Source organism: Ceratotherium simum, unplaced genomic scaffold (genome assembly GCF_057802395.1).
Source record: "Ceratotherium simum simum isolate JZ-2026a unplaced genomic scaffold, ASM5780239v1 HiC_scaffold_44, whole genome shotgun sequence".
Lineage (NCBI taxonomy): Eukaryota > Metazoa > Chordata > Mammalia > Perissodactyla > Rhinocerotidae > Ceratotherium > Ceratotherium simum.
In genome coordinates this window covers 2,218,923-2,363,101 of record NW_028261260.1, presented here as the reverse complement: position 1 = coordinate 2,363,101, position 144,179 = coordinate 2,218,923, and the positions used below count along the sequence as shown (strand labels likewise).

Genomic DNA, 144,179 nt, shown 5'->3' with positions numbered 1-144,179 from the left:
GTCAACTGGGAAGCACTCATAATGCCTGACAATTTTGTTCTCTTTTTTTGTGTTGAGTCAATAACAAAAAGAAAAATCAATTAAAAAATGGGCAATGCACCAGAATGGACTTTTTCCAGTGTAGACATACAACGGACCAATAGGTGTATGAAAAGGTGTTCAGCATCACTAATCAGGGAATGCAAATCAAAACCACAATGAGCTATCACTTCACACCTGTTAACATGGCGATTATCAAAAAAACTAAAGATGGTAAATGTTGGTGAGGATGTGGAGAAAAGGAACCCTTGTGGGAATGTAAATTAGTACAGCCATTATGGAAAACAGTATGGAGCTTCCTCCAAAAATGAAAACTAACATATGATGCAGCAATCCCACTTCTAGTATATACCCACAGGAATTGAAATCAGGGTCTCAGCGAGATACCTGCACTCTAATGTTCATTGCAGCTAATTCACAATAGCTAAGACACGGAAGTAACCTATGTGTCACTGACGGATGAATGGATAAAGAAATGGAATATTAGTCAACCTTGAAAAAAGAAGGAATTTCTGCCAGTTTTGACAACATGGATGGACCTAGAAGACATTATGCTAAGTGAAATAAGGCAGACAGGGGGGCGGAGTCAAGATGGCAGCGTAGGCAGACTCTGAACTCACCTCCTCCCCTGGACACAGCCAATTTACAACTACTCGTGGAAAAATTACCCCTGAGACAGAACTGAAAACTGGATAAGAGGAACTCCTGCAACAACGGACAATCCTAACTGAGGTAGAAGAGGCAGAGACTCCCTTCCAGAGAGGAAAAACGCCGCCTTCACAAGCCGCCAGCTTCACGGCAGCGGGAGCAGCTCACAGGTACGCAGCCTCCCTGGAGGAGCGGGACCCTGAGCCGGGGAGCACCCCCGCTGGGGGCATTTTGTGGACCCAGCACAATCAAGACCAGTGGCATAATATCTGACTTTGCCTGCTACTAAAGCATTGGGAAGCACCCCCAGAAAACCCGGTTCACAAAGAAACTAAAACTGGCTTTTAAAGGGCCCACACACAAACTCACCCGTTCCAGAAAGCATCCTAAAATCACCAGAAAGAAAGGTGCACACTGCTTTGGTGACAAGAGACTCACCTAATAGGCCCTGAGTGCATCTCAGTGAGGGGTGAGACCTCTCCAGGGACTGGGACATTGGCGGCGGCCATTGTTGTGGCCTGGTGTGAGTGTGCTGACACAGACGCCATTTGAGTTCTCCCTGATGCCTGCTAGCCCAGGGTCTGCTCCACCCGCTAGAGCACCGATTTAATCCAGCTCAGCCAGGGCAGACAGCCCACCCTAGAGACTGGCCCCACCCAACAATAAGCCCTCAGGCAACGTGTGGGCCTGCATAGATTGGTGACTGGATTCTCTACAGCCTGGCAACTGAGCCAACGTGAGTGGGGTAGGGTGTGCACAAGGAGCGGGTGGAGAGTGTGGGGCAGTGGCAGAGTGTGTGGGGCTCCTGCCATGGAGAGACTGGGTCCGCTTGGGGAGGTCGGGGCACTCACATGGGGCAGGACTGTGTTGACTGTGTGTGTGGACCTGTGGGCAACAGGGCTTGTCAGCTGCAGAAGACTTGTGCTTCTCAAAGACCCACATAGGAGGTTTGCCCCACCTTCCAAAGCCTGAAACAATTGGGTGCTCCTGTGCCTGAGGCCAGCCCCACCCAGCTGCAATCCTCAGAGAGCTGACAAGAGACCTAATAGGCTAGAGGCTTACAGCAATTGTAAGGCCCTGAGCCTAACAACCTGCCATGCTGGGGGCCTACTCAGTTAAAAGAAATACTGCAACATAAATGTGGTATTAGAGCTTACAGCCAACTGTGCTGGGGCTCCCCACACCTGATAAAGAGACTGAAAGGCCCACAACAAATACAAGCAGCTGAGCATTACAACAGCTGGCCAGGAGCATAACTCAGCCTCCCTGGGCGCCTATAGGGAGAGCTAACAGGCCACAATAGAAGGACACACATAGCCCACATAGGGGCCACCCCTGGAACATTGAGAACTGAGGGAAGCACACTGGAAGCCTCCTAAGGCATCACTTACATAAGGTCACCTATCCAAGAGCAGGAGACATAGCTGACCTACCTAATACGTAGACACAAGCACAGGGAAAGAGGCAAAATGAGGAGGCAAAAGAATACATTCCAAGTAAGGGAACAGGACAAAACCCCAGAAAAGGAACTAAGTGAAACAGAAATGAGCAACCTACCCAACAGAGAGTTCAAACTAAGAGTGTTAAGAATGCTCACTGATCTGGGGAGAAGAATAGATGAACTCAGTGAGAATGTCAACAAAGAAATGGAAGATATAGAAAAGAACCAATCAGAAATCAAGAATACAATAGTGGAAATGAAAAATTCATTAGAGGGACTCAAAAGCAGAGTAGAGGATACAGAAGAACGGATCTGTGAGCTGGAAGAAAGAATAGAAGAAATTACCCAAGGTGAACAGGTAAAAGAGAAAAGAATTAAAAAGAGTGAGGACAGTCTAAGGGACCTCTGGGACAACATCAAGCGCACTAACATCCGTGTTATAGGTGTCCCGGAAGGAGAAGAGCAAGACAAGGGGGCAGAGAATCTATTTCAAGAAATAATAGATGAAAACTTCCCTAACCTAAGGAAGGAAACAGACATCCAGGTACAGGAAGCACAGAGAGCCCCAAACAAGATAAACCCAAAGAGGCCCACACCAAGACACATCATAATCAAAATGTCCAGAATTAAAGATAAAGAGAGAATCCTAAAAGCCGCAAGAAAATGTCAAGTTACATACAAAGGAAACCCCATAAGGCTATCAGCTGACTTCTCAGCAGAAACCTTACAGGCTAGAAGAGAATGGCACGATATATTTAAAGTGCTAAAAGGAAAAAACTTACAGCCAAGAATACTCTACCCAGCAAGGTTATCATTCAAAATGGAAGGAGAGATCAAAATTTTCCCAGATAAGCAAAAATTAAAGGAGTTTGTCACCAAGAAACCAGTGTTACAAGAAATGTTAAAGGGACTGATTTAAGGGGAAAAGAGAAGACCACAAATAGGAAAAATTATCTATTTCAATGATAAGAGGGAAATGGATACAAATGCACAAAAAAGAGGTTAGATATGATATCAAAAACATAAAAGGAGGGAGGAGGGGAGTTAAAGAGTACAGCTTTCAGACAGAGGTCAAACTAAAGTGACCATCAATTCTGTATAGAATAAGTAAGGAACAGAGAAGGACTACTAAAACACTGAGAAAAAAAAAGAAGAAAAAAAAGAGGAAAAAAAAGTTAAAAGATGGCAGTAAGTACATACTTATCAATAGTTACTTTAAACGTCAATGGACCAAATGCTCCAATTAAAAGGCATAGGGTGGCTGACTGGATAAAAAAACAAGACCCATATATATGCTGCATACGAGAGACACACTTCAGACCTAAAGACACTCACAAACTGAAAGTGAAGAGATCAATAGCCAAGACTTGGAAGCAACCTAAGTGCCCATCAAGGGACGAATGGATAAAGAAGATGTGGTATATATACACAATGGAATACTACTCAGCCATAAGAAACGATGAAATCCAGCCATTTGTGACAACATGGATGGACATTGAGGGTATAATGCAAAGTGAAATAAGTCAGAGGGATAAGGTCAAATACCGTATGATTTCCTTCATTAAGTAGTAGATAATAACAACAATAAACAAACACATAGGGACAGAGAGTGGATTGGTGGTTACCAAAGGGGAAGGGGGGAGGGAGGAGGGTGAAAGGGATAATTCGGCACATGTGTGTGGTGATGGGTTGTAATTAGTATTTTGGTGGTGAACATGATGTAGTCCATGCAGAAATAGAAGTACAATGATGTACACCTGAAATTTTTACAATGTTATAAACCAATGTTACTGCAATAAACAAAAACAAAAAAAAAAAAGACAGAGAATGGTGAATACTCACTTATATGTGGAATCTAAAATAGTCAAACTCATACAAGCAGAGGTTAGAATGGTGGTTACCAGGGGCTGGGGGGATGGAGAAATAAGGAGTTGATGGTCAAAGGATACAAAATTTCAGTTATCAAGATAAATAAGTTCTGGAGATGTAGGACAAACATAGTGCCTACAGCTGACAAGACTGTATTGCATACGTCACATTTGCTAATAGAGTAGATATTAAGAGTTCTTACCACAGAATAATAGTAATAAAGGAGGTGAGAGAAAACTTTGGGAAGTGATGGATATGTTTGTGGCCTTGATGGTGGTGACAGTCTCAAGGGTGTATACTTATGTCCAAATCCATCAAGCTGTATATGGAAAAGTATGACATAATCGTTAATTCTTCTGCACCTTGAAATACACTGTGTCCTCATCACAAGAGAAGAAAATTTGTAACTATGTATGGGGACGGATGTTAACGGGACTTATTGTGGTGATCATTTCAACATATATACAAACAATGAATCATTATGTTGTACCCCTGAAACTAATATAATGTTGTATGTCATCATTACCTCAATAAAAACAGTATAACAGAGAAAACCATTTGAATATTGTAAATGAGTTCAGTGAATCCCTGAAACTGCCCCATTCCCATATGAGAGTTACTGGAAGCAGAGAGGATGAAGTAAGATGGAAGAAAGTTGTACAAAACAGTAGTCAAATTAAAATCATTTAAGTTGCTATGAGCTCCTTGTGGCAAAGTTCTGTGAACACTGATCTTTCACATTTTCCTGGAAAAGCACACTTTCAGATCCAACCCATAATAGTTTCATCATTTGCTCTAATAAGAAAATTTCAACTTAATAAATAAAACCAAAAGCATCCCTTATGTATGAATAAAGTTAGTGAACTTTACAGAGAAAAGAGCATATTTGCACAATCTCAATAAAGGAAACAGAAGAACTGAATGATGATCGATTCTCATTCAAGCTTATCTTTGAAAGCCAGTAAAACCAGGTTATCTTTTCACGGATGTGTGTAGAGCTGTCAGCCTTGGAAGACAGAAATAGTGACCTCCTCTGGAGCAAAGGGCAGGCTTGCTTACTGCCCAGTATAATAGAAATAACACCCCTCCCTGGGGCAAAGGTCAGCAGATATCCTGCCCATTATCAAAGATTTGAGTTCCTTAAGCTCTGAGTTCTTGCAAACCTCTGCATGTCACCTGGCCCACTGTGTATCACCCTGTAGGAAGTGGGATTTAGTGAACCGGTGCAAATGCTGACACTCGGGCCACTGCTATTGCTGTGACATTAAGTCCTTTGTCTGTGACCCACGGGTCTCATGTCTTTTGCCAAGATCTATAAGACCATGGTAGGCTGACTTATTAGCTTGCAGGTAAGGTAAAATATCAGGCCTTTCACGGTTCCTGACAAGCGCTTTAATAACTAGTAGTCCTAGGAACAGAGAGTTACCCAGAACAGTATGCATGGATGGTCTTCATAGAAGACATCATGCAACCAAAACTTTAATAAGTCTCTCTGACTTCTTTTATTTCTACCCCAATTAGAAGGAGAGGCACCAAGCTATTACAGACCTAGGGCTTGTGCAAGCCACCTGGAGACCTAGTGACCAGAAACTTCCCATGGGGAGCAAAGACAGATGGGCATATTTCCAAAATGGACCCATATGCCTCCCTATCATCCAAAAGACAGTACATTATCTTAATTTATGATGATTTCATTCATTAAAATCTTGTGATGGGCCAAAGATACACTTCTAAGAGGAGTGAGGCACATGGCAGTTGTAAGTAGATTAACAGATTTGGTGAATATGAAACTCTAAACTAAACTTTGTTTTCTAATCAATTATAAGGTACAACAAATTTAATTAGGTCAATTAAATGATATTTAATGGTATGCCTGATTATTACTCTGCAATAATGATCAAGAAGCTCATCTAAATAACTATAATTGGTCTTACTTTAAAATATGATAGTCAAGACTGTTTGAGATAAGCTGGAGAGAAGGAAGGGGAGAAATAGATAGCTGCTCTAAAGCCACATCAAGACAGCTGGATCTACATGTAACCCAGGAGATCGAGGCAGATGGCTGTGTGCCTAGATCCTCCCTGAACTGTGGTTCTCAGGGATGTCACGGGGCTGAAGCAGCTTCCTGAATCGTGTTTACACGTCCATGTGTACAATACCCCTGACCGTGAGGATGAAACACCATTCAATCATCACTTACACCCCTCTAATTTACAATTAGATTTCAAAATCATTGTATCATTACATGATCATTTATTCCTCAAACCTGTAGGATGCCGAGCTAAAAGAAAATCAAATTTCAATGGCTTCTTTTCTTTGAAGGACCAAGACGTTCTTTCACAGTTGGAATCCGGATTAGAGGATAAATCCAAGTCAATGGAAACAACTTAAGAAATGGACAGAGGAATATTTCATTCCTATATACACAGTTTTCACTGTGGCAAAAACAGAGTTACATTTTAAAAAATGAGAATTTTTTGAAATTTTATAGATATTAAAGACATTGTTTTGCTTATATTCCCTTTGGTTTACCAAATGAAACTCACTCTTTAATGGGCATTTCTAACATTGAGTGCTAATAACAGCGGCGTTTTAAAATTCTTATTTTTCCCAGGTCAAAGACCAAGGGCAGGGCCGGCCCTGTGGCTTGGTGGTTAAGTGCGCGCGCTGCAATGCTGGTGGCCCGGGTTCGGATCCTGGGTGCGCATCGAGGCACCACTTCTCCGTCCATCCTGGGGCCGAGTCCCACATACAGCAACTAGAAGGATGTGCAGCTATGACATACAACTATCTACTGGGGCTTTGGGGGGAAAAAATAAAATAAATAAAATCTTTAAAAAAAAAAAAAAAAAAAAAAAAGACCAAGGGCAGAGGTCATCAAGAGGTCAAGTCTAATCTACCTACGGATGTGGCAGGCTTAACTATGGATGTTCAAGCCAGACATTGCCAGCAGAACCAAATCTCTTCACCCATAGGTGAGTTTTTACTAGTAATCACAGAGACTTAAGAATATCAAAGAAAATTCTGGTTTTTTTTTTGTTTGTTTTTCTTAGAAGGACCAGTCCTGAGTTAACATCCAATGTCAATCTCCCCCTTTTTTGCTGAGGAAGACCGGCTCTGGGTTAACATCCGTGCCCATCCTCCTCTACTTTATATGGTGAACACTGCCACAGCATGGCTTAACAAGCGGTGCATCGGTGTGCGCCTGGGATCCGAACCGGCAAACCCCAGGCCGCTGCAGCAGAGTGTGCGCGCTTAACCGCTTGCACCACTGGGCAGGTCCTCAAAGGAAATTCTTTATTAAGAACCAAAGTTATAGATTCCTATCTTGTGTTCATTACTTTGAATTTTTGACCCAAATCATATATATTGATTGGACCATGTTCAATTCTATGATCTTTGGAAGATTCAGCCTACAGCTGAAGAGAAACAGATACGACACCAATATCTTATCCTCTGTGAAGTCCAACTGAGAGCCCCTGGAGTCAGAAGTTTTCAAGACAAGAAAGTCATCCTTCTGAACAGAGAGAGCAGAGGCTATTCAAACATTCAACTTTAAATTGTTAACATGACTCGTTAGAATGTGATAGAGCAAGCATAATACCTTCTAAGTGTCAAGATTTTTCTCCAGAATACTGAGATGGATGACCTTGAAGGCCAGTTTCCCAATAAATGTATTTATTCAGTGATAAAATTAATTTCCCTATAAAATAATTTCCATAAAAATGTTAAAAATATATCACAGTCTCTGACTAAAAGGAAACAAAGCAAACTGAGCAGTTGAATAACAGTGTAATAAATTCCTTACAAGGATCTTACTGCAGCGTTATGTATAATAGTGAAAGTGGATGTAATCCCATTTCTATCAAAGAAGAAGTAAACAGATTATGGTATTCCTGTTCTTTGGAATACCTCTAAAACATCTAAAATGGTAAGTTAGAATGATGTGCACTGATAACGGGAGACGTCTATGATATATGGTTTGGGAAACAGCAAATTGCAAAACGATGTAGTTATGTAATTTATGTTAAAAAACTTTATGTGTATTTATAAATACATAGGAAATGTCCAGAAGAATAAACTCCACCCTGTTAACAACAGTTCCCTCTGAGTAGGGGAGTGAGTTTTCAGGGAAGAGGATGAAAGTGGAGGGTTTCACTTTATATAGATCTGTGTAATTTGACATTTTTAACAGTATGTATTTCTTTCATAATTAGAAAAATGAGTGATGTGGCCATTTTGTGCAGGGCAATACTATTATGTTCACCAGTCTCTGTACTGTATGTTACTGCACAGCACGGACTGTAGGAGAAAGCCCAGAGGAGCAATGAAGACAAAGAAGACATGACACCTGCAAAAAGTCAGTGGAGTATTTCTACATAACAAACCTTCCAGGCGAGTGACGGTCAGTATCCACTGCTCCAGCTCTCGCAATAAACCTAGAAACTGGGCCGGCCCCGTGGCTTAGCGGTTAAGTGCGCGCGCTTTGATGCTGGCGGCCCGGGTTCGGATCCCGGGAGCGCCCCGAGGCACCACTTCTCCGTCCAACGCGAGGCCGAGTCCCACGTACAGCAACTAGAAGGATGTGAACCTATGACGTACAACTATCTACTGGGGCTTTGGGGGGAAGAACTGAATAAATAAAATCTTTAAAAAAAATAAAAATAAAAAAAATAAATAAATAAACCTAGAAACTTCCCAGGATAAGCCGGAGGACCACGCCCAACTAGTCCACTCCCTGCCCGGGGCCTGTTTGTGCAAGGTGACTGCCATCAAGCAGATAATGGACTCAGGATGGGGTGATAGGCGGAGTTCCAAGTGGAGATTCAAAACGTACCAAGAAATTTTGTGAAGTGAAGGAAGCTACTCGACCTCTCTGAGCCTCAGTGTCCCCCCCCTGTAAAATGGGGATCACAGGTCTACTTCACAGAGCTGTTGGGGAAGACACATAAAAGTGCCTGTGACAGCCAGTGTCCACATTATTAACAAAGTCGTCTCCGACTTCAGAATAATCGATGAAAAGAATAATGTTAATGAGACCAAAGACGAGATGCCCAGCTTCATAAGCAGCATGAGAATGAGAGGAGCTCTGACTAAGCAGGGTTCTTCACAGCTCCACTGGAGAGGACGAACACGGGCTACACCAGGATAAGTCAATGTTGTACAATGACTCGTGTAGTGAGGATGGGTCCCTAAAGACACTGCGAAATACAGTTACACACTGTGGCTCCTAGGAAACAACTACAAAGCAATCAACACAGCAGATAGGAATAGGAAAGGGGCAAGCAGAGGAGGGTCAGAGCCACAAAATCTGATGGAAGACACTGAACCACAACGAGCGCCCATCTCTGTCAACAGCTGCTGTGGTTGCGCCAGGAGCTCAAACGTCTGAGAAAGCCATTGTGGGGACTGCAGGGAGCACAGTGGTCACTGCAGCCACACCCCAACAGCAGTGCATTGGAGGACACACACCCCGAAACTTTCCTCTCCATTAATTCTTGTTTTAAGATGATGAATATCCTCATGTTACAATGTCTCCTTCCAACCCTTGTGGACGAGTGTAATCAGAACCCCCTGAAGAAGGCACAGGCCAGAATAGGATGGAACACTGGGGGCTTGGGGGAGTGGCGCTGCACCTGACCACACAGACTATCACCCGGGCCTATTGAACACGAGAGAAGAACCCAAGGATGGGGTCTAATGAGAATTCCCTGTCTTGCCACATTCAGAGACACCACAGAGTTTCTCGTCCATTCTTTACAAAAATGTTAGAGAATTCATGTGTCATTTATTCATAAAGAGGCAAATTCTTGACAAAGTGACTGGGTCCAGTTTCCATGACCAGGTTTTTCAGTTGTTTTGATAATATCCCACATTCAGGAATCGGAAATGTAACCTATTGGGATGTGTAATATAAACAAGGACTTTTTTTCATGTAGATCAACGCCCAGATTTTTAGGGATGACATAAGTCGTGAAAGCTGCTAACCATTCCTCCACAGGTTTCAATAGAACTTTTAAGTTAATTTACCAATCTCAGGAAAAGAGACTTTGGCCATTCAAATTTTTTATTTCTGCATTCAAGTGTACAGTACAGCCAAGAGAATGAACAGAAAAAAATTGACAAGAAGATCTTGCTTGCATTTCATCTTTTGCAAATAAGCAAGCTATTTTATGCTCTGTTCTTTTCACTATTCTAATCAATTTTTAAAGAATACGGTACATCTGACTATACCTGGGCGTGTTTATCTGGGAACTTTGCCGGAATCCAAAGCAGAGATGTTAAAGCTGATGGATTTCAAATGCTGCCCAAGTGCTGTCTACCTTACACATCCCTCTCCCAAAGGTGGACCACCGGTCTCTTCCTGAGGGATCAGAGTGGTCACCTGTGTCTCTGAGAGACTGGCCACTCAGGTCTGAGCTGAGATTAGGTGATCAATCTAAAGGGCAAAATGCTTAAGCTATTCTCATCTTAAGGATGCTGTTTCAGAGGCCTCTGCACTGGAATGGGTTGGTGAAAATGGCCTACTAGATACTTTCCTGGGAATTGGCTTTTTCTCCTCTGCTCTTAGCGGATCCTGGGGAAACCAGTGATTAACCTCAAGGATGCCTCAACTTCCACATCTGCAAAAAAGGCAAGCAACAGCCAATGTTACCACCCTGCAAAGCTCTTAAGTTGTGCTTGCAAGAGGGGCCACAAGGGCGAATTTCTCCCAAAAGCTAATGAAATGTTGGCACTTTGGCTGGAGAGGCAGAGGGCAGCAGGCCAAGTGGAAAGTTTCTGGGATGTCAAACCAGTTCCCATAAGAATTTTAGAGAAGCACCTGGCCCTGGACTAGGTAGGAGGCTGTGGAAAGACCCACAGGCATGCAGGTGGGAGGAGGAATCAAGCCACGGAGGGAGGCGGTGTGGAAGAGGGGTGAGTCTGGCTTCAACTTTGGACAAAAGCAGTTGCACGCTGCAGGCCCGAGGCTGCCCATGCAGCCGCCACACCCTCCTAACTCCCTGGTCCTTCTCGTCCCATCACATCCCTATGGGGCTCAGTCCACGTGGAGCAGGTGCAGGACAAGTGTCTGCAGCCAATGACGGTTTTGCCCTCAGCCAAGCGCACACCACCCTTTTCCTCCCCCTAGGGCTATGCACCGCCCTGTGCCCAGAGCATCCTGGGAGTTGTAGTCCTGCATCTCCGCAGGCTGCCTGCTGGGAGCAGTTAAGAGACAAAAGCTCCCAGCATGCACAGCTAGGGGCCCCAATTCCTGCCTCGTCCCTCCGCCCCTGGGCCCCAATCCTCTGCTTCTCCACCCCACTCTCTACACCACCTCTTCTGTATACCACACCCACCCTCCATGCCCCGTGCACCCCCCAGAGTTTGTGCAGTGAGGTTGGACTGCATCCCTTGAGGCCGGTACTCAGGTAGGGGTGGGGCTCACCAGACTGGCTGTTGCTGAGGATGCTTGCAGCCCTAGTGGAAGCACCCTGGTCAGTATTTGAAAAGTAGATTCAATATCTAAAATGGAAATACCGGGTGCCTGGGATCCTGGAATTTGCCTTTTCAAGGCCACCTGTCCTACCATCCCCTGCATCCCTCCAGGCTGCCATGATCCTCCCTCTGGACCCCATGGTCAGGGTCGCTGCAGAGATCCTCCCTTTGGACCCCACCTGCCTGAAGGGCCCATACCTTGGTCAGGCATCTTAGAAGGACTGCCCTGAGACATGTCATAAAAAGGAGAAAACATCACAGTGGGCAGCCCCAATTCCTGCATTGTACAGACAGGAAACTCAGATGCACTGGTAAGTGACCCCTAAGCCACTTCGGGTGACCACACGCATGCCCCTTGTCTGACACTGCACACAGGCTTGTTCACTGGACTTCCTTATCCCAGTGTGGACCTCTTGGCCTCGTTAACACAGGCAACAACACCAAAACTTCTCATTGCTCATTCCCACAATGTTAGGCAAGTTTGTGTAGGAAGGTAATATGCAATTTCTACTCTACTATAGGGCTGGCTCCTTGGCAACCAGTTTTAATATCCCTTTTTAAATATACCCACAGAATCACAAAATAATTAAGCAAAATAATTTGTTGCTGTTGGGGGTTATGGTGATAATTCTCTGAAGTAATTTTTCCATTTAGCTACTCTGACTCCAAATACTACAGCACCACATGCTTCTCAGACTGGTGGATGCACAGCTCCACTTCTTTGCAGAGAGGATGCACAACAGCAGAATATCCGTGGCCCGACTTTCTGGAGCATCAGTATTACTACAAGATTTAGAAGAAGCAAAGTTAGGTCATTTCCAAGGTAAGGAGTTAAAAACTTAAAACTAAGATGAGGTGGGAAAGTCATATGCCATTAATAATTGTCAGTAATCTGTGCCTGAACTGTCAGACTGTCTCTGAGAAAGAACTCTGAGACCCTATTTCCCACTGTTTTCAATACGAAAAATTAGAAAGCATAGAAAATCTATCGAAAAACCCTACCAATATCCTAAGTCATGATATGGCACCTAGACATAAGTTACGAACATCATGTGCTCCTCGTTTTGTTCCTCATTCAACCCAGTCCCAAGGGTCTTGAGTGCATGATGTGAACACTGCACTGTGCTAGGTGTCGAGGCCTTGGTGAGCATCGTTGTGGGAGTGGACCTTGCTGGAGAAAGATGACATCATAAAATCTCAAAACCATGCCAGTTACCAAATTGAGGCAAGAATGGAAAGACCCAGGGGACCACACAGGGTGAGGGCATTAATAGATACTTGGGAGTATTAAAATCCATCTGATGATGTCATGAGTGAATGTGTTCCACTTTAAAACAAAACCCTGCTGTTATTCTGAGATATTGAGTTAGGATTTTTGTGCAAATATGCAGCATTTAAAATGTTTATTGATGTATAACATGCATACAGAAATATATGCAGAAGTCATCCATGTAAACCTCAAAGAATTATTACAAAGTGAACACACTTGTGTGACCAAGAACTAGCAGCAGCTTCACTCAGACCTGGACAATCCCTTTCTTCCTCCTTCCTCCTCATAGGTAACCAATATCTTACCAACGAACACTGTATATCAAGTTTGTCTTCTTATACAAGTGTTTTATTACAGAAAATTTCTGTTTTATTACAGAACAATATCTGAGGGCATTCTGCTCTGTGGATGCCAGCAAAATTTAAACAATATACAAAAAAACAAAATAGCATAGTAGGCCCATCACCCAGCTTCAACAACTACTAATCATCTGCCATTTTTATTTCATCCACACTCCATCCCATTCCCACCTCACTTTATTATTCTTTTAGTCCTTTGTGTGTGTGTGGAGGTAAGATGTACGCACACTGAAAGGCACAAATCTCAATTCTACAGTTTTGGCAAATAAACATGCCCATATAACCTTCACCCCTTTAAGAATAGAATGTTTCCAACACCCCCAGAAAACTCCTTCCTGTTCATTCTCAGGCAATTTTTTCCTTCCCCTGAGGCAACCACTGTTCTGGTTTTTTCACCATAGGTTCATCTTGGCTGAAATCATCCCACGTGTGTTGTTTTCTGTCCAGCTTGCCTCCCTCGGCATGAGGTTGATGAGACTCGCCCAACATGTGTGTGTCAGCGTTTGCTCCTCGGCACGGCTTAGGGCGTTCTGCTTTGTGGATGCCCCGCAGTGCGCTCATCTTCCTCCTGGGGACTTGCAGGTCATCTCTTGCGAACATTCTTGTACAAAAGCTTTTTGTATGCTGTTTGATTCCTTTATTAGCATTTAAGTGACACACCTTTTGCACTTTTTAGTGGTTGTTCCAGATTACAATATGCATCTTTAACATATCACAGCCTACCTAGACTTAATAGTCACCAATTTAATCAATGTAAAATATGGAAGCCTTGCTACAGAACAGTTCCACTTACTGTCTGAACTTTGTGCTACTGTTTTCATAAATTTTACATCTACCCATGTTATAAATCCCACAATACAGTGTTATAATTTTTGCTTTAAATAGTCATAAGTCTTTTAAATAAATTAAGAGAAAAAAGTTAAGTATTTGGAGGTAGATGCTTTGAGGTTCTGCAAATGTACTGTTTCTTCTTTAAGTTTCACCCACAGTTTTTGCATTCATCAGTCAGTCTTGCCCACAGTAATTATTACTGTGGTGTTCTAGTGGCAATTTTCTATTTCATGCTGTCCAGCTGCGGTTGTTATTTGGAATTCTGTGAGGAAGATTCCCCTCCTCCCTTTCCCTTCCTTCTTCCTTTCTTCCTCTCTTTCTTTCATTCTTTTTTCCCCCTTTTTTTCTTTCTTTCTTCCGTTCTTATTTAATCTTTTTTATATCAGTATAGACTCATGGATATTTATTTTGTTCTCTGGGTAATAATCCAATGCTACCATTATTTATTTTGTTGCTCACAGTTTTCCAACTTGAGCCATTGGGAAGTCTTTCAGATTGATTGCTTTTGACACATCTCATCATTTTCTGTGTTTTTTTTTAAAGCACTTTCCGACTTCCTGGCACTAAAAGATGCTCCAGGCTCATCTTGTATTTTCCATCTCCAGCCCTAGAAGTACCCATTTCTCCAAGAAAACCTGCTTATTTTATTGGAGAATGATATTTAGAAACCAAGATCTGGGAGCTAGGTGTGCTCATTGATACTAGGGTGTCACTGCTTCTAGACCCTCTCAGCAGAACTTGGAAATGTGTGTATGAATATAAACTCAGGTATACACATCTATCAATTGATCTATCAGTCTATCTATCAATCTGTCTATTTGGATAGATATATTAAAAGAGACATGGATTCATACTGATAATTCCAACTCCAATCCAGCACCACAGAGTTTATTCTAACATTCTCCTTTTGCTTATTTGTAACTTCTTTCACCAACAGTGAGAAACTTAACTCCAGTTAGCTACAATATATTTACTAATGTGTCAACTACTTTCAGAATTGCTAATCCATACCCTTATGAAAAGCAAATTTACCAGCTAGAGAACAGTGTTTGTGTCGAGTACCTTAGTTTTACAGTATCCCATCAAAACATTGTCTTCCAAAGTTACTCAGGTCAGGACCTTTCATCTCCACACCTTCAGTGTGGTTATGTCACATGCTTATAATACAGTGAGATTCGTTTGTCACTTCATTCCATCTGAGTTCCCCAGCATCCTGATTGATTTTTAAAATTTGCAGAGTAAAATTCACTCTTTGTGTTGTACAGTTCTATGGGTTTTGACAACTTTATGGTCGTATATCCACCCCCACAGTACCATACAGAGCTGTTTTATTCACCCCCAAATTTCTCTCATGCTGTCACTTTGTAGTCAACCCCTTCTCCCACTCCATCCCTTGGCAACCACTGATCATTTTCCATCCCTGTATTTCTGCCTTTGCTAGAATGTCATATAAATGGAATCATATACTATATAGCCTTTTGAATCTGGCTTCCTTCCCTTAGAGAAATGCATCCAAGATTCATCCATGTTGTTGTGTGAATTAAGAGTTTATCCTTTTTATTGCCAAGTAGTATTCTAATGTACCGATGCACCACAGTTTCTTTCTCCATTCACCTGATGAAGGACATTTAGTTTGTTTCCAGCTTTGGCAATTATGAATAAAATGGCTATGAAGATTCACACAAAGGTTTTTCCTTAAACATTAGTTTTCAATTTGTTTCAGTAAATACCTAGGAGTGGGATATCTGAGTCATGTAATAAGTGTATGTTTAACTTTATAAGAACCTGCTAAACTGTTTTCTGAATGCAACTATCATGTTGCATTCCCAGTTCTAGTTGCTCCTATTCCTCACCAACACTCTGTAGTTGCAATTTTATTAGTATTTGCAATTTTATTTTTTATTTTAGCCATCTAATTGGTGTGTGGTATCTTACTGTGGCTTCTGCTTCCTTTATGAAAGTGAGTTCTGCTAAATATAGGATCCTGTGTTGACTTTTGGGTTTTCTTTCTGTACTTGAAAGATGTGATTTTGTTGTTGATTGGTCTGTTTATTTTTTGATAATATATCATCCATCATTCACATTATTTTTCCCTCTATGTAATGTCTTCCCCTGTATATATGTATTTCCCTGAATGCTTTCAAGATTTTCTTTTTATCTTTGGATTTTTACAGCTTGAATATCATGTTCTGAGGTATGGTTTTATTTTGTATTTTATTTTGTGGGTTTGTTGACTTTCTTAGATCTAAAATTTTAGATTTTCCACCAAATTTTGGAAGTTTTATGGTATTACTTATTGATTTTCCTTTCTGCCTCATTTAATTTTTCTGGCATTCCTCTCTCTGCTGGGGAGTCAATCATCTCACAGTTTGGAAGGCTCTCTTCATTTTCCTTCAAAAAATTTTACATTCTTTTCTTCAGACTGGATAATTTCTATTGCTCTGTCTTCATGTTTCTTCTACTGTTTCTAATCCACTGGTAAACTCAAAAGTACTTTTTTTTAATTTCATCTTCCTATTTGGTTCGTTTTTATAATTCCCATTTCTCTGCTGAGTTTCCACATCTGTTCATTCATTATGAGAATATTTTTCTTTACCACCACTATCATCTTTATAAAAGCTAATTTCTTATCTTTGTCTGCTAATTGCAACGACTTGGGGATAGTTTCTACTGCCTGCTTTTGGTCATATATGGATTACATTTTCCTATTTCTTCAAATCTCTTGCTTTTTTAAATTGTGTACTGGAAACCATGTATGATAGTTATAGAGACTTTGAATTCTATTGTATTCCTCTGAAGAGTGGTGTTATTTTTCTAGCAGGGAGTTAACTTGGCTGGACTGAAACTCCAATCCTATCTGCTTTACTGTGGGCATAGCTGAAATCCTCAATCAGATCTTGCATCTTCCAACTGCTGTTTTTACAATAGTCCCTCTGGGGCCTACCCTGCATGTGTGTTGTTCAAAGATCTGCCAATTTGGTGTGTGTGTGGGGGAGACTTTCATACACATTTTGAGATTTTCCTCTTAGTGGCTCCCTCCCTTCCAGAATTTCTCCCCTAACTTTCCAGCTACTCTGGCAGCCCCAAAATACATCCTCTAACATTACAAGTAAGACTGTAGTTTCTCCCCTATCTGGGCCACGTACAGATTTTGGAATGCTTTGAGGCAAAAGCCTCAAGCTTGCAAATATCTCCTGGTGCAATTCCCATCATTCAAGGGAAGACTCCCTCTCAGTTCTGCTTGCTTTGGAAGAGATTTATACATACACACATATACACATTTATTGTATGTGTATTACATATAGATACATGAGTCTATGTAAATATATATATATAAAGTATATATATATACTATATATATACAATATGTATATACTATATATATATACAATAAATATATAAAATATTTTATGCAGATTTTATCATTGTTATCTGTGAGAGTGTTAGTTCAACAAGCTACTCCACCATTACTGGAAGCCAGACCTCAGTTTTGTTTCTTTTTTGGATTTTATATAAATGGAATTATACAATACATAGCCTTTTGAATGTAATTTCTTTTATGTATCATTATGGTTGTGATATTCATCCATGCTATTGCATGTAGCAAGTGTTCGTTCATTTGTTGAAAATAATTAATTATTTAATGGTCATAAAATATGCATAACATAAAATTGACCATTTTAACCATTTTTATGGGTACAGTTCAGTGATATTCAGTACATTCACATTATTGTGTAGCCATAACTTCCAACCATCCACAGAACTATTTTCACCTTGCACTGAAACTCTGTGCCCATTAAGCAACAACTCCCTGTTATCCCTCCCTCTTGCCCCTGGGAACCACCATTGTCCTCTCTATTCCTATGAATTTGACTTCTCTAAGTACCTTATATGAGTGGAATCATACAGTATTTTTCCTATTGTGGCTGGATTTATTTCACATAGAATAAAGTCTTGAAGGTTCATCCATGTCATAACATACGTCAGAATTCCTTCTTTTTTTTTTTTTTTTTTGGTGAGGACTATCGGCCCTGAGTTAACATCTGCCAATCCTCCTCTTTTTGCTGAGGAAGACTGGCCATGGGCTGACATCCATGTCCATCTTCCTCCACTTTATATGGGACACCGCCACAGCATGGTTTGCCAAGCGGTGCGTCAGTGCGTGTCCATTATCCGAACCGGTGAACCCCTGGCCACCGCAGCAGAGCGCACGCACTTAACCGCATGCACAACTGGGCCGGACCCAGAATTCCTTCCTTTTTAAGGGTGATTGGTATTCCATTATGTTATAAACCACATTTTTTTTTTTTTTGTCAATTCATCTGTTTATGGACACCTGGCTTACTTCAAGCTTCTGGTTATTTTGAGTAATGCTGTTAAGAACACGGGTGTACATATATGTCTTTATACCTCTGCATTCACTTCTTTTGGATGTATACCCGTAAATGGTGTTCGAGATTCATTTTTTCACATGTGGGAGGGTTCCCCACACCTCCAACAAGGAATTCTTGGAATGCCAGCTGGTCGTCAGATAATTCAACTCAATTTGATGCTCTCAACCCAGAGATACATCCGATTCCACAGGTTGAGGGCTCAGTCTTATAAGACTGCACACCCACCCAACCTCACTTCAACTTCATATGCTAGTTAGAAGCCCAGGCTGTTTCCTGTACTTCTGACTGACTGGCTGTAAACCAGAGGTTCCCACAACCTCCTCCTTGGGTTTGATTAATTTGCTAGAGTGGCTCACAAAACTCAGAGAAACATTTACTAGATCACCAGTTTATGATACAAGGATATAACTCAAGAACAGCCTGATGGAAGTGGTGCATAGGGAAAGGTATGTGAGAAGGGGCACAGAGCTTTCATGCCATCTCCAGGAGCACCACTCTCCAGTCACTCCTTGTCATTGCCAACCTGGAAGCTCTCTGAACCTCCTTCTATTGGGAATTTTATGGAGGCTCCCGCACGTAGGCATGATCAATTATTAACTCAGTTTCCAGCCCCTCTCCCCTCTCTGGAGGATAAGGGGTAGGGCTAAAAATTCCAAGCTTCTAATGAGGGCTTGGTCTTTCTGGTGACCAGCCCCCATCCAGGAGCCCACCCAGAGTTGCCTCAATAGAACAAAAGATTCTCCTAGTGTTCTTATCACTTAGGAAATTACAAGGGTTTTAGGAGCTCTGTGTCAGGGATGGGGTCAAAGACAAATATTAGAACAAGAGATGTTCCTAGTGTTCTTATCGTTGAGGAAAGTACAAGGGTTTTAGTAGCTCTGTGCCGGGAATTGGAGGCAGACACCAATAAATATATTTTCTATTATTTCAGAACCCATAAGTGGAAATTCTAGATCATATGGTAATTCTATTTTTAATTTTTGAAGGAACTGCCATACTGTTTTCCACAGTTTTATATTCTCACCATCAAAGTATAAGGGTTCCAATTTCTCAACATCCTTGCCAACACATGTTATTTTCTTATTTTGTGATAGTAACTATCCTAATGGGTGTGAAGAGGTATCTCATTGTGGTTTTATTTTGCATTTTCCTGATACTTAGTGATGTTGAGCATCTTTTCATGTGTTTATTGGCCATTTTATATCTTCTTTGGAGAAATGTGTATTCAAGTACTTTGTGCATTTTTAAATTGGGTTTTTTTTATTGTTGAGTTGTAGGAGTTCTTTATATATTCTAGTTATTAATCCCTTATCAGATATGTGATTTGCAAATATTTTCAGCCATTCTGTGTGTTGCCTTTTTACTCTGTTGATTTTATCTTGTGATACAGAAAACCTTTGCATTTTAATGAAGTCCAATGTGTTATTTTGTTGTTGTTGTTGCTTATGTCTTTGGTGTCATATTAAAGAAATCATTGTTGGCAATGGCATTTGGACCCAATGACATGCAGCTTTTTCCCTGTGTTTTCTTCTAAATATTTTATAGCTTCAACTCTAACATTTATATCTTTGATCCATTTTGAGTTAATTTTTAGATATTGTGTGAGATAAGGGTCCAACCTCATTCTTTTGCATGTGGGTATCCGGTTTTCCCAGCACCATTTGTTGAAAAACTTATCCTTTCTCCAATGAATAGTCTTTGCACTCTTGTCAAAAATCATTTGACCGTATATGCAAAGGTTTATTTCAGGGCTCTCTATACTACTTCGTTAGTATATTGTGTTTATTTATGCCAGTACTACACTGTTTTGATTCCTTTGTAGTAAGTTTTGAAATCAGAAAGTGCAAGTTCTCCAACTTTGTTCTTCTTTTTCTAGATTGTTTTGGCTATTCAGGGTCCCTTGAGAGTCCATATGAATTTTAGGATAGATTTTTCTATTTTTGTAAAAAACATCATTGGAATTATTTCCTCCTTGTGTAAGTTGATTCTTAAGTATTTTACTCTTTCTGATGCTATTGTAAATAAAAATATAATGTTTGTAAATTTCTTTTTCAGATTACTTATTATTAATGTATAGAAGAACAACTAATTTTTTCATGTTGATTTTGTGTTCCACTACTCTGCAGAATTTATTAGTTCTAACAATTATTTTTGTGGAATTTTTAGGGGTTTCAACGTATAAGATATTATTTGTAAACAAATATAATATTACTTCTTCCTTTCCAATTTGGATGCTATTTCTTTCTTTGTCTTGCCTAATTGCTTTGGCTAGAACTTCTAGCCAAAGCTGTTGTTCTGTTATGTATTTCACTTTTTTAAGAAGAGTGATAGTTGAGGCCACTTAGATAATCAAAAGTTGAGAAAATAAGGAACTGATATACTCTGTAAGCTTCAAATGTTTTCAAGCATAAGATACAATAAGAACTAAAACTAACAAAATGGCAGAGGAAATAGAGATAAGAGGATGAAATTGCAAAACTGAATCTATGATAATATCACATTGGCTAGCGTTGCGGTGCCAAGAAGGTGGTGAAGTCAAAGAATTCGTAAAGATGATAATAAACAGACTGCAAAGAAAAAGACTAAAATTTTTATAGAGAGAATTTTTACAGCGATATTACAGATAGAGAACAAGGATGAGAAGTTCGATTAAGAAACAATCTGCTTCTTAAATTACTTCCACTGTAGAGAACAAAAAATCAATTTGCTGAAATATTTATTCCCCTCTATGACCTTATCTTTATCTGCAAAATCTCAGCCCTGGATCAATATCACAATCCTCCTTTTCCATACTTAGGGAACAGAGCAATTAAGCTCATCTGAAACCTCAACTGCCCAGCCTGTGAAATAAGGCTGGCCATCCATTCTCACAGAGGAGCCACCTGGGGGTAGGATTTTTGGTTCTGAATTCAGCTAAACATCTTCAAAGAATTGTATCTGGCCTTCCTTATCCAGGGCTATCAGTGAAGGGCTGGCTGGCTTTCAGAGAAGAGCAAGTCACAGTCAGCTGGGACATTTTCTGTTGAGCTCTCTAGAGAAGGCTGTGGGGCTTGTCAGTAAGAGTTGATTTCTATACAGGTTATATTTTTTTATTTATTCAGAGATTAATAAAGAAATTTACATGGTAAGTATTACTTGTTATAAAGAAAAAAGGTTGTCTATTCTCTGGTCAGTTAAGCAAAATCCTCCTCTCAGGGCCCACCCATGGACAAAGCCCAGATTTAATCTCCAACAGTCTGCCAGGCACTCTGTGGTCCGTGGGAAGCCCTCAAGTTGGCAGCCTCTTCCCTTGTGTCCTGTGCTGGTGTTTAATCTTCCATCTCTTCAGGGTGAAACTAGACAGAGGCCTATCAGATCCTCAAGGGACTTGACATTGGAGAAATGTACTTTTCATTATCTTTAGATTTCTACACTTTTCAAAAAGACTCTCAGCATTTCCAGCAATTGTGCAGCAGTTTACCCAACACTAAGGTTCTCACTATTGAAAATTAAAATAAATAAATTTTGAAAAGCAAAAAATTGATCTTTGCAATTTTGTACAGAATCTATGTAATGGGTGCATCCTTATAAATGGAGGAAAGATAACAAATTTAACTATTTTGGTTAGTTACCACAGTAAGTAATATACTTTGTATATTACCAATTTTGAGATTATTTGTATTTAAAAATACTGCTTCAAACCCCTAAATCATTGTAAGTGGTAGAGTCTGCCATCTGCTTTGGCTGAGCAATTATATACAATAAATCAGCCAAAATTCTTCCACTCCTGTATAATCTTATATGTGGGTGGTAATGGTTAGTTCTTATAGATTGTTTGAACACGTGCATATCACAAAACACAAGTGGCCATTAAAAATTAAAATATTCACCAAATACAAGATTATCTGATTCCAAGAAAAAGAAAATATTACTGTAACATTAAGGCTAAAACTGTCAAAAAGGAAGCCAAGATACACTCAAGTCAAGCTTTTGCTGAAAAGTTAATTGGCTCATCTTTGAAACTTTGTCATGTTTATTGTGTAAGCAAGATACTTTCAGAGCCTGGAATATAGAAAGTCATTATTGGTAAGTCAACATTGTGATCATTTATTTTGTAAATGTTAATGTGAGAGATGTAATTCATTTTCTACTATATTAGGATTTTCAAGTTCCGCTAAATCTAAGGCTACGTTACTGGCAAGTTGGGATACCTCTAGACATCTGAAAAATATGAGTCCTACACAGAAGCTTACACATTCTCTATTCATCAGGTTCTAAATTCTAAAACATTCTAATGTTTTGGAACAAACCAATGGCATTCCAAATTGACAGTAAGGCTGTATGTGCCATACATGATCCTATAGGAAGAGAAATCCAGATTTTATTTGCTTTTTTTAAAATTTTATTTATTTATTCATTTTTCCCCCAAAGCCCAAGTAGATAGTTGTATGTCATAGCTGCACATCCTTCCAGTTGCTGCATGTGGGACGCAGCCTCAGCATGGCCGGACAAGCGGTGTGTCGGTGTGCACCTGGGATCAGAACCTGGGCCACCAGCAGCAGAACGCGCGCACTTAACTGCTAAGACACGGGGCCGGCCCAAGAAATCCAGATTTTAAATAGAGGAGCTTGTGCACAAAAATAAAGTACGTATTCAAGTCTGAAAGGGGATTTCAAGAAGGAAGGGACTCTCAGAACATGTGGTAAGTGGTAAATAACTTACCAAGGGCTCTCTAAAGGAGAACATATTGTGAACAAAAGAGCTTCACAGGCAGAGAGCTAAAATGGCATCTCTGGAACCCTTAAAATGAAACAGACGCTAAACTATTTTTTCCTAAAACTTAAAATGCGTCTTATCCTCCAAACAAATACCACCTCCCTGCCTTGCGGCTTACCTGGGCATGGTGACGTGTTGGAATCATTTCTTTAATTCCCTGGCTCTTAAACTTGATGGGCACCAGAAGCACCGGGAGGCCTTGTTGAAACCCAGATTGCCAGGCCCCACCCCAGAGTTTCCAGTTCTGCAGGTCTGCAGCAGCACCTGAGAATTTGCATTTCTACCCAGTTCCCAGGTGATGCTGATGCTGCTGGTCCAGGGACCCCACTTTGAGAACCACAGCCTAACTTACACCCTATATATGGTTACCAAATCCATTATTTCATCCTTTGGCTGCTACTTTTCATTTATCACATCAACACCTTAGCTCTGAATCTCCTCACCTAGCAATGGGAATACTTGGAGAGTTCCACAGATGGTTCTCCTTTCCGGCTCAGTTCTCACTCTTCCTCTCAATACTACATTCTCTTGCCAGGTAATTGTTCCTTAAACATCAGTTCATCATAGTTCTTCCTTGCTCAAAAACTCATGGCTAGGGGCCAGCCCCGTGGCGTAGCAGTTAAGTGCTCATGATCTGCTGCTGGCAGCCCAGGTTTGGATCCCAGGTGCACACCAATGCACCGCTTGTCAGGCCATGCTGTGGCGGTGTCCCATATAAAATGGAGGAAGATAGGCACAGATGTTAACCCAGGGCCAGTCTTCCTCAGCAAAAAGAGGAGGATTGGCCATAGATGTTAGCTCAGGGCTGATCTTCCTAACCAAAAAAAAGAAAAAATTCATGGCTCTTATGGTGAGCACAAGACATTTTAAATTCTCTACTTGGCTCATAAGGTCTTTAATAGCCTTACTTGAATAGTAAAATGTGGACACCCTGTTCCCTACCTATCTACTATAAAGGAGTATGTGAGGATTACATAAGATACAGTCAGTTCTCATTATGCACAGTGTGACATTCTATAAATTCACTGTGAACACTGAATCAGTGAATATGACCCACTGCTCCTACGGGAAATGCAGGGTTAGGTTCCTGCAAGCCTTAGTCACATTTTCTTCAACTGATCAATACATAACCTTGTTTTCTGTGTTTCTCTTTAAAGTCACCTTATTTAATATATATTGTTGATATATTAACATTGAACTCACACCAACAGCACTGTAACTCGTGACTGAAAGAAACTTGTCTAACACACATATTTTCTCTGTAAAGGCACGTCAGAGCCTCTTACCCTGAGGAACACCAGGCAACATTGCAGCACTACACATGGGGGACATATTAAACAGCAAAGTCACCAACACAATGCACAGAAAGATAAGAAATGGGGCACTAAATAGACTGCAAGAAGGACACTTGTTTACAGTATGGACTGAAACAAGAGGGCAGAGCATCACCTTGTTCCCCTCAGCTGGGAATGTGCACGTCCAGTGAATCAAATTTTTCACCACATTGTGCATATCTGCAAATGGACATGAAAGCCCTGAGAGTGTTGATTTGGGGGCTGCCAGTACATTTTAGCTACTGGGCAAGTGTGCAAACACGGACTCCACAAATAATGAGGATCAACTATATTATGAAAGCATCTTTTCAAAACCAGAGTATTGCTCAGAAATAAGAGCAATAATGATAACATAACAGCTAACATTTAAGTGCCTACTATGTGCCAGGAGCTCTTCTAAGCACTTTATATTAGTTAATGCATTTCAATCTCACTAAAACCCTATGAGACAGGAGTTATCAGTAGCCCCATTTTATAGATGAGGAAACTAAGGCTCAGAGAGTAAATATTTTGCACAGATTCCCCAGTTAAAAGTGGTATAACTGGGATTGGTGCCCAGACAAACTAGTCCAAAGCCCACAGCCTCAACTACTATGGTAGGAATGTGAGCGAATTTTCTACCACTCCCCAAAGAGCCCCTTCTGCTCCACCAAGTGTGGTCTCCCACATACTTATTCACTCATCAAACATTTTCTGAGTGTCCCAAATGTGTCAGGTACTGTGTTTAGATACTGGAGGGACAAATAGAATGTCGATGCAAATAATCTATAACCAATATATAAATCAAAATTGGGTTGAGTTTATTATGAGCCAACCTTTGAGAACCATATAGCCCGGGAGAGTCCTTTCATGAATAATTGGAGCACTCCAAAGAAGTGGGGTGTACAGAGTGGTTATATACCATCAAAGAGCATGTACCACATGTGATTGCAATGTCCCTTTTACAATAGCCATGACATTGACCTGTTGGCATGTCGATTGATGGGCACAGTGGGTATCAGGTCTGCTGTCTCCATGGGCGTGGCTGTTGTCTCAAGTTGGGTGGTCACAAGATGAGCACAGCAATCAAATCCTAGCCTAGGGAGAAATGCTTATCCTTAAGGAAATGCCAATGTGGGGGAAGTTCCATTTACATCTTAAGGGCATTGTTCTTGTCTTTGGGACATGTTAATTGCTTAAAGTGGATATATAATGGATGAACAGAGGCTACAGGCCCCTTTTGGGGAAAAAAAAATGGTCAAGTCCAACTAGTTTTACAGCAAGTGGCTTCCTCGTGTGCTCCAATGTATCCTATCGCTCGCCATTTATTTATCATTTTCCCCCTTTTGATGTATAATCTTTCAATAGAAAACATTGATGATCAAAATATTGTCCCTCAGAGCCAGGGTGGTCGCTGCATCCCCTGGGTCTATCATGTCCCTCAGTGCCAGGCTTTTATCTCATCTATTTGCCCAGTTGTCCACATTGGGTGGAATTAGTTGGATATTGTGGACAAGCAAAGAGGTATATATATATATATAAACAGAGGAAGCATTTCATGGGTTTTGGATTAATTTTAGGTTGTTGCACAAACATTGTATATGCACTTTTTCTTTAAATATATAGCCCCTTATGTTACATTGTGCACAATTATAGAACAAGTACGGTAACAATGATAATAATTAAACATTTTTTTAAAAGATTAGTTTAAAATGAGTTTTTAGGCATAGTCCTTATCAGAAAAGGAAATTTGTCCAGGGTTATAAGATTGATCGGCCATCTCAAGTCACTGAGCCACCATTACTCTAGTTTGCATGCCAGTCTTACAACACTAAGTAAAGAAAACAACAATCAGTTTGAATATTATGATTAGTACAAGAATTCCAAGAAGTAATAGAAATAGGAATTGCAATCCAGATCGAAAAAGGGAACCAATACCAGAAGGGAGCCAACCAAACAAATCAAGGCTGGGTGTAGGATCGCTTAAGGCATTCACCTGTTTTTTCATGTGCTTTAGTAGAGATGACACATTGGAAGACTCGTCAGGTATAAACACACAGCATTCAGTCTGAATGATCGCATGTGTACCACCTTGGGTTGCTGTAAGAATATCTAATGCCATTCTATTTTGAAGGACAGCTTTTCTCATTAAAGACATTTCAGTATTTAAGAAAGCTATTCTTGCCTATCGTTAAGGGCTTGTTGAGTAAATTTTGTCAGAGCCTCTATATGTGATATGACGTCTTCCAGCCCCAAGGAAGGAGCAAATATAGCTGCTAGGTGGTCATACCAGTGTAACACTGAATAAGCCCATCTGGCCTTAAGGAAAGGCAGATTGGCCACAGATATTAGCTCTGGTTGAATCTTTCCCAGTATCCAAGAGAAGCCCAGAGTGCAGCGCCCTAGCCATCCTGGTGGCAGCCAAGGCCAGAGATTTGTTCCATATATCCATTGAGTTCCGTTAGGAGCCATCCAATAGATTCCTGGTCTTCGAGACCAGTCTGTTCCAAACCAATCACTTTTTTTATGTATAATAGTATTCTGACATGACTCGGGGGATATCCAGCCCATCTTTAGAGTGTAATTTGGTATATTTTGTTTGGAATGATTTCTCTGTTCCCAACATAAATGTGCTGGTATGTTTAAAGATCCATGGCTAGGAGTAAGCCAAACATACCCATCCCAAATTTGTCTGAAACCTTCCATAGTTTTTACTGTAATGTCTGGTTTCTTTTCTTTATCTGCAATTAGTTGGGATAATTGGATGGTTTGAGTAACAGAAAAAGAATAACCGTGTCCTGTATTATTAATAGTATGGGCTATTGACCATGTTTCAGGATCATAATTAGTAATATCAGACGAACTGTGAACATTAGAACTAGATCTTTCTATCACAATAAATTGCTTGAGAGCTTTCCAATCTGTGCCTCGAAAGGGAAAGACCCACCAAGGCAACCCAGAGGTGTTAGAAAGTGGAAGTTGGCCACATAGCCAACAATTGGACTGATTTCTGTGTGTAGCAAAGAAATGTGCCCATTGCAGAAAAACATTGCCATCAGAGGTCCATTCAGATGTAGATTGGAAAAACAAAGCAGTAGGGAAACCTTAAATGGCATTTTTTTTTTGTAATCAACAACAGGTTTTGTAATTAGGTTCTAATCTATCTTATAAAGTTGAAGGGTAAAGCATTGGTGTAGGAAAATGGTAAGGCAATCTAGAAATTGATGATTTTAGCAATTACATAAAGCTTAAACACTACAAGGGTTTAAAATGAGGAGATATAAGGTTAGGAATACAGGCCTGGTCCAGAGTCTCGGGACAGCTGTCTACAACAGATGTCATCTTCTTCTCATCATGGTTTGGAGATATTCATCTTGGTCAGTCGAAGTTGGGTGTCAGAGACTGGAGTTGAAGTCCATTCAGGTGGAGAAGACTTTTTTAAATGAGAAATGTGAATCCATGAGTCTACGCCTTTTAATTTTGCAGCACATGGATTGGTTAAAAGCACCTGATATGGTCCTTTCCAACGGGGCTGCAAAGAGTCCTTTATCAGGTGTCTTTTCCAATAAACAAAATCTCCAGGTTGTAATCCATGATCCTTAAGGTCTTCGTCACCCAGGAGCTTACTGTGAAAAGAATTAGCTACCAATTTCTCATTTCTTTTAAGATCCTCAATGAGACCTTGACAATAATGTAAAATATCTCCTTTAAGTAAAGTTGGTTCATACATTTCTTCATCTAATTGCATAGGTCGTCCAGTTATTATTTCGAAAGGAGACAGTCGATGTTTACCAAACGATGTAGATCTAAGACTGAGGAGCACTAGCAGAAGAGCTTTTGGCCATGAGAGATTAAATGCTTCTGAAAGCTTTGCCAATTGAAGTTTGATCGTGCTATTAGTTCTTTCCACCAATCCTGAGGATTGGGGATGGTAAACGCAGTGGAAATGCTGCATTATTGGCCAAATATTACAAATAGATTTAATTATTTGTCCGGTGAAATGAGTTCCCCTGTCACTATGTAACTCGGTAGGAATTCCCCAAGCAGGAATTATTCTCTCTAACAGTAATTTACCTACTGTTAGAGCCGTTGCTCTTCTTCAAGGAAGGGCCTCAACCCAACGTGAGAACATACAGATCATTACCAAGATGTATTTATATCCTTGAGATGGTGGCATTTAGACAAAGTCCAATTGCCATACCTCAAAGGGTCCCTTAGGAAGGGGAAAGTGACCTTGTGACCCATGAAGTGGTTTCCCTGGATTCTACTTTGGGCATATAACACAACGAGTATAAGTTTTATGGGCCACTGTGGGAGAAAGTTTCCAAAAGTATTGTTTTCCCCATAAAATCATCTGTTCAGGTGCCCAGTGGGTTAGTTGGTGTATATGTTGGAGCATTGGCAATTGTGCTCCAACAGGTACTATGGGTTTCCTACTGGGCCCAAACCACATCTGTGAGGGGGGGTCTAAAATTCCCCCTTTTGACTGCCATATCTGTTTTTCTTCTTACGTGGCCACTTCTTGGGCCTGTAGAAGGAAGTCTTTTACTGGGTTAGCAGAGTTACTAGGAAGCAGCAGGCATTCTCGAGGCTGGGTAGGGCGAGCCTTCAAGGCTGCTTGTGTAGCAGCTACATCAGCAAGCCGGTTTCCTTTAGCTTCCAAAGTATCAGATTTGGAATGCCCTAGTATTTTAATAATCGCTAGTTTTCTCGGCAGCTGTATAGAATGTCATAATTCTGCAGCCTGTTTCTCCTTCTTTATAGGCTGATCTGAAGAGGTTAAAAACCCTCGTTGTTTCCACAGCATTCCAAAGTCATGTGCTACTCCGAAAGCATAACGGCTGTCAGTGTCGATATTTGCTACCTGGTCTCTGGCCAATTGACAAGCTCGAGTTAAAGCAATGAACTCGGCTTGCTGTGCTAACTTTATCTCTGGTAAATAAGAACTCTTGAGGGCCGGCCCCATGGCTTAGCAGTTAAGTGCCCGCGCTCCACTGCTGGCAGCACAGGTTCGGATCCCCGGCGTGCACCAACGCACCGCTTCTCCGGCCATGCTGAGGCCGCGTCCCACATACAGCCACTAGAAGGATGTGCAGCTATGACATACAACTAGCTACCGGGGCTTTGGGGGAAAAAAAAATAAAAAAATTAAGAAAAAAAAAGAACTCTTGATTACGTCTACTGAGGATGTTACTGCATATCCAGCCCAATAACATCCTTGTTCATCCTTTGAGTAAGATCGATCTTTAAACCAAATTAGATCAGCATTATCAATGGGAGTTTCTTGCAAATCATTCCTAGGAGTAAGTAGGTAATTAGTTAATAAATGTAGTCGTGGGCATCTTCTTCTTGTGATGCTGGAAGTAAAGTTGCAGGGTTAAGATAATTACACCGGGCTAAGGTAATATTAGGAGCAGAGAGCAACAGAACTTCATAGGAGGCTAGTCAGCTGACAGAATAATGCTGAGTGTGATGAGAATTTAGGAGATATTAGAATGAGTGAGGAACATAGATAGTCAAAGGAGACCCCATCACTATTTCTTCAGTGGTCTTACATAAGAGCGCTGCTGCTGAAATGGCTCTCATATAAGGTGGAAGCCCTTTTGCCACTGAGTCTAACTGCTGACTGTAATACCCTATATAGGTCGATGTCGACCTCCGTGTTTTTGAGTTAAGATACCTAAAACATTTCCTTTATCTTCATGTACGAAGAGGAAAAATGGCAAGCTGTAATTAGGATGTCCTACGGCTGGTCCTTGGGCCAAAACAGACTTAAAGGTAGTTACTGCCTTCTCTCCTTCTGGTGTCCATTCAATTACATCAGGCTGGTCAGAGTTTAGTAATGTATATAAGGGCTGGGCAATAAGTGAAAAGTTAGGTACCCAGTTACTGCAATATCCAGTTAGTCCTAGGAATCCTCAACTGTTTCTTTGTCTTAGGGAGAGAAAAAGCCAGGATTCCTTTAATCCTTTCAAAATCAATCAACAGTCCATCCTTAGATATCAAGTGTCCTAGATATTTTACAACAGGCGGGCAAAAATGTAATTTGTCCTTGGACACTTTATGCCCCTTAGATGCTAGCTGTTGCAACAGATAAATTGTGTCCTTCTCAGAATCCAACTTAGTGTTTGAACACAAGAGAAATCATCCACATATTGAATTAAAGTGGAGTCATTAGGGAATTCTATGTTCACTAAATCAGCCTGGCGTATCCAGGAAAAATAAGTGGGCGTCTCAGTATAGCCCTGTGGCATAACTGTCCAGGTATCCTGGCGATCTTCTCACATGAAGGCAAAAAGATATTGACTATTATTGTCTACGGGAATGATGAAGAAGGCACTGCATAAATCAGTGACTGAGAAATAGCGGCTGTTAGTTGGAATGGCCGAGAGCAAAGTGTGTGGGTTAGGAACCACAGGATGTCGGGGAATCACGATGTTATTTATAGCTCTCGGATGTTGAACAAATCTCCAGCCTTTCCCATTTGGCTTTTTTACAGGCAAGATAGGTGTATTACAGGGACTAGTACAAGGAATTATAAGTCTCTTTTCAAGAAATCCTGAATGATAGGGCTTATTCCATTTAATGCCTCTGGTCTAAGTGGATATTGCCGAATATTAGATAGAGGCTTAGGGTTGTCAACAGTCATCTTAATAGGAGTGGCTGATTTAATTTTCCCAATATCTGAAGAGGATGATGACCATAATTCTCTAGGCACTTGTAATAACAGTTCATCAATTTTCTCTTTTATTTGAGTCATTGATTTCACAATCATCAACCTTTCAGCAATTACAGTCTGGTCAGCATCCCGATTTTCTGAATCTAGAAGCATTTCGCCCTTTTGTGAAAAGGGAATATGGACGTTGTATGGTTCTAGATCTCATCCAATCAAATGAATTGGAGCACATTTAACCAGGAGAAACACATTTTTACTGTGATGGTTCTTAATTGAAAAATTATTTGTTCTGATTTAAAAACCTACATTGGAAAATTCGAAACCCCTACCACTTGAACTGTCCGTTTACTCCGAGGGAGAGGGCAGTGAATAAGGGTAGGGTTGAGGACAGATAAGGTAGCCCCGGTATCTACAAGGATCTTTAAAGTTTCCCCTCCAATAGTTATCTCAATTTCCCCTAAGGCATTTGTGAGGAGGAGGGGAAATGCCCTCTCATAATCCTCGGAGCAGCGCTATTCCTGTTTATTGTTGTCACCCCCTAAATCCCATTTGAGTTTATGGCAGTCTCGTTTGAAACGACCAGGTCTTTTGCAATAGTAACAGACACGGTGATTTCGTTTCTGGTTAGATTTGAAAAGGATGGCGTTTGTTGGGCCACGAAGCTGTTGTAGCTGTATACTCATAACCTTAGTGGCCTTTTTTTTCTGGAGGGTTTTAGATAGTTTATCTGTAATAGTGACAAGAGCACTAGAGTGCATTAAAGTCCAATCCAGTTCATGTCTCTTAACTAATTTTGCTAATTCCTCATCTAATCCTTCCAAGGAAATTGAATTGAAAATTGAATCATTTTAATGATCCTCAAAACATTCAGGAGCCATCCCAGAGTGCTGTTTGAAGGTTTTCTCAAGCCTTTCAAAATAATCAAAGATCGATTCCTCGGGTCTATGCTTACACTGATGGACTTTAGCCCAATCTATCTTCCTGGGAAAAACTACTGGAATGGCTTTGTGTAAGTTTCGAGCAATATACCTACACTCCTTAAGGTAGTGAGGCTCATGCTTATGGAAATCCTCCAGGGGGTCTCTCCAATCTGCCTCTTTTATCCATTCATTTGCTTTGTTCTCAGACACCAGCAAATGCACAAGCTGATATAAATCTGACTATCCTGTGCATATGTTCTAACAATAAAATCAAATTCTTGAGCAAACCCTAAAGGATCTTGTAAAGGGTCTGGGAAGTCCTTCGTCAAATTCTTAAATTCACTTCTAGTCCAAGGAGTATACACAAGAGCAGGCTCATCTCACCCAGTAACAGGTTTCTCCTTAAAGGCAGCCACTACAACTTTAGGACTTTCAGTATCTGCTCCCTGAGAGTTACTCCTTCTTTTCTCTAGGGGTGGAGGAGAAGGGGAAGGTTAAGGAGGAGGAGGAGGTGAGGGAGGAGGAGGAGGTGAAGGAGGAGGAGGAGGTGAGGGAGGAGGAGGAGAGGGAGGAGGAGGAGGTGAGGAAGGAGGAGGTGAGGGAGGAGATGGGGAGGAGAAGGAGGTGAGGGAGGAGGAGGAGTTGAGGGAGGAGGAGGAGAGGGAGGAGGAGAAGGTGAAGGAGGAGGAGGAGGGGGGGGAGGAGGAGGGGAATGTTAAGGAGGAGGAGGAGGTGAGGAAGGAGGAGGAGGTGAAGGAGGAGGAGGAGGTGAAGGAAGAGGAGGAGGTGAAGGAGGAGAAGGAGGTGAGGGAGGAGGAGGAGGTGAGGGAGGAGGAGGTGAGGGAGGAGGAGGAGGTGAGGGAGGAGGAGGTGAAGTGGATAGGTCAGGGTACGGAAGCTCAGAAAGGAAAGGATACACGGGTGCTGAGGGAGAAGGAGATGAGCTCTGAGGTGCTGAAAGCGGCGGTGGTGGAGGAGGCAGAGGAGGTGAAGGGAGTGGACAGCTTCTGACTTCTTATCTCTCTTTAATTCAGAAATAGTCTCAGTCAGTTTACGGTTAGTCTCCTGTAAAGAGGTCATTTTATCATTATTACACTTTGAAGCCTCTAAATGCCAATCGTAATAATCTTCCCCTTCTTTTGTTTTGGTTTTATTGCAGGCTGTTTCAACATGGGCGCGCAAGTACAGTAGTTTTCAGAGGTCAAACGTTCACCATTTTGTCCATTTACGACCTAAGTCATCCTTAGTTAACCTTTCCCATTTAGTTAAATACTTGCAAGCATTGTTTCCGTATGCATTATACGTGAAACCAGCGGGAGTTCCCGTCGGGGGTTGTCCATCTGGAAGCCGGCAGGCTTTTGAAGCATGGTTTCCCATTTTTAGTTCTGTTTGTTCGTTTGTTTTTTCTAAAGTCTGAACAACTTCTTGAACTGTGTAGTGGGTCACAAGTGTGCTGCTTTGAGTGTTATTCCCTAAAGGAATGTCGTAATCACTCTCTTACGTGTCTCAGTTTCTCCCGATGGCAGTCTAGGACCACCATGGGGGTTCGGAGTGCAGGTAACTAACCCTCATGTGCGTGTCCCAGGACGAAGCTGTAATTAATTAACCTGAATGATAGGTTATAGGACAGCTATACTTCGTGAGGTTCACCTCTGACACTCCTACTGAGGTTTTTCAGTCACTCGTAAAACACCTTTTCAGCCGGGAGGAGCCATGTCTCTTTTCTTCATAGCTGAACAAGTTCAGACTCTCATTTCTCTATCAAGCAGTTTTGTTGAGACCTTATAAACATAATTCTTTCCAATTTTAAAGCCAAATTAAAAGGACAACCAACTCAGTTTACTCCAAGCTTTCCCTAAGTTCTCTTGGCCTAGGAAATTCCCCCTAGGTTTTTCTCCACCTAGGAAATGTACCGGTACCCTTCAAAGTCTCTAGTCTCAAGACCTTAAAACAGCTCAAATAAACTCTTGGACCATGAACATAAAATAAAGAGGTCTGGGATTCAGGAGAACTCACCAGGGTCACCTGAAGAATGCAGTGATCTGGGTGGGGCTCAAAGTGCCCCTGTGGTACCAAGTGTCGGTTCAGTGTAGATTCCAGGTGGTCTCCAGTGGATTTCTCTGAAATCCTGCCACAACTACGCCAAGAAATGTCGATGCAAATAACCCATAACCAATCTATAAATCAAAATTGGTGTGAGTTTATCCCGAGCCAAACTTTGAAGGCCGTATAGCCCTGGAGAGTCCTTTCATGAAGAAATGGAGCACTCCAAAGAAGTCCGGTGTACACAGTGGTTATATACTATCAAAGAGCATGCATCACGTGATTGCAGTGTCCCTTTTACAATAGCCGCAACATTGACCTGTCAGCACCTCGATTGATGGACACAGTGGGTATCAGGTCTGCTGTCTCCATGGGCGTGGCTGTTGTCTCGAGTTGGGTGGTCACAGGATGAGCACAGCAATCAAATCCTAGCCTAGGGAGAAATGCTTATCCTTAAGGAAATGCCAATGTGGGGGAAGTTGCATTTACATCTTAAGGGCATTGTTCTTTCTTTAGACATGTTAATTGCTTAAAGTGGATGTACAATTGATGAACAGAGGCTACAGGCCCCTTTTGGACAAAAAAAAAAAAAACTAGGTCAGGCCCAATTAGTTTTACACCAAATGTCTTCCTCATATCCTCCAATGTATCCTACTGCTTGCCATTTATTTATCAAGAAGACGTATACTCTCAGCTTTAAGGAGCTCACTGTCTATGAGACATGAATAAAACAACAGTTATGTAAAAGTAGATAAGTACATGGTCCCAACGTGGGGACATAAAAAGGGGTCTCTAGATGGAGACCTCTCAGGAAAAGTGTCCAAGAGGAAGGAACATTTGACATGAGATTAGATTAAAGAATAGGAATTAAGTTGATTAAACAAGGGGGTAGGAGGACAGAAGATACACATATAAAAAGACAGATGTAAAGGATGCTAAAGCTTTCAGAATATGGGGGTATTTTTAAGGCTGGAACAAAGCGAACATGTAGGAAACAGTGTGTGATGAGGCTAAAGATGAGGACAGCAAGGGAAAGCCTGCGTGTCCAGCTCAGGAGTCTGAATGATCTCTCAGATGCTCTGAGCAGTCATTGAAATAGTATAAGCAGATGTCACATTTAAACAAATTTAGATTCTTGAAGGTAACTCTGGAGGCATTGGGGAGGAAAGATTAGAAGAAATTAAGACTGGAAGTAAAGGGACCTGTTGGGAGATTAGGCAGCGATCCAGATAAGATAGGCCTTGGCTCAGGCGGGGGGTCTGCAGGTGGAGGAGGCCAGGAGGTGGGAAGCAGTGCTGGGCTCCTGGAGGAGGAAACTGAGCTGCCTCTCAGTCACGGGAAGACTGTGCCTGTCATGGCCTCCCCACCCCCATGCCCAAACGCCATGTTCCTTTCTACGTCTGTACCTTTCCCCTCTTCCCCCATCTGAAATCCTCACTCTTTCTTCCCTCCACCTGCCCAAAAGTGGTCCCTTTGAGGACTTGATCTAGTTCACCTCTCCTAAGAAGCTGTCCTTAATTACAATTTCTCGATAACATTCCCATTTTTTTTAGGTTCTCTAATACAACATACACTAAATACCTTGGCAAAATCAAGTGACATCTTGCAAGCCATGTCATGTATGTGGAGGAGCTTGGAACCTTATAATTCTTTGTATTTCCTTCAATACCTACCACAAATACCTTGCATATATAGGTTATTCCTTTAGATCAGCTGCTTGAACCATTTGTCTTTCTCCGCAGGTCAACAGTGTTGCCCTGAACAAATGAATTTTACATCTTCTCAAACTCAATAGAGCCAAGATGGAACTTCATTCCCCCTGCAAGCCTTACTGCCCTAGACAAAAGCAAAAACAATGTGTGACATCTAATTCTTTCTCCACATTCTCATCACAAATTGCAACTGTTTTCCAGATGCTAACTGGTTTTCATTCTTAAAACTGACAGAAAATTTTCTCATTATTTCCTTTTCTTTCTTTTTTTGTGAGGAAGATCAGCCCTGAGCTAAGTTCTGATGCCAACCTTCCTCTTTTTGCTGAGGAAGATTGGCCCTGGATTAACATCTGTGCCCATCTTCCTCTAATTTATATGGGATGTTACCACAGGATGGTTTGACAAGCCGTATGTCGGTGCACACCAGGATCCGAACCTGTGAACCGGGGCTGTCGCAGTGGAGCGCACTCACTTAACCGCTGTGCCACAGGGCTGACCCCTCTCTTTATTTATAAAGCTGAAATGGCTCAATCGTTCTCTGGGCTAGTTGGAGTTTCCATAAGGTGAAAATGTACATTCCAGAAAAATCCTTATCTTTCCAGAATAATCCTTAATATATTATGGTAAACACCTTGGCAAAATGTCACTGATTTTCAATGTCAGTGCCTCCACAAGGGTATCCTCACATTGTCTCCCCTCCCAACCACCTCTCACTTTGCCCCTCCCCAGGCTCATGGGCTGAAAGTGTTTACTGAGCACTAAGAATGATCAGAGTCTGAGGGAGACTTCAAGGATGACTAAGCCATGTTTTCTGACCCCAACCATCTCTCTCCATCTCTCCTTTAACCTCTATTTTTCTTATTCTGGTTTCTACTTTAGTTGTTTACTTGTCTTGTGAATTGTTGTTTTGTGGTTTATAATTACGATGTAAATTCATATTACTTTTTGCCTTAGAGATTAGAAAGAACTTACATTAAAAAGGTTTTTTTCCCAGCCCTTTGATGTGTCTAATACCTTCCAATGCAATTCAAGTGGCTTCTTGTTTTTACGTCTCCATAATTATCCCTTCAGAATTGTGTTCACCCCACACTTTTGATCTGATCAATGCTGCTTTACTCTTTAAACTTTTCTATGCTGAGACTCACGTGAGGAATCCCTCAAGCACCATCAACTAGGCTACCCCACATTCCTCACATCTGTTTCCTTGATTTGTTCCTAAATAAATATGTGTCTTTTTTGTTGTTGTTGTGAGGAAGACCAGCTCTGAGCTAACATCTATTGCCAATCCTCCTCCTTTTTTTTCCCCCAAAGCCCCACTAGATAGTTGTATGTCATAGTTGCACATCCTTCTAGGTGCTGTATGTGGGATGCAGCCTCAGCATGGCCAGAGAAGCGGTACGTCAGTGCGCACCCGAGATCCGAACTCAGGCTGCCAGTAGCGCAACGCACACACTTAACCGCTAAGCCACAAGGCCGGCCCAAGATGTTTCTGAAACTAATAATAAATTGTACCAAGTGGTCATTGTATAAAAAGCACTATCACAGATACCTTAAAGAGAACAAATGGAAAAGAATATTCAAATGCTCAGATAGGTTTGCCATCAAATGAGGCATTGAGGGGACCAGGGCGCACTGATCAGAGCAGAATCCTAAGAGAAGAGTTTTAAGTCAATTTCAAATGAGGTTAAAACTGGAATGAGATAGTATTTTACCAGTTAGCTGAAATCATAAGCATTTTCCTGACCTTTGAGAGTTTATTTGCATATAAACTCTACATGTGGGGTAAGAGAGTGCTGATATTGTTTAATTTCTTTTTATTATTCAGCACTTTGTAATAGATATGGCTATTCACAATTAATAAATATCATAATGTGGAGAGACCCAACTTTCAACTGCCTGACATTATCAATTCTTAGACAAAGCTAGAGTTTTAAAGATCAAATTTCATTCTAGTTACCTGTCAACTAGTCCATTTATATCAGAAAGATGCTGAGTTTTAGGAAAATACTTCAAAACACAAATTTTATATGTAATTTCAAAAGCAAAAAATGAGTCAAAACCTGGGTGGTAACCCGTTTTGCTACCATATATTAATCTTTAACATGGGAGCAAACATTTTTTGAGAATATAATTGATATTTGCCTGTTTGTATATTGTAGAATGTTAAAGGATTTACAGTTTTAATAGTATTTCAAATACCAGAGAATAAAAAACAGAATTGTATCAGTTATATGAAATAGTTTTTTAGACATAGCAGATTTTCACAGCATATTACTTGAAAATAAAATAATCAGTTAGTGAGGTTTATGCAATGTGGTTTTATTTTAAACTTGTTCCTTCCATAGGCGCATCAATAAAAGCCCTCCAGTGGTGGCTGACGCTCTTTCCCTCCACATGAGCACCAGCTGCGTTTGCTTTAAGCATCAGACTCTCAGGGAACACCATAGCCCTCAACTCCGTTTAGTTGAGAAAAGTCGTTATGAGTCGTGTGTTTTTTTCTAGGGGTATGGAGCTCCCAGACTTATTAACTACAGGGAGAGAGTAAGAGTCAGAACACATTCATTAAACTCCAGTGTGCTCAGGTGAGAGGGTAAGTACCTGAACTCACATCTGAAGAAGAACTTAGAGGATGCTTTCTGACTCTGCTTCGTGCCCCTGACTAAGCAGTCCTGGACATCCCCCTTATGGCCAGGGAATAACACAGGCAGCCTTGATGGACCAGAAATCCTCCTATGTCCATCATTTGTACAGAGTAATCTGGCTTAAGACCTCTCATTTCCTGCTGCAGTGGTAATTTACAGAGATGCAGAACTGCCATCTAGTGTCTAAGAAGAAAACAGCAAGGTGCTTTACATGGAAAATGAAATTGTAAGTTTTTTAACAGAGAACAGTGAAGCACTAAAGTTGGTAAAGTTGACACAAAGTTGACACAATGTGGCACAACAAAGTTATAATAAAACTGAAAAATGTGTAGGTGAAGTAATCAGTTGTTCTCTATGCCTCTAAAATATGACGACATTTGACTCATAAATAGTATAATTTAAATATAATAGAATAACTTTGGAAATAAACTTCTCATCTCATCTCATCCAATGATGTTTGCAGGAGCTGGTATTAAATAGCCAGATGGTGAGTGCCCATGTTGAAGCACCATTTTTATCACAGTGGAGAGAATAGGAGGCATAAAACCCAACAGACTGATGTTCAGATCTTCCCTCTTACCCTTGATCAATTTTGTAAACATGGTCTTTTTTATTTTTGTTTTTGTGAGGAAGATCAGCCTTGTGCTAACTTCTGCCAATCCTCATCTTTTTTTGCTGAGGAAGACCGACCCTGGGCTAACATCCATGCCCATCTTCCTCCACTTTATACGGGACGCCACCACAGCATGTCTTGCCAAGCAGTGCATTGGCACGTGCCCAGGATCAGAACCGGCAAACCCCAGGCTGGTGCAGCGGAGTGCGTGTGCTTAACCACTCGTGCCACTGGGCAGGCCCCTAAACGTGGTTTCCTTTATCAGTTAATATGAATTATAATAGTTACTTTAAAGGATTACTGTAAGAATTGCATGAGGTAATACAGTAAAGGAACCGGTGTAGAGTGATAGTTAATTCTCCTGCCCTGTCTCTCTTCTATGAAACATACACAAATCATTCAAGGAGAGAACTCGTCTATACAATAAACTTATGACAAAGAGTCAATGGCTCCAGAAGTAAGGGCCACCATTGTTGAGGGCTTAACCTCAACTGCTTCCAAATACTCTTAACTCTCAATTAATTTTATGTGCTTTCGGTCTTCCAGACACTGAACTGGCTACAAGGAAAGGAGAAGGTGTGAAATTTAAATTGATCTATTTCAACCTTGATTGGCCAAGCTGTAACATCAGGTGTTTTAAATCACCTAGTTCATCAGGTTTTCTGCTTATTACTATATATTTTACCATCGTTCATGGCCTGAGAAAAATAGAAAATCATTATAATTTTACACACATGAATATATATCTTAAGTAGTACAGCTGGAATCTTAATATATAGACCAATGTTGTAAATGTTTTGTCCTTGTTGATAGTACGGAATACTTTTGTCCAGGTTTTCTTTGGCATTATCATTTGTAATGAAGAACTCAGTAATATACGCCCTGGAGATAAGGATTTAGAAAAATCTAACATACTATCCTAGTCATGCCTCAAAAAAAATGCTATAAAAATAATGAGGGGATATTTTGAAGGCACTATTTTCTTAATTATTTCCAACTTTATGTCCCTTTAACTCTTTTTAATCATTCTGCATCTTATTCGCTATTGGCTAATCATCTCACAGTAATTAAGTAACCCTCAGCTGAGTCCACAATGCCTCTTCAAGTGCCCCAGGCTGGTGTCGGTCTCATCTCTGACAAAAAGAAGCTGGGAAAACCTGTTTTGTGGCACTATTCTTAAGGATATCTTTACTCTTACAATAATAGCTATATTTTTGAAAGGCACCAGTGGATTATAAAATCAAGTACCCGACCAATGTCGTACCCTCATTTTCCCTCTAGGGGGAGCACAACTTTCATGTGTAATGTAGGGCTGCTGCTTTATTGTTTTTTCCTTTCAAGACATTTTATTACTTGTAAAACATGTCAATGTAAATAATCCATAATCAATCTATAAATCAAAATTGGCGTGAGTTTATTATGAGCCAACTTTTGAGGACCATGGCCCAGGGTCTTCTTTCCCTAAAGAAGGAAGGACACCAAAGAAGTGGAGAGTACAGAGCGGTTATATACCATCAAATAGCATGTATCACATCAGATTGCAATGTCCCTTTCACAATAGCCACAAGATCACCCTGCCAGGTTGCCCTGCCAGAATAGCTATTGATGGACACAGTGGGGAGGGCGTGGCTGGTGTCAGGTCTGTTGTCTCCAGCTGGGTGGTCACACGATCAGTGCAGCAGTCAAATCCCAGCTTAGGGAGAAATGCTTATCCTTAAGGAAATGCCAAGGAGGGGGAAGTTGCATCCTTATCTTAAGGGCATTTATTCTTCTCTTTGGGACATGGCAAAGCAGATACACAATGCAGGCGACAGGCCCTTCTGGAAAAACAAACCCAGGCCAAATTAGTTTTACCACAAATGGCTTCCTCATATGCTCCAATATATCCTATTATTTACCATTTATTTATCATTTTCTCCCTTTTGATCTATAATTTTTTGACAGAAAGCATTGAATGATCAAAATATTGTCCCTTGGCCCCAGAGTGGTTGCTGCCTGCCCTGGGTCCCTCATGTCCCTTGGTGCCAGGCTTTTGTCTCATTTATTTGCCCAGTTGTCCACCTTGGGGGGAATTAATTAGATATAGTGGACAAGCAAAGAGGGATATATATATTAACAGAGGAAGCATTTCATGGGTTTTGGATTAATTTTAGGTTGTTGCACAAACATTTTATCTGTGCTTTTTATGACTCCTTGTATTTACACTATTCACAATTATAGAACAAGTACAGTAACAATGATAATAATTTAACATCTTTGAAAAGATTAGTGTAAAATGAGTTCTTAGGCATAGTCCCTATGAAAAAAGGAAGTTGGTCCAAGGTTATAGGATCAATCGACCACCTCAGCTTTCATTACTCCAGCTCACATGACAGTCTCACAGCACTGAGTATAGAAAACAGCAATTACTTTAAATATTATGGCTAGTACAAGAATTCCAAGAAGTAATAGAAATAGGAATTGCAATCCAGATGGAAAAAGGGAACCAATACCAGAAGGGAGCCAACCAAACAACTCAAAACCGGGTGCAGGATCGCTTAAGGCATTCACCTGCTTTTTCATGGGCTTTAGCAGAGAGGACACATTGGAAGACTCGTCAGGTATGAAAACACAGCATTCAGTTTGAATGATTGTACATGTACCACCTTGGGATGTAGTTTAAATATCTAAGGCCATTCTATTTTGAAGGACAGTCTTTTTATTAAAGACATTTTAGTATTTAATAAGGCAATTCCTGCTTGACTGTCATTAAGGGCTTCTGTATGTGATGTGACATCATTTATCCCTAAAAAAGGAACAAATATAGCTAGCTGCTCGGTGGTCATAGCTGGGGAACACTGAATGAGCCCGTCTGGCCATAAGCAAAGGAATGTTGGCAGCAGTTGTCACTGTGAATCCTTCCCTGCATTTAAGGGAAGATTGGGTGCAATGTTTTAGCCATCAGGCCAGTAGTCAAGGCCAGAGATTTGTTCTGTACAACCATTAAGTTATATTAGGAGCCACCTGGTAAAAGCCTGGACTTTAAGACAAGTCTGTTCCAAATCAAGCACTTTCCTTAAGTATGATAGTATTCTGAAAATCTTAAATGTAACAATTATAAAATAGGTATACAGTTTAAGCATAACAAAGGTTTAAATGAGTGGATTTAAGGTTTGGAATACAGTCCTGGTCTGGAGTCTTGGGACAGCTGTCTACAACTGATGTTGTCTTCTTCTCGTCCTGGTTTGGAGATATTCGTATTGGCCAGTTGAAGTCAGGTTTCAGAAATAGGAACTGTAACGCGCTTAGATGCAAAAGCCTCTTTTTAAAACAAGAAATGTGAATCCATGACTCTATGTCTTTTTCTTTTTTTTAAAGATTTTATTTATTTTATTTTTTCCCCCCAAAGCCCCAGTAGATAGTTGTATGTCGTAGCTGCACATCCTTCTAGTTGCTGTATGCGGGACTCGGCCTCAGGATGGACGGAGAAGCGGTGCCTCGATGCGCACCCGGGATCCGAACCCGGGCCACCAGCATTGCAGTGCACGCACTTAACCACCAAGCCACAGGGCCGGCCCTCTATGTCTTTTGATTCTGCAGCGCACGAACTGGTTAAAAGTACCTGGTATGGTCTTTTCCAATAGGGCTGTAGAGTCTTTTATTTGATGTCTCTTCTGATAAATAAATTTTCTAGGTTATCATCCTTAAGGTCTGGGAGTGCTCTGTAAAAAGAATCGGCTACCGACTTCTCATATATATATATTTTTAAGTGTCTCAATGAGACCTTGGCAGTAATTAAGATATTTTCTTTACGTGAAGTTGATCCATACATTTCTTTATCTAATTGCGTAGGCTGTCCAGTTATTATCTCAAAAGGAGACAGCTGATGTTTAGCAAAGGGCGTGGATCTAAGATTGAGGAGCAGTAGTGGAAGAGCTTTCAGCCATGAGATGAAATGTTCCTGAAAGCTTTGCCAATTGAGTTTTGATTGTGCCGTTAGTTCTTTCCACCAATCCTGAGGATTGGGAATGTTAAGCGCAGTGGAAATGCTGTATCATTGGCCCAATATTAAAATAGACTAATTATTTGTCCAGTGAAATGAGTTCCCTGGTCACTATGTAACTCAGCAGGAATTCCCCAAACAGGAATTATTCTCTCTAATAGTAATTTACCTACTATTAGAGCCATTGCTCTTCTGCAAGGAAAGGCCTCAACCCAATGTGAGAACACGCAGTCATTACAAGATATATTTATCCTAGAGATGGTGACATTTGGACAAAGTCCGATTGCTATACTTAAAAGGGTCCCTTAGTAAAGGGAAAGTGGCCTTGTGATTCATGTAGTAGTGTCCCTAGATGATATTTTGGGCATATAACACAATCAGTATAGCTTTATGAGCTGCTGTGGGAGAAGGTTTTTAAAAGCATTGCTCTTCCCACAAAATTATCTTTTCAGGTGCCCAATGGGTTAATTGGTGTATATGCTGGAGCAGTGGCAATTGTGCTCCAATAGGTACTATGGGTTTTTTTACTGGGTGCAAACCACATCTGTGAGGGGGTGTCAAAAACTCCCCCTTTTGACTGCTATATCTTTTTCTCTTCTTCCGTGGCAATTTCTTTCAAGCCTGTGGAAAGAAGACTTTTATTGGGTTAGCAGAGTTAATAGGAATTAGCAGGTGTGGGAGGTCAAGATCTGGCCAACCTGAAATATATCTCTTTACCTCGATTGTTTTCTCTGATGGACATTTGACCTCCCCCACTAACTGCCTAAAGAATTTGACATAGTAACTCTTTCCTGCAACAGATCCTCTATCTGATGGCTGTAATATAATGTAAAATAGATGTTACAATAGGAAATGCACCAACAAGCCCATCTTATCAGAAGTTCTGTCTCTCTGGCCACATTGTCTGGATGGCCCTGTGAGGAGTTGCCAGACAATCATTTACATTTATAAGGGAAATCTCCATTTGTAAAGATATCTCTCTCTCTGTATTGGGAAGAGGGGGTATGACCTCATTTCTAGAAACTTATCAATGTGGAAGGTGAGGCCTTAAGTCTGCATAATAACCTTAGTCTTGTTTACAGAGCTTTAGTGATGATCTCCTGTAACTGACACCCCCCACCCCCAACATCCTCCTCTGTCTTTATGTAAAGCCGGTATTTAAGATCAGAATTTCTGCTATTTTGTTGAGAAATGCATTGTCCCTGGTTTCTCCCATGTGTACATGTTATTATATTTGGTATTATTTTCTCTTGATAACCTGTCTTGTTAATTATTTGGCCAGCCATAAGAACCTTAAGGGAAAAGGCAGAGGGGGATTCTCCCTCTTCCCCCACACAGGCATTCTCGAGGCTGGACAGCATATCCAGCTTGGTAATATCTTGCTTATCACTTAAGTAAGACCCATCTGTAAACCAAATTAAATAGAATGCAGTCGTGGTCCTTCCTCTTGTAATGTTGGAAGCAAGATGGCAGGGTTAAAATAGTGAGTAATATTTACCTACGCAGTATAACCTAAGAAGTTTTCTCATTTACTTGACAATGCTGCCCGTGCAATTTAGCATACTTAACAAGTGTAATTAGTTTAGTATCTCCCTCTTTATAGGAAAAGATAAAATTTTCTTGAGAATTGCCAGGGCCCTTTGAAAATTCTCAAAGAAAAAAGTTATTAGACAGACTTTATTTAGGATATGAATTTTGGGGAGATTGTCAAAAATATAGAAGGGTTTCAAACACTTGGTCAGACAAGATCAAGGAGTTGCTGCTCTTGTCGCAGTGAAATCATGCTTAGTTAACAAACAGCAGTTAAACAGTCAAAAAGACCTTAATAGAGAGACCTCAGTCGTTTGAACATAAGAAATTACCTTAACAAAACAGATTTCTGTTCTTTAGATAAACTTAACTCAAAGGTGAAGAAAAATCTTTTTATGTAATAACCTCTATCAAGAGTAGATTAAGAGTAGAATAGGGCCGGCCCTGTGGCTTAGCGGTTGAGTGCGCACGCTCCACTGCTGGCGGCCCTGGTTCGGATCCCAGGCGGGCACCGACGCACCACACTGCTTCTCTAGCCATGCTGAGGCCAAGTCCCACATACAGCAACTAGAAGGATGTGCAACTATGATGTACAAGTATCTACTGGGGCTTTGGGGGAAGAAAAAAAAGAGTAGAATAAAATTATCCTTTTAAAAGGAAGAAGACCAAATTTGAATTTTGTACCAGCTTACTTTTGATATTAAAAATCATTTACTTAATCGGATTTAGTTTAATCTTAGCCAACTTGACCGTATGTAAAACTCCTCAGGACTTCTCTTCAACTAACCTTGTATAACTTTTTGTTTACATTCAGAATTTGTGCCATGTGCACTTTTTTTTTCCTTCTAGTACTTTTCAGGGCAAATTTATCTTTTCTAACCAAACAAAAATATTTCCATTTTTCATATCTTCTTAATGAAAACACACATCTTACTCTCCTTGAATACAAACATATTTTTCTTAATTTTTTAGTAACTTCATCACATATTAGAAATTTTTAACCCTTAGAAACATTAATTTTTAAGTAAAAACTAAGTAAGCCATTATAAAATTTCTTTTACCTTAGCATTTCGTGGCTTGACAAATTTATATGGACACTTTTTATAATTTTGGGAAACATGTTACTTTACAGTAAAATCTTCTAAATAAAACACAAGACATGTTTACCAATAGACCCAAAACACCTTTTAGTTTTTCTGTAATAAGCCAAAAGTAGATAAACCTATATTTAACAATCAATGTCCAATATTTTATCTTATTTGGAAATGACCTAGATACTCAATGAATTTTTTTTTTTCTGAGGAAGATCAGCCGTCAGCTAACTTCCATGCTAATCTTCCTGTTTTTGCTGACGAAGACTGGCCCTGGGCTAACATCTGTGCCTATCTTCCCCCACTTTATATGGGACGCTGCCACAGCATGGCCTGACAAGCGGTGCATCGGTGCACACCCGGGGTCTGAACCCGAGCCACCAGCAGCAGAGCGCGTGCACGTAACCGCCAAGCCACGGGGCGGCCCCTCAATAATTATTTAGATTGTCTACAAGACTTTATGAGACATTAGATAATATTAGCCATCATTTACTATTTTTGAGACCAGTTTTGTAATAGAAATAACATCAATTTATTTGACGAATAAAGGCTGCATATCTGCATTATATCCAATGCTGAAAACTAACGAGCTTAAATAAGCTTTTATTTACCAAAGATTATTTCATATCACGTTAACTGGAAAAATATTTGGATTTAGAAACAACTTTTGTAAGTGCTTACTTCAAGTTAATTGAATAGACCTCTTGATTTTGACCATACCCTCCGGAGGTAAGATATCATGCACATATAACATACATGTAGAGACACACACATAAAGAACAGACAAATGCAACAAAGATTTTATAGCCGCTGTTTTAGAAAATTTAGCAGTTTCTATCTGCAGAAATCTTCTTAACCTTTTTTTTTTCTTTCAGTCTTAGTCCCCCTGCTCTCTTAGCACTTGGGCAAGTCTCCTGGGTTCAGAGGCCAGGCCACCCAGCCGGGAACGGTCCAGCAAACTCAATTTCCTGCTTTTCTTTTCTTTTATTTTGCTACAAAGTCTGAACAATTTCTAGGGACTGTGTAGTGGGTCAGGAGTGTACTGCTTGTGAGTGTTTCTCGCTAAAGAAAGGTCGTAATCACTCTCTTACGTGCCTCGGTTTCTCCCGCCCTCAGTCTATGTACTGCCATGAGGGTTTGGAGCCCGGGTGACCAACCCTCCTGTGCGCGTCCCCGGACGAACCTGTGATTAATTAACATGAATGACAGTGGAGCTCCCTATAGGAAGGACCGTTACACGTCGTGGGGTTCGCCTCTGACACCCCCGTTGAGATTCTCAGTTGCCTGAGAATTCATGAAAGGTCGGGAGGAACAATGTCCCTTTTCTTCGGAGCTGAACAGATTCAGTCTCTCATTTCTCTATCAAACAGTTTTGTTCATACTTTATAAACATAATTCTTCCCAATTTTAAGCCATTTTAATGTCACCCTGCCCCATTCACTCCAAAAGTTCCCCCTAGGCTCCCCAGACCTATGAAATTCCCTTTACATTTCTCTTTCCTAGGAATTCCTCCCTAGGTTCCTCTGACCTAGAGAATGTACCACCACCCCCTTAAGACTGTGGGAGATCAAGATTTGGCCATCCTAAAATATATCTCTTTACCTTGATTGTTTTCTCTGAGGGACATTTGACCTCCCCCACTAACTGCCTAAAGAATTTGACATGGTGGCTCCTTCCTGGAACAGATCTATCATGACGGCTGTAAGGATAATGTAGGATAGAGGTTATAATAGGAAAGGCACCAAGCCTCTTTTATCAAAAACTTTGTCTCTCTCTGATCACATTATCTATAGATGACCCTGAAAAGAATTGTCCTCCTCCCCTCTGAAGTCCCAGGCCACTACCCACCCCCAACACACTCCTCGCCTTTAGTTGCAATACTTAAGCAAGCAGCTTAGACAGAGGGACGAGTTGCTCATTTCTGAGTTTCTCCCATGTATACACGTTATTAAACTTGGTATTATTGTCTCCTGCTAACCTGTCTTGTTAATTATTTGGCCAGCCATAAGAACCTTAAGGAAAAGGGCAGAAGGAGACTCTCCCTCTTCCCCCGACAAGACACCTAGCCTTAAGCCTTGAAAACAGCTCGAATAAACTCTGGACCGTCGACTTAAAATAAAGAGGTCTAGGTTTCAGGAGAACTCACTGGGGTCATCTGAAGAATGCAGTGATCTGGAGGACACAATGGGCCCCTATTGGTACCCAATGCCAGTTCAGTGTAGATTTCAGGTGGTCTCTGGTGGGTTTCTCTGAAATTCTGACATGACTACACCAAGAAACGTCTACATCAATAATCTGTAACCAATGTATAAATCAAAATTGGGGTGAATTTATTATGAGCCAACTTTTGAGGACCATGGCCCTGGGCCTTCCTTCCATTAGGAAGGAAGGGCACTGAAGAAGTGGGATGTATAGAGTGGTTATGTATCGTCAAAGAGCATGTATCACATAGGATTGTAATGTACCTTTTACAATAGCCACAAGATCACCATGCCAGGTTGCCCTGCCAGAATAGCTATTGATGGACACAACAGGGAGCAGGTCTGCTGTCTCCATGGGCATGGCTTGTGTCAGGTCTGTTGTCTGGAGCTGGGTGGTCACAGGATGAGTGCAGCAGTATAATCCCAGCTTAGGGAGAAATGCTTATCCTTAAGGCAATGCCAAAGAGGGGGAAGCTGCATCCTTATCTTAAGGGCATTTACTCTTCTCTTTGAGACATGGCAAAGCAGATACACAATGCAGGTGGCAGGCCCTTTTGGAAAAACAAACTCAGGCTGAATTAGATTTACCTCAAATGGCTTCCTCATATGCTCCAATATATCCTATTGCTTGCCATTTATTTATCAAGCTCAGGGCGTGTCTTTCAAACAGAAATCATGGAGAATAGCATGAAGTAGTCACTTACCAACAGATGTCACTGTGGCAACAGAATATTAACAAGTGGCCATCAAATATAACCATTTTCCCAAATATTGTATTTCACTGAGTTAATCAAAAAGGGATTCTTCTTTCTTATACTGACAAATCTCAACTCTGAACTTAACACTAGAGGTAGCCAATTTTGAATAAAGACCTTTAACATCAAAGCCAGCCAATAGATCTTGTTAAAGCAAATCCAAACTTGGGAACACTTTGTTTTCAGTCACATGCAAATCCTCTCAAACTCAAGATAAGGTCCCGGTTTTGTGCAGATGGAGAAAAGCTTCTCTTCCTCTTTTTCTATTCAGATAGTGCAGGGAAGAGCCCAAAATGTGTCCTGGTGGAACACGAACAGTTCTTTACATTAGAAATGCAGGCAGTGTTTCCTAACTTCTTTTCTATAGGCCGAGTGAGACCTGCTGACCTGCCCAGAGGAGCAAACTTCTGGGCTCCAACAGTAAATAAGACTGTGTGCAGTTTACCACACCAATGAACCACAAAGATGTATCAAGAAATATTTTGAACACCCACACCTAAGCTCTCAGTTTCCCTCTGTCTAATTCCATGGCTACCTGAACTGAATTCATTCTCCATCCCCATTCCTTTCGTGATAGTTTTTATCTCCTCGAATCACCATGTTATAACATCTAAGAGAAATTTATCAAAACACTTTCTTCAAAATAGCTAGCTGAAGTATAAAAGTTGTAGAGGGTCAAGATTTTAAGATGAACGTGATGTACAGAGTAACTGTACTACAAAGTAAAAAGAAAATGAATGAGAACAATAAGAGAAGGAAGAAAAAATTGATAAGGAGAAGGAATGTAATAGAGAGTAAAAGTAAGAAAGAGAGAAAAAAGAAGAAAGAAGGTGTAGGAAAGAGAAAGAGTCAGGAGAAGCATGAGAAATGTCAAAAAGGGGCACGAGCAGAGGTAAGGCACCATGTTCAGAGCGAATGACAAGTCAACTGGCTTCTGAGCTGGGCTCAGGTCTAGAGTCACTGGGCTGCATTTGAGCACTCCACTCAGTTCTAACATCCACAGAATGACCACGCCTCATCCAAACTCTGACGACACTGATTACCAGCGCTGTCCTCTCCCGGGACCTGCTGGAGCTTTGGGAACTGCCTCTGTCAGCAGCTCTGGGACTGACAGAGTCCCCATTAAATATTCATCAACTAAGAGGGTGATTTTTGTTCTGAATTACTTTTTCTTTAATTTTATTTATTTATTTTTTCCCCCAAAGCCCCAGTAGATAGTTGTGTGTCATAGCTGCACATCCTTCTAGTTGCTGTATGTGGGATGCAGCCTCAGCATGGCCAGAGAAGCCGTGCGTCGGTGCAGGCCAGGGATCTGAACCATGATATTTTAAAAAGAATAGGGCCGGCCCCATGTCTTGGCAGTTGGGTGCACGCGCTCCGCTGCTGGCAGCCCAGGTTCGGATCCCAGGGGCGCCCCTACGCACTGCTTTTCCGGCCATGCTGGGGCGGTGTCCCACGTGCAGCAACAGGAAGGATGTGCAGCTGTGACATACAACTATCTACTGGGGCTTTGGGGGAAAAATAAATAAATAAAAATTAAAAAATAAATAAAAAATAGGGCCGGCCCCGTGGCTTAGCGGTTAAGTGCGTGCGCTCCGCTGCCGGCTGCCCGGGTTCAGATCCCGGGTGCGCACGGAGGCACCACTCCTCCAGCCATGCTGAGGCCGCATCCCACATACAGCAACTAGAAGGATGTGCAGCTATGACAACAACTATGTACTGGGGCTTTGGGGGAAAAATAAATAAATAAAATCTTTAAAATTAAAAAAAAAAATAAATAAATAAAAAATAAAAAATAAAATGAATAGACACAGAGGTAAATGAAAAAGCATGGGAAGTCCACACATAGACCTCTGCAAATACAGACAACTTGATCTTGGTCAAGACAATAAATGCACTACAACATAAAAAATAATAGTCTTTTAGGTCTTTAGTCTTTTAGTCTCTAGTCATCATCAACCATGGTGATGATAAAAAAGGATTACCCTATGGAAATAAATGAACAAAGACACCAACTTTGCACCTTAGACATAAATTTACTCAAAATCACTCAACTTAAATATAAAATGCAAAACTGTAAAAATCATACTGGGAAACAGGAGAAAACCTTCATGATTTATAGTTTGATGATTAGTTTTCATATACAAGACAAAAAGCACAATCCATGAAAAAACTAATTGATCAGGTGGACTTGGTTAAATTTAAACTGTCCAATCTGGGAACGACAGCATTCACAGAGTGGAAATACAAACTCCTGACTAGGATAATACATTTGTAAAACACATATCTGCAGAAAGACCTGCATGCAAAATATTCAAAGAACCAATCAAATACTGCAACAAGAAAACAAACTCCCCAAATTAAAATAAATAGACCAAAATATGAATAAAGAAGTTACCAAAAATATATATATACATGGGAAATCAGCAAACATAAATTTCTCAACAACAAGAAATTATTGGAAAATAAAATCCATTGTGCATTAAGAAAAAGCAAATTAAAACACCAATGAGATACTCTACTCTTCTAGTAGAATAGCTAAAAACCAAAAACTGACAATACCAATTACTGGTGAGGATGTAGAACAATAGGAAATCTCATTCACTGCTGATGGGAATACACACAGTACAACCTCTTAAGAAGACATCTTGTTATTCTTGTGAAGCTAAATATAGTGTCACTATATGGTGCACCAATTGTGCAGCAGTGTATTTCTCCAACTACTGTGAAAATATACATCCACACACAGACCCCTAAGAACATCTAAAAAGCAGCTTTCTTCACAGTGGCCAAAACCTAGAAGGAACCAAGATGTCCTTTAACAAGTGAATGACACCCAAGCGTGGGACACTGAGTGAAGACACTTGAGGCACACATGGGCTACAGGCACAGGGTAAGGAAACACACGAGTTCAGACAGGGGCTAGAGGAACAGTAAATGAAAACACTGGTTGTCTAGATAGGCTGGAGGCACAGAGAACGTAGACAAACACGAGCTGGCATGGGCTGAAGCACAGCGGACAGGCACACTCAGGGATGGAAAGGGATGCAGACACATGGAGTGAGAGAGACATGTGAGGTCTGGTATAAAATGTGGGCACAGGAGATAGAGACACTCGAGGAAAATATACGCGCTGCAGGTAAGTGAGAGAATGACATTAGTTGTCTGACATGGGTTTTAGAGAGAGGGGATGGAGACTCATATGGGTTGGCAAGAGCTACAGGAACAGGAATGGAGACTTTTGAGAGGTGGTATGGACAGAGGGGAGAAAAAAACCTTGACAACACAAAAGGGCAGACATGAGCTGCAGTCATATGAGATGGTGACACTCGACACAAGATATGAGCTTCAGGTAGAGGGATGGAGACACACAAAGGCTGGCATGGTTGCAGATCATGGGCTGGAGACGCTATGGGGCAGACGTGGCTTGCAGCACAGAATTTAGAAATATACTGGGGAAGACAAGAGATACCAGCTACATCTGTGTGTAGCCTTAAATGAATGTATGATTATGGAAGAAAGACAGGAAATCCACAATCTCAGCTTCTGTCTCAAGAATTAAAAGAGAATAACACTGGAAAAAATACAGATAGGAAACAATAATAAAGATAAGAATCAATGAAATAGAAAAATGCTAAAGAAATAAATCAGGCTAAAAGTTATTTTTAAAATATTAATAATGTTAATAAACCACTAGCAAAACTGATTAAGGAAAAGAAAAAGAAATGAAACACAAATGACCAGTATCAGAAATCAAATAAGAAGTATTCTCTACAGAGTGCTTAGATCTTAACGAGATACACCATTTTGTGAAATACTTAGCACTATGAATTAGACAGCAAAGGTCAAAATTCACTTTATAAAAAACCCATATACTGAAAATGACACACACAAAAAAACATAAAATAGGAAAACTTACATATCTACTAAATAAATTCAATTGTTAGATGGTCAAACCAACTAACCAACAAGAACAAGAAACACTTTCCACAAGCAAAACTCTAGGTCTGGGATTATTAACTATTCCAGACAATCGAGGGAGGAAGGAAGGAAAGGTTCAGATTCCAGATTAGACTGAACACAAAACTAATATAGATTTTATTCACATTGAATACAGTACAAAGATGATTCTTTACCACACAGGACCTCTGAAGTCATCTTTCCACTATACTACCCAATAAATTGAACCTAGAGAAGAACTGGAGAAAAAAAGCAGAACACATTAAATATTTATATATATTCTTTATAATTTTATTTATTTATTTTTTCCCCCAAAGCCCCAGTAGATAGTTATATGTCATAGCTGCATATCCTTCTAGTTGCTGTATGTGGGACGAGGCCTCAGCATGGCCGGAGAAGCTGTGCGTCGGTGCGTGCCCGGGATCCGAACCTGGACCACCAGCAGCGGAGCACACGCACTTAACCGCTAAGCCATGGGGCCGGCCTTATTAAATATTTTTAATACAGTAAAGAAACTGAGGTGATCTAAACAGAAGAGGAAAATGCTAATAGGTGACAATTACCATCTTCAATGTATGAGGAAGTCCAGAGAAGGCTAAATTTAAAAAGTGGATATAAAGTGAAAATTATTTAAATAACACAAAGAAAAATTTTATTATATGACAAAGTAATATAGCAGACAATCAACCAATCAATAAAAAACCAATTAATTAATGTATATCATTGATTAGAGATATTAATATTCAACAGAACTAGTTTCTGGAGGTTGTGGAGTTTTTGTCCCTGGCAACTTCTCAGAAACAAACATTAAGCCATTTGTCCTGGATAGACTTTAGACCTTCTCCTGCTGGGGTTCAAGACCCCTTCAAGTTTCTTCTTTAATTTTAATCTACTGCTAAATTAAATGAGAGAAGGCATGGTGAAGTCAAATATGAGTGTGGTCTGGGGCGTTCATTAGAGGAGTGGTAGAGAAACAGTAAACACACCTGGGATGCCGTAGGGTTCTGAGAAGCAGAGCAATAAGTCTGTAAAGGGCTTGAGACATATTAGGTCCTCAGTAAATAACCATTGTTATCACTAATAATTCGTTTCCAATAGTGTAGATAAAAGAAAGTTGGCTATTCTGTCAAAAAAATCTTCCTCAAAAATGTCTGAATTGACTGAAGATTAAATAATCAAAGCTGGCTTTGTTTTTAATATTCTTTCCTAGCCAAGTAGGGGTCGAGGGAAGCAAGCAAAGGAATTGGGCAACACTTAGGAGAGTCACAAACCTTGAACTCAGAGTGATGTTTGCTTTAGCCCCTGAAAATTCAGGAGCCTCTAGATCCAAATGCCAACACATTCAAGTTGTTTGTGAATCTTGATTAAGATTTTGATAGTTTTGGCTGTCTGCTCAAGCAAAGCATCCTTTGAAACCTAAGGTTTCTAAGCCGGTGGTTCTCAATGTGTAGCTGGTCAGCAGCATCACCTAGGAAATGATCAGAGATGTAAATTCTTGTGTCCGCCATCCTACTGGATCACAAATTGTGGGATGGGCTCAGCATTCTGTGTTGTAGGGGACCTCCACACGGTTCTAATGCACACTGGAGTTCGAGAACCACTGTCTTAGGAGAAGCCAGTCCTAGGTACAACATAGGGTTAGCGTGGATTCCTCTCTCACGAGGGCTTCTCCTGAGGCCCCATGGACAAAATAAGGATTCTTTTTTATGGCCATAGGAAGAAGTATCAGCTCAACTCCAGGCAGCCTTCTTCAGGAATTTTTCCAATATGACCAGGAGCTCTGAAATTTGAATTCAAAAAAGAAAACAATATAAAAGATTGGTTCGACGTTCAAGAAATTTTCCTGCTTCAGATTGAGGGTGGAGAAGTAGCTGAAATAGAGAAATTTTTCCCAGAACACTGATCTATCATTTCTTGATGGAAACCACTGAGTTCCTTCAGTGGAACTAAACAATGACCAGGAAGGTTATGGTTAGTCTGATGTGTTAGAGGAGAAAGAAACACAAAGATAAAGAAAAAAAAAATAGGAGAGAGGAAGAGTAAGGAAGGGAGATAGAAACAGCGACCATCAGTCAGAGGTGGTGAGAGGAGGGGGAAGGAATAGAAGATGCAGAGGGAGAGAAGCAGGTGCCGCTCGGTAGGAAACATACCTGTTGACACTGTGCACGTGTGGCTTTCATAGAAAGGTGTAAGGTTTCTAAAAAGCAAAGAAAATAAAAACAAATCCATCCAATATAGTAACTTGTCCTAAACATTAATTGATCAGCTCTGATCACGCTGATGTCTTCCTTCTCCTTTATTTCATTCCTGTCTCAAATTCTATGTCCTGCCCTTGTCTAAGGCTTCAGAAACACACCACAATTCAAACTGTCACAAGGTGAACTTTTTAAATCATTTCAACTTCTTCTTCCTTGCCCTTCTGCACAAAATAGATGCCCTACAGTGTTAGCTCACCTTTCGGTGCCTTTCAAAAAATCTTTAAACACTTTATTCTTAACAATACTGTTTTAGATTCACAGAGAATTGAACAGATAGCATGTCGGGGGAGGGAGAGAGTCTCCCTCTGCCCTGTTCTTTAAGGTTCTTATGGCTGGCCAAATAATTAACAAGACAGGTTAGCAGGAGAAAATAATACCACGTTTAATAACGTGTATACATGGGAGAAACTCACAAATGAGCAACTCGTCCCTCTGTCTAAGCTGCTTGCTTAAGTATTGCAGCTAAAGGAGAGGAGCGTGTTGGGGGCATGTAGTGGCTTGGGACATCAGAGGGCAGGAAAACAATTCTTTTCAGGGTCATCTATAGGTAATGTGGTCAGGGAGACACAGAGTTTTTGATAAAAGAGGCTTGGTGCCTTTCCTATTGTAACCTCTATCCTACATTATCTTTACAGCCATCATGATAGAAGATCTGTTCCAGGAAGGAGACACCATGTCAAATTCTTTAGGGAGTTAGTGGGGGAGGTCAAATGTCCCTCAGAGAAAACAATCAAGGTAAAGAGATATATTTCAGGGTGGCCAAATCTTGATCTCCTACAGTACATAGAGCTCCATACACCCACCGTACTGCCTCTCCCTTCTCTCCCAAGCGCCATCTCCCCTGTTATTAACACCTTGCATTAGTGTGATACTTTTGTTACAATGAATGAACAATATTGAAACATTGTTATTGTTGGGGAAGTGAGAGAGAATCTCCCTCTGCCCTTTTCCTTAAGGTTCTTATGGCTGCCCAAATAATTAACAAGACAGGTTAGCAGGAGAAAATAATACCAAGTTTAATAACATGTATACATGGGAGAAAGCAGGGACACTGCTTTTCTCAACACAATAGCAGAAATTCTCGTCTTAAATACCATGGTCAGCTAATGACAAAGGAGGATGTTGGGGGTGGGGGGAGTCAGTTACAGGAGATCACCACTAAAGCACAGTAAACAAGAGTAAGTTTTTATGCAGATTTAAGGCCTCATTTTTCACATTGATAAGTTTCTAGGAATGAGGTCATCCCCCCTCTTCCCAAATACAGAGAGGGAGATACCTTTACAAATGGAGATTTCCCTTATAAATGTAAATATCTGTCTGGCAACTCCTTACAGGACCATCCAAAGAATGTGGCCAGAGACAGAATGTCTGAGAAGATGGGCTTGTTGGTGCCTTTTCTATTGTAACATCTATTATACATTATATTACAGCCATCAGACAGAAGATCTGTTCCAGGAAGGAGTTACTATGTCAAATTCTTTAGGCAGTTAGTGGGGGAGGTCAAATGTCCTCAGAGAAAACAACCAAGGTAAAGAGATAGATTTCAGGGTGCCCATATCTTGATCTCTCACATTATGAACTACAGTCCCTAGATTAAGGGTCACTCTTTGTGTTGTACAGTTACATGAGTTTTGACACACATATAGTGACATGTAGCCACCATTATGTACAGAACCATCTCACCACCCTAATAATCCTCTGAGCATCAGGTTATCTCTTAGTGGCTTTTAAAAATATTAACAGTTGTCAGAATGACATAAATTTTTACGACGAAAAATGTTCCACAGTTGCTAAGTTTTGTTAGTCTCACTATTATGATCACTATGAGAAATAATGAAAAAAATGAACCCCTATATAAATAGCAAAAATCACAGAATTTTAAAGATAAAAAAGATCTGGAAGATTAGGAAATCCTACATTCTTCAAGACCCTGCCATCTAGTCTCTCAGCTTTCTGTGTCATTTATCTGCCGACTCCACTGAGGAGAAAGAAAGAAATCGATAAAGAAAAACAAAGCAAAAAACAAATTTTGGTTCTAAGTAGTCCTCTTGAGCCCGAGTTAATCAAGCATGGATTCTTTTTTACTGCCTATTTGCATCAGGAACATAATTACTAGCTAGAGCCTTATTTGAAAATATTCATTAGAAATGAAAGATGTCATATCTAAGAACAGAATGGAATTCACTGAGGCTTTATTCTTGGGATATTTGTAGGATTAAGTCAGGACATGCTGTGAGAGTGATAAATAAGTTCTATATATTTTTCTTCTCCAAGACCATGGATTTCAGCCACACTTTATATCCATGTACTTTGCAACAATGAAAAACAATTAAACACTGACCTTGAATATTTTGCCCTCAGACACATTAGTCTTTAAAATATAAATTGAGCAATTTTAATCTAGATGAGTGAAAGACTATGGAGACTTCTAGAATGTCACGTTAGGTCCTTTAGAAGTGAAGAATTGACTTTATAAAGCATTTCTATTCCTTCTCATACCTTGACAATAGTGCTACTGTGACTCTGTTTTAAAGAGGATAATGGCGGGCTTTACTTTGATTTGCACCTTTTTGTTTTAAGTACATTTACTTAATATTTCTCAGTCTCTTGAAAACTTTTATCATTAAGCTCAACCTTCATTTAAATCACCAGACCTATTTGATGAAGGCGACGTGAATATTTACTTGCAAACTCCTCAGAAAATTACTAATTTAACCTTACTTCAGATGATCCATTGTAGAACTCAAACTGGATTTCCCAGGACCCTCAGAATGGCTCATAACTATGTGATTGTACATTTATGTGGGAAGATATTATCTAAGGGTAATTGTTCTTCCCAAATGCTTTCTTTACCTCAAACAGCAATACTTCCAAAGTTTTAATGAAAATGTGGCCAATTTGGTGAAAACCAAGTGACTTGTTTGTTTTAGCATGCCAATGAGATTAAGAAAATAAGTATTTTAACTATTGTTATTGATTATAAAAATCAGAAATTAAGAAAACAAACTTCTTTGTCCAAAGACATTTCTGCAAGTGAAATCGTCAGAAAAACTGACAGCTAGCCTCCCATTTTAACCACTCAACCATGAGAAATGTAATATGGTGGGCAAACATGTGAGCGTTGTCACCTGCACGAGTCCCCAACGCTGTGGCCCCATCACGGCCACAGATCAGAGGAAGGAGCCGGCAGAGGGGAGACAGCTGTGCCCTCAGCGTCCTTCCTTCCTAGGTCAGAACTCAGTCCCAGCTGCTCACTGTCTAGTCTTCTGGGGAAGCAGAGAATTCTTCTGGGGACACGACACATCAGGTGTTAAGGATGTCATTGTTCTTTTTAAACAAATGTTAGATCATGTAACGTGCTTCTCAGGACAGGAGGAGCCACCTCAAGGGAAGGCAGATTTTCTCCAGGAGCTGCTGGTCATCCAGGGAGAGCAGAGTCAAGGCCTGCAGAGTGCCAGCCAGCTCCCGCTCTCCCTCTCAGGTACACCTTGGTCCCCGCACCCCCATCCCCCTCCAGGTGCCCCCCAGCGTCTCCCATTGTATTCTTGGAGGCCCGCGCATGCGCAGGACTGGCTCTCAGAGTGGCAGAGGGGATGGCGAGCTGGAGAGCCCTGGGGCGTGTGCACTGGAGGTGGGGCCCCAGGTGCGCAGGTGGCTGTCTCGGAGGTTTGTGTAGGGGAATTGGCGGTTTCTGGATCCTTCCTCCAGGATTTTCAGCACAGGGGAGCTCTCCTTTCTGCAGCGTGGGGGAGCGCTGGGCAGGAGGCGGCGCCGAGGTAGGTGGTGGGCGGCGGACTCTGCGTGGAGATCTCTGCGCAGATGGCGGGAGCGCGGTGGGGGGGTCGGCGGATGGGGTCGGGGGACGGGGCTGCTGGCTGGCTGCCCCTGGCGGGGGAGCCCAACTCTGTCCCATTGAGGAGCAGAGGAGCGCCGCCTGGCCGGCGGGTCCCTCTGCCTTCGTGGGGCCCCACCCGGGCAGGGCCTCCTGCCAACCCAGCGGAGGTGCAGGTGGTGGCAAGGAGTCGCCTCCCCTCTGCTCGAGTCCTTGAGTTCGTGCTCCCCGGGGCCCGTCTAGGCCAGGTCTCGACATCCCGGGGTGAACACGTTCCTTCAGAAGATGGACTGTGGTCAGTGCTCCTCTGCCTGACTCCGCTCAGGCTATTGGGCTCCTCATTGCGTTCTTTAAACAAATAAGCGTTCCTACTTCCTTGGGACCACCTTTATAGAAAAGCCTAATCCCATTAATGGTTTCTGATAATTGACTCTATATTTGCAAGGCGAACTTTGAAGCCTGTGAATTGTTGTAAACTGCATTTAATGAAAGGAGCTTTAAACAGTCTTTGGTGCAAATTATGTAGCTTCCTAATAATAACTCACCTTCTGTTAACATAGACTGATGACTGATCAATTGATGATTGACATAATGTGTACGGAATTTTGGTTTCAGTGGAAAGGTTTTTCTTGGCAGTTGGTGCTAAAATTAAAATCGGATAAGGAGGAGGTTTTTAGAAGTAGTATGTAGTGTGTGTTTTGTCTCCATACTCATTTAGAATTGTAAGAATTTAGATTTGGAAAGCTCATAGAGCAAGAATTTTCAAATTTTGATTTGACTGTGTCGGGGGAACAGGTGGGATCTCCCTCTGCCCTTTTCCTTAAGGTTCTTATGGCTGGCCAAATAATTAACAAGACAGGTTAGCAGGAGAAAATAATACCAAGTTTAATAACATGTATACATGGGAGAAAGCAGGGACACTGCGTTTCTCAACACAATAGCAGAAATTCTCGTCTTAAATACCATGTTTAGCCAACGACAAAGGAGGATGTTGGGGGTGGGGGGGAGTCAGTTACAGGAGATCACCACTAAAGCACAGTAAACAAGAGTAAGGTTATTATGCAGATTTAAGACCTCACCTTTCACATTGATAAGCCTCTAGAAATGAGGCCATCCCCCCCTCTTCCCAAAACAGAGGGAGATACCTTTACAAATGGAGATTTCCCTTATAAATGTAAATGATTGTCTGGCAACTTCTGGCAGGGCCATCCAGAGAAGGTGGCCAGAGAGACAGCACTTCTGATAAGATGGGCTTGTTGGTGCCTTTCCTATTGTAACATTTATCCTACATTATCTTTACAGCCATCATGATAGATCTGTTCCAGGAAGGAGTTACTATGTCAAATTCTTTAGGCAGTTAGTGGGGGAGGTCAAATGTCCCTAGAGAAAACAACCAAGGTAAAGAGATAGATTTCAGGGTGGCCAAATCTTGATCTCCCACAACTGAGAGGGTGAAAGGTTAAAAGGCCAAATACGGTAGGATTTCATTTATATGATATTCTAGAAAAGATAAACCATAGGGAAAGACAACAGATCGTTAGTTGCCATTAGTTTTAATATTTAGTTAATCATTTAGTTTAATAGTTTAATCATTAGTTTTAATATTTCTGATAAAAAAATACATTTTATTGATAGCATCCTAATTATACTTTTGGATGATACCAGAATTTAACAACCTATGAAATTCTGCAGGAGGAACAAATGACATGTTGGTTATTGGTGTCTTTGAAGTGTAAGTATTGTTGGTAATGAATCTAAATAAGCATTTTTGGATTGTGAACTACTGATTTTTTTACTAGATCCTGTTGGACATGGCATATTACAAGTTTCAAAATGCTCTTTAAATTACTGTAGCAGGCTGAAGCTATTAAATTGTAATGTAAGATCTTTATAGATGAAACAGGCAAAAATACAAAAAGCCATTTATCTTTTTATCTTTGTTAAAAAATGAAGTAAATCTTACCATATACATGAATGACTTCTGGCTAGACAGACCTGAACTTGACAAGACGGACTCACTAGTATGGTGAATTTGTTTTGGAATGTTAAAGTGGGAGAGGACATATGTTTTTCCTGAGGGTGACCCGAGTCAATATGGTAGGTTTTGCTGTTTATACGCTCTTTCTGAGTTACCATCTTGATTAAACAGCTTGTCATGGACGTACCAAGAAATTTGGGCTATTTTATGTATCAATATTTTTTTTAAATAATTTTATTTATTTATTTTTCCCCCATAGCCCCAGTAGATAGTTGTATGTCATAGCTGCGCATCCTTCTATTTGCTGTATGTGGGACACGGCCTCAGTATGGCCAGAGAAGTGATGCGTCAGTGCGTGCGCCGGGGATCCGAAGCGAGGCCGCCAGCAGCAGAGTGCGCGCACTTAACCGCTAAGCCACGGGGCCGGCCCTATGTATCAATATTTTAATATATCCTATTTCCCTGATAGTTTCTAATTTCAGAGTGTCTGGGAAAAACAGTTTCTGAACATAGGTACTTTGGAATATAATTTTTGATTGTTGACTTATTGAAGCATAGAATTGTGGAGTTGGAAATAATTTTAGTGGTTGTAGAGCCTAACCTCTTCATTTTCCAGTAAATGAAAAGTGAGGTTTCTCAAGTTAAGTCATCCATAGTCTGACTGCTACTTAGTGGCAGAGTTGGAACTATATGCTCAGATGCTTGTCTCCAGATTCCTAGTACAGTGCTGTCTGTGCTATGTACTATTAAGTAGACAAACCAGTGAGTTACCTTCCCAGATCATATATGTAGCCAGCAGGGTTGATTCTTTCCCATATGCATTTTTTCCTTTCTTTTTTAAATAACTACTAACCACAATTAATTCATTCCCATACCATGTTTAATAACTATACTTGTGTGTGTCTCCTCGAGCACACGTGGATTCCCTAGAATGGACACCTGCCTGTGAGTGGATTGCTGGGCCAGAGGCTGATGTGCATCTGCAACTTGATGAGCTGCAGCCAAATCATCCTCTGAAGTTTTAACAATTTCCATTCTCGCCAACAGTGTCTGAGTCATCCTTTCCCTGGGAATTGTCAGATCGGCATTGTCAGATTTTTAAAGTTTTGCCAATCTGATGACTGAGAAATGATGTATTTGTTTTCCTCTTTGTACAACTGTTTTGACAAATGCATAGAGCTGTGCCACTACCACATTCAATATACAGAACAGTTCCAGCACCCAGAACTCCCTTCAGCTGCTCTTTTGTAGTCAACTCTTCCCCCACCCTTAACCCCTGGCAACTAATGATCTGTTGTCTTTCCCTATGGTTTGTCTTTTCTAGAATATCATATAAATGGAATCCTACAGTATTTGGCCTTTTGAGTCTGGATTCTTTCATGTAGCACAATACATTCAGTTTAGTGTTCATCCATGTTGTTGCCTGTATCAGCAGTTCCTTCTGTTTTATTGGTGAATGTAGTATCTATTGTGTGAATGTACCACAGTTTATCCATCCAGCAGTTGAAGGACATTTGAGTTATTTTCAGTTTTGTCTTTTTTGACTATGAATAAAGCTGCTATAAATCTTTGCAAACAAGTTTTTGTGTGAACGTTAGTCTTCTTCTCTTGGGTAAGCACCTAGAAGTGGAATTGCTGGGTCACATGGTATGTGTATGTTTAACTTTATTTTAAAAACTGTTTGTGGTAGCAAAGTCATGGCCCACAAAGATGTCTTAATCCCTGGAACCTGGGAATACATTAGTTTACTTGGCAAAGGTGAATTAAGTTTGCAGATGGAATTAAGGTTGCTAATCAACTGACTTTAAAATAGGGAGATTGTCCTGGATTATCCAGGTGGGCCCAGTGCATCACAAAGGCCCTTAAAAGGGAAAGAACAGCAGGCGAGTAGAAAAAAGATGCAACAAGGGAAGCAGGGCCCGAGAGATGCCGAGTTCTTGCTCTTGAGGGTGGAGGAGGGGGGCCATAGGCTAAGGAATGTGGTTGTCTCTAGAAACTTGAAAAGGCTAGGAAATGGATTAACCTTTAGAGTCCCCCCAGAGAACCTAGCTCTGCCAACACCTTGATTTTAGCCCAAGGAGACCCGTGTCAGACTGTTAACCTACAGAACTGTAAAACAAATCTGAGCTGTTTTAAGCCATGAAATTTGTGCTAATTTGTTACAGCAGCATAACAAACTCCACTTGAAAGCTGTTTTCCAAAGAGGCTGAACCACTTTGTGTTCCTACCAGCAATGTAGTAGTGTTCCAGTGACTTTCCATCCTCATTAACACTTGGTATGGTCAACATCTTTAATTTTAGACATTCTAATATGTACATAGCAGTATCTCAATGTGGTTTTCATGTGCATTTTTCTCATGATTAATGACGTTGAGCATCTTTTCATGTGCTTATTTGCCATCTGTTTATCTTCTTTGGTGAAGTGTCCAATTCTGTGCCCATTTTAAACTTGGATTTTTTTATTGCTGAGTTTTGAGAGTTCTTTATAGTCCTGTCAGATATGTGATTTGCAAAGGTCTTCTCCCAGTCTGTGGCTTGCCTTCTCCATCCTCTCACCAGTGTCTTTGGAAGGTCTGTGTAATGTAACTCGAGAGGCTCCACATGACCTTGTCTTCCTTCATTGGGAAACAGTGAGGTTGGAGCACCTGAGTCCAATCAGATGTTGATCAGACTTGGGGCTGGGTCTCACTTTTAGTAAACCCAGCCCTTCCGCTTTCCCCCTGTTCCTGTTTGCTCTGCTCCCCTCCCCCGCACAGGCGTCTGGTTCTAAGTCTGGTAGATCTCTGTCTCCTCGGGTTTGGGAGCCCACAGAAAATTCAGCTATGCCCTTCAGACATTTCAGCACAGCTCTCCATCCTCCTACCTTACATCGCTTCACAATATGGCAAATTCCCTGAAGGTCAGACTAGCAGTATGTTTGACTTAGGCCACTTCCACCACTTCTGGAGGTTTCACTTTGCTTTATGGAAGCTTTTGGCCTAGTTCCCCAGATTCCTGTGTGGCACCAAAACTTAGCACAGGTGCTGTGAGGAAGAGCAGTTGTGTGTCTGAAAGCCCTCAGGTTTCCTCTGCCACACCAGTCCTGCAGAATCACTACAAGTTTGCCTAGTTTCTCTTTTCCCTAGCCGAGGCTCTGACTGAGCAAGCCAGATCCTCAGCAGGCACCCAGAATCAGAAAATGCTTGTTTGGGAAAGAAAGGTAAAAATCCTTGCTCACATAAAAGAGTTTTTCTTCTTTCTGGAATTTTAGTTGGTTGGTTCTGAAGTTCTCTGATGCTCTAAAAATATATCTATAATTTATCTGTCTATGTCCAGTTTTGCAGCAAGAGTGCTTTCCTGTCCTAGTCTACTCTAAAACAGAAGTTCCCTTGTCATTAGTTTTTAACTCCATCTGTCATACATTGTCAATATTATTATTGTTTCGTAAAGTCATGCTTTCAATGATTTATTCAGATGTTTACCCTTTTTTATCCTCACAATCCATTTTTACATCTTAGCATTTCTTCTATCAATTTTTTGTTAAAGTACATTCATTTTACTTTTTAATTTTTTTCCTTGAGTAATATTAGCTCTGGGCTAACCTCTGTGCCAGTCTTCCTCTATTTTGTATGTGGGTCACCACCATGGCATGGCTGATGTGTGGTGTAGGTCCACGCCTAGGATCTGAACCCATGAACCCAGGCCTTAGAAGCAGAGCGTGCTGAACTTAAACCACTACACCGGGTGGCTGGCCCCCTTAAAGTACATTCTTTAGAAGTTCCTTAATGAGCATTTGTTGGTGGTAATACTCTTAGTAAATGTTTGCATAAAAATATCTGTAATTCACCCCAGTTCTTGAGATATGGTTTGATTGGGTATACACTGAAAGTTATTTTCTCTCTGTACCTTGAAGATTTAATCCAACTCTCTCTTGCCTTCCATTGTTAAGAAATGTATCATAGGTCTAAATGTAAGTCTCTGTAAGTGTTCTGTCCCTCTGTGGGGCTTTGAATATCTTCTTTTGTATTTGGTGTTCTTTGGTTTCCCTGGATGGATCTGACTCTAGATTTTTTTTTTTAATTATGCTTGAGATGTGTTCACCTGCCTGAATCTAGAATAGAAGTCTTTTATTAATTCTGGAAATTTCTTTTTTTTGTGTGTGAGGAAGATTAGCCCTGAGCTAACATCCATGCTAATCCTCCTCTTTTTGCTGAGGAAGACTGGCTCTGAGCTAACACATATTGCCAATCCTCCTCCTTTTTTTTTTCCCCCAAAGCCCCAGTAGATAGTTGTATGTCATAGTTGCACATCCTTCTAGTTGCTGTATGTGGGACGCCACCTCAGCATGGCCGGAGAAGCAGTGCGTTGGTGCGCACCTGAGATCCGAACCCGGGCCATCAGCAGTGGAGCGTGCGCACCTAACTGCTAAGCCACGGAGCTGGCCCTGGAAATTTCTATTATGTCTGAATATTCCTTTAAATCATATATATATTTATATTATTTGTGAATAGCTTCTGTTGGACTATGAATGTCCTTTTTGTTGTGTCTTAGAGGAGGAGAGTTCAATAGGGGAAGCTCACTCCGCCATGATGTTGATGTCACTCTCTTCTATATATTTATATTATTTAATTCAAGTATATGTACATATACTTATTTATACACATTCAATATATATTCATTATATATATTATTTAATTCAATATATTATATTATTCAATATAATGATTTATATTATCCAAAAAATGTACATATCTTATTTCTATATATGATCCTGTACTTGACCAAACTCAAGCCAGGCTCCATTGAGCCCTCTTCTTGACTAGGCCTCAATCTTGTCCTATAATAACTACAGCCTCTCAGCACAAATGGTTTCACACCCTTACACACCACCCCTACACACGTTATAAGATTTAAACACTGACACAGTTTCTAACAGCTCAAATCCACATCCCTAGGATGACCCCTGCCCCCTTAAAGAGTGTCGGCCTGAGAAAGCTCAAGGCAGCCAAAAGAATTGACTGTTTGTTCTGGCCAACACTCAATCATTGGCCTCTGACATCCCTTTCTTAGAGCATTTACCCAAAAGTGCTTACAACTGTGAATATTTCCTCTGTCCTTTTGAGTTTTATGTGTCTCTAATAACCAAGGAATGCATTTCTCAAGGTCCTGAGAGCCATTCCTTGAGATGAGGACAGGGTGTCTGTCTCCCAGACTCTGTGAGAGGAGAAAAGTGAAACTTTGATCATTTCCAACCAGCAGACACAACTGGCCAGATTACACTGCACTGACCAACACTCTGTAACTTTTCCCTCCCTGACTCTACTGAGCCCCTGCTCACCCCTCTGCCTGCTCCCTCATTCTCCCTTTCAAATGCCCAGTCACCTCTGTACAAATCAAACTGAGTTCAGTTCACCCTGTTCCCTCTTCCCTATTGCAGTGGTATATTACTGATTAAAATCTGTCCTGACCACTTTCACTAGAGCCTGGTTTTGTGTATATTCTACATTTAACACACATATAGATAATCTCAGGCATATGCATATATATGCATATACCAACATAACCATGGGCCCTCCAGGACCAGTTCAACTGACCCCATCTTATCAACAGAGTAGTTAAGAGTTTTCTTTCAGGAACTGAGACCCCTAGTCCAGTTCAGGCCAGTTGACACCACCAACCCATCAGCTACACCTGCGCAAATGCTCGATAAATGACATTTTTGACATCAAGGAGCTAAAAGCTCCATCCTCAGATCATCGTAACACTGCCAATTTCTGAACACACATCCGATGAAGAGCCACAAAGCTTGACTTTGCTTGTGCAGATCATCAATTACCTCACTTCTCCTTACTTCCAATCATCTACCTCCACATGTCAGACCGCCCTGCCCTTCATCCCATAAATTGTGCCCCAAGCCCTGGATCGGGGAGACAGATCTGAGACAGACACATGGCCCCTGTCTCCTTGCAGATAAATCTCACAAAAATAAAGCTACAATTCTTTTCCCAAAAGCTGATGCCAGAATAACTGGTTTTTTTAATGTGCATTGGGCAAGAGAACCCCAATATTGTGCAGTAACATCAATACATATATATATACACTTAATGGATGTTTTATCTTCTTTTTTTTTTTCCTTTGCTGAGGAGGATTCACCCTGAGCTAACATCTGTGCCAGTCTTCCTCTATTTTGTATGTGGGTTGCCACCACAGCCTGGCCACTGATGAGTGGTGTAGGTCCACGCCCAGGAATGGAGCCTGGGCTGCTGAAGTAGAGTTCTCTGAGCTTAACCACTAGGCCATGGGACCGGCCCATGTCTAATTGTTTTGAAGATGTTACTAGATATGCAATTGAAGTTTCACTATGATCTCTGGATTTCCTTGCTACTCCTTTAGTCCTTCACTTCAGTGTATGTGTTTCTTGCTCCATTTTTCATGGTAGAGGATTTTCTCAAATATCAAGTGGTCCTTGGCTACCTGTTCATATTTCTGTGATGGGAAGAAAACAGCTGAGTAGGATCTCTGTGGGCCTGATGGGGCCTGTGAATGTCTGGACTCAATGTTTCTTCAGGGGTGTTGAGTGTTGAACTAGTAACAGGCAAACAGTGTTGGTGCCCATGCTGATCTGTAACAACATATTTATTCCACACATTCCCACAATGACAGACATCCTCTGAACACATGGAAATGCTGACAACACACCCACACACACATACACACTATTTGTAAATGACCATCAGCATTCAGTCTGTAAACTACACCTGATAATGCACACTGATACTCAGAACATACACACAAACTCACACACTTACAGACCACTCACTGTCTCAGAGCCCACAGTGACTTGAACTCTCTAAACACACACAGACATCAACAAAACACACCTTCACATAGATGCCATAATAGCCGTGCACCCTGTGACCACACAGAATTGCTGAACACACACACATCCATACAACAAGGAGCATGGCCGTGCATGTGTGGGCTTGATCAGGAAGTTTTTCACACCTCAGCATCAACATGGACACCCCAGGGCGAGAGGGAGAGGCAGAGGGCACAGGGACAAAATGTGAGGAGCAGTCAGGAGGCACTTGCATAAAGCAAATATGATACCTGAAAAGCTGGTTGCTAAATGACATATGACTCAAGGGTAGGAGGACCCAAGAGGATCTGAAATGGTACAAAAGAGGTGACTGATACAAACCCATCACAAGATATTTAAATGTAAGGAACAGTGATATTTTAAAAGGCACTGAGGAGAGTCCATCAAAGCTTAGATATAATTCCAAACAATGAATGACATGGAATTCTGGCCAAAGAACAGCCATTATTGTTGTTAAAATTCCTATTTAAATGTTTCTTGTAAAATTATAGAAATACTCATTGAAAAATGACAAATGCTCATTGGTTTCAAACATTTCAGGGTAAAATTACTGCAGCTTCCACTTTTATTGAGTAGCTTTCCTGAGGCAGCTAGAAAAGCTGTACAATGCACACAGAACAGCTGTATGAAGGGTCTTAGAACATCCTGTGCAGACAGGACTTGGGGGTCTACAATCTCTGAGACAAGGGAAGCAGAAGATTGTGAGTACCAGCTCCATGTGGCTTCTCCCCTAAGGCATTTTGCTATTTCAACAGTGAGAGAAGAGAGTCTGAGCAGAAAGAGGAGGAAAAATGAACTGAAATTTCATTCCAGCCAAGTCCAGTAACTTCTGCTTCCAGTCAGATGTGGTAAAGTCAGAGCAACAATTAAACGTTGATTTAATAAATACTGTAAGTTTGAAAACACCAAAGGGATGTGGAAGCAAACAGGACTAGATGAAATAAAATTTCAAAAAGGAAAGAGCCTTTTTAGGTGAGACTGCCACACATGCCCTCACCCAGGGGAATTTGCTTAATCTGGACTCTGATAATCAGACCTGTCTTACCAGAAAACAATTGTAAATACAATCTGTCATAATTGATCTATGTTAGCTTTTTAATATCACAAGCTTTGTTTGGCTGTTAATTTTTATTGCCTCCACTAGAAGATTCTGTAAAGGGAAAGACATTGTATCATTTGCCACATGATCTCCAGAACATTCTTCAGTTGGGGCTGTATGACTTCTATAATATGTGTTAATTGTTGGTTTCATGAATGCTATGGACTGAATGTCTACGTAATCCAATTTCATACGTTAAAATCTTAATCCCCAAAGTGATTGTATTTGGAAGTGGGGCCTTTGGGAGTTAATTAGCTTAGATGAGGCCATGAGTGTGAAGCCCCCATGATGGGATTAGTGCCCTTATAGGGAGATGGAAGGCCAGAGCTCTCTCTGCTAGATGACGGTAGAGCAAGAAGCTGTCCTTCTGCAAAACAGGAAGAGAGCTCTCACCAAAAACAAATCAGCTTGAACCTAGATCTTGAACATCCCAGTCTTCAGAACTGTGAGGAATGCACTTCTGTTGTTAAAAGTGCCCAGTCTACAGATGGCCCGGCGGTGCAGTGGCTAAGTGTGGGTGCTCCGCTATGGTGGCCCAAGGGTTTGCAGGTTCAGATCCTGGGCACATACTGATGCACAGCTTGTCAAGCCATGCTCTGGCTGCGTCCCATATAAAAAGTAGAGGAAGATGGGCACAGATGTTAGCCCAGGGCCAATCTTCCTCAGCAAAAAAGAGGAGGATTGGCATCAGATGTTAGCTCAGGGCTGATCTTCCTCACACACACAAAAGGAACCCCAAAAGTGCCCGGTCTAGGGGCCTGCCCCACAGCCTACTGGTTAAGTTCAGTGAGCTCCTCTTGGTAGCATGGGTTCAGTTCCTGGACACAGACCTATACCACTCATCAGCAGCCATGCTGTGGGGGTGACCCACACACAAAATAAAGGAAGACAGGCATGGATGTTAGCTCATGGTGAATCTTCCTCAGCAAAAAAAATAAAGTACCCAGTCTATGGTATTTTTGTTACGACATCCCATACAGACTAGGACACTGAGTGTGTGAATAAGTTCGTTTAGATTGACGATCCTTCTTCTACATGACACATTATTGCCAATGATCCCTAAATTGGTGTGAGTCAAATTCCCCTTAAGGATCATAAAGACGTTAGGGCCCTTCTCCCTAGTTGTGCACATATTGCTACACATGAAAACATGTTGCATCATGTGTTTTATCGACACCTTAGTCTTACACCTCATCCCATTGGCCTTCAGCGAACTTCAGTGTTACAGCCAGTGCTTTGGGCAATAAAAGAAAGTCCCTGGACTGAAGAGGGGTCGGTATCCATCGTGCAGCTCCTGTCCTCTGCCCAGCCAGCTCCAGCGCAGGGTCAATTTACAAGATGGGCTTTCCTCCAGGCAGCTCTGTCTTCCTCCCAGCCTGTTCTCATTTAGGATGATCTCACCAGGAGCAATGAGTGTAAATTTGGAGGGAAGAGCTACAGAAGGCATCTGCCAGGGGAAATTCTTTGTGGTTACATGGTCTAGAATATGGACACCTGGCTGCTCTAAGGTGTCCTGAAAATGGAAACCTTCTCACGTCTGTAATATCCTTCCATGTCCTCTTTCCCCTCCATCTCTCTGTTCTTGGTGGAAAAATTCCCTTGGCAACGACAATAAAAAAATGAAAGTAGGGAATGGCCCATTTCCAGTCTCAGAATTCTGTGAAATTTTACTGCCTATCCCCAGTCTCCCAGGACTGACACCCTTTTTACTCTTTTAAGATTAGATTACATTTTAATCTCCTTTAATCAAAGTTTTCTCTCATCCTTGTTATGTATATACATGTTCTAATACATAATATTGAAAACATTATTTTTGGCCCTACAATTTCCAGATTCATTCATAGTTGTTTTCTGATGGATGCATGACTTCGTAATTATGTTTATAACTCCATTAACTATAGAAATTGACTAAATGATGAGTAGTAATGTACTAATACAGGAAAATGGCCCATTTTTATTCAACATAAAGTTTCATGTTTTCATCAAGACAAATACACGAATACTTAATTGTTCAGCAAAAACTCTTCCTGTGTACATGTAAGCAATTATAAATCTATTGAAGTTGGTTTACCTTGTCGATTATTCCTTATTTCTGAGTTGTGCATTCAGCATTTCCATGAACACTTTAGAGTCCTGCATCTTTATCCTACCATTTTAAATACTAGGTCATCGACAAAAGTCCACATTACTTGTTCTGTTGTGTGCTAATGGGTCCTTTGTAGGCTGTTTTCCTGGGTACGTGTTCCAGTGTGAACTCCAGCTGATGGCCTTGTGACACTGATGTAAATACTGTTGTCTCCACAGATCATGGGGCCAATGATGTGTGGTCCTTTACGGAGCCATATATAACCTAATACTTTTCATTCAATTAGTGTAAGGCATGCTATGGAAAGTAGATTGGGGACAATTAATAAAAGATGATTGATTATGAACATGCTGTTAGGGAGAAAAATTGAACCTCTGGCTATACAGGTTTACGTTTCATTCAATTAATCAGCCAGCCTAACAAACCCCGTTCATTGCCAGGGCTATATACATATATATATTAGATTAAGATTATATCATCTATTAGTTTGAATGTGCTTTTGTAAAGTACGCCTTGTTTCTCTTGCCCTTTCTTACTGGGAGAAATACGGAATAGATAGAAACTGCCTGGATTACTCTGGTCTGAACTCAGATCACATAGGACTTGAATCATTCAACAAATGAGCCATTAACAGTGGCTACACCACTGGGATTTCCTGATCCAACATCGCAGTCATACACCCTATTGTGGATATGGACTCTAGAATAGGATTGTGCTGTTATCCCGAGGCTAACTTGTTCTGTTGATCAATATTTTGGATCAATAAGTGATGAAATATTTTGACTAGTTGGTCTAATCACTCAGAGGTTATTTTCTTCTCTGAGGTCACCCTAACCAAAATTGTTAGTCCATTTAAGATTTGTTATCCCTTGATTTGGCTTACCTTTTTTTTTTTTTGAATTAATTGAAGCTCCACAGGGTATTCTCATCTTATTTTGTCATTCCCGCCTCTTCAGGGAAAGGTCAATTTCACTGATTAAAAGTAAAAGAGAGTAGGGCCAGCCCTTTGGCTTAAAGGTTAAGTGCGTGTGCTCTGATACTGGCGGTCCGGGGTTCGAATCCCGGGCGTGCACCGACGCACCGCTTGTCCAGCTATGCTGAGTCTATGTCCCACATACAAAAACTAGAAGGATGTGCAGCTATGACATACAACTATCTACTGGGGCTTTGGGGGAAAAATAAATAAATAAAATTATAAAAAAAAAGTAAAAGAGAGTAAAATCCTCGAGTGGCCGTTCATACAAGTCCTCATTTAGACAACAAATGATGCTGCTGCCTTTGCAGGGTCCAGTCACTGCAGCCTTTACACCGTGTCACTGGGCAAGCAGTGCCTGTAACACCAGAAATGTCAGAGGAGATGCTTTTGGTAAACAGGTGTGGGCTGTGTTTGCCGAGTTTCTTTTACTTTTTTAAATCTTTCCTTGAATGCCTACCTGTGTTGGGTTAACAATTAATGTAATAAATAATTATTGGGTTGAATTTATTTTATTGTTAACTTTTGGTGATTATCTGTTCTGATATAAGATTATGCAAGGAGAAATAATTCTTGTTGCTTATAGTAACAGTACTACTTCTATGAATTAATAGATTAATGGCAGTATTAGATTAGGAGTTAGTTTCTGTGATTGAAATTAAGATAAGTATATTGTTGAACCTGAAGGCTTTCTTAATTGGTGTCTGAATTTAGGCCAACTAGGGTATTGTTTGTACCCCCTCTCTAAGGAAGGTTGTAGCCTGTATCTAAAAGGCTGTACCTCTTTAGGGCTGGGTCTGGAGGAGGGAGGAGTCTGGACAAGTGTGGGGCTGGCTCTGGCCCAGAGGGATGAGCAAGAGACACAGGGCACCTGCTGCCACACACAGCCGCAGCAGACATCACCAATCAGTCATGACATGCTTGGCTGCAGAGCCCAGAGAGCCCCCCAGTCCTCAACAATATGCACATGGAAGCCACTGCTGGGCAGAGCAGGGGACTGTGATGAACCCATTTGCCGAGCCAGCTCCCCTAAGACGTGCTCCAGGCCTCCTGTCCCCACTTACTCCGCCAGCTCCTCACTGTCCTCGGGACTCAGACCTTCAAGGCCCGCCAGCAAGCTGCTCCAGCACTTCTCCTTCCTTACCATCGCCTCCCCTCTCTGCTCCCACTCTAGTTCCAGGGCAAGTTACCTGTGGCTCCTGAGTGCTGCTCCTTGGCCTGGAAGGGCCTTCATTCACCCCATCCACCCTGTGCACTCCTACTTATCCTTCAAGACTCGACTCCAGTGATGCCTCCTCGGGAAGCCCTCCCTGACGCTCCATCTCCCCAGGCCTGCTCTGGGCCACCACTCTGCCTCCTGCCCACATCCATCACTGCTGAGAACCTTTCTGGGCCCCCTTGTCTGGTCTCCACATCCAGCCCAGCCCCTCAGGATGGGAGGAAATGCTTGGGCTCAGGGCAATAGAGCAGATTCCTGGACTGTGGTGACACTGCCCACCCCAGGAGAGGTCATTCTTTGGGGCACTTCCAACTTGGACCCAATGCAGCTCAGGGGGAGCCAGGACACAGGGAGGCTGGCTCTGGGCCCAGCAGGTCACAGGGTCAGCCTAGGGAAAAGGCACAGCTGCCACACAGAGGGGCTCAGGACAAAACTCAAAGTTGACGATACACTTGCTAAGGGCAGCAGGGTCCAAAGGCAGCTGCACAGGCCACAGGAGGTGCTGGCGAGCTTTTCATCTGCTCAGAGAGTCCCAGGGCTGGATAGAAGGAACTCAGGAGGCCCATCTGAGGTGGAGGTCACCTCGGGGGCATGCAAGCAGAAGCTGAGGGTCCCACAGCAAGTGGAATCTGAAGAGCTGACCCTCAAACTCCTTGCAGCTCTAACGTCTCCGAGTTGGAAGTCAGTCCCCTCAGTCACAGCCTCTAGCTGCCCCCTCACTGGGCTGTGCCTCTCAAACACTGCTCCCAAGGAGAGTGGAGGCTGAGGGTGAAGGCAACCTCCTACCCGTGAGAACCGCTGTGATCACGGCCTCCCGCAAGGGACCAAGGATGATGAGCAAGGGACACAGGGACTGACCCACAGGACTTCCCCTCGGATGCTGAACATGCTTGTGATTCACCAGGCCAATCAGTATCTGTCCTCATTCTCCAGTCCTCTCTCCCCAAATGGACCTGTCACTGTTTACTATGACATCCACAGACACAGCAAGGGCATCTGGGAAGAACCATGTGTACATCTGGAGAGAAGGGAACTGTGAAAACCAGTAATATCTGCATCCATGTGTGCATATACCAACATCTACATACAGCTGTCATGTTCCTCCAGCAGCCCTAGAATACTCCGCAATCACACTTGCCGGTTTTTGGCACAAGGTAGACAAACCAACTGGTGGTGTCCTCGAATGCCACCACTGCTGGGGCCTACCTTGAGGTTGGGGGGAGGCAGAATGCCATGCTCCATCTCACAAATGTCTGGCTGGTGTCCAGGTGGGTCTCATAGCCTTTGATGATCATCCACTCCATGGCTATGTTTTCCTGGATGCTCTCTGTCTCGTTTACTTCATTGTGCATTATCCTGTGGGGACAGAAAATAAGTCAGAGACAGGCTGCCCCCACCTCTCAGGGAGAAGGGAATGCCGGGCCTCTGGCCAGACCTGGGAAGAAGGCCTGGAACCCAGGATGCTCAAGTGGAGACTGTGGTCACGGATGGGGAAAGAGCATGCATATTGAATACCTGCTGTGCTGGCACTCTATGGGCATGTGCTCACATCATCCTTCTGACAGCCCAAGGAGACAGGTGTTCTTATTTCAGAGAGAAGGAAATAGAGATTAATAGCTAGAAAGCAGGTCTGATCTAAAAGTCTGGACCACGTGGAACAGAGATGGCAAAACTGAGAGGAGGACGGGAGTACAGGAAACAACCTTTCTTCATTACTCTGTCCCCCACAACACTACTGGTCTTATCTCCATCCATCGAACTCCACCCACCCATCCTGCCTCAGGGCCTTTGCAGTTACTCTTTCCACCCCTCCCCCAATGCACTTTATACAGTTGCTTCCTTAATGTTCGGGCCCTGGAACGGCTTAGTTTTTGAGCACCTGGCAATCGCGCTGGCTCATGGAAAGACTGACTCCCGTAGGCTCCAGCACGTCTGGGGGGGAGCAGAACACACCTTGCCCCTTAATCTGAGAATAAGGACAACTCTCCTATTTGTCCTGTTCTGGCTGCTGCAACACTCCTCCTCCAGGAGGTGGCGCCATTTAACTGCTTTTTAAAAATAGCATTGGTGGGAAAAGAGGCCTGTGAGTTGCCAACTTTGCTAAGAGCCTTGGTGGGTTTTCAGGAGTCTTAGGATGTTAGTAATTTTGTGGGGAGGAGCATCTGGAAAAAGTACCCCACGTACTCCAAGAAAAGCACAAAACCTCTTATTTGTCTGCTGATGCTTCAAATTCTACAACCACGACCAGATCACCAAGAGGGCTGGTTTATGTGTGTGGTAGTATACACTGTCCAATTTAACCCTCCCAGCAATAAGAGATGACACTGGTCGAGCTGGATCCATGATTAATGAACTCAGCATGACGAGCAATTACTGGGCCCCTCTGGCCCTCAGTTTGCTTACCTGTAGAAGGTCATAGTGAGGATGGAAGGGAACGCTGATGGTGCTCAGGGCAAGCTACCCCAGGAAGCACCACTCTGGTGTGCGGATTATTTCGAGCTGAAGACAATAAGGACTCAGAGAACTCAGGAAGAATATTTGAGTTTCCCCTCCCAAACTGCCTAAAGAATTTAAAACAAAAGATCTGTTTCAGGAAGGAGTTATTATCATGACTGCTATAAAGATAATGTGGGATAGAGGTTACAATAGAAAAGGCACCAACAAGCCCATCTTATCGTAAGTTCTGTCTCTCTGGCCACATTCTCTGGATGGCCCTGCGAGGAGTTGCCAGACAATCATTTACAAGGGAAGTCTCCATTTGTAAAGGTATCTCCCTCTCTGTATTGGGAAGAGGGGGGATGACGTCATTTCTAGAAACTTATCAATGTGGAAGGTGAGGCCTTAAAACTGCATAATAAACCTTACTATTGTTTACAGTGCTTTAGTGATAATCTCCTGTAACTGACACCCCCACCCCCAACATCCTCCTTGTCTTTGGTTGAACATGGTATTTAAGACAAGAATTTCTGCTATTGTGTTGAGAAACGCAGTGTCCCTGCTTTCTCCCATGTATACATGTTATTAACCTTGGTATTATTTTCTCCTGCTAACCTGTCTTGTTAATTATTTGGCCAGCCTTAAGAACCTTAAGGAAAAGGGCAGAGGGAGATTCTCCCTCTTCCCCCGACAACGCATTTCACGTGCTGACCTCAGGCCCAGCACACACGGCAGGTGCTTGAGTAAAGGGCAGTGATCACTGTTGCTATTATCACTGGTTTCAAAGTTGTTATTATAAAACTATTATCATCCGTTGTTTTCTGGTTATCAGATTGGGGCATGGAGATGGGGTCTCTTCCTTAGGAGCCTCAGTCTGTCCCTCCCAGCAATGCACTCAGCAGCCCAGGCCCTAGCCCTCTTCTAGGGAGGCACCTTTCAAAGATATGCTAGTTCCCTGGATATGGACTCATATTTGGAGGTGAGCAAAAGTAAGCAGAACCATTTCTTTTGAAGAGGGTGGGGATTTTGCTGAGGAGGGCTGTATTTGCTACAAACAAGGGGGCAATTCCAGAGTGGCAACACTATTTTCACTCTTAGACAAGTGCCAGCTGCAGCTGCTCAGGACTGCTGCCAGCCCCAGCTGGGGTTTGTGCTGAGAGCCACACCATCCACGCAGCTGGGGAGGAGTTCCCTGGGCCACAGGCTCCCGGGGGAACTGGAAGTGGCGGCCTGGGTTACAGTGAGCCCAAGAGATGAGGTTCAGGAGAAAAAGCAGGACAATAGCCAGAGGTAGGAGAGAGCCAGCCCCTGGGGAGGAGTGTTTCTGAGCACAGCCAGGGAGGGTTGGTTATCTGATGGCTTCCTGCCAGGCTGGGAGCCTTCCTCAGTCCCTGGAGGGAGAGAGGAGGATGAAAGGGCTGCTGTCAGGCCGATAGGAAAACCCTCTTCTGTGCCAGTAGGGCTGTGTTCAGGCCAGGTACAGGTGATAAGGTGGGACAAAGGACGAGTAGGTTGCGGGAAAAGGGATCAGGATCTTAGAATAAATGCCTTGGCACCCATGTGCCTTCCTCACCCCTGCCCGCACCGGGACAGGGCATCCTGCAGGGATGAGGATCCTTGTTGGAGCCCCAAGTCTTCTCCTTGGGAAAGTGTGCAGGATTTGGCTACTTGCGGCACGAGAGGACTGGGGTCCCCACTCCACAATGGTTTTTGTTAGTCTGCAATCACGCTCTGATTACATCTGCTCCCTGAATGAACCTCCAGTCCGGGGCCTGTGCCCTGCCCTGGTCCAGCCTGGTCCTCCCTCTGCCCAGCTGTGAGCCGTGGCCCTACTGGCTGCCTCTTGCTGGACTTGGGAAGCCATTTAGGGCACTGAGTGGTTGGCAGAGCTGGGAACAGCACCTCTCATGCTTCAGACCAACCCACCTTTGCAGCTTCTGGCAGCCCATCACTGCGTACAAGGCTGCTCATCATCTCTTGGCCTCCATAAGGTGCAGAGCCCAGGGCCTAGCTCCTGGTGCGCATCTCGTTCCTGCCTAAACTCACTCCCCTGGTGATCTCACCAGTCTTGTGACTATAATACCATCTCCATGCTGATGGCTCCCGAATGGCTCACTCCCTTACACTCCAGACTCAAACGCCCTCCTCCCTTCTTGTCCTCTCCACCACTGTTCTCCATCTCAAGTTCAACATGCCCCCAGTCAAGCTCCAGTGAAGCAAGAAAGACTTCCCCTCCACACCTGCCCCTCCTGCACCTTTCTCCATCTCGGTTAGCAGCAACTCTAACCTTCTGCTTGCTCAGCCAAAAACTCTGGAATCGCCCTTGACTCCCATCTTCTCTCTCCTCACATCTAATGCATCAGAAACTCCTGTTGGTTCCATCTTCAAAACACACACAGAATCTGAACCTCCTCCTCGCCTCCACTGCCACCACCTGGTGCCGGCCACTGTCAACTGCTGCCTGGGCTGTTGTAGGCGCCTCCTCCCTGATCCCTCTGCTTCTGCCCCGGCAGAGGAAGGTTCCCCCTGGGCTTTGGAGACTGAATGAGGGGCAGCGGAGGTGTCTTGACCAGAGGGCTGGGGCCTCTGACACTGGACAAGTCTGGGGCTTGTCCACTCGTGACACTGCCTGCTGTTGACTGCAGCCTTGGGCACATGAAGGCCCATCACCCAGGCTCCCCTCTGGGGCTCCTATACCACAGGCTGTGAGACACTGACACCGGAGAACAGGAAATTTGCAGAGTGTCTGCGAGTCCCTGGGCGGATCCCCATCCTGGCAGGTGAGCTCACGTGAGTGCCCAGGGCCCTTTCTCGAACCACAACTGTGCCAGGGACAGCACACCACCCACACCATCCCACCAAGTTCCCCCTGGGCTTCAGCTGTGAACTCCTCAGATGGCTCCGGGGACCCTGCTTCCAGGTGGGGCAGGCTGGGGGTCCCCCAAACACCACTTCTTGGGATCCTAACCTGAACATGAGATTTACCATCTGGGGCTCAGCAAACTCCTGCTGGGGAGCATCCTCAGCCCTGGCCTGTGCACTGGCAGGGGCACCCGGGAGCCTGGCTCACCCAGACAGCCCCCCCAGTTTAGCCATGACGTCGTCCAGGCTGTTAGCTCGAAGTGCTTGTGAAAAGTGGGCCAGGAGCTCATGCAGTGTCAGAATGTGCCTGGGAGTCTGCAACAGGGAGAGGCAGGGGGAGAGGGACAGAGGCAAGGATGGGGAAGGAGAGAGACTGTGATGAAGCAAGTCAGAGAGAGCAGCAATGTAGAGAGGGAGAGAGAGGCAAAGCAGATGGAGAATGGTTCTCTGAACTCCCAGCACTCCCAGGAGCAGGGCTGAGGACGGACACCCACAACACTTCTGATCTCAGACTCTAATGTGGAGGCTTTTCCAGGGTCTTGTCTGGGGCAAGAGCCCAGAGCTTAAGGCTCTAAGCCAACAAGAGGAAGGGCCTGGAGGTGGGCTCAGGACCAGGAGCTCCCCCTCGCCTTCCCACACTGCCTGCTCTGTGGAGCTGGACAGGCCTGTGGTCCGCTGGGTCAGGAGCTGGCTCTAACCCCATTCTCCAGGCAGCCCAGAGCCGGGGCCTGTTAGGGCTTGGGCTCTCCCGGTCATGGCCCCCTGGTGCCCCCAGGTGTGGCTTCCTCCCATCTGTGGCCCTCACTGTCATGGCCCCCAGTGGGCTTCCCATGCATTCTCCCTCAAGGACAGGGCTAGATGCCAGCTGGAACATGGGGTCAGTGAGGAAGATCTCCAAAACTCTCTCCTTGCAGTCAGTTTGGTCTCATAGTGCTTCAGCAGCTTGTCAGTCACTGTTCTGCTTGCAGTGGGCCAGGATCTGCAGGCTGTGCTGCTGGCTGGATACTAGCTCATGATAGAAATTGACCATGGGCAGCAGGATGGCCGACAGTTCTGCTCGGTGAGATGCCCCACAAACCCTCGGTCACCCAGCCCCACCCACGGAGGTCAAGGCCAGGCTCAGACCTCCCACCCAGAGACACCCTTGCCTTTGGGGATGACTCTGGCACCCCTGCCCTATCCAGGGCCAGATAGGTGGCCCCAGGCATTGGGACCACATCAGAGTCACAGATCTTTATAGAGATGGGGCTCCGTCTACTCTGACACCTGTGTATTGGAAGGTCGGAGAGGGCTGTTGTGGGTGCTGTGGTGTGCCCCACTGCCTGAAGGGTCTGATGGGCCATGCAGCTCCGGAGTTTTGGGGGTTCAGCTGAGGCCTCTGTGGTAACTGAATTGCAGCTCCACGTCCCCCTCAGCCCTGGCTCCCCCAAGAGGCCTCCCAGAGTGCCCCACCAGTGACAGAAGTGACCCATCCGTGGTCATAAGGTGAATCAGTAGCTGGCCTGGAACCAGCTCTCTTGAGTCCCCCATTCCAGGGCTTCTCCCCACATGACATGCCTTCCCGAGTCATGTCCCCTCAGCTGTCTGTCACTTTATCTTTGTGTCCCTGTCCTTCCATGCCTCCCCAGGTTCAGCAAGGTGGGTCTGCTGCTGGCCCGCTCTGTCCCAACCTCCTGGATACACAATACTCTGCCTTCCAGCCCCTGAAAGGCCAGCTAATCTCCCCAAACATGCCCTTCAATACTTGATTGGCAGGGATGAACTCACTGAAACCTCTGCTTATAAACTCCATTAAAAAAGAAAAACGTGCTTCCTTTGTGATAAACTCTTAAGTGGGAGCTCTTACACTACCCAAGGGACAGCACCTTCAATGACGCAACTACAGGAAGTGCAGACCTTTTCCTTCTAGGGCGTCTTCTTATTGTGACCTTGGGGAAAATCGGGGCTCTCTGACTTAGGAAAGTGAACAACAAAAGGGTCACACTCAGTGTGGGAGAGGCGCGATGCAGGGGTCCTGCTGTGCAGCCCTCGGGGCCGTCAGGATGGTGCAGCCAGCTCGGAGAACAGTGACACAGGGTGGACGGAGTGAGAGCCTTGACCGTGCTTCTACCTTTTCTTTGTCATTCTACTTTTGGAAACCTGTCCCAAGGAGACGCTCTCTCATATTAACATTGCAGATGCAGACATGAGTGTTTTTAGTGACAAAAAGATGCGACAACTGTAAGAGCCAATGATGGGAGATGGCTGCATGGATGATGGCATGCTCACAGGTACTGGAGCATCATACAGCCATAAAAAAGCATGTGCTAATCTTAAGTAAAAAAAAAACACATCAATAGTCAAATTCAATATTCATATGTATGACATTATGTAAATCAAATGGGGGGGCGGAAATCCCAAGATATATGTATAGACAAAAGTTTGAGGAAAACACATCAATGTGTTTACAGTGGTTATCTTTGGGAAAGAGAACTGTGGTTGATATAGCTTTTAACATTTTCTGCTTTTCTAGATTGTCAAATTTCCTCAAATGTGTTCATATATATTATTTTTAAAAGAGAAAATAGATAAGAAACTAAAAATATATCTCTTCCTCCTAGAAAAACAGCTTTTGCCAACTTGTCTTTCCTCTTCTGCTCCCTCTGAGGGATTCTGCGTGTTTTTAAGGGGCCACTGTTACACCCTGGGAGGATGGAAGTGCCGTCAGCCTGGAGGAGTGGGCCCTGGAGAGGGACTTCTCAGGTGGAGGCAGGGGCAGGAGGGGCTGGGGACCTCTGCCAGGGCTCCCTGCTCACCCAGGCCCCAGTGGGCCAGCTGGAGATGCAGGTCTTCGGGACTTGGTAAAGATGTGGTGCAAACACACGATGGCCTCACTGACAGAGGAGGCACAAGGTAAGCTCTGGCCATGGAGTTCCTGCCCCTCAAAGGGCCTCTGCTCCCAAGTCCAGCAGAGCTGAGGGTCCCAGGGAGAGGGCAGGGGCTGTCACCACCCGTGGGACTCTAGCAGCAAACACCGTTCTCAAGTGACACGTTATGTGAAAACCTCATCAGTGGGATGGACTATGTAACTTGTGGGGCCCAGTGCAGAGCAAATATGCAGGACCCCTTGTTAAAAAATGACAAAATTACAAGATGGTGACAACAGAGCTCTACACCAAACACAGGCTTTTCTAAACATGGGTCACACGCCCCGGAAACCGGCAGATGATGGGAGCTGCTCTCGCTGTCAGCCTTCCTGACACCCTCAGTCCCCACCTGCTGGGGTGACCCTAAAGGATCTTAGAGGAACTCAGGGCTCTAGAGAATTCAGAGGAAATGCCACTGATGATGTGAAAAGAGCTAGGGCTTGAGACCCACGCAGAGCAGGCTCAAATCTGCCTTATGCTGCTTCTCAGCTGTGTGACCTCCAGCAAGATGCCTAACATCTCTTCTTTTTTTTTTTAATTTTTTGTTTATTGCAGTAACATTGGTTTATAACATTGTAAAAATTTCAGATGTACATCATTGTACTTCTATTTCTGCATAGATTACATCATGTTCAGCACCAAAATACTAATTACAACCCATCACCACACACATGTACTGAATTATCCCTTTCACCCTCCTCCCTCCCCCCTTCCCCTCTGGTAACCACCAATCCAATCTTTGTCCCTATGTGTTTGTTTATTGTTGTTATTATCTACTACTTAATGAAGGAAATCATACGGTATTTGACCTTCTCCCTCTGACTTATTTCACTTTGCATTATACCCTCAATGTCCATCCACGTTGTCACAAATGGCTGGATTTCATCGTTTCTTATGGCTGAGTAGTATTCCATTGTGTATATATACCACATCTTCTTTATCCATTCATCCCTTGATGGGCACTTAGGTTGCTTCCAAGTCTTGGCTATTGTGAACAATGCTGCAATGAACACAGGGGTGCATGTACCTTTGCAAATTGGTGTTTTCAAGTTCTTTGGATAAATACCCAACAGTGGAATAGCTGGATCATATGGTAGTTCTATCCTTGATTTTTTGAGGAATCTCCATACTGTTTTCCATAGTGGCTGCACCAGTTTGCACTCCCACCAGCAGTGTATGAGAGTTCCCTTCTCTCCACATCCTCTCCAACACATGTTGTTTCCTGTCTTGTTAATTATAGCCATTCTGACGGGCGTGAGGTGATATCTCATTGTAGTTTTGATTTGCATTTCCCTGATAGTTAGTGATTTTGAACATCTTTTCATGTGTCTGTTGGCCATCTGTATATCTTCTTTGGAGAAATGTCTGTTCAGGTCTTTTGCCCATTTTTTAATTGGGTTGGTAGTTTTTTTGTTGTTGAGATGCATGAGTTCTTTATATATTTTGGAGATTAAGCCCTTATCAGAAGTATGGTTTGCAAATATCTTCTCCCAATTGTTAGGTTGTCTTTTCGTTTTGTTGATGGTTTCCTTTGCTGTGCAGAAGCTTTTTAGTTTGATGTAGTCCCATTTGTTTATTTTTTCTATTGTTTCTCTTGCCCGGTCAGATGTGGTGTTTGAAAAGATGTTGCTAAGACCGATGTTGAAGAGCGTACTGCCTATGTTTTCTTCTAGAAGTTTTATAGTTTCAGGTCTTACGTTCAAGTCTTTAATCCATTTGGAGTTAATTTTTGTGTATGGTGTAATGTAAGGGTCTACTTTCATTTTTTTGCATGTGGTATCCAGTTTTCCCAACACCATTTGTTGAAGAGACTTTCTTTTTCCCATTGTATGTTCTTGGCTCTTTTGTCAAAGATTAGCTGTCCATAGACGTGTGGGTTTATTTCTGGGCTTTCGATTCTATTCCATTGATCTGTGTGTCTGTTTTTGTGCCAGTACCATGCTGTTTTGGTTACTATAGCTTTGTAGTATATTTTGAAATCAGGGAGTGTGATACCTCCAGCTTTGTTCTTTTTTCTCAGGATTCCTTTAGCTATTCGGGGTCTTTTGTTGTTCCATATAAATTTTAGGATTCTTTGTTCTATTTCTGTGAAAAATGTTGTTGGAACTTTGATAGGGATTGCATTGAATCTATAGATTGCTTTAGGAAGTATGGACATCTTAACTATGTTAATTCTTCCAATCCAAGAGCACGGAATATCTTTCCATTTCTTTGTGTCTTCTTCAATTTCTTTCAGAAATGTTTTATAGTTTTCAGTGTACAGATCTTTCACCTCTTTGGTGAAGTTTATTCCTAGGTATTTTATTCTTTTTGTTGCAATTGTAAATGGCATGGTATTCTTAATTTCTTTTTCTGCTACTTTGTTGTTAGTGTACAGAAATGCAACTGATTTTTGTATGTTGATTTTGTATCCTGCAACTTTACCATATTCGTTTATTACTTCTAAAAGTTTTCTGGTGGATTCTTTAGGGTTTTCTATATATAAAATCATGTCATCTGCAAATAGTGACAGTTTCACTTCTTCCTTTCCAATTTGGATCCCTTTTATTTCTTTCTCTTGCCTGATTGCTCTGGCTAGGACTTCCAATACTATGTTAAATAGGAGTGGTGACAGTGGGCAACCTTGTCTGGTTCCTTTTCTTAGAGGGATAGCTTTCAGTTTTTCACCATTGAGGATGATATTAGCTGTGGGTTTCTCATATATGGTCTTTATTATGTTGAGGTACTTTCCTTCTATACCCATTTTATTCAGAGTTTTTATCATAAATGGATGCTGTATCTTGTCAAATGCTTTCTCTGCATCTATTGAGATGATCATGTGATTTTTGTTCTTCATTTTATTAATGTGGTGTATTACGTTGATTGATTTGCGAATGTTAAACCATCCCTGCATCCCTGGAATAAATCCCACTTGATCATGGTGTATAATCTTTTTAACGTATTGTTGTATGCGATTTGCTAGTATTTTGTTGAGGAGTTTTGCATCAATGTTCATCAGTGATATTGGCCTGTAATTTTCTTTTTTTGTGTTGTCCTTGTCTGGTTTTGGTATCAGGGTAATGTCAGCTTCATAGAATGAGTTAGGGAGCTTCCCCCCTCCTCAATTTTTTGGAAGAGTTTGAGAAGGATAGGTATTAAGTCTTCTTTGAATGTTTGGTAGAATTCCCCAGGGAAGCCATCTGGTCCTGGACTTTTATTTTTGGGGAGGTTTTTGATTACTGTTTCGATCTCCTTACTGGTGATTGGTCTATTCAAATTCTCTACTTCTTCTTGATCCAGTTTTGGAAGGTTGTATGATTCTAAGAATTTATCCATTTCTTCCAGATTGTCGAATTGGTTGGCATATAGCTTTTCATAGTATTGTCTTATAATCTTTTGTATTTCTGAGGTGTCTGTTGTAACCTCTCCTCTTTCATTTCTGATTTTACTTATTTGTGCCTTCTCTCTTTTTTCTTGGTGAGTCTAGCTAAAGGTTTGTCAATTTTGTTGATCTTTTCAAAGAACCAGCTCTTGGTTTTATTAATTTTTCTATTTTTTGGTCTCTATTTCATTTATTTCTGCTCTGATTTTTATTATTTCCCTTCTTCTACTGATTTTGGGCTTTGTTTGTTCTTCTTTTTCCAGTTCCTTCAGGTGCATTGTTAGATTGTTTATTTGAGATTTTTCTTGTTTGTTGAGATAGGCCTGTATTGCTATAAACTTCCCTCTTAGAACTGCTTTTGCTGTATCCCATAAATTCTGGCATGTCGTATTTTCATTTTCATTTGTCTCCAGGTATTTTTTGATTTCTTCTTTGATTTCTTCGTTAACCCAGTCGTTGTTCAGTAGCATTTTGTTTAATCTCCATGCATTTGTGGCTTTTCTGATTTTCTTCGTATAGTTGATTTCTAGTTTCATACCGTTGTGGTCAGAAAAGATGCTTGGTATTATTTCAATCCTCTTAAATTTATGGAGACTTGTTTTGTGGCCTAATATGTGATCAATCCTGGAGAATGTTCCATGTGCATTTGAAAAGAACGTGTATTCTTCGGTTTTTGGATGGAATGCTCTGTATATATCTACTAGGTCCATCTGTTCTAGTGTGTCATGTAAGGCCAATGTTTCCTTATTGATCTTCTGTTTGGATGATCTATCCGTTGGTGTAAGCGGAGTGTTCAAGTCCCCTACTATTATTGTGTTACTGTCTATTTCTGTTTTTATGTCTGTTAATAATTGCTTTATATATTTAGGTGCACCTACATTGGGTGCGTAGATATTTACAAGTGTTATATCCTCTTGTTGGATTGTTCCCTTGATCATTATGTAATGCCCTTCTTTGTCTCTTTTTACAGTTTTTGTTTTAAAGTCTATTTTGTCTGATATGAGTACTGCTACCCCAGCTTTCTTTTCATTGCCATTTGCGTGGAGTATCTTTTTCCATCCCTTCACTTTCAGTTTGTGAGTGTCTTTAGGTCTGAAGTGTGTCTCTTGTATGCAGCATATATATGGGTCTTGTTTTTTTATCCAGTCAGCCACCCTATGCCTTTTAATTGGAGCATTTAGTCCATTGACGTTTAAAGTAGCTATTGATAGGTATGTACTTACTGCCATTTTTTAAATTTTTTTTTTTCTTCCTCAGTGTTGTAGTAGTCCTTCTCTGTTCCTTACTTCTTCTATATAGAATTGATGGTCACTTTAGTTTGACCTCTGTCTGAAAGCTGTACTCTTTAACTCCCTTCCTCCCTCCTTTTATGTTTTTGATATCATATCTAACCTCTTTTTTGTGCATTTGTATCCATTACCCTTCTAATCATGGAAATAGATAATTTTTCCTATTTGTGGTCTTCTCTTTTCCCCTTAAATCAGTCCCTTTAACATTTCTTGTAGCACTGGTTTCTTGGTGACAAACTCCTTTAATTTTTGCTTATCTGGGAAAATTTTGATCTCTCCTTCCATTTTGAATGATAACCTTGCTGGGTAGAGTATTCTTGGCTGTAAGTTTTTTTCTTTTAGCACTTTAAATATATCGTGCCATTCTCTTCTCGCCTGTAAGGTTTCTGCTGAGAAGTCAGCTGATAGCCTTACGGGGTTTCCTTTGTATGTAACTTGACATTCTCTTGCAGCTTTTAGGATTCTCTCTTTATCTTTAATTCTGGACATTTTAATTATGATGTGTCTTGGTGTGGGCCTCTTTGGGTTTATCTTGTTTGGGGCTCTCTGTGCTTCCTGTACCTGGATGTCTGTTTCCTTCCTTAGGTTAGGGAAGTTTTCATCTATTATTTCTTGAAATAGATTCTCTGACCCCTTGTCTTGCTCTTCTCCTTCCGGGACACCTATAACACGGATGTTAGTGCACTTGATGTTGTCCCAGACGTCCCTTAGACTGTCCTCAGTCTTTTTAATTCTTTTCTCTTTTACCTGTTCACCTCGGGTAATTTCTTCTAGTCTTTCGTCCAGCTCACAGATCCGTTCTTCTGTATCCTCTGCTCTGCTTTTGAGTCCCTCTAATGAATTTTTCATTTCCAGTATTGTATTCTTCATTTCTGATTGGTTCTTTTTTATATCTTCCATTTCTTTGTTGACATTCTCACTGAGTTCATCTATTCTTCTCCCCAGATCAGTGAGCATCCTTAACACTCTTAGTTTGAACTCTCTGTCGGGTAGGTTGCTCATTTCTGTTTCACTTAGTTCCTTTTCTGGGGTTTTGTCCTGTTCCCTTACTTGGAATGTATTCTTTTGCCTCCTCATTTTGCCTCTTTCCCTGTGCTTGTGTCTACGTATTAGGTAGGTCAGCTACGTCTCCTGCTCTTGGATAGGTGACCTTATGTAAGTGATGCCTTAGGAGGTTTCCAGTGTGCTTCCCTCAGTTCTCAATGTTCCAGGCATGACCCCTATGTGGGCTACGTGTGTCCTTCTATTGTGGCCTGTTAGCTCTCCCTATAGGTGCCCAGGGAGGCTGAGTTATGCTCCTGGCCAGCTGTTGTAATGCTCAGCTGCTTGTAGTTGTTGTGGGCCCTTCAGTCTCTTTATCAGGTGTAGGGAGCCCCAGCACAGTTGGCTGTAAGTTCTAATACCACATTTGTGTTGCAGTATTTCTTTTAACTGAGTAGACCCCAGCGTGGCAGGTTGTTAGGCTCTGGGCCTTACAATTGCTGTAAGCCTCTAGCCTATTAGGTCTCTTGTCAGCTCTCTGAGGATTGCAGCTGGATGGGGCTGGCCTCAGGCACAGGAGCACCCAATTGTTTCAGGCTTTGGAAGGTGGGGCAAACCTCCTATGTGGGTCTTTGAGAAGCACAAGTCTTCTGCAGCTGACAAGCCCTGTTGCCCACAGGTCCACACACACAGTCAACACAGTCCTGCCCCGTGTGAGCGCCCCGACCCCCAAGCGGACCCAGTCTCTCCACGGTGGGAGCCCCACACACTCCGCCACCACCCCACACTCTCCACCCGCTCCTTGTGCACACCCTGCCGCACTCAAGTCGGCTCAGTTGCCAGGCTGCAGAGAATCCAGTCACCAATCTATGCAGGCCCACACGTTGCCTGAGGGCTTGTTATTAGGTGGGGCCAGTCTCTAGGGTGGGCTGCCTGCCCTGGCTGAGCTGGATTAAATCGGTGCTCTAGCGGGTGGAGCAGACCCTGGGCTAGCAGGCCTCAGGGAGAACTCCAATGGCATCTGTGTCAGCACGCTCACACCAGGCCACAAAAATGGCCACCACCAATGTCCCAGTCCCTGGAGAGGTCTCACCCCTCACTGAGATGCACTCAGGGCCTATTAGGTGAGTCTCTTTTCACCACAGCACTGTGCACCTTTCTTTCTGGTGATTTTAGGATGCATTCTGGAACGGGTGAGTTTGTGCACGGGCCCTTTAAGAGCCAGTTTTAGTTTCTTTGTGAACCGGGTTTTCTGGGTGTACTCCCCAATGTTTTAGTAGCAGGCACAGTCAGATATTATGCCACTGGTACCGATTGTGCTGGGTCCACAATATGCCCACAGCGGGGGCGCTCCCCGGCTCAGGACCCCGCGCCTCCAGGGAGGCTGCGTACCTGTGAGCTGCTCCCGGCGGCCGTGAAGCTGGCGGCTTGTGAAGGCGGCGTTTTTCCTCTCCGGAAGGAAGTCTCTGCCTCTTCTACCCCAGTTAGGATTGTCCGTTGTTGCAGGAGTTCCTCTTATCCAGTTTTCAGTTCTGTCTCAGGGGTAATTTTTCCACGAGTAGTTGTAAATTGGCTGTGTCCATGGGAGAAGGTGAGTTCAGAGTCTGCCTACGCCGCCATCTTGACTCCTCATCCTGCCTAACATCTCTTAACCTCAGGTCTTTCCTGTAGAATCTGAAGTGAAATGAGGTCACCCCTGCAAGTAACGGGACAATTTGAGGGCCTGGTGCAGAGAAGGTGCTCAGTAAATGCTAGCTCTCCACCACCTCATTTTGAGGGAAAACAGAAAAGCAAAAACACCCAGATTCTCCCATGCACTTGCCCTGTCACAACCTAAAGAGCACCGGGGAACATGCCTTCTCATTGACAGCTTAGCACCAGGCTTGGTAATGGGCCTCTGAGCACCCCTGGCAGCCACATTTGCAGTGGCTCCCCTCCCAGCATCCTCCTCCCCGCCCATGCTCCCCAGCCAGCCAGCTCCAGAACACAGCACAAGTCTCCTCTCCAGGGTGAGCTGTAAGGATGCCAGAGAGACTTCTGCTACTTCCTGCAACCCCCTCCCCTCCCAACTGTTGCTCCTCTGCCCCTGCTCATCACCCCCATCTCCTACCACCCTGGAGAACTGGGAACTTCCCCAGTGTGTCTGGGGTTTGAGCTGAACGACATAGGGGATGCCATAGGGACTCTGTCGTACACCCCATTTGTGGACAGGAAAACAGGCCCAGAGAGAAAGTGTGAACCCCCCCGGGAGTCAGGGCAGCCCCAACCAAGGAGCCTGGCCCCCTCTCCCTGCCGTGGTCTCTGTCTTTCTCTGCCACATCAGATGCCCCTCCCTGGTCCCATTCTCCACGTGTGTTCTCTGCTCCCTCCCCCTGTGATGACCCAGCACTTTGGCTGTTGGAGGCCCCTGGTGTTGTCCTCCTCGGGGAGCTGTCACAGGGGGCTGTTCCCTCTCCCAGCTGTGTGTTGCCTGAGGGAAAACCCCCTCCCTGGGGTCTCACTCCCTCAGTACAAGAGCAGGAGTGGAAGGTGCTGAATGGGTGCAGAGACAACCCTGAGCTGTGTGGCAGACGTCCAAAGATAGTAGCTCAGGAAATCACAAACATGCCACAGAGCCAGCTCTGCTCCCTTTTCAGGGCACGTGGCTTTGTCCCCTCAAGGCCACTTGCTGAACCGCAGGATGAATGGGCTCTGACAATTGAGGGAATGGAGCACTTTTAAAGCAAAATGGGACAGTTACCCGCTCTCCACTTTTGGGTTGCTAAAACTACCCCGACCTGTGCTTGAAGAGTGGCTGAAAATATCTAATGGAGTAATATTCATTGCCGATGCAGGCTTTTCTATTTTTTCGTTTCTCAGAAAATTGGCACATGAAAAAATGGCTGTTCTTGGATCTGAACTCTAAAGAGCTAAGGGATTCACACAAACGGGCTTGTGGAGAGCTCAGAGACACGTGGATGCCCAGTCAGCTCCCTCACTGCCCTGATGTCGTCACCCCCATGCCAGTCTGCTCTCTTTGCCAGTTCTGGGATTTGCACGTTGTATCCTTTTCTCTTTAGGATGGCGGTGTGTGTGTGTGTAAGAGTAGTCTGTATGTAAAACTGATGGTACTCTTCTCAGAGACATCTACAAGACATCTACTCCCCAGGGTCAATAGCAAAAACCAGATGCAGTCAGGTCAGGCACTCTGCTCCCTGCACAGGCAACACTGGCAGTCTGGGAGTCTGATTTAAGGATTCGGCTGGGTGGGCAAAGCTCTGGAGAGTTGTGAGCCTGGAGACCCTGCAGAAACCTTGGGCCAAGGCCCAACCCTGCTATGAGCCAGTGTCAGGATGTTGGCAGGAGCCCCAGCCCCACTGAGATCGCAGAGGCTGCCTTTCCCTTACCTTGCAGGTGCCTTCTGGGGATGCATTTGCTTTTGATCTGGGTTTGCTCGGCTGACATCAGGGCCTGCTCAGCTGACCCTTGTCAAAGATGTCCATGGAGAGTTTGGACTTTGGTTTACACCCCAACTCACCAGCTAGAGTCCAGCTCTGTCTGCTCAACCTGGGTCAATGCCTGGTGTCTCAGCTGAGCCCTGCCCACTTTCCACCCCACAGTCTGACCTTGGCCCATCAGAGGCAAACCCTCATTTGTCACACTCCTTAGCAGCACTGCTCATCGGCTCCTGCCACACCCCAGTCCCCTCTCTCGAGACAGTGTCTTTGATCCAGAATGCATTTAGTCAGTGCAGTCATTGGTGGAGGAATTAGTCCTGGTTTTCTCTCTTTTGTTAACAAAGTTTCGCTAAAAATCTCTGTACTTCTTGCTTTTCAAACAGCTGCCACACAACTCAGTTCTCTCTCCTTCCTCCATTCCCTCTGGCCTCTTCCAAGCCTAAGAGATGCCCATCTCTGTATCCCTTTGTGCCAATCCTGTCAGCATGTCCTGATGGAGTCTCTGTGGTGGCCACCATGCTGGGCAAGGGTGAGACAGAGCCAGAGGTGGATAAGTCAGATCCCTTCCCTGGAGGAGCTTCCAGCCTAAGAAGAGGGTCAGATACCCACAGAGGTAACTTATACTCCAACAAGGTGCACACCTACTGCAGTGGGAGGGTTTCACCATGGAAGCCACAAACGCTACCCAGAGGTTTTGCAGGACAAAACAGGAGCCCAACTGCGCTGGCCCCGTGTTGTAGCAGTTAAGTGCATGAGCTCTGCTGCTGGCGGCCCGGGTTCGGATCCCGGGCCTGTACCCATGCACTTCATGTCAGGCCATGCTGTGGTGTCATCCCATATAAAAGTGGAGGAACATGGGCACAGATGTTAACAGAGGGCCAGGTATTCCTCAGCAAAAAGAGGAGGATTGGCATGGATTTTAGCTCAGGGCTGATCTTCCTCACAAAGAATAAAAGGAGCCCAACAGGTGTGTTATAGAATGGAAGGAATTGGAGCAGAGGGGATGGTGTGAACAAAGATGCAGAGTACGACAGGGTGTTGAGTGCAGGGCAGCAGGGGTGGGGATGGCAGGAGGAACATGGGAAACAGGACTCAAGGCACAGAGTGGGCCCTGCAGAGGGGCTGCCTGGGGAGGGGTCAAGGCGGCCCTCTCCATGTCAAAGTTGGTTTGCAAACCTGATTCCATGGCTACAGTTTTACCTTAAACACTGAACTAAAGATCTCTGCAGTTTCTTGCAGAGTCAGGCTTGCAGAATTGAGTGCTCCCAAGCCAGGAAAATACCACGACCATCTCTAAACTCCTACCCTGCCCTTTAGAGCTGCCTGAGCCGTCCCAACTTACTTCCAAACATAAATGGGAGAAAAATAGCTATTAAAACAATGAAATGGTGCCAAACTGAGGATTCTAGAGGAGGGGAGGATTCTTCTCAGAGGAGGATGCTCCCTTTGTTTTAGATGGTCCTTGGAGCTTTTTGGTTACAAAAGATAAGGCCCAAGAGGGCTGTTTAGATGGAAAAGAAGAGACTAAGCAGAGCTGGATAGTTTTGCTTAATAAATTTTGTGCAGACTTTTGTTTGGGTACGCTCTTCCGTTACCTCTAGGGAGAGATGGCTGCAGGTGCGGGCTCCAGGGATGGAGAGTATACATGAAGTAGAGACAGGGCCAATGTCCTTGACGTGTGACCTGTCCACAGCCCGCTTAGAAGGGCCTAATGCCTGGTTTAAGGCTCTGTTGTTGTTGCCTTGAAATTCTTAAGAGCCTTGCATTTTCATTTTGCACTGGACCCAGCAAAGTATTTAGCTGGTCCTAAAGAAAGTGTAGACAAGCGTATATTGGTAAAGGATTAACGACCAGCTCTCTGAAAAAAAAACTCTGGCTGGTAGCACTGGCCCATTTCCATGGTGTAAACATTCCAACCTTGGCCCATTTTAAGCTACCAAAGGGTGAATAACAAACTTGAAAGATTCTTGAAAATTTCACAACAAACTTGCAAATTCGTATAAGCCAGCTCCAACACATCACTGGACGGGGGTGAGGGTATTGGCAGATAAAGGGATTATGAACACCCTCACCACCAACAAAATGGCAGTTGGGAGCGTGTGGAGAGAGGCCAGTGTGAGGAGAGGAGGTCAGCAAGAAATCCGTGTAGCAGGAAAGGCTGAGTGACAGAAGGGCAAGGATGTATTCTATTCCCCTTTAAGCCATTTTCTGTTTCAGTACTGGAAACCCCTTCTACTGTATCTAAGCCTTTCAGAAAGTCTGATCTATACTTGGCTGGTGTCAGGGGCTTGGGGACTGAAAGAGGAGCCAGTTGGGTGTCATTAGGTGTTTCCTGGATACTCTGGTTCTCCTCCTGGAACAGGGCAGGACTGTACTTCCCAAGCCCCTGAAGTTGAGTGTGTTCATGTGACTCGCTTTGTCCAATGAAATGTGAGCAGTGCTGTCAGGCACCATTTGCCACGTTGCTTCCCCTGCCATGGGACTGGTGAATTTCCTGATTGTGGGAGACCCATCAGCCTGTGACCCTGACTCTGAGTGAGAATGTTGTGGAGCAGAACCCACAATGGACACACAGTGTGAGAGAAAAAGCAATCTTTGTTGTTTTAAGCCACTGAGACTTGGGGGCTGTTTGTAATTGCAGCAGAATCTAGCTCCACCTGACGGACACATGGAACGACCACAAGGGGGTAAGGAGAAGTCAAGACTGAGTGAAGACAGCCACTGTGAGAAGTGATACAAGAAGCCAGGAGAGCAGAATTGGAAGCCAGACGTGGCTATGAAAATGGAACACCCTGAAAATCCTCAGGAATAAGTGTGATGGGGCTTGAGGAATTTTTCTGGCTATCAGGTGGACCAAGAGAGCTTGAGACCATCCAGGTGACACAGTGGTTCCCGAACATGCACCTTTTATCTGGCTCGTCTCCCCAGCAAGGAAGGAATAAATTGTGGGGCTGGCACAGGCCAAGTACCCGCAGCCAGGAGACCCAAGGTTAAGCCTGGATTCTAGCACTGGAAGTGACCTTGGAGTGACCTTGGATAAGTCCCTTCCTCTTCTGTGGACCTCAGAGTTCTCAGATCCCTCCCAGCTCTGATGTTCTAAGACACTCTATCTTTGTCTCGGGCGTCACTCCTCACTTACTTGGCTCCTCAGTGCCTCCTGCCTACCTGATGGCTTACTTCCTGGGAAATGGGCTCTGTTTCACCTTCCTGGAGCCCCTCCAGAGCACACAGGTGCCCTTCGCCCTGCAGGATGTGTATGTGTGTGTATGAGTGAGAGTGAGTGAGAGTGAGAGACAGTGAGAGAGAGAGAGAGACTACAGCCAGAAGGCTTTACCAAGCTGCTCTTTCAGTCTTCTTAAAGAAATCGTTTGCTCTGGAGAGTAATGCACTCAGTTGGAAACGTTGCTCCAAATTCCCACCAAACAGGCCTCTGCTGCCACACTGACACACACACACACACACACACACACTTTCACTCAAAACTGACCAGTTTTATGCTCCCCAGCACCAGAGAGGGCCCTGCCTTTTGCACCCACCCCTTCTGTGGCCTACCAACCCCTGAAACCTTTCAAGGCCATATGCGACATGAACCCACACTCTCTTTGGCCATAAAATGACTCATTTTCTAGCTGGGTTCACACCACAAGCTCTATTATGGCACCAATCACACTCTACCCCAATCAGACCTTAAGGGTAGAAACTTCCATCTCTTTACTGCCTACCACAGAGCCTGATGCCCATTCATTCATCAAGCCCTTACAGAGTACCTACTATGTGTGAGTCAGAAGGAACAGAGTGATAAAGGACACCCCTGCTTTCAAGGAGGTCTCACCAGGTGGGGTTGGGGACAGACACCTAAGGACCTGGCTCTGACATGGCATGCTGAGGGTGGGAAAGCCGTGGGAGCAGGGGGCAAGAAGAACATTCTGGGATGAGAGTCCCCAGGAGGAGGCATTCGAGCTTGGTAGGATCCCACCAGGCAGGGAAGTGTGGGGGTGGCAGAGGCACTCCAAACAGAAGCCCCAGCATGTGCAAAGGCCAAGATGTGCACAGCTCATGACCAGGGAGCACTGGCTGGAGCCCCAAGTGATGAGTGAAGAGGAGCCTGGGGAAGAGGATGAGGCAGTGGTCAGCTGATCTTAGGCAGTTAGTGAACGAGTGAGTGAGTGAATGAATGACACCCAACACCCTTGATCATGAAGCCACTAACATGGTGCTGGTCCCTAGACCTATTCCCTGGTCCCTAGCAAGGACTCAGCTTGGTTTGAGGGATATGTGTAGGGCTAGGATAGATCTCAGAATGAACCATATGGTTTAGACTCGGGACAAGCCCCCATCCCAGCGGCGACATGGGAAGAGGCTACGAGTAGAGTGGGAAGACTAGCAAGTAGACATGGAGACGTGGGTTCTAGTTCTGGCTCTGCCATCTGCCAGCTGTGTGAGCTTGGGCAGGTGATTTGAGTTCTCTTAGCCTCCTTCCTCGTTCAATCCTATGATTATAGCTATGGGAACTGACTAAGGAAGAATGTCTGACAGTGCCTGGTGCAGGGTAGAGGAGGTATGTGGAATCTGAAACTTTTGTTCAACCTCAAGTTCTGAACTGATGTGACCATCAGTTCAGAGCTTGGCAGCGGCACCATAAGGTGGAATTGGCAACTTCAGATCTCTGAACATTCCAGGCAGAGCTGGCTTCAAGGGTGTGTGATGGGGTCCTATGCTCAGAAGGCCCCATGTTTGGGGCTTCAAGTTCCGCAGTTGCAACCTTGAAGTTCTTAACCATTTCTCTTTTAATTTGTTTTCACGAGTAACATCTGACGGAACAATGGAGCACACCCCAGGGGCTTGGAGCCTCAGACCACATGTGTTCCTGCCTCCTGCTGCCTCCCTGGGATGTTCTCTCAGCTGCTCGCTCCACACATGGTTGGCACCCCAGAACCCATGACCTCCTCTACCCTCTGTCTGGGAGCAAATGGGTCTAGTCAGCAAGGAAAACTCACATCCCTCCGTGAGTCACCCTCAACCCTCTTCAGGAGCCTCGGTGTAGATGCAGTAAGAGTGGGTGCAGTGCACTCCCGATGGTGTCTCAGGGCAGGGCAAGGAGAAAATGCCTTGGCACTAGGTGGGTGACTCAGCATGGGCATCTTGCCCACCCCTCATCTAGGTACCAAGTGTATCATGGCACAGAGGTTAGAGGAGGTTGGAGGTTGAAATTGGGGGGTCGCCTGTCTGCCATGGGTGGGTTGGTGGGCTGTGAGAAGGGGAGGTCGACTTCCCCGACTCCACCCAAGGCCTTGCATTTTTCCCTTGCCTCAGGCCCTACAAATCATGCAGACCACCCTGGTTAGAATCTATGTTTCCATTTTCCCGTCCTCAGCTCAGAGTCCACGGTCCTCGTGTGACGTGGCCAAATGACTCTGAGCATCTGGTGAGCATGGTGAGATGAGGGGGGAGAGCCAATCAGATCATTCGGTGCTGGGGTAGACAGCTGGTGAGGGGCGTCTAAGGGACAGAGAGCCAGCGCCTCCCAAGCTTTAATGTAAATGGCAATCAACTGGGATGTTGTGAAAGTGCAGATTCTGATTCCGGAGGTCTGGGCAGGGCCTGAGATTCTGCATTTCTAACATGCTCTTGCTTCATGGACCACATTTTGAGTAGTGAAGTTCTAGAAGGCTTAACCTAACAACAGCATGGCCTCCAGACCGATGAGCCTGGAGCAGGTGAGCCCCTGTAGGAGCTCTTATGACAGGCAGAGAGAATGACTGCTTGGAACTGAGCCAGGAGCCCACACTATGATGACCTACCAGGGACTCTGTGTCCCCGGACTCTTCAGCTGATAATGTGGGAATGCTTAGACAATGTGGTCATCAGCAGAGTAACTAAAAACTTGCCCATCAATAACCTCACTCAATCCTCACACCCTTGTCAGGCAAGTATAAAAAGGCTGTTTTATAGATGAAGGAATGGACACATAGAGGATGGGGGTCACTCCAAGTTGCAACTGTCAAGTGGTAGAGGTAGGATCTGAACTCAGATCTGACTAAGGCCCTTCCAACTCTGCCAGCATCACTAAATTTAAGTTTGGAGACTGGCTTAGCTGTGGCTGGAAGTTGGTCCCCCCTGCCGGTCATTTGCCCCCCCGATCCTGCAGAAGCCTGGAGTGTGAGGTGTTGGGCCTGTGCCCTGGGCACCCTGGCCACCCTCCTCTGCACCCCTAGCCAGCAGTCACCTCTGCCTTCAGCCGCTCGATATTGATCTCCCCACCCTCGATTTGCTGCTGTAGCTGCTTGGCCACTCTCTTGTCTCCACGATCTGCAGCAGGTGCAGGTACTCCTGCATCAGCGCTTCACACTCCCTGGCCAGGGTCTGGGAGCTGTGGACAGACAGACGTGGTAAGACACTGCCTTCTTGTCCCCCTGGGATCCAACCAGAAGTGGGGCTCCCCCACTGACTGCAATTAGGAGAAGGTCCGGACTTCCAGACATGGTGCACAGGGCCTTGACCTGGCTGCAGTGCTGTTACCGACTGCTCTGGCCCCTTCTCCAACTCCTGTCTCACACTCTGACCTCTGGTTCCTGTAACTGATCCTGTTCTCTCCCCTCCCCCTCCAATCCACACCCCCCGGACATTTGTACAGGCTCGCTCTCTTGTTAGGGGTAATGCATCCGGTGACTTTAACTTAGAGTCAATGCTCAGATTGAACAACAAAGCCTAGATGACAGCACATCTGTTTAGTACATCGTTCACTGAATATTTTGAACTCACTGTTGAGACCTACCGCCCAGAGAAAGAGATTCCTTTCAAAATATGACTGCTCACTGGCAAGTGTTGTGGTTCCCATGGAGAGACTGATGCTGGTGTGTGCCCCCCTCCACACACACACAGAAGTTAGCAAAAGTCTTATGACTCACATAATAGACGTCTCTGAGGAGAGCAGGGCCAAAATCACAAGCAGCTCTGAAATGGCTTGAGGGAGCAAGGAAAGAAGCCAGGCCTGGGTTTTTATCTTGGTTGGAGGTTTTAAAGAAAAAATATTCAATGACACTTGTCAAAAATGGTAAGGCATATTTTATTCAGAACCACTGCAATATGTAGAGACCACTGTGATGGGATTCACAGCAGGGAAGAAATGAGATTGGGCTCGACTTTGAATGAAGCATGGGTAAGTGAACAATCACGGCCAGGCAGCATGGTGGGGGTCAGGAGATGGAAAATTACTAAGAGAAAAAACAAGTGTTGGGGTTTCTGGCTAACCTGACCTAACAGGATTCTTACCGAAGCCAGGCCAGAGTTATCAGACACCACCTGAGGGATGATGGGGGACGTGGAAGAGCCCAAGCAGATCTCGAGGGTGATCAGATCTACGGGTGTGGGTTCTGCTTAAACTGACTTAGCAAGGTTCTTACTAAAACTGGATTTTACAAGGAAGTGCACAGACAAACCTAGGAGAAGTTTCAGGATCCTGACTAAAGGTTGGTCAAAGCATGAAATCTTTGCCAGGGGTGAGACCAGGGCGAGAGTTCTGCACACAGACAGGGGCTTGTGTGGTTGGATCCGAAGCCAATGCCAGAGAAGGGAGACTCTGGACTTGCTCTTCAGCTTGTCCAGGTGTGGACACGAGGGGAAGAGGGAGAGGAGAGGCGTAAGCTGTCAGCACACATCAAAAAGTGCGGAGTCTGACTGCTCATTACAAGGACAAACATGCAAAGAAAAGCATGCATTCGCAATGGCTTGTTTTTATATAAAGAAACACTAACAGAAGCTCAAGAACGATCAGAACTGTGCACTGGAGGTGGCTGGAGTAACAGCGCTGGAGGGGACCCAGAAATGTTGGCAGTGACTCTTCTGAGGTTAGACTTTTCTATCTTACAGATTTATCTAATATAAACAGAGAAATTTACACATACCATGTTTTCCCATTTAATAGTTTTCTGTAATTTTAACTTTTGTACATAGGAAACCAATCTAAGATTTAATTCCTTTAGCACACTAAATGTTACAAAAGAGCAAACCATAACAAATGAAATTTGCATATCTCTCTCTAACTAAAAGGACAAGCTGCATCCTAGTTTTTCCTTCCACTGTGTCTCACACAGGCAGGATTTTCTGGAAACAGTGGCATATTATAATGCAATAGGGGTTTGGGTTTAGCTCCTTAAACATAGTAGGATTAGTTTGATTAATTTTCTTCACATCACTTAAAATAGAAATTTCATTGCTTTAGCTTTTTAAATCTCTATGTTCTCTAGGGACACACACACGCAAACACTAATGTAAAAATGCAAACTGCACCTGAAAACTTCAACACATTCATTTCACATCTTGAAATTCTCTTGCCTAAAAAGAACAAAAATTCTATTTAGTTCCACAATTTTCTTCGCTTACTGACATTGTATCTCTCCACCAATTCACATTTTTAAGCCCAAGAAACTCAAAATGTTATTTCTCATACAGGAAATAAAATTACAAAGCGCCAAGGGAAGCCAGAAGCACAGGGCTGCAGTGTTCAAGCGATACAGGAATCCAAAGGAAAGAAACACAAATACTGGGATCAGCACAGATAAGCAGCCTGCTTGCAACAGGACAGAAGGAAAGCCACATGCAGAAAGTTAAACACATTCTAAAGTCTCCTGGTGGAGACAGAAACCCCAGAGTGGGTCAGTCCCTGGTGCAGAAGGGTGGGGACACCTGAGCAGCCACGGGAATGGACTCTGGGATCTCACACACCCTCCTCTGCCTGGGGAGGAAGAGAAGGGCTCCTTGTCTCAGCTTCCACTCTCACAAGTGAGGAGACTCTCTACAGGATGCAGTTTAAGGTTGTGACTCAAATGAACCCTAAATTCATAAACCCTAATCCAGACACAGATCTCCTGACATTCACAGACTTTTTTAATGTGCACACATTACACTGTGCGGGCACCTACACTGTGGGTGCAAAACTCCACCCTACGTGTGGACACAGGCCCAAGGGGAGCACAGGGACAACCTCAGGAATGCCAGCAACCCCCACCCCCTGTGCAGGTGCCTTCCCAGCTTTCCAGGGCTCTGTAGCTTCTCTCAGCAGAAAGGCTCCTTCTGCAGTGGGTATGAGCAGGGAGGACACCCAGGAAGAACATGTGGGCCCTCAAGTACTTCCTTGTGCAGGCTCAAGGGGGGCTTAGCTTAGAGACCCTGGCCCCAGGCCTCTGCTCCCAGTCACATTGCTTTGGACCACAGTGATCTTGTAAATGGCACAACCCAGTGTTTGAAGAATCCAGCAAATTCACACGAACCTACAGTTTACGTGCAAAGGAGGGGAAACTTTGTAATGCATTTTTCTAGTTCAACGAGAAAAGCCACATGTATTTATTACTTTCAGAATATAATGTTAATTGTTATTTCCATGGCAAGACCCTGTTTTATAAACAATTAATCATAGTTAACACTTGCTGTTCAAGTGTCAGCCCTGGAATTCATTTGAAAACACTGCATCCCAAAGAAAAGAACAGAACTAACAATATGACTACACACAATCAGGGGAGGCAGAAAGGGAAACAAGAATTTTGAACACATTCAATGTAATAGTAGAATCTTTTATTTTTTCTGAAATTTACCTATTTCTGGCCTCTTTGGAAATATTTTATACTGCTTTTCAAGCCCACTGATTACATAAACTTTAACTTTTGAAAACCTGAGGCTCAACTAAGTGAGTAAATCTTTTCAAGGTGACAAACCCAGGGAGGGACAGAGCTGACAGGCCAGAATACCCAAGAAAGTTTGCACAGAGGAACCTCCACTCCAAGGCCTTCCCGTAGGATGTCTGTGCCAGAAGAGAGCCTGGGAGGGGCACAGGGACTTTATACGACAGATTCCAGGTGGCCATTCTCTGCTCTCTTCTTGTGGAAAAGAGCCACAGACAAAATATAAATCTCACAGTCAACTCAGCCAAAACCAAACCCCCAACATCTCCCCAACAAGCAGGACCTCCGCAAGTCTCCCCAGCTGAGTCTCTTATTTCTTGACTCAGGCCATAAACTCAGCACTGACTTCAAGTCCTCCCTCCCCAGCCCCACCCCTCACCTCTTCCCATCTGTACACAGTCCTACTGTCTCGACATCCAAACACACCCAGAATTCAACCTCCTCTCCCCACCCTGACCTAAGCCTCCAAGTCCTCTTGCCTGGCTTCTTGCAACAGCCTCCTAACTGGTCTCCTGCCCTCTGCCCCGGCCCCTCTGTGGTATATTCTCAGCAGAGCAGCCAGATGGAGTCTGCTAAACATATGCCTGGCCATGTTACTCCTCCTCTCAAAACATCCAAAGGGTCAACATCTCATTCAGAATAAATAAATGCCCGAGTCCTCACTATGAACAACAAGGCCCCATGATTGGGCCCAAGTCACCATTCTGCCTTCAGCTCCTGCTGCCCTCACCAGCTGTGCCCTGGCCACACTGTCCTCCTTGCTGCTCCCAGAGCAGGCCACTTGCCCTTCCTCCCGCACTGCTTTTGGGCCTTGTTCAAAACCTACCTCTGTGGTAAGACCTTTCCTGGCCCTCCTGGCTACAACTCCACCCCCATCCAGCCTGGCACACATCACTCTCCCACATGAGCCACACTATTGGTGTCACATCCAGAATGTCACCGAGGGCATCCTTTTTGTGTTCTCTGGCCCCAGGGTCTAGAACAATGCATGACACACACCTTGCACTTGATAAGAAATGCAGCTTAATGAATGGATGACTATAAAAACAACCAGGAACAGCCTAACCCTTGGGCAAGGAAGGCCGAATCTGTAAGAACCCCAGGGGCCAGGGGAGGCTGGTCCATTAATCAGCCCTAAAAGGACTTACAGCATCATGTTAGAAAGAAAGCTCCTCACCACATCCTGCAAATACCATACATGTTCTTATCAGCATCAATAGAGACCTTCAAGTGCCAACACCTTTTCTACTTTGAAGCAGCCTTCAGTGTCCCATTAACACTCATCACATGCCTACTCCTAACTTGAACATGATGACTTTCACATGTAAGCTAATATGACTGACATTAAACTGTTTTCTACCTTAACCAAGTCTCTCCTGGGAATAGTCGTAGGTATGCAAGCAGTAATAACCTGAGAACAGGTGGACAAGTAAATAATTCTGTTCCTTCCCCCCCATGTGCCCCCAGCAAACAGTACAACACTGTCTGATTCTTTTTCTTTTTTAAACAAACTTCACCAGAAATACATCTGCTGAACATGCTCCTTTGGGAGTCAGGGCTACTGTTTCCTCCAGCCACTTAACATATATAAGTGGCCAGATGACACAAACCATTGAAATATTGCCTACACGTCTACCATACAGTTCCCAATCTGAGATTTCAGTAAACTTATGTTGCAGCTGCCAGGAAAAGAAAAAGGAGGCAAAAACAATGCCATCCTCAAAGACAGGTGGAATTAAACCAAATGAAAGTCTTCCTTAACAGATGCAGGGATACTTGAAAGCAAATCACTCCTTACAAGGAATGAGGGAACTAACATTGCTGTGGCAAGAAAAAGAGAGCCCATGTACAAATGCTTTCAAGGCAACTTACAAAATTCCAAAATATCCTGCCAGCAGAAATTAATGAACTGTCTCCTCTGGAGCAAAAGCATGGTAGTGATGGTGCTCAGGGCAGGCGACCCCAAGATGCACCTCTGTGGTATGTGGATTATTTTGAGCTGAAGACAGTAAAGACTCAGAACACTCAGGAAGAACATTTGAGTTTCCCCTCCCAAACTGCCTAAAGAATTTAACATAGAAGACCTGTTTCGGGAAAGAGCCACTATCATATGATGGCTGTAATATAATACAAAATAGATGTTACACTAGGAAAGGCACCAACAAGCCCATTTTATCAAAATGTCTGTCTCTCCCTGGCCACAGTCTCTATAGCTTGCCTTGAAAAGAGTTGTCAGACAAACATTTGCATTTATATCTCCATGTGAATTATCTTCTTCCCCTCTGAAATCCCAAACCACTACCACTCTAACAACTTCCACGCCTTTAGCTACAATACAATACTTAAGCAAGCAGCTTAGACAGAATGACGAGCTGCTCATTTCCAAGTTTCTCCCATGTATACATGTTATGAAACTTGGTATTATTTTATGCTGCTAACCTGTCTTTTAATTATTTGGGCAGCCGTAAGAACCTTAAGGGAAAGGGTGGAGGAGGATTCTCCCTCTTCCCCAACACTAGCATTGACCAAAGCACCAATACCCCACCCCTGTCCCCAACACATTGTATTAGGACCCCAAGAAGTTAAGGCCCGACGAGATGGATTCAGTTTCTCTTTTTCATCCCAGAAAAAGAAGCTTGAATGATCTATTAGTCACTGAAATAATAGAAATACATGCGTGTGTTGTGAGCATTGGAGTAGGTTCCTCCCCTCCAGCCTACAACCTAACTTCACAGGAGTTACAGAACTTCCAATTCTTAACTTCTGGAGGGGAAGGAAAAACCTCCCAAGAACCGACAATGAGGCCCCGCCAGCACCCCTCCCTCCCCTCCCTTATGCCCCGCTGCCCCTCCCACCCCAGCTGCTGTGGGCCTGCCAGGCCAGTGCCCCAGCCCCACTGGCGCCCTGCCTTCACTCTCTGACTCCCCGCTGACCCTCCTGCTCCAGCAGCCAGACAGGAAAAGCGTCCAGACCTGTAGGGACTGGGCTGTCAGATGTGCCGGTCTCACCATGTGTGCTGCCCCAACCACTCCACCTGAGGGCCCCGCTCCGCCCCACGGTCTCACCCCAAACCGCAGCTGCGAGTCCCCGCGGCCAAGGACTCAGGTTAGCGCAGCCTCCCACGCCACCTTGGGTGGGCATGCCCTCACCCGTGTCCCTCTTCTGGCTGCCCGGGTGACTGAGCACGATGGCACGGGCAGCCGCCAAGTCCAATCTGGCTGAGCAAAGCAGGCGGGGCCGGAAGTGCTGGCCAAAGTGCATCGGTCGCCATCTTTGCGTATGGAGGGTCCCCTCACGGAGGGCTGGGCCACACTTTCGGCTCCCCCACGGTCTGGGTCGTTCACTCCGAGCACTGCAGCAGTGACCCATTGGGCAGCAGAACAGAAGTGTTTAGGCAGCGTGACCCCAGGATGTGTGCGGCAGCAGGCATTTTGCCAGGCCCACAGGCGCGGCCATCTAGCTTTACGGAGGACGGGTGGGCACGTGCTGCCATCTTCCTGTCCTGTAGGCCACGGGGACCAGTTCCACATCCCATAGAGTGTTACCCAGAGCTCTACCTTCGTGGTGGTCCCGCTCAGGGGTGGTGAGGAGGGGGACGGAGCCTGGCAGTGCAACAGCCTGAGGCCTTGGATGGTGATCGTTGGGCGGCCACGAACTGCTCCCATTGGCCAGGCAACGAGAAACCACCTTCTCCTTCCACAGGTAACTGGTCGCCACTGCCTGGTCAGCTCCCCATGAGGTCCAGCCCGAGGTGGGCAGCACTTTGTGGTCGGGGCCTGTCCAGAAGGTGAGTCAGCACTGGGTGCTGTGTAGCCTTGGTCTGCACCACCGTCTCTGCTTGGGGCACCTTGGGCCACCATGGCCACCCCACAGCCACCAGTGCCCACCTTATGGCCTCCACCACCCTCTCACCCCTACCCTGCAGCCACCCTGCTCTCCACTGATTTGGGCTAGTGCCAACAATGTCAAGTAACAGGGTAGTGTGGAAACGCTCTTCCTTAGGTCACTATCTTCTTGGATTTGCTGTGACTTTTCTGCTCTTTTGATGGCAGGGAGCCTGCCTTGATCTCTGCAATGAGGAATGTGGCTGAGCAAATGCAGCTTGTACCTGCTGGATGGATACACCTCCCAGATGCTCTGTTGCTAGAAGGTTCCTGGCAGTGCAGGGAAAGGAGGCTCTGCAGGTGGAGGTGAGTGCTGGAGAGGTGTCTGACAGCATCCTGGGCAGAGCAGGTCAAGGCCCACTCCTCATGGGGAGGCTGACCCTGTGGACTTGGACTTGGACAGCATCCTGGGAGGAGCAGGGTTCAGCCCACTCCTCAAGGGGAGACTTACACTTGGGACTCTGCATCTGACAGCATCCTGGGTGGAGCAGGGTGAGGTCCACTCCTCATGGGGAGGCTGACCATGTGGACTTGGACTCTGCATCTGACATCATCCTGGGTGGAGGAGGGCACGGCCCACTCATCACTGGGAGGCTTACTTGGGGAATCGGTGAAGGGGCTCCTCTCCACACATCTTCCTTTGGCTCCCACAGCAGGGTGAGGGGTTTGCCTTCCCCCTGGCCTGGCTCCCTTCATGAGGGATTCTGGAATTCAGCTAGTTCGATGAGTCCTTTCCTGCGGACTCCACACTGGAGGTCCTAGAACAGTGCACTGAAGACATTCTACTTTGAAAAACTCCTGGCAGATCATTTTGTTTCATGTTGCAGGTTGTTATTGAATTTTGAAAGACCTGAATGCCACTTGTCTGTAGTCTTATTGAAGGTTTACAGTGGTTTGTTCTAATTCGGAAGTTGTTACAATCTATCCAAAGAACTAGTAACATGAGCTTGTTTCAGAGGTCAGCCACCATGCTTTCTTGACGGTTTCCTTCAGAGCCTGTGTCCCAAAAGTTTTGTTACTGTTTTTGAGAATGAGGCAAAGCCCTGCAGAGAAGGTTGCTCTTGGCATGTGTCATGGTCTAACGTGGTCTGGAGGCAAAGGAGGTGAGGGTCCTTTGGTAACTAGTCACAAAGCATTGAGAAAGGTTAGAAAGTCATGTTGCTTGGAACTCCCTGAGGAGCTAGTATCCACCTGGTCTGGTCCACAGTGGCCTCAGGGGTGTTAGGTGACCTCAAGTGGAACAGAAAGCCCTCGGGACAGACCCCCTAACCCCCCACATGCACAGTTTGGTCTAAATAGAGATTTTACCTTAATGAGGAGAAGAGATTATGAAGTGTCTTGGTCAGTACCTTGCAGGGGTTGGTTGATTTGTACAGGAAGCAGCTTTCCTCCTGGTAGTGGGAGGACAGGAGGAATACAGATCCACAGCTCTTGGGGCTGACCTCCCCTTGGCGGTGGTCTCGCATCCTCAGCTGCTTGAGCAGAGCTGGGGCCAGGCGCCCTGCTGAGTGCCTGGGAGGCTCTGCTGGCCGACACCTGGCCTGGCTTTCAAATAGGGGGACCAACCCTCCCCGTTTTAGCACCCAAAGCCTTGCATCCTAAGGACAGCAAGAGGATTGGGCAGCCATGAGCTTCTAAGAAATATTTCTGAGGCTTCTTGAAGCCTTTCCTGTTGTCTTGATGCCATCCTGTGTTATCTGACAGAACGTCTGTGTCCCTACAGGGCACTTACCACAGCCTGGGAGGAGGTCCTCACCTTTCTTCCTTCTCTGCCCTACAGACGGCCACCTCCTTAAGGTAGACAGTGGGTCTTTCATGTTACTATTCCAGTAACAAGTTGCAATTAGGTGTTCCTTATATGTTTACTAAAGGTTTAAATGGGCAAAGTGGTTACAGGTGTGGGTGTTCCCAAAAACACTTGTTTTGCTTTTATAGTTGATTATTTTAGGGGGAAACATTTAATTCTTTCTTTTTAATTACTTTTTCATTTATCCTGGCAGGCTCCACATAATGGGCTCAAAACATCTGGTCCAGTGGTTAAAAGCTGTTCACAGGGATAACTGGAACCCACTAAGCATTCTTTTGTCTGTAGTGAACATTTCACCATAAAAAGCTCTAGGAAAGGCTGGAGGATCAGTACTATGTGCTCAAGCCACAGACACGCCCTCCACCTTCCACCTGACTGAGAAGGGGGGCCTTAAGGCCACGGCCGCCCCAGGAGAAAGGACACTAGGAAGGCCACCGGGGGGCTGAGGAACATGCGAGTGAAGCAGATGGGAAAGGAGCTGCAGGTTCATTGTGGTCCATGAGGGAAAAGCTGAGGGCCCAGCCTTGGTCCCGCAAGTTGAAGTAACCCACTCTGCAGGGTGAACCCGTACCCAGTGCCGCCCAGGAAGCTGCCAGTCAGGATTGGGCGCAGTCTCTGGAAGGAACTCCAGAAGACAGTGTGGCCTCCACAGCATCAGGCAGCCAAGGAGATGCAAACACATCTGCTGTAGATGCTGGCGATGAGACCCCCTCTTCCCAGCCAGGGCCTGCTGGGTAAGAGGGGCATTTCCGTGGGTGACTTTATCTCTCAGGATCGGGGCGTGCGGATTTATTGGCTGGCTTCCTTGTTACAGTTTCTTCTCAGAGCACACTCAAGAGAGGTCATCTGTCCCTTGAGAGGCTGTTGACCAAAAGAGGCTGAAGAGAGATGTGGAGCCCAGTTGCAGCAGGACCAGCCTGGGGCCTGATGAGAGCTTGGCCCAGAACCCCCAAGTTCATCATTCACAATGCTGCCTCAGAAACCCTCCCAGAGCCCCTCCACCCTCCAACAGATGTCACCCTGAAGCCAGCCGCAGAAGCTGCGCAGGGCGAGCACAGGGACACCAGCGCTACATCCCTCAGCTGCATCATCCTGTCAGCACTGGGGGCCCAAGATCTCCTCGACTGCTGCACTCCTACTGCTTCTGCTCCCAGGGGAACAGGAGCACGGGTGCCGCTTGCGGGAGCAGGTGGGGAAGAATGGCGAGCTGAAGAGGGGCAGCCGCCGACAGCCAGGTGCACACGCTGCAGGAGGAACTGGACGAGCTGAAGGGAGGGGGCTCCCCGCCTTAGCAGCCTGCTGCCCCCCGCCGAGGTCAGTCCCCGTGCTCGGGGCTCTCCCACTGCCTGCTCACCATGAGGGATTTCCTGCTCAGCAGAAGACGGCCCCTGAGCACTTCTGTGTGCAGCATGCCTGATGCTGTCTTGGGAGAAGGCTCTGCTGGTAGCCGCCCCTCGCAGACAGGGAGCCCAGGCTGCAGAGCTCACCCTGCTCGCTCTAGGGCGCTCGAGAGGCAGCGGTAGTTGTCAGGGTTTAGCAGGTGGGGAAGGAGGCATTGCAGGTCAGCTGGGAAAGCCAGACCTACACAATGAATGGTCCCTGGACAGTTGGTTTTCCACTCGAACAGGAGAAAATCAGCTTCTGTTGCATCCCTCACACAAATGTAAATTCCAATGAGATAGGATCTAAATGTGAAATAAAATCGACATAGTAACTATTAGAAAAGTTACAGGAGACTCTTAAAGTCATGGGGGGGTTCTTTCCCTTCATGTTTTAATGAATATCCTTGAACTGAAGTCATTTTGAACATTTTAATAATTTCTTTAAAATTCGAAACATCTTTTTGAGTAGAATACATTCTCTTTTATAAAAATTAAAACACTCCAGAAATATACAAGCTAACAAGTGGTAAAAACTCCTATTTCTCACCTACCTCCCAACTTTTATTCCTTGTTGGTAGTAAAATTTGTTGTGTAATCTCCTAGACTATTTCCTGTGCTTTACATACATATTTCTCCACCTGTACGAATAGTTTGGATGTATTGTTGGTGTGTTTATTGGCTACATTTCTGATTTTCCTGCTCTTTTACAGTTTAGTCCTTGTAAACATTGGTTTCTCGATATTCCTTATGTATTGAGGGTACCATCTTTTGCCTGTTATACATCCATGGAGAACATTTCCCTACCACATTGTTCATTTAATCTGGATCAGTGCTTGTCTTCCCAGATGTCAGTAACACTTCAGGTGGGAAACGGCTCTATGTGACAGGCTGTTCAGGACCTCCTGGACCCCCAGGGCAACAACCATTAGGACAACACAAAGCAAGAAACAAAACCCATCCTGCGTGTTTCCAGATGCATCCTGGGGGAAGGACAGCTCCAGTTGCGGACCACTGATGTCCTGGTCAGTGTTATCCGCTATGTTCTCCTATCACGTTAAAGCTGTTTCTGTAGTTTCTTGTACCTGATGGTACAGTTTGGTGCCTTTGTCTGTTCCTCTTGGTCAGACTGCGCAAGGTTTCTCACTGTTACAGGTCTTTCCAGACAGCCAGCCCTTGACTCCATTGCTCATGTCTACGTTGTTGTTCCTGTCTTGTGAATCCTCACTTCATTCTGCTGTTGTTGGTTTTATTGTGGTGTTGTTCTGGCTCCTGGAGGGAAGTGCTCAGCTTCTTCGTGTACAGTTGATATTCCCTGATACCTGCAGTGGAGGCTGTGTCCCTTCTTCTGTCCCTTTGTCCCCACGCCATAGATTTGTCTCATTGTCCTCTCATTGCTGTTCCTTTCTAAAGAAGTTGTCCTGTCTGTCTGGATTCCCTCTTTAACCTGAGAGATTTAGAAGGGTTTGGATAGATTTTCAAGTGGATAGGTTGGGGGAGGGGAGCCAATATTTTGTGATTATTTTTTACTTTTATTGCTTTAAGGTCTGGTAATATGGTCACTTATAGATTTCTGCTTTTTGGACTCTTTAGAGATTTCACTGTGGCTTAGCACACAGTCCATTGTGGTGACTGTTTCATTGTGGTTTGAGAAGAATGTTTCCTCTCCACTAGTTGCTTATGTTGTTGTCCCTTGGGCTGAGTCTAGATCTAGCTTTTTTGTGTTCATCATCAGATCTGTTTCCTAACTTACTGTATCACTTGACCTGTGGATTTCTAAGAGAGGTAAGGTAGGTTTCCCTGTGATTCTGGAGGTGCCTGTGTCTTCTTGTTTGTCCAGTTTTTATGTTTCAAGACCATATTATTAGGTGTATAAGTGTTCCTGACAGTTATCAACACAGAGAACTCCTTTTTGTCCCATTTAAAGTCTTATTTCTTTATCTCCTTATTTTCAACCATATTATATCCCTTTATTTTATAACTATATTTTAACTCAACTCGAGAGCCTTCATGTTTTTCTAGAGCAATTTGATCCATTTACAATTGTGATTATCGATAAATTGGAATTTGAGTCTACAATTTAATTTAATTTTTAATTTTTTAGGCTTTCTCATGATTTTTCTATTCTTCTAGTGGGTGTCTTTCAGCTTTTAGGAACAACCATTTCTGCCTCTCTTACTGTAAATGCTTAGAGTTGATCAGTTCCTGTGTTCTACACTCCCAACTCATCACCTTTCACTCCCCGGCTCGAGACTGTCTGATCTTACTTAGTTCTATTTTCTTATTTTCCCCATCAAGCAACGATGGTAATATGCAAGTAGACTTTTTATTGGTTACTTTGTTCACTACTATTTATTGTTGCCAAATTTTTCCTCCTTTTTGGAAATATTTGATTCTATTTTGGAACTCATATGACAGTAAAATTTTGAGAGGAATCGGGTCTGAGATACTTCTTAGGTGCTAACACTGGGGAGCCAGCACCTAACCTCTTAAAGTTGCATCAGTGTGTCTGTAGAGTCAGAATGAGGTCAGAGATGTTTAAAACCATGGAATTGAATGAGGTTTCCTGGAGACACTGTAGCTGTAGAAGGGACCAGGGCCCAGCCTAGGAACGGGCAGTGTTTACAGAGGTGCAGCTGAAGAGGGTCCAGGAAAGGAGACTGAAACGGTGGAGCATGGAGTCGCAGGAGACACGAGGGGCAAAGGGTACTGCAGAAAGGAGGGGTGCTCTGCTGGGTCGGATACAGCTCTGATCAGAATGGAGAGAAGATGGCTGGACTTGGCCACAGGGGATCACTGGTGACCTCAGTCTCCTTGAGAGGGTGGGAATGAAGCTGGGTCTAGAGTGGGTGAAGGGGGAACATGGGAGGGCAGTAAGGATGAGACACTTTACTTAAGAGATTTGACCATGAAGGGGAGTCAGGAAAGTGGACAGTAGCCAAAAAGGAGCATACGTCCAAGGGAGAGTTTTGTTTGTAAGGTGGAGATGAGCTAACAGTTGCTGCAGGTAGGACCGGATGGACAGGAGGAGCCTGAGGGTCAGGGAGGAGCATGCTGGGCCCTGAGGAGGTGCAGGGCTGGGCTTCACCGCCTGGGGAGGTGCAGAGAGCAAGAGGACAGATGTGCTGGTGGAAAGGGCGCCCTGTGCCTCTGTTCCTGTGTTCCTGGAGTGTGATGTGGGCAGTGGCTGAGAGTGGAGGGGCGATGCAGGAGGTGTTAGGTGAGCGGCAGGGGGACGAGGAGGAGAGGGAGAGGGCGCCCTGGCTAGGTTTCCACGGCCCACCAGGAGCTCCCCACTGGGGTCCCCGGTCACCAGCTGCTGTCTCTCTTTGATGTCTTCCTCAAAAGGTCGGCTCTCTTGATGGTTCTCAGGGCTATTATGATTTTGTTCATCAATCAAGGAATCTTTGGGTCATTTTTTAGGAACTTTATGTCAAGGGGGCTCTACATGTGTTTATTCAGTCCATCATCTTTACCCAATACATTTGTATTTGGACAGATTCTGTACAACAGAACAGCCTGGCCAGTGGCCTGCAAGTTACAGGGTTCCAGAGGTTTGCCCTCCAGAAAGCCGGTGATGATTGGCATTCTCACAGGACATGGTACACTGTCCCTGAGGCCGCTCTAACTGTGAGTGTCACATAGTTGTAAATCCTCTGGCAGTTCTGTCAGGGGCCATCGTTGGCGTTTCTGTGATTAGTGAGGGCGAACATTTTTCCGTGTTCATTATCTGTCACTTCCCTGACTGTGCTGTCGCCTGCCTTTCTCACTGAACTGAGAACTTTCCTGGTGGAACCTGGAGGTTCACTCTCTATCCAGTGTGATTGCACATTCCCTCAGTGTGCCCCTTGAGTACTTGCTTCAAAAATATCTGTTTTCTTCACATTCTTTGATTCTTTGTACATATAATCTAGATTTAATCTGGAGCTTTAAAAATGTTTTATTGTGGAAAACCTTGAACATACACAAATTAAACAGAAAAGTGTGATAGCCCCCCATGTCCCTGTTACCCAGCTTCAACGTTTATCAATATTGTGATATTCTTGTTTCCTCCATATTTCTACCCACTCCCTACCTTCCATTGATTAATTTTTAATTAATAGATTGTTTTTTAGGAAAGTTTTAGATGGACAGAGAAATTCAGCAGAGAGTCCAGAGCATTTCTCCCTCCTCCCCCACAGTTTCCCCTACTGTTAACATCTTGCATGACCACCTGTGTTAGTGCGGTTCATTCCTTACAAGTGAGGAGCTGATGCTGATACAGTGTTCGTAACCAAGTCTGTGGTTTACATTAAGGTTCACTGTCTCACTGTCACGTACTTGGATTTTGACAAATGCATAATCTCATGTATCCACCATGACAGTATCCTACAGAAGAGTTGGATTGCCCTAAAATCTCTGTGCTCTGCCTCTTCATCCCTTGCCTTCCAACTCCTGGCAACACTGATCTTTATACTGTTTCTATAGTTTTGCCTTGTCTAGAATGTCGTGTAATTGGAATATATGAAAACTATGGAACAGAGTATATAACCTTCTCCAGTTGGGTTCTTTCACTTAGCAATATGTATTTAAAAGTCCACTATGTCTTTTTGTGGCTTGATAGCTAATTTCTTTTTTTTTTTTCCTTTTTGTATATTGAGTTAAAATATACATAACAAAAAGTGTGCCATCTTAACCATTTTTAAGTGTACACTTCAGTGGCATTAAATACATTTACGCTGTTGTACAGTCATCACCACCATTCATCCCCATAACTCTTGTAAATCTGAAACTCTATACCTATTAAACAATAACTCTCCCTTCTCCCCTCCCCCCAGCCCTTGGCACCCACCATTCCACTTCCCATCTCTATGATTTTGACTACTCTCAGTTCTTCGTGTTAGTGGAGTCACACAGTATTTATCTTTTTGTGACTGGCTTATTTCTGTTAGCATAATGTCCCCAAGGTTAATACACATGTATCATATTGCAGAATTTGCTTCCTTTGTAATGCTGACTAATATTCCATTGTATGGATGTACTACATTTTGTGTATCCATTCATGTGTCAGTGGACACTGGGGTTGTTTCCACATTTTAGCTATTGTGAATAATACTGCTATGAACATGGGTGTACAAATATCTCTTCAAGGCTCTGCTTTCAGATCTTTTGGGTGTATATCCAGAAGTGGAATTGCTGGATCATGTGATAATTCTATATTCAATTTTTCGTGGAACATTCATACTGTTTTCCATAGCAGCTGCACCATTTTACATTCCTATGAACAGTGTACATGGATTCCCATTTCATCGCATCCTGTCCAACACATGTTGTTTTCTGTCTTTCCTGTAGCACTCATCTTAGTGGGTGTGAGGTGGTGTCTCATTGTGGTTTTGATTTGCATTTCCCTAATGATTAGTGGTGTTGAGCGTCTTTTCATGTGCTTATATGCCATTCATAAGTCTTTGGAGAACTGTCTCTTCAAGTCCTTTGCCCATATTTGAATTGGCTTGTTTTTTAGTTGTTCAGTTTTAAGACATCTCTGTATATTGCGGATACCAGTCTCTTGTCAGAAATATGATTTGCAAATATTTTCTCCCACTCTGTGGGTTGCCTTTTCACTCTATGCACAGTGCCTCTTGATGTACCAACTTATAAAATTTTCGTGGAGTCCAATTTGTCCGTTGTTTTTCTTTCGTTACCTGTGCCTTTGGTGTCATATCCAAGAAATCATTGGCAAGTCCGGTGTCATAAAGATTTTGTCCTGTTTTCTTCTAAGAGTTTTCTTATTTTAGGTCTTACATTTATATCCTTGAGTTAATTTTTGTATATGGTGTTGGATGAGGGTCCAAGTTCATTCTTTTGCATGCAGATATCCAGTTTTCCCAGTACTATTTGTTGACAAGAAACCTTTCTCCATTGCACTATCTTGGCACCCTTGTCAAAAATCACTTGACCATATATGTGAGGGTTTGTTTCTGGGCTAGCTATTCTATGCCATTGGTCTCTATGTCTGCCTTTATGCCAATACCATACTGTTGATTACTGTGGCTTTGTAGTAAGTTTTGAAATCAGGAAGTGTGAGTCCTCCAGTTTTGTTCTTCTTTTTCAGGATTGTTTAGGTTATTCTGAGTCCCTTGAGATTCCATGTGAATTTTAGGACGGGTTTTTCTATTTCTGCAAAAAACATCATTAGGATTTGGATAGGAATTACATTGAATCTGTAGACTGCTTTGGGTAATATTGACACTTTAACAATACTAAACCTTCCAATCCATGAATATGGGATATCTGTCCATTTATGTATGTCTTCTTTAATTTCTTTCTGAGATGTTTCATAGTTTTTATGGTGCAAGCCTTTCACCTCCTTGGTTAAGTTAATTCCTAAGCATGTTATTCTTTCTGATATAAATGAATTGTTTTTGTAATTTCCTTTTCAGAGAGCTCCTGGTTCATGTATAGAAATGCAACTGATTTTTGTGTATTGACTTTGTATCCTGATACTTTCCTGAATTCTCTGTTAGATCAAACGGCTTTTTGTGGAGTCTTTCCGATTTTCTACATATGAGATGATATCATCGTCAAACAGAGACCGTTTTACTTCTTTCTTTCCAATTTGGATGCCTTTTATTTATTTATTTTTATTGCCTCATGGTTCTGGCTTGAACTTTCAGTACTGTGTTGAATAGAAGTGGTGAAAGTGGGCATCCTTGCCTTGTTCCTGATCTTAGAGCTTTCAGGAAAAGCTTTCAGTCTTCCATCACTGAGTTTTGTGTTTGCTGTGTGTTTTTTCTCCTATTCCTTGTTTCTCGAGTGTTTTATCATGAAAGGGTGTTAAATTTTGTCAACTGGTTTTTGTCCATCAATCGCGATGGTCATGTTTTTTCCCCTTCATTTTCTTGATGTTGCATATTACATTGATCGATTTTTGTGTGTTAATCTACCCTTGTATATCAGGAATAAATTTCACTTGGTGGTAGTGTATAATTCTTTTAATACGCTGTTGAATTCAATTTGTTAGTATTTTGTTGAGGATTTTTGTATCTATGTTCATCAGGGGTAATGGTCTGTAATTTTATTTTCTTTTAGTGTCCTTGTCTAGTGTTGGTATCAGGGTAATTCTGGCGTCGTAAAATGAGTTTGGAAGTATTCTCTCTTTTTCAATATTTGACAGAGTGTAAGAAGGCTTGTTTTTAAAACTTCTTTATATGTATGGTAGAATTCACCACTGCAGTCATATGGTCCTGGGTTTTAATTTGTTGAGAGATTTTTTTTTATATTTCTTGAAATATTAGTGACATATAACACATGTAAGTTTTAGGTGTTCAAGATGATGATTTGTGAAAGAATTACCACAATACAGTGAGTTAGCACCTCCATTCCCTCACATAATTAACTTGTTTTTTCTAGCGATCACTTTTAAGATCTACTCTCTTAACAACTTTCAAGTCTATAATATATGATTGTTAATTATGGTCACCATGTTGTACATTAGATCCCCGAAACTTATTCATTTGACAGCTAGAAATTTGTGCACTTTGACTTACCTCTCCCCGTTTCCCCCACACCCAAGGTCCTGGCAAACACCATTCTAGCCTCTATTCCTTTGAGTTGGGCTTTTTTAGATTTCACATATGGGTGAGAATATATAGTATTTGTCTTTGTCTGTCTGACTTATATCACTTAGCGTAATGCCTCAAGTTCCATCTGTGTTGTTACAAAATGCAGGATTTCATTCTCTTGCATGGCTAAATAATATTCCATTATATATTTCATGTATATATACATATGTCTGACATTTTCTTTATCTATTTATCCATTGATGGACACATGGATTGTGTCCACGTCCTCAGTTTGTGATTAATGCTGAAATGAACATAGGGGTGCAGATATCTCTTCAGAATAGTGACTTCATTTCCTTTGGATATACAACCAGAAGGGGAATTGCTCATTTATATAGTATTTCTATTTTTATTTTTTTGAGAAAATTCCAAATTTTTTCCATAGTGACTGTAGGAATTTACATTCATACCAACAGTGCACAGGGTTCTCTTTTCTACACAGCCTCACCAACACTTGTTGTCTGTTGTCTCTTTGAAAATAACCATTCTAGCAGATGTGAGGTGATATCTCATTGTAGTTTTGATTTTATTTCCTGATGATGAGTGATTACGAGCATCTTCTCATGTACCTGTTAACCATTTTTATGTCTTCTTTGGAAAAGTATCTATTCAGGTCCTTTGACCATTTTCATATTGTTTTGTTGTTTTCTTTGCTGTTGAGTTGTAAGAGTTTCTTATATACTGTGGATATTAACCCCTTAATTTGCCAATTATTTTATTTGCTGTGCAGAAGATTTTTAGATTGATGTCATCCCACTTGTTAAGTTTTACATTTGTTGTTTGCACTTTTGATGTTATATCCAAAAAAATCATTGTCAAGATGAGTTTCTTGGGCCTGTTTTCTCTATATTTTCTTCTAGTTGTTTTATATTTGGTGTCTTGCATTTAAGTCTTTAATTCAATTTGGGATTACTTTTAAATATACTTCTTTTTTTTTTATTTTTTTATTTTTTTTTATTTTCCCCCAAAGCCCCAGTAGATAGTTGTGTGTCATAGTTGCACATCCTTCTAGTTGCTGTACGTGGGACGTGGCCTCAGCATGGCTGGAGAAGCAGTGCTTTGGTGCTCGCCCGGGATCCGAACCCGGGCCGCCAGCAGCGGAGACCGCGCACTCAACCGCTAAGCCAGGGGGCCGGCCCGAGGGATTACTTTTAGAGTGTTGTAAAATAGGGGTCCAATTTCAGTTTTCTGCATGTGGTTATCCAGTTTTCCCAACACCATTTATTGTAGAAACTATCTGTTCCCCATGGAGTCTTCTTAGCTGACTCATCAACTTTTAGCAAAGTGTATGTGTGTGGTTTTATTTCTGGGCCTTTGATTCTGTTCTATTGGTCTATGTGTCTCTTTTTACACCTGTATCATTACCGTTTTTATTACTATAGATTTGTAATAAAATTTGAAATCAGGAATGTGATGCCTTCAGCTTTTTCTTTCTCAGGGTTGTTTTGGTTATTGGAGGTCTTTTGTGGATCCATATGAATATTAGGATTGTTTGTCCTATTTCTGTGAAAAATGTCATGGGAATTTTAATAGGAATTGCATTGAATCTTGAGATGGCATTGGGTAGCATGGACATTTTAACAATATTAATTCTTCTGATCCATGAACATAAGATATCTTTTCATTTCTCTGTGTCTTTGATTTCTTTCATCAATGTCTTATAGTTGTCAGTGTCTAGATCTTTCACCTTCTTGGTTAAATTTATTTATGAGTATTTTACTGTTTTTGATGCTATTGTAAATAGAATTTTTTTCTTTATATCTTTTTTAGATAGTTCATTGTGAGTGTACAGATAGGCAACAGATTTCTACATGTTGATTTTGTCTCCTGCAGCTTGAGTGAATTCGTTTATTAGTCGTAAAAGTTTGGGGGGGAGTCCTTACGTATTTCTCTATATAAAATCATATCATATGCAAACAGAGACCACTTTGATTCTTCATTTCCAATTTAGATGTATTTTATTTCTTTTCGTTGCCAAATGTCTCTGGGTGAGACTTACAGCAGTATGTTGAAGAGTGGTGTTGAGACTGGGCACCCTTGTCTTGTTCTTTGTCTTCGCAAGAAAGCTTTCAACCTTTCACTGTTCAATACGATGTTAGCTGTGGGTTTTTTCATGTAAACCTTTTATTATGTTCAGGTATGTTCTTTCTGTAACCCTTTATTTAGAATTTTTATCATGAAGGGCTGTTGAATTTTGTCAAACTGCTTTTTCTGCATCGATTGAGATTATTTTGTGATTTTTATCTTTCATTCTATTAATGTGGTGTATCACATTCATTGATTTGCATCATGTTGAACTTGATCATGTTGTTTGATCCTTTTTTTGAGTTCAGATAGTTTTGTTATAATGTGTCTTGGAGAAGAAAGTTTTAGTTTGAAATTTTAGGTTGACAGATTGGCTTCAGGACCTTGGATGTGTAAATCTCTCTCCAGATTTGGGAAGGTGTCAGCTGCTATTTTTTTTAAGTAAACACTCTTTTCCTTTATCCCTGTCTTCTCCTCTGGTACTTTAATAATGCTTATCTATTTCTTTTCATGGTATCCCATAATTCACACTGCCTTTCCCCATTCCTATCCATTCCCATTTTTCTTTTTGCTTCTTTGACTGGAGGATTACAAATGACACATCTCCTAGTTCACTAATTATTTCTTGTTATAGTTGAATCTGATTTAGAAGCTCTCTATTGAATTCTTCAGTTCAGACATTGTGTTCTTCAACTCTAGGATTTCTGTTTGTTTTTCCTTAATGATTTCTGTTTCTATAGTGAACTTCTCATTTGTTCATGCACTGTTTCCTTATTTCATTTAGTAGTCTGTCTATGTTTCCTTAGAGTTTTATGAATTTCTCAAAGAGGGTTGTTCTGAAGTCTTTGCCACATAGTTCCTATATCTCCATTGCTTGGTCAGTCATTGGAGTTGTATTCTTTTTCTTTGGGGGTGTGATGGGTTTTTGATTATTCATGATCCTTGTGGCCTCCATTGGTGTCTGCAAATTTGAGGAAGTAGGCACCTCTTCCACCCTTTACAGACTGGCTTTAGCAAACCAAAGCCTTCACAGTCATCCCATCTAGGGGTCCTGTGTAGGCCATCTGGTAGTGTCCAGGGGCAGGCTTGCTGCTGGAGTCCTTGGGCAGCCTGGTACTGGGGTGAGTGGAAAGCTTGGGTCTATGGTATTGTGTCTGGCCCTGGGCACAGCTGGGACCCTGAGTTCATGAGTAGCCCCACTGGAGCCTGGTTTGGCAGGTCCTCATTGAGAGCCTGCAGCCCCAGGAGTCATCCAGGGCCATGAGACTTCGCCAGTGCTGGGATGAGCTGAGAGGCTTGGTTCACGGGAGCCTGCCAGGAGCCTGGCACCACGAGAGACAGCTTGTGCTGTGGTAGGCCAGATGTCTGGATTCTTGGGAGCCTGCTGGGAGCCTGGGGCCACAGGAGCTGCCTGAGGCTGCAGAAGCCAGCAGGCACTGGGTCAAGATGGAAGCCTGGGTTCATGGGAACCTGCTGGTGCCTGGTGCCATGGGAGCTGCCTGGGGCCGCCTGAGTCAGCAAGCACCTGGGTAAACTGGGGGCCTGGTTTTGTGGGAGCCTGCCAGGGGCCTGGTTCCATGAGAGCTGTCTATGGCTCCTGGAACTGGCAGGTGGTGTGGTGAGCCATGGGCCTGAGTTCCCCAGCAGCTCTTGGGGAGGCTGGTGCCATGGAATCTACCTGGGGTTGCTGGAACCAACAAGTGCTGGAGTGACTTGGGGTCTTGGGGGTGTGGGAGCCTACTGGGTGCCCTGGTACAAAAGCTGTCTGTGGCTGAGTGTTGCCTGTGGCTGCCTGGAGTAGGCAGGAACTTGGGTGAGCCAGGGTCTGGATTCACCAGAGCCCACCAGGAGCCTGGTGCCAAGGACACCACTTGTGGTCACAAGAGCCACCTTGGGCTGTTTAAGATGGCAGCCCCTAGGCTGAGATGGGGCCCTGGGTTCCCAGGAGCCTGGTGGGAGCCTGGTGTCAAGGATGCTGCTTGAGGCCAACAGAGCTGGCATGCTCCAGGGTGAGCCAGGGGCCTGGATTTGCAGAAACTTACAGGGAGCCAGCTAGGTCCACAGGGCCTGGCATTGGGGCAGGCTGGCTAAGGTCAGGCAGAGTGGAGAAGTCCCTTCTCGTTGGGAGGTATTTGATTACTGATTGAGTCTGCTTATTTGTTACTGATCTGTTCAAGATTTCTATTTCTTCATGATTCAGCTTTCATAGGTTGTTTCTAGGAATTTATCTATTTTGTCTAGGTTACCCAATTTATGAGTGTACACTAGTTCAGAATAGTCTCTTCTGATCTTTTTCTTTCTGAAGCATCAGTTGCAATGCCTCCTTTTTCATTTCTGATTTAGTTTGAGTCATCTATCTGTGTTTTCCTAGATATTTTATCTAAGGGTTTCTCAATTTTATTTTTTCCAAAACTCTGCTTTTACTTTTATTGATCTTCCATACTGTCTTTCAATTTTTTTCCACTCGCCTCTTGGTGACTTCCGTCCTTCTGCTAACTTTGGGTTTCATTTTTTCTTTTTTTAATGCTGTGTGTTGTAAGTCAGGTTGTTTCTTTGACATCTTTCTTCTCTTATAATGTACAAGTTTATCACTATAAACTGTCCTCTTACTACTACTTTCTCTGCATCCTAGAAGTTTTGGTGTGTTTATTGTTTCTTTCTTTTTCTTTTTTTTTTTGCTGAGGAAGATTGGCCCTGTGCTCACATCTGCCAATCCTCTTTTATTTTATTTTTTTTGTTGAAGAAGACTGGCCCTGGGCTAACATCCGTGCCCATCTTCCTCCACTTTATATGGGACGCCACCACAGCATAGCTTGCCAAGCGGTGCATCGGTGCACACCCAGGATCTGAGCCGGCGAACCACGGGCCGCCGCAGTGGAGCACACGCACTTAACCACTTGCGCCACCGGGCCGGCCCCTATTGTTTCTTTTTGTATGTTTTGAGCTATTTTCTAATTTCACTTTTGATTTCTTCTTTGATCTACCTTTTTTTTGTGTGAGGAAGATCAACCCTGAGCTAACATCCATGCCAATCCTCCTCTTTTTGTTGAGGAAGACCAGCCCAGAGCTATCATCCTTGCCCATCTTCCTCCACTTTATGTGGGATGCCACTACAGCATGGCCTGACAAGCATGCATCGATGTGTGCCCAGGATCCGAACCCGGGCCACCAGCAGCGAAGCACATGCACTTAACCGCTACAGCACCTGTCGGCCCCTTGATCTACTTTTAAGTTTAAGAGTTTTTGTTGAACTTTCACATGTTATGAATGTTCCAGTTTTCCTTCTGTTATTGACTTCTGGTTTCATGCCATTGTGTTTAGAAAAGTTACTTGGTATTATTTCAGTCTTCTTAATCTTGTTAAGACTTGTTTTGTGACCTAACACGTGATCTGTTCTGGAAAATTGTCTGTGTGCCCATGAGAAGAGTGTGCATTTTGTTGCTGTCCAGTAAAATGTTCTGTGTGTGTCTGACAGGTCCATTTAGTATTTAATGTTTTCATGTCTGCTATTTCCTGATTTTCTGTCTGGATATTCTATCCATTGTTAAAAGTGGGTCTTTGAAGTCTCCTACTATTTGCAACTTATATAAGTGAGAAGGCTCTTATTTTGAGAATATATAAAGATCTCTTAGAACTCAATTATAAAAGACAAGTCAATGAAACGGGGTAACCAACTGGAATAGACATGTCTCTAGGAAATATATACATGGCCAATAAGCACAAGATAGATGCTCAGTATCATTAATTATTAGGAAAATGCAAATTCAAAGCACAATGTGATAATATTTCATGCTCAAAATGAAGGCTATATTCAACATAATGGAAAATAACAAGTGTTGGTAAAGATGTGGAGAAAGGGAAACCCACATACATTACTGGTGGGAATGTAAAATGATGCAGCCACTGCAGAAAACAACTTGGCATTTTCTAAAATCTTAAACCTGTAATTACAATTGACCTGGAGAGGCCCGTGGTAGATATGTCCAAAAGAGCAAACTTGCCCATAGACATTCAAAGCAACATTCTTCACAATGGTCCAAAAGTGGAACAAACCTAAATTTCTATCCAGTTATCACTGCATAAACCAAATGTGGCCTATTCATAATATAGGATATTATAAGCCATAAAAAGGAATTAAGTACTGCTACATGCTCGGCCATGGGTGAACCTTGAAACATGTGTGCTCACTGAAGCCATCCACAAAGGCAGCAGATAACATGATGCCATTTGAATGAAATGTCCAGAATAGGGAAATCCATAGGGGGAGAAAACAGATGAGTTGTTTCCATGGGCTTGGGTTAGCAGAAAATAGAGTGTGAATGAGTATGGGTTTGTTTGGGGGTGTTGAAAATGTTTTGGAATTAGATAGTGGTGATAGCCACACGACATAATCATTGTGCTAAAAGCCACACAAATGTATACTTTGAAATGCTTAAAACGGTTTATTCTACGTTAAGCAGATTTTCCATGTAAAAATTTTGAATTTTTTAAGTTAATCAGGGTATTGGTTAATTTTAAGTTGGTTAGCATATTTAATAAGTGTAATTAATGGAGTTATTAGGGGTAGGGCAGTTTGTAGCCAAGAGAGTAAACATCCGACGAGGGCTATAGTAACAAATCCTATGATTATACAAGCAACAGGCTAAAATCCAGTCCATTTCCATTGTCCACAACTTGGAGAGACCAGCCATGGAAATAGGTCAGTGATCCCGGGGCCTTTGGTATCTATTCAAAGATTTGGGTAATATTATGCAATATTTTAACCTCTTGGGCCATTTGGTGGAGGTAGGTTTGAACTTCTCTGTTGATGTACACTCAGCAAGTGGTTCTAGGAAAGGCACCAACCCCTCCTTCCTTGGCCGGTATAGACAGTCTAGGGCCCAGCCATTTTCTAAAACCATTTAGGTGAGAGACTCATGAGACTGTTGTTCAGGGGCTAGGATATGTTCTCATGGAGTTGTTGTCCATGATGTGTTAAGGTTGTTGCTACCTCTTAGTTGCCTCAGTTTCCTGATTTTGTGTGGGTAGGGCCACCACACTTGTGCCCAGTCCAGTCAGTCAATCCTAGTAGAACTGAACACCCGGTGCTATAGGACTGACATTGTTTCTATTGGTTGGTGGTAGCTAGTCAGGGCAGGAAACTCAAGGGACCTGCGACCTGAGAGAAGCAGCTTGAGAGAGAGACAATAATGCATTGCACAATATAGCCTGGAGAAAGCTGTTCATGGGGTTGGGGAAGAGAGAAGCTCACTGGATGAAAGCCTTGTGATATCAGCCCATAGTAAAACCCAAAAGTGGATGCTCCTGGTGTAAAATATTCCTTAGGTGTCTTGAGGTAAAACCAGTAATTTGCACCCATTCACAGGTTACCTGTGCTATATGATTTCAGGGGATATGGTTAAAGTGTTTGTGGGCCAAGAGCTGTCTGGGCCTGGGCACAAAATCACCAAGGTGGCCTCAAAGGCTACAACAAAATGACCCCTCAAGGAGCAGTTGGGGCAGAAAGTGGGGGGAGAATTTTGAAGGAAGCCTGGGGCAAAGATGTTGTTGTTCGATGGAGTTGGCTACTAGCGAGTGTCTCCACAGGGTAAGCCCTTCATCTGGGGTGCAGTAGGTGATTGGAGGCCAAGTGACAGACCCTGTGACTCCTGATTCCCAGTGCACGGGCAGCCCTCTCAACCCATTGGACATAAATGGTGATGGTGTTTGTGAAGCATCTTGATGGCTGTGTGGAAGGTATAGGGAACGTGTGGTGGGAGATGTCATGATAGTGTCGGGAAGAGCTCTGTGTGAGATTACAGTGTTGAAGGGGAAGGACTGGAGGCAGGTGCAGTGGGTGTGTGCCCAACAATGGTCAGTGAAAGGACAGCTGGGGTGTAACTGGGGAAATCAGGAACCAACAGAAGTCATGTGTTTAAAACAAGATACTAGGGCCTGCCCAGTGGCTTAGCGGTTAAGTGCGCATGCTCTGCTACTTGCAGTCTGGGTTCGGATCCTGGGTGCGCACCGACTGGAACACCCAGTCCTTGCAAATTTCCCACATGCATTTTACATGCATTTTCTCTTCTGTTGATGGTTGATGAGTTCTAAGGAAATGGTGAAGGCACAGTGAGGAGGAATTGTGGGTTTCTGCATGACTGCCTCTAGGAGTGCCGCCCCCTCAACCTGAACAACCACCCGGCACTACTAGAAATGAAAGACATCCCATCACCATGGATTGGAAGACTCCTTATTGTGACGATGTCAACATTATCCAAAGAGATCAACAAATCCAGTGCAGTCCTTACCAAAATCCCAAGGACGTTTTGTGCTGAAATAGAAAAAAACCCATCCTAAAATTCTTATGGAATCTCAAGTAAGCCCAGATACCAAAAATAATCTTGAAAGAAGGTACTAAGTTGGAGGACTGATTCTTCCTGATTGAAAACTTACTACAAATCTACAGTATCAAAACTGCATTGTCATAGCATAAAGACAGACATATTGACCAATGGAAACAGAATTGAGAGCCCAGAAATTAACCCTCACCCATGTGATCAAATGATGTTTGACAAGGGTGCCAAGATTATTCAAAGGGGAAAAGCCCTTTCAACAAGTTGTGCTGGAAAATGTGGATATCTACATGCAAAAGAATCAACTTGGACCCTTACCTAACACCATATACAAAGCTTAATTCCCAATAGATCAAAGACCTAAATGTAAGAGCTAAAACTATAATACTCTTAGAAGAAAACATAAGACAAAACTTTACAAGATAGGATTTGGTAATGATTTCATGGATATGACCCCAAAGGAGCAGCCAATAAAATAAGAAAATACACATGCTGGACTTCATGGATATTAAAAAGTTTTGTATCTCAAAAGACATTATCAACAGTAAAAGCACAACTCACAGGATGGGCGACCATATTTGCAAACCATGTGTCTGACAAGGGCTTAATATCCAGAATAGATAGAGAACTCCTAAACTCAACAACAAAAATCAAACAACCCAAATCAAATTTGAACAAAGCACATGAGTAGACGTTTCCTCAAAGAAGATCTGCAAATAACCAATAAGCATATGAAAAGACACTCATCATCAGTAATCATTAGGGAAATGCAAATCAGAAATACAGTGAGAGACCACCTCACATTCATCTATCAAAAAAAAAAAAAGGTGGCATCTATAAAAAAAAAAAGAAGAAGAAGAAAAAGAATAGAACCAGTGTTGGTCAAGATGTGGAGAAGTTGGAACCCTTGTGCACTGTCTTGGGAAGATAAAATATATAGTTGCTGTAGAAATCAGTATAACAATTCCTAAAAAAAATTAAAAATATAATTATATAGGACCCAGCAATTCCAATTCTGGGTATATACGCCCCCAAAGAGTTGAAAGCATATTCTTCAAAACATATTTCAACACCCATATTCATAGCATCACTATTCATAATAGCTAAAACATAGAAGCCACCCAAGTATCGTAACCGAGGAAGGGCTCGCTGCCCAATGCACCCCTTAAGCCAACCATGAGATACCCGCTCTTGTAGAAGGGAAAAAGCTTTATTACGAGGTTGGCCAGCAGGGAGACAGGAGACAAAGGTTAAATCCTTCTCCCCAATGGGCAGTTGAAAGGGCTTTTTAAGGGCAAAGGAGTGGGTGCGGGAGGTTTGGGGCAGTCCTACGCATTTTGCGCAAGTAGATGTTCATGTTCTGTCATACATCCCACGTTCAAAAGGCAGTGTCCTTAACATGATTGGCAGCGTAGTTCTTGGTCCCCTACGTCATCCTCCAGTCACTTGACTCAAACAGCAGTGACGGTTTGAGTCTTGCCAGCCGTCTTGTGGTCTCACTGGTTCAAACCAGTTGAAACTTGCTCAAGGAGGAAAAACGGAGTTTCTGAAAAACAACTCATGGCCCAAGACTAGATCCTTAGTAAATATATGGAACGTGGCTTAAGAAAGTAGTCTCCAGGGGACCGTTGATAAAAGTCCGGTTGGGGCCCCATTTTATTTTGGGCTTGGTTTTGGGCCCGGCTAGGCTATCTGTCCAGGGATGTATGGATATGCAAAATGTGGTATATACATAAAATGGCATATTATTCATCCTTAACAAAGGAAGGAAAGTCTAAGATATGGCACACCGTGGATGAACCTTCAGGATATTACTCTAAATGAAATAAGCTAGTCACAAAAATACAACCTTGTGTGATTTCCCTTCTATGAGGTTCCTGAAATCGCTAGATTCAGAGAGACAGAAAGTAGAATGGTGTTTGCCAGGGGCTGGGAGGAGGAGGAATGGGGGGTTATTCATGAATGGGTATAGAGTTTCAGTTTTGTAGGATGAAAAGACTTCTAAAGATGGATCGTGGTGATGATTGCACAGCAATATTAATGTCTTCAATACACATTAAAATACACTTAATGTATCTATGGGGCCTGATGACTTGTCCTGGCTGAGCACACGCTTGTGCTGTTGCACATCTTACCCCGCACTGTGCAGTTGGGAAACTAACCCAGAAAGAGGCAGGTACTGTCCCAGACCACAGGAGGTCGTCAGAGTCCTGAAGACTAGAGAAAGCTCTAGCTTCCTTGGCCAAGGCTCCGCCCCTTCCCTCAGGTCTCCTTTGGCAATGAGAGGCATTAAGATCTTAGAGGATTGCTGCCCACCCCTCTCCATATGAGGTCATTTTCCTCTCCTCATCATAGCATGTGCATAGGCACCCCCACTCACACTGACTTCTCATGTGGGGGCCATGGAGGTGCAGTCAAGAAAGAGCTGACCCAGAGGAAGTGACAAGAGGCAGGAGGGAGAGAGATTGGAAGCAGCTCTCCCAGGAGACCATGGCATTCGTTCTTCTAGATACATGCCCAGAGATGGGCAGAGGAATCCCTAAGGTTCCTAGGTTTCTGCCTGTCTGTTCCAGACCCATCCTTGGCCCAGCCTGGCGAGCACAGGCCTGGGATCCTGCAGTCCACCTCTGTGGGCACCCAGAACTGTGCTGAGTCCATCCTCCCCTTGTGTAGGCATTGGGAACAGGAGAGAATACCTCAGTGAGGGTCCTCCTGTATAAAATGGAGTGCATCCAGCAGGTGACTCCAAGTGTTCCATGCACTCGCAATGTGTCTGTTGGACTAGGTTCTCTGTTGATGACCTACTGTGCTCTGAAATGTTGAGAAGATGCTTTCCACCCACTTGAGATCATTTAGAACTGAGGAGACATGGGGGCATGGGTGGATGAGAACTGGGGATAAGGAAGAAGATGCCAGAGCACTGGACCCCAAGTCTAGAGATGAGGGAGAAAACCAGTTCTTGTTGGATCCTCGGGGTCCTCATCTGGAGGCAGGGGGGAGTCATTGTCCTGGTTGAGGTTGGATGCCTCAGGAATGAAGAAGACACCTGGTGGGGGACAGCAAGATGGGGGGAAAGGTAGGCTCCCAAGATTCACCCCACTCTCTCGAAGCCGACAGGTCCTGCTCCTTTACTTCTGGGACCCTGGAGAGCCTCTGCCTTGAGGACATCTGAAAAATGGTTCCTTTCTCTTTGGTGAAGTTTTGGTGAGGGCTGCAGTGCTAGTGCTGGCCACCAGGGGGGGCAGCCTCTTGTGTCAGTGGTGGCAAGTTAGATTTTTATTTTAATTGAGATATACTTGATATACAGCACTATGCAAGTTAACATTGCTGTGTGGTACATATGAAAGTTGCTAAGAAAGTAGATCCTAAAACTTTTCATCACCAGGAAAAAATCTTTTATGTTTGCTTGGTGATTGATGTTAACTAAACTTATTTTGGTAACCATTACATAATATACATATACATCAAGTCCTTTCCTTCTCCTGTAAACCTGGAATTTACACGGTGTCCACTGAACTTTTCTTGACCTCCTGGAGCAGAGAAGAGTCAAGCAGAGGTCTTTCTGGCTGTCCCTCTGCCTCAGAAACAACTTGTACCTCCTATTTCTAGTGTTCATCTCCACAATCACAGTTGGTGAGAAGCAGGGGGCGGGGTGCAAGATCTTCCCATGTACTCATTCAGCAGCTGTGCACTGAGCACTCACCCTGTGCCAGGTGCCCTGGTGGGCCAAAGTGCAGGATGAAAATGACCAAGTGGTCCCTGCCTGCCAGGAGCTCACAGCCTAGAGGGGAAATGGACAAAAGCAAAAACAGGAGCAAGAAAAGAGCAAGTGCTGTAGAGAAACACAGCAGGGGGCCGTGAGGGAGGGCTGGGCATCACTGGGTAGGAGGGTCTGAAAGGCCTCACTGGGGTGACGTTTTCTGGGACCAGAATGACAAGAGGGAGCCAGCCCTTCAGGGGTCTGGGAGCAGTGTGTCACGGGGATGACACCACTGGTCCTGAGTCTCACAGGTAGAAGTGAGTTTGGCCAGAGGAGGTTAGAAATGTGGCCAGTGCAGCTGGAGGGAGGCTGGGAGGAGAGAACAGGAGCTGGGGTGGAAGGTAGGGCCAGGGCCTGGTAGGCTGTGTCAGTTACCTTTCCCTCTCTGACTTCATTGCCCCTAACCTTGCATTTCAAAACTACAAATGTTGACTATCTCACAATTTGTGTGGATCAGCAATCAGGCACGTTTCAGCTTGGTGCCTCTGCCTCAGTGAGTTGAACAGGTTGGTGCTGTGGCCTCAGCTGAGGCTCAACTGGGGGAGGACTAGCCCCAAAGGTCACTCTCAGCCTTCAGGGTTCAGTTTGGAATGAGAGTCTAAGTTTCTTTCTGTCTGTTGGCCTGGGCACTCCCGTGCTTCTCTCCTCTATAGGCCTCCACATTGGGCAGTCCCAAAACACTGGTATTTGATTCCTCAGTTACAGGGATTCGACAGAGTGAGAGAGAGAGAGAGATGGAACATGAAAGACGGAGTAAGAGGAAGTGAGAGACTTGTGTTGTTAAAATTTAGACAAGACATCCCATCACTGTGCCTGAACTGAGGAGCAGACTTTCTCTTGGGGGTTGACCACAGTGGCAGTGTGCAGGCAGCCCCTGATTCCCTCTGGCCCAGCTCCCGGGCAGTCTTTGCAGAACTCCACTCAGGAGGTCATCGAGTAGCTGCCCAATGGTTTCAACTCCACCAACTCACTAGACAAGGGGCAGGTGCATGAGGCCACCCACACCATCCAGTGCTGCTCTAAGATGAGAACAGGAGCAGAGGGCCTCCACACTCAGGACCTTGAGATGATGGGGTTGGACCAGAACTAGGGTGGGACCAGTCAGGGGCTGTCTCTTTTTCAAGCTAAAGGGGATGTACATGCAGGTAACCTTGCCTGGTTCAGAGCTGAGCTGCTGTGACCCTCTTTCCTTTGACTGGAGTGAGCTTCTGGAGGCCAATGAGGCAGAGCCAGAGGCTAAGGGGGACTGCAGGCTGGCTATTCCTGGAAAGGAAGTGGGATCTTTCCTGTATTTAGAAGGACACATGGAAAGTCAGCTATGTGAGTGAACCTTTCTCTTTATCCCGCTGCAGCGCCAGCTGCAGAGCTCCAGCCAGCAGCAGAAGCAGAGCAGTGGGCAGTGGTGGAGGTAGAGCTGGCTCCAGCTTCCTTGACACCACCCCCTCTAGCACTGGAGCCAGTGTCCCCTCCATCAGCAGTGTTGGAGCTGGAGCAAGGGCCGACATCGGCTGCAGCAGGAGTGGGAGCTGCTGAGCTGGAGTCACCTGGACCATCATTTCTAGTGGGAAGTCCATCTCCACCTGTGGCTAAGAAGCATAAGAAGAAGCCCAACCTACGGCCTTCCCTCCTAAGCTGGTGGTGGAGCAGTTGATCGTGATGGATGCGGTGAGCAGCTGGGTTCCCAGGGCGGGGTGGGGCAGGCCTTCCCTCTGCCATCATTGCCCCAGACCTCATCCAGTCTCCTATGATCTGGGCCCGAATCCTGACTCCACCCCTTACCAACCATACGACCTGGGCAACTGTCTGAACCCCCAAACATTTGCTGTCCACCTACAGACCGTAGAGGTGGACACTAACAGGACCTGCTGCACAAAGTGGCTGTGCCGGCTCCATGAGGTAGAAGAGACGGAAGGGTGAGCAGGGCCTGGCACATCAGTGGGGGAGGGGAAATCACTGTGTGCAGCTAGGTCCCTGGTGGCCCAACCTTCTGCTCAGGAGGCTCAACAGCCTCAGGACTTATTAGACACCTGATGTGTACTTCACTATGAGGGAGACAGACAAGGCCCGTGGTTGTAGCTGCCACAGGGGAATGTGCATCAGAATGGGGAGTGGGACCACAGAGGGGATCAGGTTGTTGGAAGATGCTCCCTTGGGATGAGCCAAGCTGAGCCACCATCTAGAGCTTGGAGTTAGCCAGGACGGGCTGGATGCAAATGCCCCTCTCCCTTCCCTGCCAGTATTGGGTCCTGGGTCATCCTCTGCTGGGTGCCTGCAGTGGACAGAGAAGAAAAGCCAGGGACTCTAACAAGGCTCAGCCCACATCATGAGCTTCCTGAGCTCCAGCTCTAAATTGTGACCCCTGTGTGGGACTTTGTGGGCTGTGGACACAGAGCTAGGGTGTGGCAATGCTGGGTGACACTCCCCCTGTTCCCCAGGAGCCCTTCCAGAAAGTGGTGCCCTCTCAGTGCCTGGGCTCCACCTGGGGCAAGAGGAACAAGCCCGGCAATGAGCACCTGGCACACACCGTCTGGGCCACCATCGACCACTTCAGAAGGGTGGCCAACCTCGTCATCACCACCTGCCTTGGGGTCCCGAGCATGGTGGCCCAGGTGTGCTGTGGGAGGCCCAGTGGATCCCCTCTCTGGAGCCTTAGGAACTGCCTCCACCTTTATCAGCTCCCAGGATTGCAGTGTGTGGTCTAAGCCCCTGCAAGGCCCTAGGTCCTTCCTGCCAGGAGCACGTTGACCTTGACTCCAGGTCCCAGTGTGGGGATGCTCACTTCCTACCTGGCTCCCTCCTTGGGTTGAGCTAAAATCCTCCTCCTTGTGAGTGTTACACTTTGGGTCCTAAATGTGCCCTTCTGGGGCTCCCTGAACATCTGTCTAATCCAGGAGGGGAGATTTAAATAGAAGGGGACTGAAGCTAGAGCAAGCAGGGCTCCAGTGCCTCACCTCACAGCTTATTCTCTTCCCTTCCCCAGGAGTGCGAGATCCTGAAGAACTTCTCCTCGCCCCGCACTGTCATCTCTTCTCTGCAGAAAACATCCATATGCCACCTGAAGAACACATGGAGGAAGTTTCCTGGTGGGTAGTGCCCCTCTCCATAGGAGGACCAGGGTGGATGGGGGATCTCCTGAATGTCTGCCATTGGCCCCTCAGTCAGGTGGGAACTCCTGGGAGACAGCAAATGATGGGGACAGGGCCTGGGCCTCAGCGGTGGGTCTCTAAGTCTCCCGGTGTCCTTAGTGCACCAATTCTGCTTCAGGACTCGGTTTCCCTAAATGCCAGGTACTGGAGTGAGCCACATTGGAGATTTTCAAGTGTTTATAGCAACAGAACTCTATGCCCAGTTGAAACTCAAAGTGGTCAAAAGAGAGCTGCTTTGTATAGCAGGCGAATGGAGACCCCAGTGACCAACAGGAGAGCCCCCTCCCAGTCCCACGAGACCTTAGCGCTCAGAGGAGCCCAGTGAGAGCACTCCTCCAGGCAGTTTGAATCTCTCAGATTGTCAAAGAAAAGGATATGCACTTAGACCCCTCACATTATCCCTAAATTTATCCTTCCCTCTTTACCTTCCTCTCAGGGAGAGCTCTGAAAAATTTAAGGAGAGCTATAGCCAAGACGAGTCCTTGAACAGAGAACTGATGACCAAGGTAGAGTGGAGGCTGGGGGTCTGGAAAGAGAGCAGGGGCCAGGGGGGAGGGGGACTGAGCAAGCTGTGGTTTTGATAATTTCTCACTTGAACTTTCTCTGAAACATTCTTGTCTATCTTGTCCAGGTTAACAAGCAGAGGGATCTGTTCTGCCCATGGGCAGGTGGGGTACCATTTTTGGGCAGGAGGCCTTGGTCATGGGACACAGTGGTGTTGGCTGGGCTGTTCCAGGACGAGTTGCCGAACTGGCGCCATCAGCAGGTCTCTGGCTTCCACTCACGTCCATCCTGCTGGATATAGCTTCTTCCAGGCTGTTGGGTGGTTGGGTGGGTTTATCCCTCAGCCTAAACCTGTCCTCAGGAAGCCAGGCCCCTGCTGCTCCTTCTATCTTCATGTCTCCAAGGGGAGGGCACACTGCCTACCCCAGGGACGAGCACAGCAGGGGATTCCCCTGGCACAGGTGGACAAACAGGCTGCTCATCCTTGGGTCTGAACAACTGACCAGAGACAGATGTGTGTGCATTGTGGGACTCCCCACTGGACCCCTAGAGCAGTCACTTGAGTCAACCACAGGAGTCTCACCTGAGTGCCTGTTTGGCAATGACATATGCCCCAGGTGGCTTATGAGTAGCGTCTAGGCAACTGATGGATTCTTAGTGGATCCATCTTAGTGCTGAAAGGACGTTCAGAGCTTCATGTAAACGATGAAGCAAAGCATCCTGTCACCCCCTTCCCTGTTGATCAGAGGTGGCACCTTGTGGGTCCAGTTCCTGAGTGGATAAAGAAAGAGTTCAGTGCAGGCGAATATCCTGAGTTGTTCTTTGGGGAGGAGAAGGGTTTGGCATTGCCTCTGTCCGGCATGGGGGAGAGACACTCCAGGGGACTGGGGCAGGCAGGAGCCACTCAACAACCAGACTCCCAAGACACCCCATCCTCTCCATCCACGGCTCGGCCCAGGGCCAAGCTTTGAGAGCTCAGGGGACAGGACTGTTGTCAGTGGTGGGGCTGGGGGTTAGGCAAGGATGTTGGAACAGGGCCTCTGGCTGAGAGGGGCAAGCGGCCTCTCCTCTGTTGGCCCCTCAGCAACTCACTGCCCCTGTTTGGGCCTCTGTCTCCCCATCAGGGAAATGGAGGTATGGTGATTGTGTGGTGATTGTGTGGTGCAGGCCTCACATGGGGGTGATGAGGTAAGAGGGAGGAAAGGAATGTGGGAGCTTTCTGCCTGCTCCACCTGGAGGGGTGAGGGCCAGAACAATGATGACAGTCATGCGACAGTGAGTCCTCAGGAGAACCTGTGAGGTAGCTGGAGTTCTCACACTTTCCAGATGAGGAAACAGGCTCGGGGAGGCCAGGCCAAAAGCCCGAGCTCACACCCAGAGTGAGAGTTGGAGCTGGGCTTGTTCTGGAATCACAAGACCTTGCAGGGTGGAGTGGCATTGGTGCCAGTTCACTCGAGTCAGATGTTCAGGGTCAGAGGCCAGGGGTGCTCGAGAGAAATGGGGTGAGGGGAGTATGGTCTCGCTGACACTGTCCTCGACTCTGGCAGGAGGGGCCCTCCACGTTTGCCCCCCGGAGGGCAACCCCTAGAGAGTGCAGGAGAAGCAGCAGCAGCAGCAGGTGAGTGTGCCTGTGGAGAAGGGGCTCTGCCCTCCCAGCCGGAGGCCTCAAATCAAGAGAGGAGGTCCCTTCCTCCTGGTGCCACAGTGTCTGAATCCCCCAGTAGAAGTGACCAGGAGGGGGGCCTGGAAGTGCTGGTGTAGGATGGATTTGTTGTGGGGAGGGCCAGGGACCACATACCCTGTGATTTGCCAGAAACCGGCCCTGGGAGGTGAGGAGGAGGAGTGTGGTGTTCTTGGGGTGTGAAGGGAGGAAAAATTGAGGGGAGGCTGCTAAGGGTCCTAGGCTGCTCCCCGTGGGAACCTTGGGGTGGGCCAGGAGGCTGAGGGTGAGGACTTTTCAGGGGAGGGTCTGTAGGGGTCTGACTTGAGAGCAAGGGCTCATCCCACACGCACCCCGATGTCACAGGGTGTTGTCCCCTATCTTGGCACTTTCCTCGGTGACCTGCTGATGCTGCACCTGGCGATGGGTGATTATCTCGAAGTGGATGAATCTGAGGACCAGGCAGGAAGGACCAGGATCCTGAGCCTGGGGATGCGTGAGCCCCCGCACTGAGCTCTGAGCTCTCAGCACTTGGCACATCTCCTCTCATGAGAGCCTCACAGCCACCCCTGGGAGCTGGGGTATCAGGCCCATCTTAGGGATGAGTGAACAGAGGCTCCGCCTGAGACATCCATTCTCATTCCTCAGGCTGGGGAAGCTCAGAGCTGCCTGATGGCACAGCTGCGTGAGGTTTTATCTGAGCTGGACTCAGCCTCTCCCTCCCATGCTGCCCGTGGAGGGAGAGAGCAGTCGGCCCCCCCCAAGTCAGGCAGCACATAAGTGGCTGAGCAGTCCCCTCTGCCTGAGGCCTCAGCCTCCAAGTCTGTCATCAGAGAGGGTTGTGCTGCCAGGTCCCTCAGCCTCCCCCCATGTCCTACTAGTCTGGAGCCCAGAGCCCATCCTAGGTCCAAGTCCTGTTTTCTCTGCATGCCCCGCCCCCTCTGGGGACCTGGCAGTAGTGCCACATGAGAAGGGCAGGGCATAGGGGGCTAGTCAGGCTAGGGGGCTCTGTCTGATGGACTCTGGCTGTCTGCCTTCCAGGGGAATGAGATCAACCTTGAGAAGAGGACTGAGGAGCAGCTGTGGCACTCCTTGCAGGGGAGGGGAAGGAGGTGGAAATCAGAGACCCTCTGGGGAGAACAGTTTCTGGCTCCACCCCTTGTATCTTACATTGAGTGGAAGATTTTGGTAGAAGTCGAGACCCATCCAGTTGGCGCGTGGGTTGAAGGGAGGATGGCATCAAGGAAAACTTCTTGGAGGAGGGGCTGATTATTCCCATTCTGAGAACAGGTAGAGCCTGGATGAAACTGGAGGGAAGGAGCATTCCCAGGACTGGTCCCCTGCCCCAGTCCTCACCCCCCACAAGGCCCCTGCGGCATCCCCCAACCAGCCCCTGTCTGCATCCTCTCCTTCCCTCTGGTCCCAAGAACACCGAGTCATGAGGGAGATCCTGCTGCTCCAGGTCGCTGCAAAGAATTATAAAAAGACCCCAAGGAGTGATTTGGGGCCTGGTTCCAGGACATGGAGCTGCTCAACGAGAATGAGTGAGGCCGGGCAGGAGTTGGGTGAGGGCAGGGGTGGATTCTCCCTGTTGGCCAGTCCAGAGAGCCTGTCTCCGTGGCCCCCTGGTCAGCCCCAGGCCTTATGGCATGGCGACCTCTGGGACACCCAGACCCCAGCTGCTGAGGTTTCTTTTGACCAAATTTTAGGAACTTGTTGTTTTCTAGTTGAATCTCTGGAATTGCATCAGCTCTAAGTGGGGAAAACAATGGAAAAAGATCAAAACGTGCATGTGGAGAGGACAAGACCCGAGGAAGATCATTTGAAAATGGACTAAAGGCAGGCAGGACTTTCCCTCCTGAGACCCCTCTAGGGGCTCCATGTTCACCCCTGACCTAGATTTGAATCCTGCTGGGATCCTTGTACAGGACTCTGAATTCCTTTTCCTGCTTGATTTGTATCCAGGAGGAACGATTTCTGATGCAGCTTTTAAGGCTACTGTTGGGCCTTGTTACATAAACATGACTGCTCCCTGTGAACTAGGATTTTCAGCACCCCTGCCTTCCTTATGCAATTCCCTTTAGGGCAGAAATTCCCTAGAAGGCCCCCAGCCTCCTCCCTGGCTTGGCCTGATGGATCCCGAGTGAGCTCTACTTTGCCAGGATAAGGGACCATAATCCTGGCCAGTCAGTGACCCCACATTGTCCCTTGCTGTCCAAGGTGAATTCTGAACTCGTGTCCTTCTGAGGTCCAAGGTCTTGGGCAATCCTCTAGTTTACACACTCAGTGTTGGTGTTCTGAACTCGTCCAAATGGCGTAATTGGGCCCAAGTCATTAAAGTGTGTCATCCCTGGGTGGCTGTGTTTTTTTCCCCAGTCTTGTGCTGTTGTTACATTACAACCACCTGCTGGGGTGTAAACCCTGTTTGGAGCTTTGAAATATGAGGCATGACAGGGGTGTTGGGAGGTCCAGCGGGGAATGCCACGGAACTGATGATCCATGGTCGTGCATGAACACAGCCTTACCAATTAAAATACTGAAATGTTCCCCATCTGGTGGTGAATAGACACTGCTCTGAGCTCACACCAAGAACCCGACCCATGACTAGCAGCTTTCAAAGGGTTACCAAGTGGCATTTTGAACGTCTTCCCTTGGGAACACCCTGTAAGACAAGGGCCAGATGAATCACTTGGCACTTGTGTGTTATCGCCTCCTTTCTGATGGCTGCAAGTGTAACCCAGACACACAGGCTGGACTCTGCCAGGGAAGCCTTCTCAGGACAGCCAGAAGCTGAGGATGAATTCTGGTTCCCGGCATCCCAGGCCCTTCCTGACACAGCACAGCCACCCAGGAAAGTGGTTTGGTAATGGAAAGACTGGGAAGGCCGTACTTTCCCTCCAAAGAGAAAGAGAAGTGCCAACAGTGAAAGCTTGATCCCTCAAATAGACAATTAAATCCCAACAAGCAGTGGGTTCTTGTCAGATTACTGATGCTGAAAAGGCCTCTTTTGATAATAGCACGATCCCCCAGCTGCCATGTCCATCTTCATGAATCAAATTTCCAACACATATGGATCTAAAAAACTGAGGCAAATCTGGTATTTCCTTAGAAGCAACACTGAATTAGCATGCAACAAAGAACATAAAAATGGAGACCTAGAAGTAAATACCTAATTTGAGTACATAGATATCAAAGTGCTTTTGAAATAATATTTTGGAACCTATTGGAATATTACACAAAAAGAATAATCCACTTTTAGTACGTTTTACTGTGACTGTGAGGGGAAAAACTGAATCATCCCGTGACGTTGGTAACTCGCTGCTGACTTGAAAGTAAAAATAAATGATGTACATAGTAAAAGAAAATGAGAGAACAGCATGAAAAAAGAAGATCTTTCTCTCCTCACCTGAAACTCAACCTCTCACCTCAGAAAGAAACCGCTGTCTATATTTTCTATGTCACACAGCAGAGTTTAATAAAAGAAACGTATTGGTATGTTTTAAAGTTTCAAGAGCTCAAAGCAAGGAAACATTAGGGACGCAACCATGAGACCTCACTGAGGTGCCTGCTCCATTTCATCTGCTGTCAGGACATCCTTCTTGGCCCCTCGTTTTCTCTGCCTCGCTAGCAAGTCTGTCCGCCATCAGTGCTGACACCAGTCTCTCTCCTGTGCTCCTCACTGCCCTTTCCTCTTTCCTGATACCTTCCACAGTCACCAGAAATTGTTGGCAGTGAAGCTGTGGAATGCCCAGATCAGCTCCTGGAATCATCTCTGTCAAATCTGAAGACCGGCAGGAGTGGGCATGGGACCTGGAGTGCAGACCACCTGCGAGCACACCTGGCAGGGATTCACCTGTGTGACTAGGTGCAAGTTTTTGCAACGCTTTGGCAAGATTGAAAGGACTTACCAGTAGTCCTGCACTGCTGCAGGCCTGGAGTCCTCGCGGTCTCTCGGGCCAGCAGACCTGGTGGGGCTGGTCCAAGGTGTCCTCCCAGAGACCCGTCACTGCTAGGATGGGATGGGATTCTAGTAACCGGCCCCTTGACTATGTCACTGGACATCCTAAAAGGGATGGAGGTGCTTAAACCAGGCTTTGGTTTGGACTGGTTCCCACAGTCACGCTGCTTCCTCTGTGAAGACATGACTATCATCCTTCTTTTCCTCTTACCCTACAAAAATAAATCATGATATTGGGTCAAATGACAAAGGAAGCCTGCCATTTTAGGACAATTATCATGGCTGTTTTGTACTTCCACCCTCCCTCTATCCTCTGGGGATCTGACCTGTGTCCTGAGATGTCATCAGGCAGATTTGCATCTAGAACAGAAAGCTCCAGGTCAAAACTCAAGGCTACTCCAGATCATTTCTCTCCCTCCATCCTGTTAACACCCCCTCCTTGTTTGAGTGTGTTTCTATTCCTTTCTTGTCCTTGTCACTCTCAACTGTACAAGTCCTGGCACTCCCTCTCAGGACAGTTGGTCCCCAATCTTTTACTAAATCCCAAATCCCACCATTTCTGTGTTTTCTGACTACTCATTTGCTTAATCCATTGACCACTCGGTGTTCATAGAAGTGAAATCAATAGTGACATTGTCAACCAGCCCTTGTTAGCGACTTACTCCCACATCCCAGATGTTCACATAATCCAATTGGTTATGTTCAGAGTAAATAATTCAGAAAACATATTCACTCACCACAAATTCCTGATATCTAATACTTTTATTCAAACACTCATACAGTGGATACCTGTCCCTCAAGATAAGAAGTAATGCCAGATCACCGATCCTCACCTTAATTTCCTCCTACCCCTATCAATCCTGGATTCCATGGACTATGATCTCAATAATTTCCTTGGAATAATAAAAAATTCCTTACCACTTAGTTATGTTGTAAACCTCCAAACCCAGAAGATCCCGATTATCTGCCATGCCGCAGCTACTGCTGGTCTTATAACAAGCTGAAGAAAAAGCACGAAACATGATCTTTTGGTACCACTGTAAATACAAAACCATCTGCATCAACTGGGAAGCACTCATAATGCCTGAAAATTTTGTTCTCTTTTTTTGTGTTGGGTCAATAACAAAAAGAAAAATCAATTAAAAAGTGGACACGGGGGCTGGCCCCATGGCTTAGCGGTTAAGTGCGCACGCTCTGCTACTGGCGGCCCGGGTTCGGATGCCGGCGCGCACCAACGCACCGCTTCTCCGCCCATGCTGAGGCCGCGTCCCACATACAGCAACTAGAAGAATGTGCAGCTATGACATACAACTATCTACTGGGGCTTTGGGGGAAAAATAAATAAATAAATAAAATTAAAGGCAAAAAAAAAAATTGGCAAAGGACCAGAATAGACTTTTTCCAATGAAGACATACTAGTGGCCAATAGGTGTATGAAAAGGTGTTTGGCATCACTAATCAGGGAATGCAAATCAAAACCACAATGAGCTATCACTTCACACCTGTTAAGATGGCGATTATCAAAACAACTAAAGGTGGCAAATGTTGGTGAGGATGTGGAGAAAAGAAACCCTTGTGGGAATGTAAACTAGTACAGCCATTATGGAAAACAGTATGGAGATTCCTCCAAAAATGAAAACTAGCACATGATCCAGCAATCCCACTTCTAGTATATACCCACAGGAATTGAAATCAGGGTCTCAGCGAGATACCTGCACTCTAATGTTCATTGCAGCTAATTTACAATAGCCAAGACACGGAAGTAACCTAAATGTCACTGATGGATGAAAGGATAAAGAAATGGAATATTAGTCAACCTTGAAAAAAGAAGCAATTCCTGCCATTTTTGACAACATGGATGGACCTGGAAGACATTAGGCTAAGTGAAATAAGGCAGACAGAGAAAGGCAAATACTCACTTATATGTGGAATCTAAAATAGTTAAACTCATACAAGCAGAGGTTAGAATGGTGGTTGCCAGGGGTTGGGTGGATGGAGAATTTGGGAGCTGATGGGCAAAGGATACAAAGTTTTAGTTATCAAGATAAATAAGTTCTGGAGATGTAGGCTACGACATAGTGCCTACAGGTAACAAGACTGTATTGCATACATCACATTTGCTAATAGAGTAGATATTAAGAGATCTTACCACAGAATAATAGTAATAAAGGAGGTGAGAGAAAACTTTGGGAGGTGATGGATATGTTTGTGGCCTTGATGGTGGTGACAGTCTCAAGGGTGTATACTTATGTCCAAATTCATCAAGCTGTGTATGGAAAAGTATGACATCATAGTTGATTATTCTGCATCTTGAAATATGCCATGTCCTCATCACATGAGAAAATTTTGTAACTATATATGGGGACAGATGTTAACTGGACTTATTGTGCTGATCATTTCGACATATACTCAAACATTGAATCATTAAGTTGTACCCCTGAAACTAATATAATGTTGTATGTCAACTTTACCTCAATTAAAAAAACACAACAGACAAAATGATTTGAATATTGTAAAGGAGTTCAGTGAATCCTTGAAACTGCCCCACTCCTATATGGGAGTTACAGGAAGCAGAGAGGATGAAGGAAGATGGAAGAAAGTTGTACAAAAGAGTATTCAAATTAAAATCATTTGAGTTGCTATCAGCTCCTTGTGGCAGAGTTCTGTGAGCCCTGATCTTCTTTCACATTTATCCTGGAAAAGCATACTTTCAGATCCAACCCATAATAGTTCATCATTTGCTCTAATACGAAAATCTCAACTTAATAAATAAAACCAAAACCATCCCTTATGTATGAATAAAGTTAGTGAACTTTACAGAGAAAAGAGCATATTTGCACAATCTCAATAAAGGAAACAGAAGAACTGATTGATGGTCGAGTCTCAGTCAAGCTTATCTTTGAAAGCCAGTGAAACCAGGATATCTTTTCAAGGATGTGTGTAGAGCTGTCAGCTTTGGAAGATAGAAATAGTGGCCTCCTCTAGAGCAAAGGACGGGCTTGCTTACTGCCCAATATAATAGAAATAACACCCCTCCCTGGGGCAAAGGTCAGCAGACTTCCTGCCCATTATCAAAGATTTGAGTTCCTTAAGCTCTGAGTTCTTGCAGCCCTCTGCATGTCACATGGCCCACTGTGTATCACCCTGTAGGAAGTGGGATTTAGTGAACTGGTGCAAATGTTGATACTCTGGCCACTAGTATTTTTGTGTCATTAAGTCCTTTGTCTCTGACCCATGGGTCTAGTTTCTTTTGCCAGCATCTATAAGACCATGGTAGGCTGACTTATTAGCTTGCAGGTAAGGTAAAATATCATACCTTTCACGGTTCCTGACAAGCCCTTAATGTAACCAGTACTCTTAGGAACAGAGAGCTATCCAGAACAATATGTATGGATATTCTTCATCGAAGACTTCATGCAACCAAAACTTTAATAAGTCTCTCTGATCTCTTTTATTTCTACCCCAAGTAGAAGGAGAGGCACCAAACTATTACAGACCTAGGGCTTGTGCAAGCCACCTGGAGACCTAGTGACCAGAAACTTCCCATGGGGAGCAAAGAAAGATGGACATATTTCCAAAATGGACACATATGTCTTCTTATCATCCAAAAGACAGTACATTATCTTAATTTATGATGATTTTATTCACTAAAATCTTGTGATGGGCCAAAGATGCACATCTAAGAAGAGTGAGACACATGGCAGTTGTAAGCAGATTAACACATTTGGTGAATATCAAACTCTGAACTAAACTTAGTGTTCTAATCTATTATAAGGTACAACAAATTTAATTAGGTCAATTAAATTATATTTAATGGTATGCCTAATTATTACTCTGCAATAATGAACAAGAAACTCATGTAAATAACTATAATTGGTCTTACTTTAAAATATAATAGTCAAGACTGTTTGAGATAAGCTGGAGAGAAGGAAGGGGAGAAATAGATAAAAGTTAGCTGCTCTGAAGCCACTCTCAAGACCCCTGGATCTACATGTAACCCAGGAGATCGAGGCAGATGGCTGTGTGCCTAGATCCTCCTGCACTGTGGTTCTCAGGGATGTCACGGGGCTGAAGCAGCTTCCTAAATCATGTTTACACGTCCATGTGTACAATACCCCTGACCATGGGGATGAACCACCATTCAATCATCCCTTACACCCCTCTAATTAACAATTAGATTTCAGAATCATTGTATCATTACATGATAATTTATTCTTCAAACCTGTAGGATGCCAAGCTAAAAGAAAATCAAATTTCAATGGTTTCTTTTCTTTGAGGGACCAAGATGTTCTTTCACACTTGGAATCTGGATTAGAGGATAAATCCATCAAATCAATGGAAACAAGTTATGAAATGGACAGAGGGATATTTCATTCATATATACCCAGTTTGTACTGTGGGAAAAATAGAGTTACATTTTAAAAAATTAGAATTTCTTGAAATTTTAGAGATTTTAAAGACTTTGTTCTGGTTATACTCCCTTTGGTTTACCAAATCAAACTCACTCTTTAATGGGCATTTCTAGCATTGAGTGCTAATAACAGCAGCTTTTTTAAATTCTTATTTTTCCCAGGTCAAACACCAAGGGTAGAGGTCATCAAAAGATCAAGTCTAATCTACCTACGGGTGTGGCAGCCTTAACTATGGATGTTCAAGCCAGACATTGCCAGAAGAACTACATCTCTTCACCCATAGGTGAGTTTTTACTAGTAATCACAGAAACTTAGGGATATCAAAGGAAATTTTTTATTAAGAACCCAAGTTATAGATTCCTCTCTTAGGTTCATTACTTTGAATTTTTGACTCAAATCATATATATCGATTGGACCATGTTCAATTCTATGATCTTTAGAAGATGCAATCTACAGCTGAAGAGAAACAGATACAACACCAATATCTTATCCTTTCTGAAGCCAAACTGAGAGCCCCTGGAGTCAGAAGTTTCCAAGAAAAGAAAAAGTCATCCATCTTCGGAAGAGAGACAGTAGAGGTTAGTCAAACCTTCAACTTTAAATTGTTAACATGACTTGTTAGAATGTGATGGAGCACACCTTCTAAGTTTCATGATTTTTCTCCAGAATATTGAGATGGATGACCTTGAAGTCCAGTTTCCCCATAAATGTATTTATTCCATGATAAAATTAATTTCCCTATAATTACCATGAAAATGTTATGTCATAGTCTCTGACTAAAAGGAAACAAAACAAATTGAGCAGTTGAATAGCAGTGTAATTAATTCCATACAAGGATCTTTACCACAGCGTTATGTATAATAGTGAAACTGGATGTAATCCCATTTCTATCAAAGAAGAAGTAAACAGATTATGGTATTCCTGTTCTTTGGAATACCTCTAAAACATCTAAAATGGTAAGTTAGAATGATGTGCACTGATAAGGGGAGACGTCTATGATATATGATTTGGGAAACAGCAAATTGCAAAACGATGTAGTTATATAATTTATGTTAAAAAACTTTATGTGTATTTATAAATTCATAGGAAATTTCCAGAAGAATAAACCCCACCCTGTTAACAATAGTGGCTTCTGAGTAGGGGAGTGAGTTTCAGGGAAGGGGATGAAAGGGTTGGGTTTCCCTTTATATAGATCCGTGTACTTTGACTTTTTTTACAATATGTATTTCTTTCATAATTAGAAAAATGAATGATGTGACCATTTGGTGCAGGGCAACAGTATTATGTTCTCCAGTCTCTGTACTGTATGTTACTGCACAGCACGGACTGTAGGAGAAAGCCCAGGGGAGCAATGAAGACAAAGAAGACATGACACCTGCAAAAAGTCAGTGGAGTATTTCTACATAACAAACATTCCAGGTGAGTGAGGGTCAGTATCTTCCACTGATCCAGCTCTCCCAAGAAACCTAGAACTTGCCCAGGGTAAGCTGGAGGACCACGCCCCACTAGTCCATTCCCCACACGGGGCCGGTTTGTGCAGGGTGACTGCCATCAAGCAGACAATGGACTCAGGATGGGGCGTGTGCCTTTGGGGAGGCTGGTAGAGAGGCACAAAGTGGAACACCAGCTAAGGGCACACACCTGAGAGGTGGAGTTCCAGGTGGAGACTCAAAATGTACCAAGAAACTGCGTGAAGGAAGCTACTCGACCTCTCTGAGCCTCAGTGTCCCCCCCTGTAAAATGGGGATCACAGGCCTACTTCACAGAGAAGTTGGGGAAGATACATAAAAGTGCCTGTGACAGCCAGTGTCCACATTATTAACAAAGCCATCTCCTACTTCAGAATAATCAATGAAAAGAATAATGTTGATGAGACCAAAGATGAGATGCTCAGCTTCATAACAGCCCCAGCAGCATGAGAGTGAGAGGAGCTCTGAGTAAGTAGGGTTCTTCACATCTCCACTGGAGAGGATGAACATGGGCTACACCAAGATAAGGGGCTGTTGTACAGTGACTCGTGTAGTGAGGGTGGGTCCCTAAAGACACTGTGAAATACAGTTACACACAGTGGCTCCTAGGAAACAACTAAAAGCAATCAATGCAGCAGATAGGAATAGGAAGGGGGCGAGCAGAGGAGGGTCAGAGCCACAAAATCGGAAGGAAGACACTGAACCACGACAAGAGCCCAGCTCTGTCAACAGCTGCTGTGGTGGCACCAGGAGATCAAACGTCTGAGACAGCCATTGTGGGGACTGCTGGGAGCACAGTGTTCACTGCGGCCACACTCCAACAGCAGTGCATCAGAGCACACACACCCTGAGACTTTCCTCTCCATTAATCCTTGTTTAAAGATGATGAGGGCCAGTCCCGTGGCTTAGCAGTTAAGTGCGCGCGCTCTGCTGTTGGCGGCCTGGGTTCGGATCCTGGGCACGCACCAATACACTGCTTCTCTGGCCATGCTGAGGCCGCGTCCCACATACAGCAACTAGAAGGATGTGCAGCTATGACATACAACTATCCACTGGGGCTTTGGGGGGAAAAAATAAATAAATAAAATCTAAAAAAAAAAAAAGACTTAAAAAAAATAAGATGATCAATATCCTCATGTTACAATGTCTCTTTCCAACCCTTGTGGACAAGTGTAATCAGAACCCCCTGAAGAAGGCACAGGCCAGAATAGGATGGAACACTGGGGCCTGGGGGAGTGGCGCTGCACCTGACCACACGGACTATCACCCGGGCCTATTGAACACAAGAGAAGAACCCAAGGATGTGGTCTAATGAGAATCCTCCGTCTTGCCACATTCAGAGACACTACAGAGTTTCTCTTCCATTCTTTACAAAAACGTTAAAGAATTCATGTGTCATTAATTCATAAAGGGGCAAATTCTTGACAAAGTGACAGGGTCTAGATTCCATGACCAGGTTTTTCAGATGTTTTGATAATATCCCACATTCAGGAATCAGAAATGTAACCTATTGGGATGTGTAATATAAACAAGGACTTTTTTTCATGTAGATCAACGCCCAGATTTTTAGAGATGACATAAATCATGAAAGCTGCTAACAATTCCTCCGCACGTTTCAATAAGACTTTTAAGTTAATTTACCAATCTCAGGAAAAAAGAATTAGGCAATTCAAGTTTTTTGTTTCTGCATTCAAGCGTATAGTACAGGCAAGAGAATGAGCAGAAAAAAATTAACAAGAAGGTCTTGTGCTTGCCCGGTGGCTTAGCCGTTAAGTGCGCGTGCTCTGCTATTGGTGGCCCGGGTTCGGATCCCGGGCACACACCGATGCACTGCTTGTCCGGCCATGCTGAGGCCATGTCCCACATACAGCAACTAGAAGGATGTGCATCTATGACATACAACTATCTACTGGGGCTTTGGGGAAGAAAAAGGAGGAGGATTGGCAATAGATGTTAGCTCAGAGCCGGTCTTCCTCAGCAAAAAGAGGAGGATTAGCATGGATGTTAACTCAGGGCTGATCTTCCTCACAAAACAAAAGAAAAAAACAAGGTCTTGGTTGCATTTCATCTTTTGCAAATAAGCAGGATATTTTATGCTCTGTTCCCTTCACTACTCTAAACAATTTTTAAAGAATATGGTACATCTGACTATCCCTAGGCATGTTTATCCTGGAACCTTGCCGGAATCCAAAGCAGAGATGTTAAAGCTGATGGGTTTCAAATGCTGCCCAAGTGTTGTCTACCTTGAACATCCCTCTCCCAAAGCTGGACCACCAGTCTCTTCCTGAGGGATCAGAGTCATCACCTGTGTCCCTGAGAGACTGGCCACTCAGGCCTGAGCTGAGATTATGTGATCAATCTAAATGGCAAAATGCTTAAGCTATTCTCATCTTAAGGATGCTGTTTCAGAGGCCTCTGCACTGGAATGTGTTGGTGAAAATGTTCTACTAGATACTTGCCTGGGAA

The 144,179-nt window shown here is 44.0% G+C and overlaps 1 long non-coding RNA gene and 1 pseudogene across 2 annotated transcripts in view; both read left to right on the top strand.

The window, feature by feature from the left end:
• The first annotated feature begins 57,111 nt into the window (after positions 1-57,111).
• On the top strand, positions 57,112-140,822 carry LOC101402079 (peroxynitrite isomerase THAP4-like; annotated as a pseudogene). The gene is made up of 7 exons (XR_015551356.1): positions 57,112-58,010; positions 58,128-58,557; positions 105,661-106,201; positions 106,282-106,781; positions 129,545-129,647; positions 140,406-140,527; positions 140,746-140,822. The product of XR_015551356.1 is annotated as a peroxynitrite isomerase THAP4-like (transcript).
• Positions 140,823-144,060: 3,238 nt separating this feature from the next.
• Positions 144,061-144,179, top strand: part of LOC147911298 (uncharacterized) — a 2,734-nt gene continuing 2,615 nt past the window's right edge. Inside the window, exon 1 of the long non-coding RNA XR_015551361.1 lies at positions 144,061-144,179. This exon is cut by the window's right edge and continues 290 nt beyond it. This is a non-coding gene — a long non-coding RNA (uncharacterized LOC147911298).